The 144,179-nt window shown below is 27.6% G+C and overlaps 3 protein-coding genes across 3 annotated transcripts; 2 read left to right on the forward strand and 1 right to left on the reverse strand.

Annotated features, from left to right (window-relative positions):
- The first annotated feature begins 3,362 nt into the window (after positions 1 to 3,362).
- LOC127283045 (uncharacterized) lies at positions 3,363 to 95,354 on the forward strand. Its single transcript, XM_051307698.1, has 3 exons — positions 3,363 to 3,704; positions 86,916 to 86,953; positions 92,514 to 95,354. The coding sequence occupies exons 1-3, from the start codon at positions 3,617 to 3,619 to the stop codon at positions 93,609 to 93,611; spliced, it is 1,224 nt and encodes a 407-aa protein (XP_051163655.1). The 5' UTR covers positions 3,363 to 3,616; the 3' UTR covers positions 93,612 to 95,354.
- A 196-nt stretch (positions 95,355 to 95,550) lies between these two features.
- Positions 95,551 to 99,899, reverse strand: LOC127283008 (glutamine amidotransferase-like class 1 domain-containing protein 3, mitochondrial). Its single transcript, XM_051307639.1, has 4 exons — positions 99,582 to 99,899; positions 96,231 to 96,514; positions 95,908 to 96,071; positions 95,551 to 95,777 (listed from the first exon to the last, which is right to left on the reverse strand). Exons 1-4 carry the CDS (start codon positions 99,735 to 99,737, stop codon positions 95,566 to 95,568), a joined length of 816 nt encoding a protein of 271 aa, XP_051163596.1. The 5' UTR covers positions 99,738 to 99,899; the 3' UTR covers positions 95,551 to 95,565.
- Positions 99,900 to 108,861: 8,962 nt separating this feature from the next.
- On the forward strand, positions 108,862 to 111,702 carry LOC127283007 (esterase E4-like). Its single transcript, XM_051307638.1, has 7 exons — positions 108,862 to 109,144; positions 109,252 to 109,411; positions 109,642 to 109,981; positions 110,186 to 110,545; positions 110,698 to 110,864; positions 110,956 to 111,251; positions 111,329 to 111,702. The coding sequence occupies exons 1-7, from the start codon at positions 108,966 to 108,968 to the stop codon at positions 111,501 to 111,503; spliced, it is 1,677 nt and encodes a 558-aa protein (XP_051163595.1). The 5' UTR covers positions 108,862 to 108,965; the 3' UTR covers positions 111,504 to 111,702.
- Positions 111,703 to 144,179: the final 32,477 nt, after the last annotated feature.

Genomic DNA, 144,179 nt, shown 5'->3' on the forward strand with positions numbered 1-144,179 from the left:
TTATTCTTTATTTGTAACGTGAAGTAAGAATTAAAACATTATAACCTTAATTAAAGTAGAATAATAAATCTTTTAAGTTTCTCTATGTAATACTAATCACACGGTTCAATTGGCTGGAGTTTTGTTTTTGGAATTAAGTTATATAATAAAATCAAATGAAAGAATTAATTCAGAGGAAGATTTATCATGACGGGTTAAAAAAATAATATATATATATATATATATATATATATATATGTTATAGTGTAGTTAACAATACTTTTATAATGAAGATTCATAATTTTCTTAATTGACAGTTATTGCTTTTTATACAATAAAGTTAGAATTATATGATTTTGGATTATAAAATCAGTTTTATTCTACTTTATAGGTTTTTAAGGAAATACTTTCATTTCCTTTATAATAATATTTAATTTCTGATATCTTCCTTATAAATCATTTTTGTCAATTATTTAATAAAAATAAAAACAAAAATTAAAATTGCTTTTCTAAAAATATAATTTTCTTCTTTATTTCATTTGTTTCTTTTTTTTTCGTTTTTGCTATTTCTAATTAACCTTTTTTATAACCTTTTCTCTAGATAACATTAAAAATTCTATGCATGATGATATAGACAAAGTCAACTTTCTTGTGAGTCTTATCGATAGACAAAGTGAAATGGCGAAAGTGAAACAGTTTCGCTATAACAAACAATCTGGTTATACATAACTCAGGACTAGTTCAATGATTTAACATTTATAACAAATGTTGATGATTTTTATAAAAGGAAAAATTTTATTTCACAACTAACATTTGTCCATGTCAAACACAATTACCTTCAGGTCGAATGTCTAATATAAAATAATCATTCAAATTTGTGAAAAAAATTCTTATATAGGAGAAATCCTAATGATTTTTCTCAATTTCTTCCTGTTTTTTCATTTGTAAAGTAGACTATATGTACAACTAAATTTAACAATATTGTTGAATAAATACCAGACATATTTCTAAACGATTAATAATGTTGTCAGCATTTAATGATAGCTTCAATTAAATGTAACTTGATTAGCATGAATTATATCATTAGTTATATTTAAATACGTTTTCATTTAAATTAACATGTTTTTTTTTGAATAGTTTTGAATAATTGTGTCATTAGTTAAGGAAGCAAATTCAATTAATAGTACATTTAATTGTTAAATAATCATTATTGTCAATTGTTGGTAGCTTCAATTATAATTGTTTCTGTAAATTTTAACTTCAATTATTGGTACTTTTATGCACTGGTACCATCAATTATTGGCAATTTGTAGCTTCAATGGTACTTTCAGGTAGTGGTACCATCAATTATTTTCAATATATAGCTTCAATGATATTGGTACCATAAATTATTGGCAATATATAGCTTCAATGGTACTTTTAGATAGTGGTACCATCAATGATTGACCATATTTAGCTTCAATGGTACTTTTAGGCACTGGCACCATCAATTATTGGCAATGTATAGCTTCAATGGTACCTTTAGGTGCTGGTACCATCAATTATTGTCAATATATAGATTCAATGATATTGGTACCATAAATTATGGAAAATATCATTGCTTCAATAGTTTTTCTAGGTACTGGTACCATTAATTATTGGTACAATATAGCTTCAATGGTACTTAAAGTTACTGGTACCATCAATTATTGATAATATATAGCTTCAATGGTATTGGTACCACTAATTATTGGCAATATATAGCTTCAATGGTACTGGTACCATCAATTATTGGTAATATATAGCTTTAATGATACTGGTATCATAAATTTTTTAGCAATATCTACTTTCAATTTCACTGGCACCATCAATTATTTTTCCCATTTAGCTTCAATGATAATGCTACCATAAATTATCTGCAATATATTGGTTCAATGGTGCTTTCAATAACTGGTACCACTAATTAGTAGCAATTTATAATTTCAATGGAACTGGTACCATCAATTATTGGCAATTTGTAACTTCAATGGTACTTTTAGATAGTGGAACCATAAATTATTTTCAATATATAGCTTCAATGATATTGGAACCATAAATTATTGGCAATGAGTAGCTTCCATGGTACTTTTAGGTAGTGGTACCATCAACGATTAACCATATTTAGTTTTAATGGTAATTTTAGTCACTGGTACCATAAATTATTGGTAATGTAGCTTCAATGGTACCTTTAGGTGCTGGTACCATCAATTATTGTTAATATATAGCTTCAATGATATTGGTACAAATTATGGAGAATATCATAGCTTCAGTAGTTTTTCTAGGTAATGGTACCATTAATTATTGGTACAATATAGCTTCAATGGTACTTAAAGGTACTGGTACCATCAATTATTGATAATATATAGCTTCAATGGTATTGGTACCACTAATTATTGGCAATATATAGATTCAATGGTACTGGTACCATCAATTATTGGTAATATATAGCTTTAATGGTACTGGTATCATAAATTTTTTAGCAATATATACCTTCAATTGCACTGGTACCATCAATTATTTTTAACATTTAGCTTCAATGATAATGGTATCATAAATTATCTGCAATATATTGGTTCAATGGTGCTTTCAATAACTGGTACCACCAATTATTGGCAATTTATAATTTCAATGGAACTGATACCATCAATCATTGGCAATACTTAGCATTAATGGTACTGGTACCATAAATTATTGGCAATATGTAGCTTCAATGGTACTTTTAGGTAGTGGTACCATCAACGATTGACCATATTTAGCTTCAATGGTACTTTTAGGCACTGGTACCATAAATTATTGGTAATGTATAGCTTCAATGGTACCTTTAGGTGCTGGTACCATAAATTATTGTCAATATATAGATTCAATGATATTGGTACCATAAATTATTGACAATATCATAGCTTCAATAGTTTTTCTAGGTACTGGTACCATTAATTATTTGTAATATATAGCTTCAATGGTACCTAAAGGTACTGGTACCATAAATTATTGACAATATATAGCTATAAAACCATCAATAGTTTGTTAGCTTCATTTGTATTAAAACCTCAATGTAAATGGTTAAAAAAAAATACAAAAAATTTTGTTATAAATAAATAAACATTAAATAATAAATTAAATTACAAAAAATAGATAATAAATTAACTAATAAAATAATAATTACTTTAAAAAAAATTCCTTTCAAATTATTCGTAAAACTTGTGTAAGAAAAATGAATATCTGTAAAAGAATAAAAAAAAAGAAGAAAATCATTTGAGCGCTTCTTTTAAAAGTAGTTGATAAACTGATACAGTATATAGAAATCCCCTTCTACTCTTGGGAAGAGGCGCTTTCGTGCACGCGTATAAACCAGTGAAAGCGCCTGGCAGCCCTCCAGATTGCTGTACAGTCTGACAGCGTCAGGAGCTCTTTCCCATTTATATATTTATTCTCCATACAGTTCACCCACATCCACCGTCAGTGAATGTTTTCAGTGATTCAATTATAATAAAAAAGAAGGAATTTTTTTTTTCATCAAAAAATTTTTTCGTGCGTGAAATTTTGTTTCTTCATTCAAAAAAAATAAAAAAAAAATTTAAGTTTATCCTTGTCGGAATAAAAAAAAATATAAGTGAACAAAATGAAGATTCTATTATTGCAGTTATTTGCAGTCGTTTCGGTCCTTGGGACACAAGTGTCAGGATATCCACAGGAACGTTCAACTTCAGGTGAGTTTTATTAAATTTTTAAAAAAATTTTTTAACTTAATGAAATATTTATTATTTATAATATTAATTAAAAGTATATTATGTATTTGAAAAATTTTATAATTAATAAACAATAAAAATTTTATATAAAAATTTTAAATACAAAAAAATTATAATATTTAAAAAAAAATTTTTTTAAATTATTGGGACATATAATAATATGGTGACAATGTAAATTATTGGTTGGTTTTTTTTTCTAATTATGAAATAATGAGTTAATTGCATATATAAATGAAGTTCCAATGGTTGTTGCGATCTCCGGATATTCTAAACCTAAGTCATTCACTCTCATTGACTTAAAGTTCATGGCTGAGACTTGCACAACGCTACCGGCAATGTGTGAGAAATCACTGCACCTCTCGTATATATAGATACACCTATACTTTTCTCGTATTTTAGTCCATTTATTCCCAGAAGGCATTAAAAAAAAAAAAATTAGCTAATATGGCACTTGAATCTATTGGTACATACAATTGAGATTTTAACCTTTATTGCCGCTATTAAAATGATTCATCAATTTTCATATTTTATAATTTCAAAAAAAAAAAAAAATTGTTTCCAATAAATACATATTTTCCTGTTGAAGGATTCTTTATACGTAAATCATATTGAAATTTAATTAATTTGTAATATTATAAGTGTGAAATTTGTAATTATAATTTTTTTAAAAAACATACTCTTTTTAATGTTTATAATATTTTTTTTTTTTGTTTATATATATAATTAATTCGAATTTTTTTTAAAAAAATTGAAATAATATAAAAATTTGCATTTGGATGGTCTGAGATAATTGCGATACAAATGAAAATACACTATTAGTCATTTTGTATAACTGTTATTTGGTATCTGCATAAAAGCACTGATCATAACCTTGTAATACAAGCACTCTTAATCACTTCCTACATCAGTTTCGTATTTCGCACTTTCATTTCAATCGTTAATTATTCAGAGCAGTCAGACTGTGACTGAGCATATTCGACTAACAACAAGTTTACAAAATAGAGAAACATGATACTCATATATTAAGAAATTGCAAAAACTAAAACAGATGGAAAATTTCACCAATTTTGTGTCGAAATTAAATTTTTTAAATAGAAAAAAAAAATAATTGCCAATTATATTCAAATAATTACATTCATTTTTCGAGAATTCTTTTAAAGAATAAAATTAACATGAAATTAATTTATCACAAAAAATTTTTAAATAATGCAGATATTTAAAATGATACCATTACCTAAAAGTATAATTGAAGATATATATTACCATAAATTAATGGTAATGGTACCTGGAAGTACCATTAATTGAAGCTACATATTGACAATAATTAATGATACCACATGAAGCTAAATATTGACAATATTGATGGTACCAGTATTAAAAAGTACCATTGAAGATATATATTCTTATTAATGGTACAAATACCTTTAAGTACCATTGAAGCTATATATTACCATAAATGAATGGTACTGGTACCCGGAAGTAACATTTATTGTAGCTAAATATTGACAATAATAAATGATACCATTACCATTAAAGCTAAATATTGAAAATATTGATGGTACCAGAATTTAAAAGTACCATTGAAGATATATATTCCTAATTAATGGTACCAATACCTTTAAGTGCCATTGAAGCTATTTATTACAAATAATTAATGGTACTGTTACCTAGAAGTACCATTAATTGAAGCTATATATTGCCAATAATTGATAATACTAATGCCATTGAAGTTATAAATTGCCAATAAATTGATGGTACCAGTACCATTGAAACTATATATTGCCAATAAATTGATGGTACCAGTACCATTGAAACTATATATTGCAAAAAATTAATGGTACCAGCATCTAAAAGTACCATTGAAGCTAAATATGGTCTATCATTGATGGTACCAGTAACTATAAGTACCATTAAAACTATATATTACCAATAAGTGATGGTAACATTATCCATGAAGCTATACAGTAACAATAATTGGTGGTACCAGTACCTAAAAGTACCATTGAAGCTATATGTTGATAATAATTGATGGTACCAGTACCTATAAGTACCATTGAAGCTATATCTTAACAATAATTGATGGTACCAGTACCATGAATGTTATATATTGAAAATAATTTATGGTACCAGTTCTATTCAAGCCATATATTGACAATAATTGATGGTACCAGTACTATTGAGGTTATATGTTGACAATAATTAATGGTACCATTACCTAAAAGTACCATTGAAGCTATATGATGATAATAATTGATGGTACCAGTACCTATAAGTACCATTGAAGCTATATCTTAACAATAATTGATGGTACCAGTACCATGAATGTTATATATTGAAAATAATTTATGGTACCAATACTATTGCGGTTATATGTTGCCAATAACTAATGGTACCAGTACCATGGAAGTTACATATTAAAAATAATTGATGGTACCAGTATTATTGAAGCTATATATTAAATGTAATTCATGGTACCAGTACCAGTGAAGCTATATGTTGACAATAATTGATGGTATAAGTACTATTAAGGTCATATGTTTACAATAATTGATGGTACTTGTACCTATAAGTACCATAAAAGCTATATCTTAACAATAATTGATGGTACCAGTACCATGGAAGTTATATATTGAAAATAATTTATGTTACCAGTAATATTGAAGCTATATATTGATAGTAATTGATGGTACCAGTACCATTGAAGCTACACGCTGACAATAATTGATGGTACCAATACCACTGAAGCTATATATTGACAATGATTGATGGTACCAGTAACTAAAAGTATCATTGAAGCTATAGATTTCCAATAATTGATGATTCCCAGTAACTAAACATACTAAAATTTGAACTTCAATTTTAGTTAGTAGTAACTACACAAATCTGAAGCTAACAGTAGAAAAAACTATTAAAATTTTGAAGATAACAGCAGTTAAGAACCGAAAAAATTGAAGCTTACAATTGTTACAACCACCAATAATTGAAGTTACCAAAAATTAAATCTCCAAAAACAACATAACTATAATTGTCCATAGTAAACGGAATTTAATCATAACAATTGATTACAAAAAAAGAAAATTCATATTTCCAAATACATCTACAGTTATTTTTGCAAGATTTCAGAATTAATTCAAACAATCTCAAAACTTGGCAATGATTCCTCGAATTTGCAATTATTCTATGTCTGGTGAACCTCCTTTTCTGATTGTTATTTAACATTTTCCCATTTGGACTACCAAAACTAGGCTTTCCCAGTGTTTAATCTAAGTCAATTGTTTTCTCTCTCTCTCTATTTTTCCTGTGTGTTGTGTCTGCATCTCTAAGGTCTAATATAAAACAGAAGGGGGTGGGAGGGGGGGGGGGTAATTTCAATCGTGTCTGTTCTTTTTGCGAAAGTAGAACACTTCCTTCTTGTGATGGTAATCTAAAATAATATCTCTCCACGCGCGGTTTATAAAAGTCTTCAAAACGTGATGATATACCAAAAGTGTTACCATTCCCCGTTATTCATGTTATATGCGCGGTTATGCATGCAAATGTATATATATATATATATATTTCTGTTCCATGTATATATTATTGCGCAAGTTTCATATATTTAAAAAAAATTAAAATCCTCCCGCCTTAATTTAATGCCTTAGCGTGTTTTAAGTGAAATTTATAATGAGACTCACCATTCCTTATATATATATAAAATATAAATAATGAAAACAAACAAATTTCGTATGTAAATTGAATTAAGTAATAAATAACGTGGTATAAATAAATTCTGCAAATATGGTAATAATTCATAAAAAAAAAAATAAGGATACGTAAATAATATTAATTATTTATTTAATAACTCTAAATAATTAATTAATTATTTATTTTATAATATTAATTATAATTATTAATTATTTATTCTCCTTAATTAATTATAATCTTCCTTAATTATTATCTTCCTTAATTAATTATTATCCTCCTTAATTAATTATTATCCTTCTTATTTAATTATTATTATTCTCCTTAATTAATTATTATCCTCAATTATTTATTTGTGTGAGGTAAATAATTTTCAATCAACACCTTTTTAAAAATGACACAAGATTTAATTTTAAATTCAGAGCGCATTTATATTCGGCTTTTTAAAATGAGCAAAACTCACTTGATTAGTACAACAACTTGGGTGTAAATAATTGTGAATAGCATTGAAATTCTAGCAAACACGATATGAATAACGATAAAGTTTTTTTTTTTTTTTTTTTTTTTTTTTCTTCTGTTTCTTTAACTTACGTTAATGGTGTGAATCAAGGCCTAAGTTCCCATTGATTGCCGCACGAATAGGAAGCCTATAATGAGAAACAAATATCGACTTGTAACTGGATCACCATTGAAGGTTAAAGATCCATTTGTGGAATTGAGAATTAATTACATTACACATCGTCATAAATCCAATCAATTGTACGGTGACAAAAAAAAAAAAAATGAGAATATTTCTCACAGCATATATACCAGGTGAGAAATCTCATATTTGGTCAATGACATTGCAACGCGAACATTCTTTATTGAGCTATCAAAAGTTATACCTTTCACAAATGCAACATTAATTGGGATTCGTTATCGACTAGTTAACAATTAATTTTGAATTGCGTATGAATTTCACATTTTTCATTATTTTCTTATCAATATATATATGGTTTTGAATTTTACAATTCAATTTTTTTTTCAATTTTCTATTTTCGTATTTATATTGGCTGCATTTTGCAGTAGTTCAATTTTAATTGTAGTCTGTAATAATTAATAGCTTCAATTTTCGCTAGCTTCGGATAATTGTAGTTTTATCTTCAATATTAGAAATCCTTTAACTCTTCTAAATCTTAATAAAATAAATATTGTTATTGCTTCAATTTTCCTTAGTTAAAAGTATTTTAATCTCAATTTATCTTAGAACTAAATAAAAGTACATTCAACAATTGTTAGCTTCATTTATTTGTAGTTTTTACATTTATTAAAATTTTGATTAGATTCAACTATTGTTAGCTTCAATTTACGTTAATTTCAGAAGGTATTTTTAATTATGTATTTTTAATATTATTCCAATCTAATCAAATCTGAAGGTATCAGTAATTAAAACTAAACAAATTTGAAGATAACAGTAGTTAAAACTACGAAAATTGAAGGTAACGGTAGTTAAAACTACAAAAGTGGAAGATAACAGCTGATAGAAGTACAAAAATTAGAAGCTAACAGTAGTTTACACTATAAAAAAAATTGAAGCAAACATTAGTTAAAACTACCCAAATTTGAAGATAATTTTAGTTAAAACTACAAAAAATTGAAGATAATGGTAGTTAAATAAACAAAAAATAATAAAAATAGTTTATTTTAGTAAAAAAAAATGAAGCAAACGTTAGTTAAAACTACACAAATTTGAAGGTAACTGTAGTTAAAAATACAACAAAGAAGCTACAGAAGTTAAAACTACAAATAAATTATGCAAACGTTAATTTAAACTACAAAAATTTCAAAGCTAAAAGTAGTTAAATCTATAAAAAATAATTGAAAGGTAATTTCTTTCAGCAAGATAATTGAAGCTAAAATTAGTTAAAACTACTTAAATTTGAAGCTGATTGTTAAAAATACGAAAAATTAACGATAACGGTTGTTATAACTACATAAATATTATAATAGTAGCTTCTATCGTTAACAAAAATTAAATCAAACGTTAGTTAAAACTACCCAAAATTTGGTAGGTAATAGTAGTTAAAGCTACAAAAAATTGAAGATAACTGTAGTTAAATCTAAAATAAAGAAGTTAACTGTATCTTTCTTCATTAAAAAAAATAAAGCGAAGGTTAGTTAAAACTACTCAAATTTGAAGGTATTTGTAGTTAAAACTACTCAAATTTGAAGGTAATTGTAGTTAAAACTACGAAAAATTAAAATTAATTAATGCAATCTTTAGTTTATTAGTACAGATATTTCCAAAAGTGGTTATAACTACAAAATATTAAAGACAACAGTTACAGTGCTTCAAAAAATTAAAGATAACTTTAGTTAAATCAACAAAAAAAGAAATTAAAGTCATTAAAAAATAATTGAAGCAAACGTTAGTTAAAACTACCCAAATTTAAAGGCAATTTTAATTAAAACTACAAAAAAGAAGTTAACAGTAGCTTGTTACAAAAAAAATTGAAGCAAACGGTAGTTAAAACTACAAAAAATTAAAGACATCGGTAGCTTATTTCAGTAAAAAAAATGAACCAAACGTTAGTTAAAACTACCCAAACTTGAAGGTAATTTTAGTTAAAACTACAAAAAAGTAGTTAACAGTAGCTTCTTACAGAAAAAAATTGAAGCAAACGGTAGTTAAAACTTCCTAAATTTGAAGGTAATAGTAGTTAAAACTACAAAAAAGAAGTGAACAGTAGCTTTTTCCAGTAAAAAATTGAAGCAAATGGTAGTTAAAAATACCAAAATTTGAAGGTAATTGTAGTTAAAACTACAAAAAAAATTGAAGACAACTGTAGTTAAATCTACAAAAATGAAGTTAACAGTAACTGCTTTCAGTAAAAAAAATTCAAACAAACGGTAGTGAAAACTATCTAAATTTGAAGCTAACAGTAGTTTAAACTACAAATAATTGAAGATAATTGTAGTTACAACTACAAAAAAAGTTAAAGATAACGGTAGTTAAATCTACAAAAAAGAAGTTAATAGTAGCTTCTTTCAGTAACAAAAATTGAATCAAGCGTTAGTTAAAACTACCCAATATTTTGAAGGTAATAGTAGTTAAAACTACGAAAAATTGAAGATAACTGTAGTTAAATCTACAATAAAGAAGTTAACTGAAGCTTTCTTTATTAAAAAACTGAAGCAAAGGTTAGTTAAAACTACTCAAATTTGAAGGTAATTGTAGTTAAAACTACAAATAATTGAAGATAACTGTAGTTACAACTACAAAAAAGTTAAAGATAACGTCAGTTAAAACTACAAAAAAGAAGATAACAGTAGCTTCTTATAGAAAAAATTGAAGCAAACAATAGTTAAAACTACCCAAATTTGAAGGTAACAGTAGTTAAAACTACAAAAAAGAAGTGAACAGTACCTTTTTCCAGTAAAAAATTGAAGCAAATTGTAGTTAAAAATACCAAAATTTGAAGGTAATTGTAGTTAAAACTACAAAAAAAATTGAAGACAACTGTAGTTAAATCTACAAAAATGAAGTTAACAGTAACTGCTTTCATTAAAAAAAATTGAAGCAAACGTTAGTGAAAACTACCCAAATTTGAAGCTAACAGTAGTTTAAACTACAAAATAATTGAAGATAACGGTTTTTCTAAACAATTCTATTTTCAACTTAATTTTAATTATTAATTATAATTAATTCCTACAGTTAAGTTAATTTACAATAATTTTATTAATTTCTTAAATTATTTCGAAAAGTAAAAAAAAAATGATTTCTAATATATTTTATTAATATTCATTTTTAAATTGAAAGCCCAATAAAAAAAAATGTACATTTCTGTATAACTATATATATATATAGTATGAGAGAGGAGAAGATGGATTGACCTCACGTGTGCGGAAATTTTGAAATCGCAAGAATTGCGTATATCTATATGGTATACATGTGGCGGAAAAGGTGTTGTCGTGTCCGATGAGGTGAAGCAAGGGACTATACATATATATATATATATATATATGTATACTATATAAACATATGATAATAATAATAATAACAATAATTCCTCTCGGTCTGAAAAGACTTGGAAGGACTCACGTGTAGCACGTGATTCTGCGCCTTTCTGCACGTGCCACAGTATATATGGCGCACGAGATTGGCCATATTGCTCCTGTGAAATGTGCTTCAGACTTTGCATACATTTTATATATCACAAGGTGAAACACACAAACAAATGATAAACATATAGTAAAAGGAAAAAAAAAATACCTATACTTGGAAAAAAATTTTATATGCAAAAAAATTCGGAAGCTAATTGGTATCAATTTGATCTTTCATCTGAAAGGCGCAAAAACAGTATTTCACGTGACTCTTTCGTTAATATAGAATATACATTCGCCATTCACAATTTGTTTTCATTTTTAATTTAATTCTTTTACTTTTAGTAGGAATTTTTTTTTTTTATTAATTCAACTTCATTATTAATTTTTTTATCGCGAGGAGGGACCTTAGGTGAAAAAAAATTTTAGGTTATGTTAAGTATTTTTACTTCAACAATCGCAAACATAACCTAAAATTTTTTTTTTTGACCTTCCCTTCTCTCGTTGAGCGTCACATTCAACTTTACAGAATTAGAATTTCACTTCTAGCTTTATAAATTATTTTTGTATTTAAATAAACTTTAAATAGTTTCACAAATTAATAAATTAAAATTATAATACCAAGATAATATTTACAAATAAATAATATTATGACATTTCTAAACGATGATTACAAATTATACAGATCGAAGAAATATATCAACCAACTATATACATATAATCCTAATTGAAAATTATAAATTCATACATAAAATAAACGCACCTTGGAAAAATATATTATACATCTTTATTGAGATATAAAAAAAACACTATCAAAAAACGATTTACATACAAAGTTTCCTTATTTTAATTGTAATCATCAAAACTAAAGCAAAAGCGCATAAATTCGAAAATAAACATAAAAAAAGAAAAAAAAAAACCATAATATATTTGACCTTTATATTTTTAAATTCATTCGGAGCTTTCAATTTCCTTTCTCTTTTGCCCGGAGAAAATCGATTTTCATCAGCATAAATATGGGAAATGAAATTATTAAATTGCACACGTTTCGTAACACGTGTTTAGTAAAGTGTGACTATTCGTGTACATATATAGATATATTGAGTCAGCTTAATATGTACCATTATAGAACTCTTCACTTCAATTCACTACGAGATTAGTCGCGTGATTGCCGCACTTCCAATTGCATTTATCATCTTTTCTTTTCTCGAAACATCAACTATCCTATATATATAAAATATGTATATATATATATATATATAGTCGACCTGCCCCAAGAGGTGGTTTGCCTTTAGTTGATATACCAGAATTGAAACATTGCCATTGACATTGAGATTAAAACCTATAACAGGTGTTGAATAAATAAATAAATAAAGCATACACACTAAATTGTATTCAATTTAGCAATGTTTTATTTTTATATGTGAGTGTTTCACTAAATGCAGTGACATTCATATCTTAGGCTGCAAATCTTGCTTTAAAATTCAAGTTTCACACATGATTTACATATACGGAATGCTGTTAAAAGTTGTATATACTTGTGAGAGGTGGGCATTAAATTTTATCAGATGAAAATGTACACATTCTGATAAATTGTCAACTCAGTGGTTAATGAAGAATTTATTCTGGAAATATATATATATATATATATGTTATTTCATTCACAACATATGACAACTCAATTTCATCGAAAACACTAAAATTAAAAAATTTTAAATTACAATTTTTGCACCAAACCAAAAATTATGCTTCTATTAAATTCTTTTAGATCAGAAAAATTGTGATTTTTATTATAGAAAAATTGAAACCCCTATCCCATATGGAAACGGTTGTTATGGTAACGGTTGGTATGGTAACGATACGAGTGAACGACGGACGGACAGACGGATGCAAAAGCAAAACTAAAAGACTTTCGGGTCTGAGCCACGAAACCATAAAAATGAAGCAAACATTAGTTGAAACTATTCAAATTTGAAGGTAAATGTAGTTAAAAAGACAAAAAAGAAACTACAGTAGTTAAAACTACAAAAAAAAATTGTTGCAAACGTTAATTTATACTAAAAAATTTCAAAGCTAAAAGAAATTAAATCTACAGAGAAGAAGTTAACAGTAGTTTCTTTCAGTAAAAAAAATTGAAGCTAAAAGTAGTTAAAACTACTTGAATTTGAAGCCTGTAGTTAAAACTATGAAAAAAATTAAAGATAAATTTGTTAAAACTACAGAAAAATTAAAATAGTAGCTTTTATCTGTAACAAAAATTGAATCAAACGTTAGTTAAAGCTACCCAAGTTTGAAGGCAATTGTAGTTAAAACTACAAATAATTGAAGATAATTGTAGTTACAACTACAAAAAAGTTAAAGATAACGGTAGTTAAATCTACAAAAAAGAAGTTAATAGTAGTTTCTTTCAGTAACAAAAATTGAATCAAGCGTTAGTTAAAACTACCCAATATTTTTAAGGTAATAGTAGTTAAAACTACAGAAAATTGAAGATAATTGTAGTTAAATCTACAAGAAAGAAGTTAACTGTAGCTTTCTCAATTAAAAAAACGAAGCAAACGTTAGTTAAAACTACTCAAATTTGAAGGTAATTGTAGTTAAAACTACAAATAATTGAAGATAACTGTAGTTACAACTACAAAAAAGTTAAAGATAACGGTAGTTAAATCTACAAAAAAGAAGTTAATAGTAGCTTCTTTCAGTAACAAAAATTGAATCAAGCGTTAGTTAAAACTACCCAATATTTTGAAGGTAATAGTAGTTAAAACTACGAAAAATTGAAGATAACTGTAGTTAAATCTAAAAGAAAGAAGTTAACTGTAGCTTTATAATTAAAAAAAACGAAGCAAACGTTAGTTAAAACTACTCAAATTTAAAGGTAATTGTAGTTAAAACTACGAAAAATTGAAGTTAATTATAATGCAAACTTTAGTTTATTAGTACGGAAATTTCCAAAAGTGGTTATAACTACAAAATATTAAAGACAACAGTTACAGTGCTTCAAAAAATTAAAGATAACATCAGTTAATTAACAAAAAAAGAAATTAAAGTCATTAAAAAATAATTGAAGCAAACGTTAGTTAAAGCTATCAAAAATTGAAGGTAATTGTAGTTAAAACTACAAAAATTGAAGATAACATTTGTCAATAGTACAAAAAATTGAAGCTAATAATAATACAAAAAATTTGAAGTAAACGTTAGTTAAAACTAAATTGTAACCAGTCGTACTTAAAACTACAAAAGAAAATTGAAGCTAAAATAAATTACAAATACTAAAATTGTAAACAAAAAATAGTTGAAAATTTCAAAAACTGTCAATACAAATACAATTGAGCAACTTTTATTTAGAATATATAAATCTCTTTTTTTTCCAATCACGATACGAAATTCAATCCTGTTTTCCAATAACGAACTCATAAAGTGTATTTGCATTTTTAAGTATATAATATATATATATATATATATACCTTTTCTCACTTTCTATCGTATTCGTGTATCTCAAAAAATATATTTCACCACTTTCTCATAAAGGAGTGGTGGCGGCATTGACATTGATTAGTGCGATTGTGGAGCAGTTTCTAGTTGAAATATAAAAAATCATTAACTAGAACGTAACCAATAAACGTCAATTAATTTTTCCCTAAATTGTATAGATGTAGCCGACAAAACGTGAGAAATTCAACAACGATTCCTTTACTTAGAAATTTAATTGCACTCTCAATTTCCATAGGTTTAAAAGGAATGGACTTCATATATATATATATATATTTTCTGTCATTGACACTGATACAAGTCTTCATGACACGTGATTTGCCATAGAAAAATACGTTCACTTGTATAATATCAAGTTATTGGTTCTTAATCGAGAAGTATTCTTTCTTTTTTTCTTTTTCTTTTTTTTTTTTTTGATTAAACCTTACTTGTTAGTGTATCTCGGTTAAGGTGATCCATGGCATTTGCACTTTATCTGGAGCAGATAATAAGAAAGGTATATAACAGACGGTTGAACGCACTTTTAAAATTGAAGTCGGTTTTGTGGTGAATACTAAGTTCTTTGGCCTGTAATTGCGTTTCTAATTTATGTTTGGATCGTTAGTTCCAATGTCTGAAAATAAAGGGTTGTGAAAGTTTATATAGTTTGGAGGCTGTTATTAACAGAGTATAATCATTTGGCTGTAAATATTGCCGACATGTGTCAGTTTATTCTTCATTCGTCATTTAAAAAAAAAAATATTGTTTTTTTTTCCAACTTATTTTTGAAGATGAAAACTGAAAACAAATTTAATTATAACTCATAAATAAATAAATATTTAAATTTATAATATTTATTTATTTATTTTTAATAATTTTATTATTCAAAAATGATTGTAGTTCCAAATTTTTGTTTCCCAAGATAATATTTTTAACTACTATTAATTTTAATTTTATTTAAAAAAAAAATTGTACTTTTAATTACAGTCAGTTGCAATAAAAGTTTCCGCTTCAAAATCAATTAATTATGTTACTTAATTGAAAAAATTTTTATTCAGTTGACTGTTACAGTAATAAAATGATTTTATAATTAGTAAACGAAAAGATCGCTTATGAGATTTCATATAATATTAAACTATTCTATTTATTATATATGAAAAATTAATTATACTTCATTTTTCAGTCCTAATTCAAATAATAAATTCTATTCTATTCAATATAAATTCATGTTTTATGTTGCTAAACTTTTCCTTATGAAATCAAATTCTATAATTTCAATTACTGATGAATTGCATATATTTAAAAACATTATACATTTGTAATATAAACAGGATTAAGAATATAAGATTTTTAATAATTTGTAACGCGATAAGAAATTGATTGAGCTATATATATATATATATGTGCGTTAAATAGTAAATCAGATATATTGACTTTCATATTTGAATAATAGTTGAAACATTTATATATTTAAAATATGCTTTGAAATTTAGTTTATAAACGGCCTTGCATCTACAACTCTCTTTGCACATAGTACACTATGTATATAGTATATATATATATATGTGTGTGACCATGCAAAAAGTTATTATCGCATCGCGAGAGTACACTGACCGAGAGAAAATAAATGCATGTTATTATTTCATTGTATCCCATTTAAAGTTTCAAATTATACCTATGCAATTTTTTTTTTTCATACATTTTTACATTTGCCTTTCAAAGTGACCAAACAATAAAACAGTGTTACGAATATATGTCGAATATAAATATATCTAAATCTGTCAACTTTCAAAGCTCATTATATTCTCCTTTTAAAAAGTCATGAATATAATTCTTTAAAATATTCAGCGCTAAATTCCGCGTGACAGTGAAAAAAAATTCTTGGCTCTCAAATTTACATTGTCATTAAAAAAAGAAAAATAAGAGAAATATTTTATTTTTGGAAAGAATTTGTTTACTATTTAAAATACAATATTTAGATATAAATTATTATAGATATCCAATTACTGCGGTAGTTTAGATATTTAAATTATTTTACAGCTTCAATTATTCTTATAGCTTCAATAATTTGTAGTTTATGTTGTAGTTTCAATTATTATTAAAGCTTCAATAATTTGTAGTTTATGTTGAAGTTTAAATTCTTGTATAGCTTCAATTATTAGTAGTTTATGTTGTAGATTAAATTTTTATTATAACTTCAATAATCTGTAGTTTACGTTGCAGTTTCAATTTTTATTGTCGCATCATTTATTATTAGTTTATGTTATAGTTTTAATAATTATAGCTTCAATAAGTTGTAGTTTATGTTGTAGTTTCAATTATTATATCTTTAATAATTTGTAGTTTATGTTGTATTTGAAACCATTTTATCTTCAATAATTTGTAGTTTATGTTGTAGTATCAATCATTATATCTTCAATAATTTGTAGTTTATGTTGTAGTATCAATCATTATATCTTCAGTAATTTGAAGTTTATGTTGTACTATCATTTATAAGTAGTGTATATTACAGTTTCAATTAGTGTTATAGCTTCAATTATTAGTAGTTTATGTTGCAGTTTAAATTTTTATTATACTTTAATTATTAGTAGTTTATGTTGTAAATTAAATTTTTATTATAGCTTCAAGAATCTGTAGTTTATGTTGCAGTTTCAATTTTTATTGTCGCTTCATTTATTATTAGTTTATGTTGTTAGTTTTAATTATTATAGCTTCAATAATTTGTAGTTAATGTTGTAGTTTCAATTATTATATATACAATATTTTGTAGTTTATGTTGTAGTTTCAATATTATATCTTCAATAATTTGTAGTTTATGTTGTAGTTTCAATTATTATATCTTCAATAATTTGTAGTTTATGTTGTAGTTTCAATTATTATATCTTCAATAATTCGTAGTTTATGTTGTAATTTAATTTAGTAGTAGTGTATATTACAGTTTCAATTAGTGTTATAGCTTCAATTATTAGTAGTTTATGTTGTAAATTAAATTTTTATTATAGCTTCAAGAATCTGTAGTTTATGTTGCAGTTTCAATTTTTATTGTCGCTTCATTTATTATTAGTTTATGTTGTTAGTTTTAATTATTATAGCTTCAATAATTTGTAGTTAATGTTGTAGTTTCAATTATTATATATACAATATTTTGTAGTTTATGTTGTAGTTTCAATATTATATCTTCAATAATTTGTAGTTTATGTTGTAGTTTCAATTATTATATCTTCAATAATTTGTAGTTTATGTTGTAGTTTCAATTATTATATCTTCAATAATTCGTAGTTTATGTTGTAATTTAATTTAGTAGTAGTGTATATTACAGTTTCAATTAGTGTTATAGCTTCAATTATTAGTAGTTTATGTTGTAGTTTCAATTATGGTTAGATCTTCAATAATTTTTACTTTATATTGTAGTTTCAATTATTATTTTAGCTTCAATTACTATAGTTCAGTTCAGATTATAGTATCAATTATTGTTACAGCTTGAATGATTTGTAGTTTATGTTATAGCTTCAATTATTAGTTTATGGTTTAGTTTCAATTATTGCTTTAAAACCATTGTGTCTTTCAACTTTAGCTTTATTTATTAATTAAAAAAAAAAATTGATCGACAGTAGCAAAACTACAAAATTTTTTTTTAAACTCTTCATTTAACAAACCAGTTCCAAATCCTGTTAAAAAGATTAAACTGGGAATTGTTTACCAATACATATATGTCGAATTTGAAAATAAAGTGAAGAAATCAATTTATAATTGATAGTAAATCGAAAATATAATCTCGTGTATTTCTGTATATATTTATGAATTCGCAACATATGTTGCAATATACAACAAGATCTCTGCGAGAGGCACGCGACACTTCCGCATTGCAACTAAAAGTTTTCGTCGCGTTTATTATCCTCGTTTGAACATAGGTATACATTTTAAAATGCGCGGGAGCACATTGCGAGTGTTTTGATTTAAACATCAGCTTTCTACAAGACGATCGATTAGGCGGTAAAGGCGCGATATACTTGAGGTATATATATATATATATATACGTAGATAGGATTTGAAGGTAAACTTAAATATGTTAATGACTCGATACAGCGCAAGGTGGCCCCAAGAGGACCCACCAGTTCACTATCTTTTATAAATATATATATTCGTGCAATTAACATTGTCGAGCTGTCTCTACCATTACCTAAACTGATTTATCGTTCCATTTGGAGATTAGAAAAAAAAACAACCACCACACAGATTACGACTTCAAGTCCTTTCCTGGTTTCCTTGGCTCTTTTTTTTTTTTTTTTCTTTAAATTTCTTCGGTGACCCTATCTTGTCCCGACTTACATTCTACGCCGCCAATTATTGGGCTATATGTTGGTTTGAAATAACCCACAGCTCGAGGCGCAATGTTTCTTTTTCTCTTTCCTTTCAAATTTTTCTTTCACCGCGAGTAGTTAATTTTTTCTTTTTCTTTTTTCCCTTTTTCATCGTTGTCAATTCTCAGGTGCCAGGAATTAAATTCTAAATAACGTGATAAACATAATGCACCGCTTATTATTTCTATATAATGGCTTTGCTATAATATATATCTCTTCTTATATATATAAACTATTTTATATTTATTAATTATATTGGAAAGTTACAACATACAAGTTTGTTGCATATATATTTATATTGGAGAAGGGTGGAAAAAAGTTGTTTCTCCTTACGATTCATTGATTATAGTTATGATTTTAACAAGAATCAAATTTAATTAAGAGAATAGTTATGATTCTGATATTAGACACAATTAGTTGATTTTTATATACTTCATATTTTACAAGATATAAAATACTTTTTTTTGGTTTTTTTAAGTGTCTAATGAAAATTATTATCATGATAAAATAAAATTCATTAATCTAGACCTAATTTTATTCCACCTACACTCACCCTTGTCCCGCATTCTTTTATAATAGCATATTTCCACACCCTTATCTCAACCTACACATTACTATTCTTTAGACTCTTACTTCATATTCGATTGTTGAAAAAGAGAAATTGATTTTAATATGCGCTCAACATTTGTTGTATATGGATTTATTTTTTAAAGACTTCGAGTGAAACTTTATCTCTATAAATTTGTCACTTTAATATTTTGTCATGTTGAATTATTTTATTCTTTATTAGATAGAAAATAAAATATAAATTTTTAATATATTTGACACTATTAAATTTTATTGTTAGTTTAATGTTTAGTTATTTACTTTTTTTTTAAATTGTGCTTCAAACATGATTTAAAAGCTATTGTTTAACAACAAATTATGCAAAAAAAAAAATCTTGAAGCTATAACATAAATTACAAATTATTGAAGCTATAACGATAGATAAAGGTGCAATATAGACTACTAATAATTGACACTAAAACATAAACTACAAATTATGGAAGCTATAATAATTAAAACAACAACATAAATTAGTAATATTTAAATCTACAACAATAATTGAAACTACAGCATTAATTACTAACAATTGAAGCTATAACAATAATTGAAACTGCAATTTACATTACTAATAATCGAAACTACAACATAAACTACACACTATTGAAGCTATTATGAATGAAACTACAACATAAACTACACATTATTCAGGCTATAACAATAATTGAAACTACAACATAAACTACTAACAATTGAAGCTATAATAATAATTGAAACTGCAATTTACATTACTAATAATTGAAACTACGTCATAAACTACAAATTATTGAAGCTATTACAAATGAAACTACAACATAAACTACACATTATTGAAGTTATAATAATAATTGAAACTACAACATAAAGTATTAATAATTTAAACTATAACAACAATTGAAACTGCAATCTACATTAATAATAATCAAAACTACGACATAAACTACAAATTATTGAAGCTATTACGAATGAAACTGCAACATAAACTACAAATTATGGAAGCTTTAATAAAAATTGAAACTACAACATAAACTATTAATAATTGAAACCATAACAAGAATTGAAACTGCAACATAAACTACAAATTATTGAAGCTTTAATAAGAATTCAAACTACAGCATAAATGACTAATAATTGGAACTATTACAAGAATTGAAACTGCAACATAAACTATAAATTATAAAAGCTGTAATAATAATTAAAACTAAACCATAACCTACTAATAATTGAAGCTATAATAATAATTAAAACTAAACCATAAACTACTAATAATTGAAGCTACAACATAAAGTATAAATTATTGAAACTACATCAATAATTGAAACTACAATATAAACAAAAATGATTGAAGATATAATCATGATTGAAACTACAACATAAACTACTAATAATTGAAGCTATAACAATAATTAAAACTGCAATCTACATTACTAATAATCGAAACTACGACATAAACTACAAATTATTGAAGCTATTACGAATGAAACTAAAACATAAACTACAAATTATGGAAGTTATAATAAGAATTGAAACTACAACATAAACTACTAATAATTGAAACTATAACAAGTATTGAAACTGCAACATAAACTACAAATTATTGAAGCTATAATAATAATTAAAACTAAACCATAAACTACTAATAATTGAAGCTATAACAATAATTGAAATTGCAGTATAAACTAAAATAAAAATTAGCTAAAAATAAATAAATAAATTTAAAATTTCCCTAATTTATAACTTAAATTTTACCAAATTATAGTAAAACAAAAACTTTTAACTATAAAATAATAATTCTCTCAATATAATGCTATAAAAAAGAAGTCATTAAATACATCATCTGCGTTAAGAATCAATGATAATAAACTAGACAATCGCATTTTGAATGAATCGAGCAATAAAATGTGTTAACAAACTACTTTCAATGGAACGCGCGAGTTGTAAATAAAAATAACACTATATATAAATTGTGTGTTTCGTATATCCATGTGTTTTATTATATATATAAAAGAATTGTTCATAGAATTTCCTCATTGATTAAAATTCATTGCTCCCGTCTTGAAATAAAATTGTTAACGTGCGTCTTTACTTTGGTTAAAAGCGAATTGTCTATATAAAGTTAAATTACTATTTTATTCACAATGAAGAATAACGTCCAAAATATATCTTGAAACATGATTCACGTGTTGTCATTCAATAGATACGGGCGCGGGTTTGAGATTTATCTCATTGGCACCTCGAGGTATTGAAGAAATAGGATACATATGGAAAATTCGTCACGTGCATTTGTATATTGGCGAACTTAAACTGGGTCAAATAAACAATTCACCTGTGTAGGTAGTTTCATAGGTATATATATATAGTTGGCCCCTTAGATTGTTGCTGACACGCAACTATGCCGCTTTGTATATATGTATATATATATACAATACATTCTCTCTTACTGCAAAAGAGAGAGAGAGGAGAACCAATAATGCGAGTTTATATACATATATATCTGTATAAATAGCACGGTATGTATACACGTGACCCAAGCGAGTAGCGTGCAGTGTCACGTGCATCGTACTGTCCATGCTCTCACGTGCACGTGAATTAAAAGCATCAGTGTTAATATCTAGCACGAGAGCATTTATAACGTCCGCAATGCTATACGCATAAACCGTTTTGTTATTATCACTGAGAGAAAAAAAATTGGTTGGGGGTTACCATTTTTAGTTAGTAAACTATAATAATTATTTGTTGCTTTCACTTCAGTTATCTTCAAATTTTTGTAGTATTTCAACTATTATCTACAATTTATTGTAGTTTCCTTTCAATTTTGGTAGTTTTTTTTACTAATATTTGCATTAATTTTCGATACTAAAAAAATACTTAACTACCGTTATCTTCTATTTTTTGTTTTGACCACTGTTCTCCTTAATTTTTTGTAGTTTTAACTAACAATTTGTAAGATTTAGTAGGTTTGATTAGTATATCCTAGTATATAGTACTATTTTATAGTATTCAGTAGGATTTAATAGTATTCGGTAGTATTTAGTAGTACTTAATAATATTTAGTAGTATTTACTAATATTTAGTAGTATTTAATAATATTTAGTAGTATTTAGAATAATATTCAGTAGTATTTCGTAGTATTTAGTAATACTTAGTAGGTTTATCTGGTATTTAATAATGTGTAGTAGTATTCAGTAGTATTTAATATAGTATTTAGTAGTATTTAATAATATGTAGTAGTATTTAGATGTATTTACTAATATTTAGTAGTATTTAGAATAATATTCAGTAGTATTTCGTAGTATTTAGTAATACTTAGTAGGTTTATGTAGTATTTAGTAGTATTTTGTAATATTTAGTAGTATTTAGAATAATATTCAGTAGTATTTCGTAGTATTTAGTAATACTTAGTAGGTGTATGTAGTATTTAGTAATTTGTAGTAGTATTTAGTAGTATTTTGTAATATTTAGTAGGTTTGTGTACTATTTAATAATATTTAGTAGTATTTAGTAATACTTAGTAGGTTTATGTAGTATTTAGTAACTTGTAGTAGTATTTAGTAGTATTTTGTAATATTTAATAATATTTAGTAGTATTTAGAATAATATTCAGTAGTATTTCGTAGTATTTAGTAATACTTAGTAGGTTTATGTAGTATTTAGAATAATATTCAGTAGTATTTCGTAGTATTTAGTAATACTTAGTAGGTTTATGTAGTATTTAGTAGTATTTTGTAATATTTAGTAGCTTTGTGTACTATTTAATAATATTTAGTAGTATTTAGAATAATATTCAGTAGTATTTCGTAGTATTTAGTAATACTTAGTAGGTTTATGTAGTATTTAGTAGTATTTTGTAATATTTAGTAGCTTTGTGTACTATTTAATAATATTTAGTAGTATTTAGAATAATATTCAGTAGTATTTCGTAGTATTTAGTAATACTTAGTAGGTTTATGTAGTATTTAGTAGTATTTTGTAATATTTAGTAGCTTTGTGTACTATTTAATAATATTTAGTAGTATTTAGAATAATATTCAGTAGTATTTCGTAGTATTTAGTAATACTTAGTAGGTTTATGTAGTATTTAGTAGTATTTTGTAATATTTAGTAGCTTTGTGTACTATTTAATAATATTTAGTAGTATTTAGAATAATATTCAGTAGTATTTCGTAGTATTTAGTAATACTTAGTAGGTTTATGTAGTATTTAGTAGTATTTTGTAATATTTAGTAGCTTTGTGTACTATTTAATAATATTTAGTAGTATTTAGAATAATATTCAGTAGTATTTCGTAGTATTTAGTAATACTTAGTAGGTTTATGTAGTATTTAGTAGTATTTTGTAATATTTAGTAGCTTTGTGTACTATTTAATAATATTTAGTAGTATTTAGAATAATATTCAGTAGTATTTCGTAGTATTTAGTAATACTTAGTAGGTTTATGTAGTATTTAGTAGTATTTTGTAATATTTAGTAGCTTTGTGTACTATTTAATAATATTTAGTAGTATTTAGAATAATATTCAGTAGTATTTCGTAGTATTTAGTAATACTTAGTAGGTTTATGTAGTATTTAGTAATACTTAGTAGGTTTATGTAGTATTTAGTAACTTGTAGTAGTATTTAGTAGTATTTTGTAATATTTAATAATATTTAGTAGTATTTAGAATAATATTCAGTAGTATTTCGTAGTATTTAGTAATACTTAGTAGGTTTATGTAGTATTTAGAATAATATTCAGTAGTATTTCGTAGTATTTAGTAATACTTAGTAGGTTTATGTAGTATTTAGTAGTATTTTCTAATATTTAGTAGGTTTGTGTACTATTTAATAATATTTAGTAGTATTTATTAAAACATTTAGAAGTATTTCGTAGTATTTACTAATATTTAATAGGTTTCTATAGTTTCGTAGTATTGAGTAATATTTAGTAATATTCTAGCAATTCTCTACTGAAAAATCATCAAAAAATTGAAGCTAACTTCAATTAAATTTTAAATTAGTTTTTAATTTTTTGAACTAGTTTAAAACTATTAACAACTAAACAATGAAGGTATAAAAAATAAAAAATCAATTTAATAGTCTACAATAAAATTAATGTCAGAGGCGATATAGACGCACAGTGAATGAAAATAGAAAAGTAAAATTAAAAAAAAAAAAAAAAATTAGATATTGAGATCTAGGACACTGAATGTCAGTTTCACGAAAACCACTGTCAACAACAAGTCCTTGAAATATGGGGTATACAATTTGGAAATTACAAAATTGGTATTCGCGCGTTCGCTCGTAACTTGCGGTTGAATGTATATATATAATTTTACGTCTACGTGATTTGCAATTAGAAGTATATAATGATGCCCATTCTTTCATAATAAGTCATGTTTCAAAAAGTCACCGAAAAAAAACACAATTATTTGTCAGTTAAATGAAATTTGTTCATTTTTAATAATAACGTACCAACAAAAAAAAAAAAAAAAAAAAAACACGCTAAACTCGTATATGAAAGAAAATTTCAAAACATAGAAGATGAAAAAAAAAATGATACTTTGGGGAAAAAGCAAACGTTTTACCACAATAATTTTATTTATCTTCACTAATTTCTGTAATGAAATTTTAGACGAAATTTAAATTTCTAAAATTTTTAATTAATTAAATTTTTTAAATTATTATACTAATTATTAATTAGAATTATATGTAATTATTGAGACAAGTTTAACGTTTATAAATAAATATTAGCTTTCTATGTGATTCCAATTTTGGTAATGTCATTTAAATTGAAAAACTTAAATGGTATAATTATTCAACTATTATTCATAATAGAGAATATATATTTATTTTGTCCATATAAGTTTTAATTATAAGTTGATCAATTAAAGGAGGGCAATTTTTTTTACCCCTTACTTTAATGTTATACAAAATACACATTTTAACCATTTAAAGTAAATGCAATTGATTATAAACTAAGCTTGTCCCAGTAACCTCTAAGAGAGAGAAAGAGACAGAGAGAGAGAGACTAACAATCGCTTGTTAGTAGATGTTAAATTTCCCGGAAGTAATGTAAATCTACTACAAATATAAGATAAACACTATTTCTTCCTTTCGAAACTTTTAACAATCGGTTTTTACTTCATTAGGCAACAATTTAACACATTAAATTACACATTTCCTATCAGTTAAATTTAAAATCGTTTAAATAAAGTTTAAAAATCATATTCTTAGTTACAAAAATTTATAACGTTTCAATTACTATTAGTATTATTAATAATAATTTATTGTTTCAGATGCTTTCAAATTATATTTTATTTCAATTATGGTAGCTAAGGATTTAAATTTTTTTCCAGCTATGGAATATGGTAGTGTTAAATAACGGTTACCATAGTAACGATCCTCATAGCAATGGTTACCATAGTAACGATCCCCATAGCAATGGTTGCTATGGTAATGATTCCCATAGCAATGGTTGCCAAGGAAATGATCTTCATAGCAACGGTTCCTATGGTAATGGTTTCCATAGCAACGGTTGCTATGATAATGATTTGCATAGCAACGGTTACTATGGTAACGGTATCCATAGCAACGGTTGCTACGATAATGATTTCCATAGCAACGGTTGCTACAATAATAATTTCCATAGCAACGGTTTCCATAGCAACGGTTTCTGTAGCAACGATTGCTACGATAGTGATTTCCATAGCAACGGTTGCTATGGTAACGGTTTCCATAGCAACGGTTGCTACGATAATGATTTCCATAGCAACGGTTTCCATAGCAACGGTTGCTACGATAATAATTTCCATAGCAACGGTTTCCATAGCAACGGTGGCTACAATAATGATTTCCATAGCAACGGTTTCTATAGCAACGGTTGCTACGATAGTGATTTCCATAGCAACGGTTACTATGGTAACGGTTTCCATAGCAACGGTTGCTACGATAATGATTCCCATAGAAACGGTTGCTTTCGTAACAGTTTACATAGCAACGGTTGCCATAGTAATTTCTTTAAATGAAGTTGCTATGAATTGATGAAATTATAATTTCAATTAGTATTTTCAATTATTCATATTGTCAAGTTTTATTAAAAATTTTGTCACAAATCTATTTATTATGGTAAATTGAAACAATTTCAATTTCTATACAGTGTCGATTATATTAAAATTTATGTCGTGCAATTCTCATCTATACACTGTTTATAAACCTTTAGATGCCCAGTAGTTCATATATATATATATATATATAAGACATTTCCACGGATCAATTACTCGTTAGCTTGAGGGCAAGCGTTTGAAATGCACGTGTAATTAGTTTAACAAAGTACAATTTTAAATACTAGACTATCTTGACATTGATGTTTTACAAACACAAACACATTGGGTGTCGAAAGAGGTATGTCGTGTATTTTTTTTTTTTTTTCATCTTTATAAAAGTTGACATCAATATTATTATAATCTGCACCTTTATATATTTGAAACGTTTGCAGAAAAAAAAAAAAATTGGTAAAAAAAAATTTATTGTACAATGTTAAATGATAAATTGCATATGGATTTACATCAAAAATTTTTGCATAAATATAGTTACATTAGTGACGTGGGGGTGATTAAAACGCAAAATTACAATAATAATAATCAATGTGCATTGAAAAGAAAAGGTCAACAGATAAGTGAGAATAATTAGCTATTATTTATTTCTCGAGGTCTAAAAATTAATTAGTCACCCGCTGTGATGACAAAAAAAGAAAAAAAAAACAGAAAGAAAATAGTTGACAATTTTTCAAATTTTTTCCCCCACTAGCTTTTTATGTTTTGCAATTATATGAGAAGGAAAAATTAAAAGTTGGAGGAAAAATATTTTTTTATGGAAAAAGGATTTTTTATTATTAATATAAAAAATATTTTCAATTTTTTAGTAAAAAAAAATAATTTCATCAGGGGTAGTAATTTTTATTTTGCAAATTTTTTTTTGTTGATGATTTTCTTTTTTTTGGGGATTTTGCAGAAAAAAAGAGAGTTTATTAATTTTTCCACACACACAACTGGTGCGAGCAAAACAAGGAAATTCAACTCGTCACACTTACACAGCCCTTACTTTTCTTTCGTAACTGCATTTGATCGTTAATTTCTGAAAGCCAAGCGTATAAGATTATTATACAAGTGAAACTCAATTTCATAGTGAACACATTATTCCGTGTTAAAAAGATATATCTATTTCCACGTCTTCATTAGCGGGGAATCCTCTTAAAGATTACAAAATATTTCCGTATAATATTCAAGTCGGATCTTTGGAAAAAAAAAATTTTTTTTTTTTAAATTCAAATCAAAAACAAAACGATAATATAATAATTTATATAATAAATTAATTAATTATAATTATATTTGGTTCTAGTTTTTTAAATTGAAAATATTTTTATAAAACTAAAAAATTTTCATTAATGGAAGACTTTCAATTTCACAATATAAGAAATCAGTTATAAAATCTCTCTCAAAGAGTGTAAAAATGTCCATAAAAAAAAAAAGTTGATTATCGCGAAAATTACCTACTCCCACGGGTGACGAAGAAATCCGCTTGACAATTCAAATGAAGAAATAACTTATATATATATAAATATACTTAGAGGAAAAAGATTTCACTATGGTTACGAATTTACGTGCCTAAAAAGATAAAACTAGTGAATAAAAAAGAAAAAATCGGTATGTATTGCAACAGGCCTGGCGCGATCAAAAATGGCGAAACATAGTGAAACTTGTTGTTCGGCGACTCTCTTTGCGGTTCAACGTAAAATTGAGAATGTTTTTTTTTTTTTTTTTTTTTTTTCTCATATAAAATACCATGTATGAATATATGTGTCTGGTCAAGTGATTCAGGATCCGTAGGTATTAACCTCGATTGGTCTCTAAAACTTGGTTCCGCACCTGTCTCATATAAATCAATTGTATACCAATAAACTAACCCTGCGGTGCCGCTACAACTATTTTTGAACACAGTAGCCGAGGTAAATAGTTGGAAAAAAAAAATCAAGTTGCCCCAAATTAGAAGGGGAGGGAATTGTAATTACTTATTAGAAGCTGCTGATAGTAAAAGGCAAGAAAAAAAAAAAAAAAAAAAAAAAAACTCAACGTATGACCGGTGCATTCACTCTCTTTCAAATCTCCGTTATATATCTCAACTATATTTTTATTTTTCTATTCGACAAAGCCTGTAGGCGTAAGTGCACGAGGCGGAATTTCAACTATCGCGCAATCGAAGCGCAGTACTTAATTTAATTGTACGTTTCTTGTGATTGAAATTCAAATCTAATCGAAATATCGAATTCAAAATCGTATTCAAAATTAGAAAGGCAATGACACTTGCGGGGATATTTTTCCGAGTTATTATAAAATAATCTCGATTTTAAGATTTAAATGCGTACAATTTGTTTCGATAAATTATAATTCAAATATAAACGTTTTTTTTGAAATTGTTTTTTTTTATAGTGAATTAAGATCGTATCAATTTTCAGTAATAAAATAATAAAAATTCGCTGTAAAATAAAATTGTGAAATTAAAATTGCAATTTTCATCGCTTCAAAAGAGGAATTAAAAATAAATTAATTAAATAAATAAAATAAATTAAAAATGAATAAACAGTACAAAAAAAAGGCGCCTACATAATCGGCGCAAAAAAGTAACGCATTACAATTGCTATGATAACAAAAAAAAGTACCGATTTGCAATGGTTACAAATAAAATTTTGGAACACTAAAAGGGCGATTTGTATATTAATTATTATTTTACTATTTTATTATTAGTTTGTAATTCGTTTTTTTTATTTATTGAGTTGTAGTTAAGACAATTTTAAATAAAAAACGTTTTAATAATCCGATTTTAAAACAAATTGCATTTTAGCTGTTGCGTGTCAAGTGCAAATAAATTTTCCATAAATAATAGCGGTAATAAGTGAGTCAATTGTTTTTTATTCCTGTGTAAACCTTGTATATATACGTACAACAGGATATTATATTGGAGACAGGTCATTGTTTTTTATTTTGTTGGCGGTAATTTTTCATGAAACGAGGGTAGTACAGTTGAGATTCCATACGGCGTAGGCCTTTCAAAACTGCCCAATTAAATTAGCATAACTGCGACATGAGTACACAGGACCAACCTATAGCCTTGCTCAATGCATGTTTGAAACGCTTTTAAATTTACTTGAAATTTCTGCAAAAAAAAAACTACTCAAGATTAGGCATTATTTGCCAATATAAAAGGTAATACGAAAGTAAAAGTTGTCCCTTTTTTTTAACCTCCTCGCAACTATCATTATAAGTATAGATATAAGAAAGAAATCTAAAATAAGTAATAATATTCTTTTTTAACTACTAAACGTTAAATGTAGCCAGTGAAGAAAGAACAATTTTTTTTTCATCTTCATTTTATGTAAATTTTTATGATACCAATCAGAACTGTACGTAATTTGAAGCTACAATTACAAGTGACTGATGAGAATAATTGAAGCTACTAACTACTATAAACGTTAAATGTAGCCAGTGAAGAAAGAAGGTACAGTATTTTTTTTGCAAACAGCATAAATACCAAAAAAAGGAAATCGTCAAACGCAAGAAAATTAAAAAAAAAAGGAAATAATATCCCATTTCCGTTAAGTTATTTCGTAATAATAATAATAATAATAATAATAATTCAGTACGAAAAATTCACTAATTTTATTCGACAAAATTGACAAACAAAATATTGTAGAACAAGTTTTTTTTTAGTATTTCATTTACCGGAAGTATTAAATTTTATGTTACGTAAATAAGAAAAATAATTGCATGTCATCGCCCACTGTTAATGTCATTAAAAAGCAGTTTAATAAGAAGGTATAATAATTATTAATTACCTTCAGTAATATTAATTTATAGATTTACAGTACATATAGTAGTGTTTGTATTTAATTAACGCGTGTGGCAAAACGGTTCATAGAATCATAAAATTCCATCTAAAAGAAAAAAAAAAAAACTTATCACCTTACTTTTTTTGTTAATTAAAAATATGAAAATAGCTAAAATTCTCCATACATATTTTTTTTACAATGAAAAATTCTATAGAAAATTATGAAAAATAATTTCTTCTTCTAATTAAGCACTCTTCACGGTTCAGTGAATTATTCATATCTATAAGCGATTTAATTATCTGAATGAGTACTGCTGTGGCAACAATAAATCATCATATGTTATTATAAAAACACCTATACTTTTTTTTCAAAGTCATAACAGTCAAAAGTCATGGTAATGAACGGAATCGACAATAATTTATTGCTTTATTATTCCACATCCAATAAGCGCGTCATTAGAATAATAAAAAATTTTTCTTTCGATTACACCCGCATTTTCTTTTTTTTTGTTTGCGAAATTCTCGCGTGGGTGTTTATGAGGAGAATTGAGTTTAATCGACGGTCACGGTAATTAACCGATGACCGGATTTTCATATGATACATTTTCCGTATTGTGATTTACTACCAGGGTTACACTCCTTTTAATATGACTTTATGTCCTGGCAATTAAAACAAAATACCAAGCGAGTACTGATGCGATTAGTATAATTCAAAAACCAAATGTGATCGTATAATTTATTTTTATTTCTGAATAGAAAGAGAGTGTTTGGATTTTTTTTTCGCGAGATGTAAAAAGAGTCTAAAGGTCAATAGTGAGACTCGCTTGAGGAAGGTTATATGGTATGGTTGGAAATGAGAATTGTATAAAAGGTGATCTAGAATTCAATTGATATTTTACTTAAATACAGTCATGACAGTTATGTATTATAGAAAGCCAATGGAGATAAAGAGGAAAATCTAAAACCTTATCACGCCTGACCTTGTCAAATAAAGCAAAAAGTCGAGAAAATGATCGATCGTTCCCAATGCAGGTATGAACGATTGATTTTATAAGTTTTAATTTTTTTTTACATTTTTCTATACATTTCTTCAACGTGAATAAGATTATTTGTTTATATATATTTCTTCAACGTGAAAAAAGACAATTAGTTGACTAATTAAAAATAATCTGCGTTTGTTTTTAAATAATTATATATAAAAACTATTATTGAAGCTAAATTAAAAATTACGTCAACGTTTAGCTTCAATTTTCTTTCTTATTTAAGGCAAAATTAATTCCAAAATAATTAATGCAGCTATTTTCATTTGTTTGACTTTTCAAAATGCGCGCGTTTTGAAAAGTAATCTCATTGGCTGATGAAAAAATGTCCGGCGCATGCGCAACGAAGTATCGAAATTCTTTGCTTTGGGTGTTTTCGACGTCGACGCTCTGAGTGTTCTGAAAGTGTTAAGTGGTTCGCAACCAATATTAAAAATTATGATTAGCCATAACTTATTATGATTGGCTAAAGCATGCTAAAAGTGACATGTTTGTGATACGGGCTGCAGTTTTAGGTGATGTGCACAAAAAAGGGTGTGTTATTTTCATGCTTTATTTGAAATTGGATGCGTTCGGGCTGTGCTCGTGCTCTGGTTTCTCAATCTTGTTTAATAAACCGAGCGTGTTTTCTGAGTGCGAAAGTAAATAACGGAAAATTTTCAAAAATGGCAAATTTAAACCCTGAAGTCAATTACGTTAACGCTATAGGAATTGTACAAAATTTTGTTAAAATATAAATAAAATAAATAAAATAAATAAAATAAATAAAATAAATAAAATAAATAAAATAAATAAAATAAATAAAATAAATAAAATAAATAAAATAAATAAAATAAATAAATAAAAAATATAAATATTACATTAAAATTAATATTTACTCGTATCAACGTTCGTTACGTCGCATGAAATGCGACCATTATTCTTGAATAATGTTTTATTGTTCTTTAAAACTAAACCATTTAAAATTATTCTTTCCTCCATGATGCAACAGCGTGGTCTTCACCGGTCTTGAAAGCGTAATGAGAAGATTGCATTGGATTAGGTTAGGTTAAATTAGGTTAAATACACTAAAATAATAAAATGTGGTTGAGAACCTTTTCGAGCTCTCAGAGCGCTCAGAGTGTCAACGTCGAAAACACCCTTTATATTGTTCTTTCTTCACCATTATTGAATTCTTATTAGATTATAATGAAAAAAAAAACATTTTTCAAAACCTTGTCCTCCATAATGATTAACATTTTCCACCTGTCAAGCAAATTTTATTGTTATAAAATAATCCATCAAAAGGTGAAAAAAAAAATAATCGCGGCTTTCTTTTTATCGCTTCACTTGACATCTATTGAAGTAAATACATTTATTAAGAATTTGATCTTATATTGATAGCTATTTGTGGTTTTAATCAACAAGTTGCATCGACACTGTGATAGAAGAGAAAAGGAGAACTGCGCGCGCTTTGTGCTATAAATCCTCGTAAAGATTTTTCATCGCTTATATATATATATATATATATATATATATATACGAGAGAGTTAAGAGTCACGAACAATGCACCATAAGAGGCGCGGGTGCATATTACATTGCATTCCAGGGGCTCGACTCTCCAAGGCCTGTTGTTTGTATCCGACGACGACCACAAAGTACAAAACCACGCGATTATTGGTAAAACTTTCCACCTTAATACGATCATTGGAATGTTCATCCATAAGGATGCGGTTTGCTCTTTTTTTTCTTTCTTCACCACAATACTGACTAATAGCTTTTCATAATAACCACCCACGTTATTGTTATTTCACATTTCTTCTTTTCTTTTTTTTTACCAAAAAAAAAATTGTGTTAAAATTTCAATATCGTTTTCACCGCGTGTGTGGATTAAGTTTTAGAGAGGTTAGATACATTCTGCTTCTGCGCTGATTCCGCGCAGGCGCAGACCTGCCTTTAGAGGATTAAAATCACATGCGATGAAAATGGCATCAATCTTTTTTAGAAGTGATTACGATATCTTCTAATTATAAACCATTTTATAATTCTAATTATAAAAAATGATATGAATTTTTTTTTAATTGTTTCGAGTGTACACCCACGTTTATTTTTTTTTTTTTTGTGAAGAAATCTGGCACACGATAAGTTGTGCATACACGACGTTGTTTATTATTAATGAAAGCTAGTCAAGAGAGCTTAGCTGACAATTAGCGGTGGTCGAGAATCATCACCTTGATGTCGTGAAAGATTAACATGTATATACAACTAAGTGGATTCTCTGGTTCTCTGCGGTCTAGGAAGGACGAGCGCTTTCAACATCATTAAAGAATCGAAAGGTGCCTCTCTTTTGCGATTCGAATGTACTTTTATAATTCCAATACATATATATCGAACTTCTCTCCATTTAGAAAAATACCAATTTCAATAATAAAAAAATAAAAAAATTAGTTATTTTTTCAATTAGGTTAAATTTACGTCTGCGCAGAAAACGTTAATCGCATTGCGCAGACGCAAATTTAATCTAATCCTCTGAAAAAAGTCTATAAAATAAAGACTATTGAATCGCAAATTTACAATTTCCATAAATGGCAATATAATAATGTCGAAAATAGAAAAACAAAGTGTCACAGATAAAATTGTGAATAAAGTATTACAACACAATATTGCGGCAAACTATATATATATATATATATATATACAATTAAATAACGATATTCCAATTAAATAAATAAAAAGGTTTGGTTGTCGCATATAAGTTTTTGTATCGCGCTCAAACTAATAATCACCACTTATGGATTATTTCCCATTATATTATATGACCTATAAAGGTTCAAAAAAGTTCAATTTGTCCTAAATTAAAGGTACTTGCGAGAAAGAGAAAAGTTAAGAAAATGATTGCGCATCGATTATTGTCTTCGGCATTTCACGTTGTGCGAAATTGCACTTAAAGGAATCACCAAGCGGCGCAACCTATTGGGCAACCTATTATTCTTGTTTGAACGCGCGCCACGAATTGATTCCCAACTATATAGATATATATATTTATTCCAATGAATAGGTGTATAATAGTCTGCTTTTCTTTGTAAGTAATTTTGCGTCCGATCACTATCGTTATATATATATACATGCTGATAATTATACATTTTGTATTTCGCGTTACCACTAAACTTTAACTGTTTCACAGCTGTTAAATTTTACGATTCTATATACGCATGTTTAAAAAAAAATAAACGCAAGTCTCGTTATTGTTGTAACAACTAGAAGACATAAGAACAATATAACTGTAGATTTTTTTTTTTTTTATTTTACGATATATGTATTTGAAAAATAATTAATAGCTAAGAAATAATTCTTAATAATAATTCATAACGAGAATTAAAACTTTTAGCTTCAAGGAATTGTAATTTCAATCAAACTAAATAAAATACAAGTCAAATAATAATCTAATTATTGTTACTATTCAAGTGGTTGCTATGGTAACGGTTGTTAAGGTAACGGTTGCCATGGAAACTGTTGCTTAGGCAGTGGTTTCCATAGCAACGGTTGCTACGATTTATAGCAACCAATGTTACCATGGCAACCGTTGCTAAGGCAGTGATTATCATAGCAACGGTTGCTATGGCTCCCGTTGCCATGGAAACGGTTGCTAGGACATCGGATACCATAGCAACAGTTACCATGGCAACTGTTATCATGGAAACCGTTGCTAAGGCAGTGGTTACAATAGCAACAGTTGTCATGGAAACGGTTGCTATGGTAACGATTGCTATGGTATCGGTTGCCATGGAAACGGACGGACGGACAGACAGTCGCCAAAGTGGAACTACATATAAGGCTTTCGGTCCTGTTCTATAAGAATTCCGCCGGAACTTCCAACGAAATTCCGTCGGAATTCCATCGGAGTTCCAAAGAATTTTCGATGGGATTCCGACGGAATTCTGACGGAATTCCGACGGAATTAGGACTCTAAAATTTTTGAAAAAATTAATCGCAATTCCGTCGGAATCCCATCGGAAATTCTTTGGAACTTCGATGGAATTCTGACGGAATTACGTTGGAAATTGCGGCGGAATTCTGATAGAACCTCCCGGGGGTGCACTTTCCGGGGAATCTTTCCAAGTGGGTAACAAACTGAAGAAAGAATGAAAATATTTTTCAATACTAAAGTAAATATATATAAATATTCTTTATCCATATATCTCTTTCCGTTTTTCAATACCGCAACCACAATCTTTGACCAAATACTCTTAAATTTCCACAGATATTATTTTTTTTCATCTCTAATAATTGGAATACTTGAAATTTTCTTTTAACTTTAATTGTGACTCACCTTGTGATATAAGTTACATATTATTTGATACGCACAATGGAAAATGTGTAATAATAAAAATAATAATAATAATAATAATAATAATAATAATAATACTGCTGAAACGCCTCAGTTGCGATTATCATAATACAGCATTTGCGAACGGAAGAAAATTAGAGATTGTCTACTGACAGAAGTTTTATCATGTATATATAGTTAGAAAGTGAGAATATATCAAGCATTTGAATATGAATTACACACTACATGAAATTCTTCCAATTATTCATTGAGGTTCGTTGAAAATTCTTTTATTTTTATTTTTTTATTTTTTTCAAACACTCCTAACTAATAGCCCCACATATATATATACAACTCGAATTCATGTTTTCCCTTATATAAGCTGTGCGCTTACTTTCCTTTTACAAAATTAGTTGCTCTCTCGTAATATAATAAAAAAAAAAAAAAATTTGTTAATTCCTCTTTTGAAAAACAAAAAAAAATTTTTGCTAATGTATGATATTGGAAGTTATCATAATAAATGATTAACAATTTTACTGTTTCCGTCAAAGGGATTTTCTTAATTTGGTTTTTATGCTGAATTTATTTATAAATAATATATTTATTATTAGGATTCTTTTTAAAATTTAGGAAAATTTTTTTTTTTTAATTTTAACCAAGCGTTGAAATAATCAGATCACTTTTATTCATGTCTTTAAAAGTTATCACGATTTTCCATTTTATATTTATATTTCTATAGTCACTTGTGTGTACCGATATGTATTACCTTGCAATTAAAACCACTTTGGTTCCACGCGATCAATATTGATCTTGAACGAAAATCTCATGTCTCGCATTTATACTAATTCAGGTACTTATTTGCATTACCATTTTACCATTGTATGTAATTAGGAATTAGGAATTAGAAATTAACTATGAGTTAATTTCTTCATGGGTCGTTTTTCTTAAATACAGTAATTTTTTTTTCTTCATGAAGCTCGATCAGTTTATTAAACTGATATAAAATAATACCGAAACATTTAATTAAAAAAAAATTGATCTGGATTTAGAAATAAAATTATATATATATTTTTTAATTTATTTCTATTTTATTTTGTTTTTATTTATTTTCTATCAGTTTTTATCAATTTTTTTCCCCTTTTGTCTATTTCTGTAAGGAAAGTCTCATAAATGACAGGTGTGAAAATTCATTTAGAAGAAAAATAACATTCGGATGCAAATCATTAATCATATAAAATGAATTGAAATCAATGAATAATGAGAATCATCTTTTTAAATTATTTCGATATATAGAATGGAAATGCTTTTCAATAAAAACGTTTAAAATAATACTTGATGGTTTATACTATAAGTTATGGGATATTGCTTGAAACACAAAGCGAAGTCGCGTTATGCACTTTCACGGATGGGTCAGACATTTTTTCATGACCCATCCAAGCATAGCGGTTATAACAACTTGCCTGAAGAATATCGCTTCAACCACATTGCGTTACGCAAGTAATAGGCTCATACACCAGAGAGAGAGAGAGAGAGAGAGAGAGAGAGAGAGCTCTTCCTTCCGCAGCTTTACCGCTCATGTAAAAAACACTTTTCCATTCATTAAAAAATTCTCTTTTTTTCCTCTCTTTGTCACTCTCTATATTTATATTTATTTTTCACAATTTTTGTGACAATTACTTTCCTGTTTTCTCCTAAAGAATTTTTTTTCTTTTTTAAATTGAATGTTTCGTAAATTGAAGTTGAAAAAAAAACTGAAAAATAAATTTTAGCCCCTAAAATTCTAATAAATTAATTTTTACAATTTATTAAAGATAAAATTTAATTTTGAAATTTTCTTTTTTAACAAAAGGAAATTTGGAAATTTTTTTTAACAATTTTGAAAAGATCTCCCTCTTCTTCCTGTTAAAAAAAAATTGTTGTCTCCGATCAAGGAAACATTGATTGACAGTAAATTAAATAATAGAGAGGATAAATATATTGTGACTTTGCAATGTAAAAGTGATTTAGCAATAATAAATTGTTTAGAAATATTGAGAGCCTATCACGAAGGAAGAATCAGAATCTTTCTTCGAGTATTTCCTCTCCTCTTTTTATATATATATATATATATATATATAGTAAAATAGAAAACAAAATGTAAATATTTTGAAAGAAAAAATTATTTCTTGTTATATTGCCTATATAAGTGCAACAACAAACGACAGTATAAATTATCTTTTATACCTTGTTTCAAAATTCAAACGTTAATTTAAATAAATTATTGAAAAATTCTAAAACAAATTCCATGTTTTTTAAAATCACCAATTAATATATAAATAGAAAAATCGTATATTATTTTTGTTATCATTTGTTGAGAAATTTTTTTTTTTTTTTTAATGAAGAAAAAAAATAAGTGAAGATCAGCATAAACAACTTTCTCTGTCATGTATTCTTACAAGTTTTAAACATGAGAATCAAAGGGATATATATACAAAATATAGTCGGTATTAATATAATATTAAAGAGAGAGAGAGAGATAACATTATGCGTGCAGCTTTTATGATAGCATATGTCGATGTTCATCTGATGTGAATCGCTTGTATTCGTGCCAATAATCACAAGTCATGTGCAAATCGATCCATAAGAAAGTAATATGATGGGTAAGAAAGTCGTACCACCTTTCATGACGTAAAGTTTCGATCTTGAAACACCTACAACTATACATATATACAGGAAGGAATTCCACGCTTTCACGGGCTCACGAATGCACTCTTAATTTTCAATTAATTAGATTACAATAAAGAGAATAGAAATTCATTTTTTTTTATTTTCATCTAAAATGTTAATTGAATCCGCCAACAACAGAAAAGAAGAACAAAAATCAGGAAAGAAAGCAGGCGCAATGCGTCTACATCTAGGGTTTCGTGGCCTTTTTAAATTCAGATCAAAAGTTATTTGAATATAATAAATAATTTATAATTACATTATTTGTGAATTGCTATGGTTGCTATGGATACGGTTGCTACGGAAATTAACTGTTGCCATAGTAACTTTTGCCATAGTAAGTAACTGTTGCCATAGTAACTTTTGCCACAGTAACTGTTGCCATAGTAACTGTTGCCATAGTAAGTAACTGTTGCCACAGTAACTTTTGCCATAGTAACTCTTGCCATAGTAACTAACTGTTGCCATAGTAACTTTTGCCATAGTAACTTTTGCCATAGTAACTGTTGCCATAGTAACTCTTGCCATAGTAACTAACTGTTGCCATAGTAACTATTGCTATAGTAAGTAACTGTTACCATAGTAACTTTTGGCATAATAACTTTTGCCATGGTAAGTAACTGTTACTATAGTAACTGTTGCCATAATAACTTTTGCCATAGTAACTGTTACCATAGTAACTAACTGTTGCCATAGTAACTTTTGCCACAGTAACTCTTGCTATAGTAAGTAACTGTTACCATAGTAACTTTTGGCATAATAAATTTTGCCATGGTAAGTAACTGTTACTATAGTAACTGTTGCCAAAGTAACTTTTGCGACAGTAACTTGTGCCATAGTAACTTTTGCCATAGTAAGTAACTGTTGTCATAGTAACTTTTGCCATAGTATGTAACTGTTGCCAAAGTAACTGTTGCCATAGTAACTTTTGCCACAGTAACTCTTGCTATAGTAAGTAACTGTTACCATAGTAACTTTTGGCATAATAACTTTTGCCATAGTAACTAACTGTTTCCATAATAACTGTTGCCATAGTAACTATTGCCATAGTAAGTAACTGTTACTATAGTAACTGTTGCCATAGTAACTATTGCCATAGTAAGTAACTGTTACTATAGTAACTGTTGCCATAGTAACTTTTGCCATAGTAAGTAACTGTTGCCATGGAAACGGTAACCATGTACGACGGACTGACGGACGGACGACAAAGCTAAACTATAAGGCTTTCGGCCCTGGTCCACGAAACCCTAAAAATAAAGAGAGATAATTTTTTGCTAACTTTAAAAATTACAAGTTGGATGTACCATTATTGAAAACCGTGCAGAAATTTTGCCAGGACCCAGACCGTGGCCAGATCATGCTGCCCTATTAGGTAATGAAACGCCGTGCCTGATGTGGCCCTGATTAGGAAATCCACATTTTTTTTGATGCCCTGATTTGGCCCTTATCAGTGTTTCAGTCCCTACTAGGGAAGGGAAGGGAAGCCCTGATAGGATAATTTCTACACGAGAACGTAGAATTTGATAAATACCAATAATTACTAAATTAATTAATTTAATAATTAATCTACTAATTAAATTAATAATTCAAATTACATCCATCATTGCAAAAATGATCAGAAAGATAATAATGTACAGAAAACAAATTTTAATATCCTTTCCTTAAAACAAAAAAGAAATTTATTTCTGATGAATGTAAGAATTTTTTTTTCAACAAAATGCAAAGGATGTTGTGCAAGCAAAAATGTAGTTAGCGTAAAGTTTTGTTCGAAAATAATTTTTCGGTGAATATACATATATATATATATATAGAGAGAGACAAATGCATTTTTTTGTATAATGGCTCTGCCAAGGTTCTTTGGACAAAAGGATGCTGATTGCATAATTTTGTTCAACGCCATTGACTTCTTCAGCAGCGTGTACATATATATATATATATATATTTGATCACTCAATCGCCTCCTCCTCTTCGCGGGTAACTGGCAACATGGTATAATTATTACCGTCTCGCGCGATCTACCAATTATATATTGCAAAGTCTATTCGAATATATTGAGAGGCATATTACATGTGACCATTGACTTTTAATCCCCTATAATCAAAATTATCAGTCATTTTATTCACACTGATTTCTTCTTTTTCTTAATTTTCTTCTTCTTCTTCTTTTTTTTTGGTCTTCTTTTCTCTCTCTTTTTTTTATCGCAATCATCTTTACAACAAAAGTCAAACGAGACTTGATGCATTGACTCTTTGAGAATAATACGTTTCAACATAATTAGTCACGCTCCAATTCACCAGTTTTGTTCTGCAAGTTTGTATTGAATAACAGAGAATTCAGAACTCGAAATAGTTTTCATATTAACAAACAAGTCAGACACTTTATGGTTGTAATGAACTTACCACACAATTTCATCAGATATTCAATAAAGTATATAATCCGCGCAATAGTTTACATTATTTACTTTCACTGATTTCTAAAAAAAAAAAAAAATAAAAACAAAAATTCACTGGACGAAATAGAGGCGCCTCTAATATTGAGGATTTTTTTTTATTGTTATAGTAATTTTGTTTTTTGACAATATCGGTTACCATGATAACCAATTGCCATGGTAACAAACGTTGCTATATTCCGTAGTAACCGTTGCTATGGTAACCACTCCCTTAGCAACGGTATCCATGATAACTGTTACTATGGTATCCACTGCCTTAGCAACCGTTTCCATGGCAACGGGAGCCATAGCAACCGTTGCTATGGTATCCACTGCCTTAGCAACGGTTTCCATGACAACGGTTGCCATAGCAACCGTTGCTATGGTATCCACTGCCTTAGCAACGGTTTCCATGACAACGGTTGCCATAGCAACCGTTGCTATGGTATCCATTGTCTTAGCAACCGTTTCCATAGCAACGGGAGCCATAGCAACAGTTGCTATGGTATCCACTGCCTTAGCAACGGTTGCCATGACAACCGTTGCTATGGTATCCACTGTCTTAGCAACCGTTTCCATAGCAACGGGAGCCATAGCAACCGTTGCTATGGTATCCACTGTCTTAGCAACCGTTTCCATGGCAACGGGAACCATAGCAACCGTTGCTATGGTATCCACTGCCTTAGCAACGGTTTCCATGACAACGGTTGCCATAGCAACCGTTGCTATGGTATCCACTGTCTTAGCAACCGTTTCCATAGCAACAAGAGCCATAGCAACCGTTGCTATGGTATCCACTGTCTTAGCAACCGTTTCCATGGCAACGGGAGCCATAGCAACCGTTGCTATGGTAACCACTGACATTGTAACCGTTTACATGGCAACGGTTACCATAGTAACCGTTGCTATATTCTGTAGCAACCGTTGCTATGGTAACTATTGCCTTAGCAACGGATACCATGACAACAGTTGCTATAGTTACTAGTGCCATAAAAACGATAACGAGGCATTTTATTGTTTTTTTTTGTCATTACCAATAAATAAATTAAAAAATATCCTTTTGCTCCATTTTAATTATATTTTATAAATTTATAGTGACAATAAATAATCCCATAAACTAAAAATTTCCATTTGTGCCATTTTAAATACACTTAAATCTACTTTTTTTTGAAGCTATATCACGTTTATCATATTATATTTTTAATTATTTAAATTTCACGTCCGTGATAAATTATATACAGTTAAGTTGTAAATAGTGTGATTTATTATGCGATTTGATTCTGTAATTCATATATAGATAGGATACGCAATAACAAATCCGCGGAGAATAATATAATGGTTCGTTTGATTTAAACATTCACTAACGGTGAAAATATGCATTACCAAAATCGTATTTATAGGTACTTGTGAAAAAATTATTTCTAATTCATTTGAGATTTTGTTATTAGATATCGTTAATAGAAATTTTTGTTGAGAGAAAATATAATTTCATTCTGAATTAATTTTCTTGTATAAATTTCGGTACTTTTCTATCAATAGATTAATAAATTTTTTATTTTTCTCCTTAAAAGATTTTATTACAATTCATTTATGAATTAAAACTCCTATATATTTGAATTATTCGTCCAGAAATGAAATATAATTTCAATTGCGTAAAACTATTTTCACGCACAAATGAAAGTTTTCGATGTAATAGAAAATTTAATTGTTTCTTAATGTTATTTAAATATAAAAATTGGAATTCATTTAAAAATTTATATATATGCAAATTGAAGTTTAAAATATTGTGTAAACATTTTTTTTTAAATCGTTTATGTGCTCCCATATAATATTCAAATAATAGTATTTATTGTAATTATATTATTAATTTATGTGACAATTAAATTCAAAAGAATTTAAATGTGCTATAATATTTTTTTTTAAGAAATATATTTTTGTGAATTTATTATAATTTATAGGGATCAATTTTACAGCTACCTTTCATCACCTACTTTTCAATATTACTATATATAAATTTTTGTCTTGAAATTCTAAAAATTAGTAGCATAAAAAAAATTATAATCAACAATATAAATATTGGCTACAAATTTAAAAAATAAAAAAAAATACTTGTAAATGAAAATTTCGATCAAATTCTGCGTAGGATTTAATTACTTATATTAATTAACGCAATTATTTCAATACAACTTTGTAATTCCAAGGATTTTCCCGCGAGCAATCCAATTATTACAAAAGAATTTTATATATACTAACTTATATATATATATATATATATGTATACAAAATCTGTACACTTGCTGAAATAATAAAACCGACATAATATCGTGCAATCATTTGATTTGCGGATAAAAAGCTATAATGTAATAAAGGAAACATGTTTTCATAGAAAGTATATAATTGTCGGTACAAATATAATTTGTAATTGAAAAAAAAAAGTTATTTTTTAAATATTATTAAATTATTAAACGACTAATATATTTAGTCTATAAAAAATTTTTTCTGTTCCAAATAAAAAACACACGAGAAGAGATAATTCATCGATAAAATTTATACTAAACTCCCGCATCGTTACAGTTGAAAGTGTATATATATATGAAATTCATGCTAAAATATATTTCTTAACTCGATTATACGATGGCATTTTCTATAAAGAATTTCATAAGAGACGCCAATATAAGAAAGATCAAGAACATCTTATATATATACGTAAAAGATTTATATACGAGAATTTGTAATTAATAGACAGAGTCCCTTATAATTAATTTTGTTCCCTGTTAAATTTTTTTTTTTTGCGCACTCTCTTATCTTAGTTATTATAAATAAAAATTAATTTTATTTATCAATATTATAACCAAGTACAAGTGCTACAAAATTTTTATTGATTAATTAAAAAAAATTTTTTTTTTTTGCGCGGTTATTAAATAATTAAATTATTTTTTCGCATGTAAAATGCTTATTATAACGATGATTAAAAAAAAAAAATGAAATTATTAGTGACATGTATATTCGTTTTAAAAAGAACACATTTTTACTGTAATATAAGTAGACATTGAATTTTATTATTTTATTACAAAATTTCCATATTATAAATTAACATAATGACCCCTCTGCAATAATAGTGTTAAAAAAAAATTGTTTTTTATTTATTTATTTCATAGTAAATTTGTTTTAAAAACGAAGCTATAATAAAGTTTGCTTTAAAGAAGAGTATAAAATTTCTAATCGAAAGTGCAATTCTCTTATTTATTTAAAAACGAGCTAATTTTTCAAATTTTTTTTGGTAATTTTAGTAAATTTCATGAGATATGCGTTTTTTTATTGTAAAATAATGCAGCTTCGTTTCTGTATAGTTTCTACATAGTTTCTGTACAGTTTATTTATGGGCAACTGTCTAGAAACTAGATAGTATTTTAATTCTAGTAAATGTTGTGATTTTTCTAAATAATCTTTAAATGCAGCTTTTGTTTAGTTTCTACATAGTTTCTACATAGTTTCTACATAGTTTCTACATAGTTTCCACCTAGTTTTTACATAGTTACTACATATTTTTCTATACAGTTTCTGTATAGTTAAGTATTTAGAAACTATAAAGTATTTTAAATCTAGTAAAAATCCTGACTTTTCTAAATAATAATTAGATGCAGTATTCTATATAGTTTCTATGCAGTTTTTAAATAGTTTCTATATAGTTTTTGTATAGTTTCTGCATAATTAAGTATCTAGAAACTAAACAGTATTTTAAATCTAGTAAAAATCCTGACTTTTCTAAATAATAATTAGATGCAGTATTCTATATAGTTTCTATGCAGTTTTTAAATAGTTTCTATATAGTTTTTGTATAGTTTCTGCATAATTAAGTATCTAGAAACTAAACAGTATTTTAAATCTAGTAAAAATCCTGACTTTTCTAAATAATAATTAGATGCAGTATTCTATATAGTTTCTATGCAGTTTTTAAATAGTTTCTATATAGTTTTTGTATAGTTTCTCCATAATTAAGTATCTAGAAACTAAACAGTATTTTAAATCTAGTAAAAATCCTGACTTTTCTAAATAATAATTAGATGCAGTATTCTATATAGTTTCTATGCAGTTTTTAAATAGTTTCTATATAGTTTTTGTATAGTTTCTGCATAATTAAGTATCTAGAAACTAAACAGTATTTTAAATCTAGTAAAAATCCTTACTTCTAAATAATCTACAGATGGAGCATAGTTGTAGCATAGTTTCTAAATAGTTTTTACATAGTTTTACATAGTTTCTACATAGTTTCTGTGTAATTAAGTATCCAGAAACTAGTAGTACTGTAAATCTAGTAAGAATTCAGTCTTTCCTAAATAATCTTTACATGCAGTATAGTTTCTATATAGTATCTAAATAGTTTCTCTACAGTTTCTGTATAGTTTCTGTATAGTTTCTATATAGTTTTTGTTTAATTAAGTGTCCAAAAACTAGATAGTAAATATCCTGACTTTTCTAAATAATCTATAGGTTCTATATAATTTTAAATAGTTTCTACATAGTTTCTACATAGTTTCTACATAGTTTCTACATAGTTAAGTACTTTTCGTTACAAAAAATATAATAAAATAAAGTGTAATAAATATAAAATATATATAATAAAATTTATCATATATATACATATACGTATACTTGTATAAGTATACATCGAATCGTTCTACGTGTTTGCAGCAAGAAAGAGGTATCCTTGAATAAAAACGAAATAAGGACAAAACAATGCAGCACGATCGGACGATCACTATGAATCTAACATTGCCTCCGGGACAAGGTTCTTGAGTGATCACTTGGAAACAAATAGAAGTGTTTTGCAACATGTTGCAACGTTTGATACGCGATGGGAATAGAATCATTATATTAGTAGAAAGCACCGCAAGGACTGGATTCTTCAAAAAGCACTTTTCTATATACATATATATATATATATACAATTCCGATTTAATGTGTGATTTTATATAAGGAAATGTTTTACATATATAGATATATAAAAATATGTATATATGATTTAGAGAATTTGCCAAGTATATAAGATATACTCGGAAGCAACATACGATGTCTAGACGTACTATTGGCGCACTTAACACCGTCAAGTTCTCCCAGTTCTTATTAATTACGTCTCTAATAAAAGATTATTGCCAATGCACTTACGTATGCACGGATATATTAGCAATAAATATCCTACTTCCTTGCTCGCGCCCGAATTTGATATAAATTTCCATTTTTTTTCTCCAAAAAATTTTTTAATTACCGATTTATTCCGAAATTACCAACAATCATTTCTGATTTTATTCCGTGCATGGAAATCTCAATTTTTTTTTATCCACAATCAAATATTAATTAATTTAATTAACAATGAATTCAACTAATAATTAAAAAACCAAAATTAATGTTTCTATAAATAATTGAATTTTTTTTTTGTCAATTTTTTTTTTGATTTTAAGAGAAAAAATGAATCGACATTGTTTTTGAGTGAAAAGGGGATATATATATGGCGATAATGTTTATTTAATTTTCCAAACAATTATATTATTCAAAGAAGAAAATTGCTCTATGCGGAGATGAATGTATAAGCAACACATTAAACACAACTATCGTGTCAAATGATGCAAGAAGAAAACGTTTAGAATTGATGCTGCTGGGAAGGAAGAGTTAGTAACACGCTAATAGTGTTGAAAGTCTCCTGTCTTCTATATCAAAGAATGCGATTATTCCTTAACACAAAACAAGATTCTTCATTTTATTCTAATGAGTTTTCTTAGAAATTATTAGCCATTCTCGTGTCCTTTTTTTAATTTTTTTTTTTTTTTTTAGAAAAATCAACAAATAAAATTTTAATTATTGAAAATTTCGTCACACTTTCTTTAACATTATGACTTATTTAATTTACAGTTATTTATATTTTATAGATTTTAATAAATTTTATTATTCCTGAGAATTTACTTTGGAAATGGTAAAAGTTAGTTTTTTTTTCTTTCCTTGTAACATATTATAAATTTGGTTTTAAACTTGTTTGTGTATTTATTAATTTTATTTTCATCTTATGATTATTTCAATTACACGTCACACTCTGACATTAATTTAATCCATTACACTTCATGTGCACGTTGATGTATTTATGTTTTCAAATGAAGTATAAATGAACTGTAGTATTATTTATACAAAGTATATATATATATTATAATCAACCAAATAATTTTTTTGGTATTTAAATAAATGAAAATTTTAGTTGAGTATTTTTTGTTGGCATAACAAAATTGTTTGGTTAGTTCAATCAAATTATTATTTGGTTGTCGGAACCAAATTTTGGTTAGGACAACAGAAATGATCATTTGGTTCTTCAGACCCAACTATTTTGTTATTAACCAAATTATTTTGTAGTCGTAACCAAATTTTGGGTTGAAATTGAAAAATCTCTAACCAAATAATTGTTGTAACCAAATTTTGGTGAGGATAACAAACAATAATTTAGTTTTTCAGACCAAACTATTTTGTTCTGTTAACCAAATTATTTTGCTGTTGTAACCAAATTTTGGTTAGGACAACAGAAATAATCATTTGGTTCTTCAGACCCAACTATTTTATTATTAACCAAATTATTTTGTAGTCGTAACCAAATTTTGGGTTGGAATTGAAAAATATCCAACCAAATAATTGTTGTAAACAAATTTTGGTGAGAATAACAAACAATAATTTTTTTTTTGACCAAACTATTTTGTTGTGTTAACCAAACTATTTTGTTGTTAACCAAATTATTTTGTATTCGTAACCAAATTTTTTGTTTGAAATTGAAAAATATCCAACCAAATAATTTTTGGTAACCAAATTTTTTGTTTGGAATTGAAAAATGTCCAACTATAAAAATTTTGTCAGCTAAACTAAAAGTTTGGTGGAGATAATTTTACAACTTTGTTTCAGACAAGAAAAATTTGATTACGACAACAAAAATTTGCGTAACCAAACGATTTTGTTGCAAATACAAAATCTTTCTTTTTCCAGTGTATTAATATTGGTATCAAACGGTGAATGTGAAATAATGCAATATAACGAAATATATGTATATATAGAAGATAGAAAGGAAGCTATAGTTGGAGAAGGATCTTTGTAAGATTGCTTCGTAGAATTATATTCTCACTGACCAGATTCGTCAAGATCTAGGATGAATTTGCATATAGTGAAGTGGCAATGTCGAAGTCTCCGTTTTTCAGACCAGCTGTTATAGCAATTCCCCCTTCCCCCTTGCTTCAACTATCGATGATCGTTTACTATATATATATATATATATAAAAGCAGTAATCGGCTACTTTCAGTGGCACGAATTGCATGCAACATCGTTGTTAATATAACATATAACTAACACCCTTTGACTATTGCACGAAAGGTTTTATCGACATCGAAGCACGACCACGGTCATGACGCAAGGAATAAATAAATATATATATATATATATATATATATATATATATATATATATATATATATATATCAACGCTTCTTAGTTTCCTCTCTACTGCTTTCTATTAACTTAAATGCTATCTTCATAATTAAGAAAATTTCATTTATAAACACAGTATATTATATACTATCGCGCTCGCAAAAGAACGTGAGAAATGATATTCCATTACATACAATTATTACATCTACAAAGTGCAACGCTGTATAATGTCATATGCTAAACATTATGTTGTGTAAATTTTGCATTTTTTAACTCATTAAAATGCCAAAAATTTTGATTTATGCCCGTGAAGAAATTTTACCATGGTCCAGATCGGGGCGAAATCGGGCCGCCCTTATTAGGGAATGAAACGCGCCACGCCTAATGTGGCCCTGATTAGGAAATCCACATTTGGCCCTGATCAGCGTTTCATTCCCTACTAGGGCCATGGTAGGGCAATTTATATTGAATATGATTTCTATTTTTCAATTAATGATAATTAATGATACATGGAAAAAAAAAAATTTTACCTGGAACAGCGATAAATTTTACTGTAACAACGATATGTTTCACTAAAACAGAGAAAGTTTTCGTTATTCGAAACATTTCGCTATTTCAGATAAAAGTCTTTTTCCATGTAGTTTCAAATTATAATAATGGTTATAGTAATTTATGCTCGTGTAGAAATTGCCCCTATCAGGGCCCTAGTAGGGAATGAAACGCTGATCAGGGCCAAATCAGGGCGAAATGTGGATTTCCTAATCAGGGCCATATTAGGCGCGGCGTTTCATTTCCCTAATAGGGCGGCCTAATCCGGCCCCGATCTGGGCTACCAACCTGGCTCTGACCAGGGCCAAACCAGGCTCTGGTCGGGCTCTGGTTTAAATCGATTTTAATCGGGTTGAAATAGGGCTTTCTTCTGTGGGCCAAATCGGGGTCTCTGTTTCATGTGGATTTTGAGCTTCCCTACTTAGGCCCTGTCAGGGCCCTTTCAAAATTTCTACGTGGGAGTTTTCAATTATTAATTATTAATTATTTATTTACATTGAAGAAAAAAATTATTTTATTCAAATACTCGATTACTTGACTATTATCAAATAAATATTTACTGGAACCAATTAATTTTTTTGAACGAAATAATTGAACTGTTTTTGAACCAATAAATTTCTGTGTTTAAAATAAATATACCATTTAATTAATTCAAATACTAATTACGAAAAATTAAATGAAAAACATGGAAAATTGTTTTGAATTAAAAAAAAAACTAATAAATATTTCTATTGTATGTTTCAGGTATGAAGAATAAAACAACATCCTGTCACCACTTTCTTATATACTTTAAAATTGCAATATTTGATAAGCTGTATTATTGTAAGTGAGATTCAGTTAAGAATAAAATTAATCGCAAAATTTTCATCACAAGATATATTCATATATATATATAGATATATAATTTTTCGTATTCGCTGGCGTACAAACGGTGAATGGATTCGAAAGGTCGTAAAATATGATTGAAGTTTTATTTCAATATAATTTTGAGGACACAACGCGTAGGTGGAAATAATAAAAAAAAAAAAAAAAAAGTTCCATTACTATAATTTTTCAAAACAAATTAACGACATTACCAAAGGAGAATTATATATGCAGTTTATGATTAACTCTATAGATATTTATTTTATAGTTTTTGTTCAATTCGAAAGATACAATTTCAAAATTTATTACATAAATATTTAGATGGAATTATTTTTCCCTTCAATGCAAACGTCAATATATTTATTATTATTTAATTTTTATTTTTTTTATTTAATTTTCTAATACTTATATTTTTTTTTATTTTTTATTTATTTTTATTATTTTTATATTATTTTATTTATTATTTTACGATTTTAAATATATATATTATTATTTCTATGATTAATTTAATTAAACTATTTTTTATCAATAGTATTTAATTAAACTATTTAGAAATTATATATTATTATCGTATTTAAATTTATCGCGAGTTTATAAATTCAAAAATTTTCTTTCAATAGTGTGAAAAAGTAGATAGAGAAAAAAAATTTAATAATAGTTTTAGAAATAGAAGACGGAAGCTAATACTCGATAAAGTGCAAAATGTTATATATATAGTAAAAGTAAAGTTTAACTTGGAAAGTTATCAGAACACGATCAACACGAAAAATGCATATATATATGTATATCGCGCGTCTCCTCCTCTACAATTTTGCAATTATTAGCGGTAACACCATGAAATTTACACTTTCCTCCCGATTTCAAAATTCTCGCGTTTTCTTTCTGTATTCATTACAGCAAAAAAAAAAAAAAAAGAATTTATAATAAATAATTATTAATATTTTTTTATTCTTAGTTTTAAACACTGATATCTTATACACAAAGTTGCAATACCAAAAGTCGTTACTCGTTATACAATAGAAAATTACACGTGGAAAAAATTTCCGTCTATAATCAATTTTGGTTAAAATTATTTAAATAATATAATATTCAATTTCAATAAAATTAAATAATAAATATTCAACTTGAATAATTCAAAGTATAACAAAAGTAAATATATTTAATTTTAATACCCGTGAAGAAATATTGAAAGGGCCCTGGCAGGGCCCACGTCAGGAAGCTCCAAATTCGCATGAAACAGGGAACCCGATCGAGGCCACAAAAAAGCCCTATTTCGATTAAAATCGATTAAAAGCAGGGCCCGATCAGGGCCTGGTTTGGCCCGGTTCCCTGTTTCAACCAGGTCAGGGCCAGGTTGGCGAATTTCTGCAGAAATTTTGCGAAGGCCCAGATCGGGGCCGGATCAGACTGCCCTATTAGGGAATAAAACGCCGCGCCTATTGTGGCCCTGATTAGGAAATCCACATTTCGCCCTGCTTTGGCCCTGATCAGCGTTTCATTCCCTACTAGGGCTCTGATAGGGAAATTTCTACACGGGCAATTTGAATAATTCAAAGTATCCCGTGTAGAAATTTCCCTATCAGGGCCCTAGTAGAGAATGAAACGCTGATCAGGGCCAAATCAGGGCGAAATGTGGATTTCCTAATCAGGGCCACATTAGGCGTGGCGTTTCATTTCCCTAATATAGGGCGACCTAATCCGGCCCAGATCTGTGCCATGACAAAATTTCTGCACATAATAAAATTATACAATTTTTTTGGAAATGCTGTTTGTGAAAGGTATTCAAAAATATTTTATTTCTTTCCGCATTTTTTGTTAAATCATCTATTTTAGTAAAAAAAAAAAAAAAAAAAAATTCTTGACTCGTTAGATTGAATGGCGAAAGCACACTTGTTTCAAGAAGAAACTTGTTCAGATTTCGCAAAGCTAAACTAAGTTGACTTCGCTCGACGAAATAACTGTTGATCGTCACGAATGGTATTACAACAATATTTGTCCAACTATTCAGGAAAGCTTTATGAATAAAACCACTTTTACAGGAAAATAATTCGAAACGAATAAAAAAAAAAAAAAAAAAAACTCGTATTTGAAGCTATATACATTATATACATCTATCGGTAATTTTAAATTGTATATATATATATATAGTGGACGCGAACAGGTACGTAATTCCTCGCGTCAAGAATTTACGGACTGGAAGTATTAGCAACTTACAGAGACTTGATTCTTGTACAAAGTAAAACCGACGAACTAATCAGAGTATGACGTTCATCCGCGAACAGTTTCAAAGTGTTGAGTGTATCACCAGCTAAGGCAAATACTTATTATACCAAAAGTTGATGTTGTCGTTAAATCAAGTTAATTAAGTGTTTCTCAAGTGCTTTTTTCTTAATTCGAAATAATGGAATTTATCTCTTTTCGATTCTCAACATTTTAATATATATTTTTTTTTTTTGCATTTCAAAAATTATTTAATTTTAAAATTAAATAAGAATACGAAAGTTCTGATTTTTTTTTCATGAATTCATTATATTTATTTTATTACAATATTATCTTTTATGTAATTCGCGAAATAAATTATGTATTCATTTTCAAAATACAGCTTCTTTTCTAAACGTATTATTATATTTAATTTTTGTAATAAATTCCATATATACAATTATATAGTCTCAATTATAGTCTTAGATATTTACATATTTATATATATATTGTGAAATTAATTTTCAATTTTAATAAAATTGTTATTGTATAAGTTAAGTAATTACCAATTACTTTGTAATTAAAAATGTAATTAAAATTGTAATTAATAATTTTAAATAGATTTTCATGAATTAATATTTCGTTAATTAAATCCACATTTAATTTTATCTAAAAATAATTATCTATATATAATATGTAAATTATAGAAAATTTTCCAAAATATAAATCATTTTAATCAACGATTAAGATAATGAAATTCTTTTGTTTCAATAATTCCACAGGAAGTGCAAGTTATATAAAATCTGTAATATTTACATATCATTAGAAATTTCTTTTTTTTTTTGTAATTGTAACAAAAAAGAAATTTAAGAATCATCGAAGCATGTTGTGCATCAACCGAAGAAAGTATTCTTTCGAAAATGAAAATTAGTCATAGTTTAAAATTTTTTTTTTTATCAAAGAAAGTATCAATACTTTTTTAAGTATTTTATTCAACTTTCTTTGAAATTAAATAATTATCATAATTATCGAAATAAAAAATTATAATTATTAATATATAATTTTACTTCGAATTTAAATTTGCATTTGAAGTAAAACTAAATTGCTAAACCATCAATAAAAAAAATTAATTTTGTAAAAGAATATGAAAACGAAATTAAGATAATAGTTTGAAAAAAAAAAACCCGCCGTATTTCAATTGGCAATTAAAATCTTGCGTAAAATGAAATCATCTTTTCTCATTAGCGCATCGATGAATGAAAAAGCTATTAACGTGCCCTGCAATTAACACGGGTGCTTGATTTATCGATATTTGTAATGTTCTTTTTACGATGCATACACACACACATACATACACAATCGCGATGTCATCATCATCATCATCATCATCATGGAACAAGCGTTTTCCATTTTAAAAATTTATTCCATAGGACGTGCGCGCTTAACGTTTATGAGCTTTGCAATATAATTTAAATTAGATCAACGCAAAAAGAAGAAAAAAAAAAGTTTATTAGCTAATGTTCAATATATTCTAAAACCCATATTACGCCACACACACACATGTGTATATGGAAAATATATTCCAAGCTCATTGTATACAAGAAAATATGTGGAAGGACTGAAAGGTTTTCAATTCATTTTGTATATATTGTACCAAAGGTTCTATTGAAACGCGTAAATGTCAAATATATCCAAACCAATGTTTTTCTTATCTTTCTCTCTATATATATTCTTCTTTTCTGTATATATATCCGCGTTTATCAATTTTCCGATCTTTAAACATATTACACTAGGCCTAACTTTCCATTATTATTGTTATAAATGTTTTGCAATTTATTTTTTCTCATTCATTTTGAGAATATTAGTACATTGAAATCGTACGATTTTATCAATGAAATTCAATGCAATTGAATGTTTAAAAATTTTTCATTGTTTGCTATTTAATAAATAATTATACGAATTTAATGAGATGATTCTGTCAATTAATAGTGGTTGCAAAAAAAAAAAATTGTTGCTTTAAATAGTAGCAGAATTTAAATTATTTGATAACAAATAGTAGCTTCAATAATCAGTTGATTGATAGGGTTTCGTGGCCTTCCATGACAACCGTTACCATGGCAACCGTTGCCATAGCAACAGTTTCCATGGAAACTGTTACCATAGCAACTGTTCCACAGCAACCGTTTTCATAACAACCGTTGTTAAAGCAACTGTTCCATAGAAACCGTTTCCATAACAACCGTTTCCATAACAACCGTTACCATATCAACCGTTTCCATGACAACTGTTACTATAGCAACTGTTCCATACCAACCATTTCCATAACAACCGTTGCTATAGGTACCGATTCCATGACAACTATTACCATAGCAACTGTTACATAGCAACCGTTACTATAGGAACCGTTTCCATGACAACCGCTGCCATAGCAACTGTTACATTGCAACCGTTACCATAGCAACCGTTTCCATTACAACCGTTGCCATAGCAACAGTTTCCATGACAACCGTTGCTATAGCAACCGTTTTCATGACAACTGTTACTATAGCAACTGTTCCATACCAACCGTTTCCATAACGACAGTTGCTATAGAAACTGTTCCATAGAAACCGTTACCATAATAACCGTTGCTATAGGAACCGTTGCCATAGCAATTGTTCCATACCAACCGTTGCTATATGAACCGATTCCATGACAACTATTACCATAGCAACTGTTCCACAGCAACCGTTACTATAGGAACCGTTTCCATGACAACTGTTCCATAGCAACCGTTTCTATAACAACCGTTGCCATAGCAACTGTTCCATAACAACCGTTGTTATAGCAACTGTTCCATAGAAAGCGTTTCCATAACAACCGTTACCATATCAACAGTTTCCATGACAACCGTTGCTATACCAACCGTTTCCATGACAACTGTTACTATAGCAACTGTTCCATACCAACTATTTCCATAACAACCGTTGCTATAGGAACCGATTCCATGACAACCATTACCATAGCAACTGTTCCATAGCAACCGTTACTATAGGAACCGTTTCCATGACAACCGTTGCCATAGCAACTGTTCGATGACAACCGTTACTATAGGAACCGTTTCCATGACAACCGTTGCCATAGCAACTGTTCCATAACAACCGTTGCCATAGCAACTGTTCCATGACAACCGTTGCTATAGCAACCATTTCCATGAAAACCGTTACTATAGCTACATTGTAACTTAAATTAATAGTTGCAATTAATTGTCTGTATTAATTAGTCGTAATCCACAATTAATTGTAGTTTCAATCAGTCTCAAACAATTGTAGTTCCTCTCGATTGAAGCTACGATTGAAGCTTATATGATTTTTTTTAAAACAAACTGTTGCGTTTAAATTCCCAATTGAAGCTATCATAGAAGATCTCAAAGTTAATATTTCATCGAGTCTTGAATTATTATTATTATTAAAAAAAAATTCCACTATTACTAAATAATTGTCAGTTAATTATGTTTTCATCTCTTATTTCTCAGCATGTTTATTACAATCACGCCCCATTGATTTGACATTATTATGCACGCGTAACAAGTGCGTGCGCGGCAATGAATGTTCTACGAAATGACTTTCGACGAATATTTGCATACATTATATATGTGTGTGAGTACAAAACTACTGTTTATGTCTAAACCTAAACATTCCAAAGTAGATACAAATATATCCTTATATGTAAATTAATATTTGCCTTGGTTGGTGATATTGATATATAGAATTTAAAAATTCCCTTTGGAAAAATCTTTAAATACAGCTTTTATAGTAACAATACGAATCCCTGAACTTGATTGAAAGTTTTTTTTTTTTCCTCCTCTTACCGCTAATTGTGCAATTGATGTTCAAAAATGGTTGGTAAATAATAGTATCGATCCTGATTTATGTTGACATTATTCTTGTGGAGAGCTCACATATAACAGATTTCGATCGTGTTCTTGCTAAATATGGTATAACGAAGAAACGCGAGTTGATTTATGATGATGCGTTAATGATAACGTCAGCGTTCAAAATCCTGTTATTTTTGCAAAATGGTATAAAACAAATTTCTTCTTGAAAAATTTTTTTTTAATTAACTAAAACTGAAATTAGATTATAGAAACATGTGGCAATTATTAAATAAATAACTCTATAATCGAATTAAATATATAGGTAATAGTTGTTGCACTCATTACTTCATAACAAGTTTCCTTATCATTTCGAATCTGCACTTAATATAGTGTCAGTCAAAGATCATATTCATCTCACGTCCAAAAACCAAGAAGCACGATACGAATTTTAAAGTATTAAATCTTGTCTCTTTCATAAATTAAATCAAAACGTGATAAATTTTGTAAAATCAACGAAATCAGTTAAAAAGACGATGAGTAAAGATCAAAAATGATGAAATTATTGTTTTGCAAAATATAATATCAAAATAACGGGATTTTAAAAGTAGATATATTTTGTGTCTTCATATCGTTGATTGAAATTACACAATCATCCCCAATAGGGAAGCATGAATGCAAAAAACCACTCTCAAGTAGGACAAGTCAAGAGGAGAGATATATACACTATATTAGATCACGGGATTAAAAAAAAAAAAAAGAGAGAAGAAAAAAAATTAGAAAGAGAAGGAGAAAAAAATGGAGTATACAGACTTGAGACTAAGAAGCAGTTCCTCATATCTCGCACCATTTAAAGCATATAGACTCCGACTGCGATGAAGTAACCCAAGTCTCGCACCTTGTGTCAAGCTTATGTCAGGATCACCTGTGCCATTTGCGGGACTGACAAGTAATCTCCTCGATCAACTTCTATATACACATCCGCAGATCAAGTGTTTTACAAAAATGGCAATCAGGGGACATTCCCCAGCTGAGTTCACTTCTACTTGTAAGGACGCGTGATTTGTAACGGTCATACTTGAAATCTCTTTCTCTCTCTCTCTTTCTTGAATTGTATATATGATAGTGTGATCACCACTTCGTGCCTTGCCTCCTCATGCGTTATATAGAAACACACATACTGCCAACAAGGAAATCCTCCACTTGATTTATTAACTTTTATTATAGAGAAATCCCAACTATTTCAATTATCGATCAATGACAATTGGTATCTTTTTGCTTCAATCAAGTTATTAACAATAACAAAGTTATGGATTTATTTGCCTTTAATACTATTTTTCTAGTAGGTAGAATTTTTAATTTTTAGTAGACTAATTAACTAATTTATTAATTTAGGTTTAAAATCGATTGCTGTGGACCTATGGCAACGGTTGTTATGGAAACGGTTGCTATGGAACAGTTGCTATGGTAACAGTTGTCATGGAAACAGTTGCTATAGCAACGGTTGTTATGGAAACGGTTACTATGGAACAGTTGCTATGGCATCAGTTGCTATAGCAACGGTTGCTATGGTAACAGTTGTCATGGAAACGGTTGCTATAGCTACGGTTGTCATGGAACAGTTGCTATGGCAACCGTTGTTATGGAAACAATTGCTATAGCAACGGTTGGTTGTCATGGAACAGTTGCTATGGTAACAGTTGTCATGGAAACGGTTGCTATAGCAACGGTTATTATGGAAACGGTTACTATGGAACAGTTGCTATGGCATCAGTTGCTATAGCAACGGTTGCTATGGAACAGTTCCTATGGTAACAGTTGTCATGGAAACGGTTGCTATAGCTACGGCTGTCATGGAACAGTTGCTATGGCAACGGTTGTCATGGAAACGGTTCCTATAGCAACGGTTGTTATGGAAACGGTTACTATGGAACAGTTGCTATAGCTACGGTTGTCATGGAACAGTTGCTATGGCAACCGTTGTTATGGAAACAGTTGCTATAGCAACGGTTGGTTGTCATGGAACAGTTGCTATGGTAACAGTTGTCATGGAAACGGTTGCTATAGCTACGGTTGTCATGGAACAGTTACTATGGCAACGGTTGTCATGGAAACGGTTCCTATAGCAACGGTTGTTATGGAAACGGTTGCTATGGAACAGTTGCTATGGCAACGGTTGTCATGGAAACGGTTCCTATAGCAACGGTTGCTATGGAACAGTTGCAATGGCATCCGTTGTCATGGAAACAGTTGCTATAGCAATGGTTGTTATGGAAACGGTTACTATGAAACAGTTGCTATAGCTACGGTTGTCATGGAACAGTTGCTATGGTAACAGTTGACATGGAAACGGTTGCTATGGTAACTGTTACTTTTGCAACGCTTGCTATAGCTATGGTTGTCATGGAAACGGTTCCTATAGCAACGGTTGCTATGGAACAGTTGCAATGGCAACCGTTGTCATAGAAACAGTTGCTATAGCAACGGTTGTTATGGAAACGGTTACTATGGAACAGTTGCTATAGCTACGGTTGTCATGGAACAGTTGCTATGGTAACAGTTGACATGGAAACGGTTGCTATGGTAACTGTTACTTTTGCAACGCTTGCTATAGCTATGGTTGTCATGGAAACGGTTCCTATAGCAACGGTTGTTATGGAACAGTTGCTATGGCAACGGTTGTCATAGAAACGGTACGAGTGTACGGACGGACAGACGGATGCCAAAGCGTAACTATAAGGCTTCAGGCCCTGAGCCACGAAACCCTAAAAATATTACAATAGGTGGGAATCGAACCCTGAACACTTGAGCCAAAAATCGTTTACGCTAACCACACAGCTACTTTGACTAAACTTTATTTCTACTATGAAAATAGAAAATACAACTCCGAGAAAGTGAGGATTGTCAAATGAATGAACTAATTGACAATATTAAATTCCATCTATAAAGTCAACGTCCTGAAAGTGAAAGGTCTTAAATCCAAAATCTACAAGATTTTATTCACTTTAACGATATTGAAAGATAAAATTTTATTATTATTATTATCGTATTTGCTTCATATTACTTCTCTGTCTCTCTCCTTCTTCTTTTAGTTATATTTTAGAATATCTAAAAATGTATTACGTGGAATTTTACCTCTCCCCCCCCCCACCAAAAAAAAAGAAGAAAATAATTGCCTTAATAAAAATTTATTATACATCAAAGGCATTCCGCAGTTCTAGTTCCTCAATCTGGAAAAGTTGAGGTAGCTTTAAAGTAATTTAAACTAACGTTTTACAGAATTCTTTTTTGCTAGATATGTGAACGAGATTCAGTGAGAGATGCTTATCCTACATGTGAAGTGAAAATTGCACCACAGGCAAGATAGCATTTTTTTTTTTTTTTTTTTTCTCTCCAAGCACCTTTGACAACGAGGTGCGACCTTCTCTCTGTCTCTATATAAACAATTTGAGCAACAGGAAATCATCAAATTGTCTCGGGAATGTAATTTTAATTACAAATTTTAATTAGCAAATTTTATAACCAATTTTAGCTTTAAAAAAAAATTTAGAAAACAAATTTCTGAATAAACTCATTTTGCAATCATCCAAACGCAATTTTTTATAATACGATAAAATGATGAAATATTGGAAAATTCGGTAACTTGTTTTTTTTTTGTTTGTCGTAAGTCAAGGTGAATTTCGAAATAGATTAATCATTCGTGAAAAAGATACGGTAATTTAAAAAAGTTGTCATAAATTTTATGTAAACCATAAAATTTCCGTTTTTAAATCACGTAACCTACTGCCGGAAATTTTAGCACATTTCTAATCCCAAACAAAAAGAAAGGGAAACATTTTACTATACCTATATAAAAGAAGGATGATTTTTTTTTCAAAAATTATATTATCTAATTTTAATTAGATCGTATAATATATCTAATAAATATAGTTATAGTATCAATAAATAATAATTTATATTAACTTGACATAAATTACTATATAGTATGAAATACAATTACAATAATTATCATTGAAAATAAAAAATCAAATATATATTATAACTTCCTTGATTCGAATATATAAAATTTGAAAATTTCATTATACATAATAATGACAATGGAAATTGCAATCAATCATATATATATATATATATATATATATATATATATATATATATATATATAAATTGCCGTCAATTGAAAACGTGCGATAGTGAATTATATGAATTTATATTGAATATGGTATAATCAAATGATAATTTCAAATAAATAAGCGTATAATTTCATTTGATACAGGCACATATATGATAGAAATAATAATTTGCACACACGTGTTTCATTTATGAGTAATCTGCCAAGCAAGTGAAAGACTGGTTTGGGCATGGAGAAAGTGGTCTCTCTCTCTCGCGTGTATATATATATTGTCAACTGAATGCTTTCTTAACTCATCTTATGATTGGTTACCATCTCTCTTTTATAAATTTCTTATCAAATTGTCATTTCTTTGAACCAAATAAACCATTTTCTTTTTGTATAAACACAATTTTTTTTTGATTAGTTCAAAAAAAAATTTATTTGATAGAAAACAAAATTTATTTGATTCAAGACAAAATTTATTTGTATCAAGACAAAATTTATTTGATTCAAAACAAAATTTATTTAATTCAACCAACTAGTAGTATTAAATAGTAGTACTTATAATAGTAACAATGAATAGAAATAACAACTAGTAATGTTAACAATTAATAGTAGTATTAACAACTAATAGTAGTAACAAATACTAGTAGTATTAACAACTAATAGTAGTAACAAATAGTAGTAGTAACAAGTATTACTAGTAACAACTAGTAGCAGCATTAATTAATAGTAGTAACAACTAGAAGTATTAACAACAAATAATAGAAACAAATACTAGTAGTAACAACTAGTAGTAATAACAAGTAATACTAGTAACAATTGGTAATAGTATCAACAAATAATAGTATCAAATACTAGTAGTAACAATTAGTAGTAGTAGTAACAACTAGTAAAATTAATAACAAATAATAGTAACAAATACTAGAAGTAACAATTTGTAGTATTAACAAATACTAGTAGTAACACCTAGTATTATTAACAAATACTAGTGGTAACAAATAGTAGTAGTAGCAATTAGTAGTAGTAATAGCAAATAACAGTAACTAATACTAGTAGTAACAATTAGTAGTAGTAACAACCAATAACAGTAACAAATACTAGTAGTAACACCTAGTATTATTAACAAATGCTAGTGGTAACAAATAGTAGTAGTAGCAATTAGTAGTAGTAATAGCAAATAACAGTAACTAATACTAGTAGTAACAATTAGTAGTAGTAACAACCAATAATAGTAACAAATGCTAGTAGTAACACCCAGTATTATTAACAAATACTAGTGGTAACAAATACTAGTAGTACTAATATGTAGTAGTAAAAAATAGTACTGGTAACAAGTAGTACTTGTAACACCTTGTAATATTAACAAATACTAGTGGTAACAATTAGTAATAGTAATAACAGTAACAAATACTAGTAGTAACATTTAGTAGTAGTTGTAACCAATAACAGTAACAAATACTATTAGTAACAACTAGTAGGAGTAACTATTAATAATAGTAACAACTACTTGTATTAACAAATACTAGTAGTAACAACTACTAGTATTAACAAATACTAGTAGTAACAGCTAGTAGTATTAACAAATACTAGTAGTAACAATTAGTTGCAGTAAGAATAATTAACAGTAGCAAATACTAGTAGTAACAAGTAGTAGTATTAACAAATACTAGTAGTAAGAATTAGTTGTAGTAACAATAAATAACAGTGGGAAATACTAGTAGTAACAACTAGTAGTAGTAGTAGTAGTAGTAGTAACAAATACTAGTTGTAACAATTGGTAGTAGTAACAATAAATAACAGTAACAAACACTAGTAGTAACAACTAGTAGTATAAATAAATACTAGTAGTAAAAAATAGTACTGGTAACAAGAAGTACTAGTAACAATTAGCAATATCAGCAACCAGTGGTACCAACAACAATTAACAGTAACAAATACTGGTAGTAACAACTACTAGTAACAAAAATTGTCAATATAAACTTGTGATATTAAAAAATAGTAACATACACCAATATAAATTTATTCAAAAACCATGAAATTTTATTATCAAACGCTCATCGTTTTATATTATCGATGATCGAATCATTTAACATTGATTTACCACCATATAATCCATTCAGCAAGATGATTGCAACACGATTGTACTTATAGCTTGCGTACACTCATGTTTATAACGATAAATGATCACGTGAACGCATTTACAATTGGGATGTGACTCTCGGAGATGAGAATTTACGATCCCATCGCGTCTCTTGTATATATAGATCCAAGATCGTTGCTGATTCACATAAACATACGTGGAGAGTACATAAAGCATGTGTGTATATATATATATGTATAGCGAAAAAAAAATTGCGTATACATATATAGATTTATAATCCACTTGCTTGTTATGAGAATTTATTGTGTCATTGAATAGCACCCGTTTTATCATTAACCTTATATATATATATATTATGAGGAAGCTTGAATAATAATTATAATCAATCAACTATGTTCGATGATTTATAAAAAAAAATTAAAAATTTACATTCACTTTGACACTATCGTTTTCTTGTAATCTTGTTTCACCTAAAAACTTGATCTTGTTTCGTAGAATACAAATTGTTTTTTAAATTTTAAATTGTGATTGAATGATCAGAATAATGAAAGAAAGTTCTATTGACTTGAAAAAGATTATAATAAATAAATTTTTTTTTATATTTGTAAATTAGAATTACAAAAAAATTATAAATTATCACATTGCATTCAAAGAGAAAGGGATTGCATCTAAAGTAGACATTTTTTGAAATTTAGATTGCACGTGCATCTCGATAAATAATTTTGTACACGTGGAACGATCATCATTTTGTGGTTTTTTTTTTTTTTTTTTTGGTGTTTCCGTCATAGAATTTCCAACCACAAAGTTTATAAGGAAGTTATTTTGTTATTTACGACGAGAAAACTCACAAGAAAAATGTATCAATTGAAGTTATGTCAGTCTCAAGAAAATCACTCTCGTTGCACTTCTCTGCATTACATCTCCCTCCCCTCCTTCTTCTTTGCACTGGAAAAAAAAGTGAAACAAAAAATTTTATGATTGTGAAATTTCTTACACTGTGAATTATATAGAATCTTCTATTGTCTCATAGATTTTCTTTATATACACGTAACTATTATATTTATATATGATAAATCACTTATATAAATGCAAAAAAAAAAAAAAAAAAATCTATACATAGACAAAAGAAGTGTTGTTAATTACTTTATGAACTTACGTCAATGAATAATAAATTAAGTAACCAAATATATACATATATACTCTTTTGATAAATCAGTCAATGACCCAAGAAATGCAAGTCATTTTTCTGACAGGATAAAAAATATACCCCAAGAGAAAGTAAAATTTTATTTTTATGATTTATGAAACAATTACATATAAAAATAAAAGTTGGTTTTTTTTTATCAGGACAAGAGGATTCGTGTATATGTAAGCTTCCGGCGGTAATTAATGGGGAATTTTTATTTTAGTTTTAAAGTATATATATATTTAATAATTATATTTTATGAAAAAGGAAGATTCCAAATATACACACGCAAGTAATTCGTGAAAGTGATTTGGCAATCGGTTCATGTACACAAATACAAAGAGGGACAAGTTTTATAGTATACATATATATATATGAAAAACGAGAGAGTACATTATCCATATATGAGTCAGATGACTTGCGATGACCACCGTTTGCAACCTACACCTTGGCCGTGAAGAATGTGTCTGTTATTTTGGCTGCGAGGTCAAAAAAAAAAAGGAAAAAAATATTTCTCAGATATTTATTCTCCACAAGGAGTGAAGGCAATAAATAACGACTGCAATTATTTTCATGAATTATTCGAAATTTTTGTTCGACTCTTAATACGAAAGTTGCGGTATTTAATAGAAAATTTTTAATTTGGATTGAATTATTATAAAAAAGTTAAATAGATTTTCTATTTTATAATAGAAAATTCTGAATTTTTTTTAGGGATATTCAAATTTTTTTTTTTTTATTCAAATTAAAGTATAATAATATAATTGTTAAAAAATTAAATTAATTTTTCGAACAATTGTTTAAACAAATTATTATATTTATTTATTAACTTTCTCAAAGTGGATCAAAAAAGATACTGGTTTTTTTTCAAATTTTTCGAGTTAATTGTAATAAGGAATAAATATTTTAAATAAAATTACTATTTTGTTAATTGTTTAAACAAATTATTATTGTTATTTAGTAAATTTTTCAGATAGTACCAAAAAAGATACTGTTTTTTCTACTTTTTCAATTTATCAATCTCAGTATTATAATTTTTTTTTACCTAAAATTATTATTTTAATAATTGTTTAAACAAATTATAATTGTTATTTACTCACTTTTTCAGAGTATTATAAAAAAGATACTGTTTTTTTCTACTTTTCGAATTTATCGAACTGAATACAATAAAATAAATATCAAATATGAAATTACTGTTACAACAATTGTTTAAACAAATTATTATTATTTATTAACTTTTTCAAAGTGGACCAAGAAAGGTACGGTTTTTTTCAAAATTTTCGAGCTGATAAGGAATTCCTTATAATAAGGAATAAATAGTTTATATAAAATTAATATTTCGTCAATAGTTTAAACAAATAATTATTATTGTTATTTATTAAATTTTTCAGAGTGCACCAAAAAAGATACTATTTTTTTCTACTTTTTCAATTTATCAATCTCAGTATTATAATTTTTTTTTACTTAAAATTACTATTTCAACAATTGTTTAAACAATTTATTTTTCTTATTTATTAAATTTCTCAGAGTGCACCAAAAAAAAAATGTTTTTTTCTAATTTTTCAATTTACCGAATTGAATGCAATAAAACATTAAAAAATGAAATTACTATTGTAACAATTGTTTAAACAAATAATTTTTATTTATTAACTTTCTCAAAGTGGACCAAGAAAGATACTGTTTTTTTTTTAAATTTTTCGAGATGATTATAATAAGGAATAAATAGTTTATAAAAATTACTATTTTGTCAATTGTTTAAAGAAATTATTATTGTTATTTACTAAATTTTTCAGAGTGCACCAAAAAAGATACTGTTTTTTTTTATACTTTTTCATTTATCAATCTCAGTATTATAGTTTTTTTAACATAAAATTAATATTTCAACAATTGTTTAAACAAATTATTTTTGTTTTTTAACAAATTTCTGGAACTGCACCAAAAAAGAGGCAGTTTTTTTTTAATTTTTCAATTTATCGAACTGAATACAATAAAATAAAAATCAAAAATGAAATTACTATTGTTACAATTGTTTAAACAAATATTTATTATTTATTAACTTTCTCAAAGTGGACCAAGAAAGGTACTGGTTTTTTTTCAAAATTTTTCGATCTGGTTATAATAATGAATAAATAATTTATATATAATTACTATTTCGTCAATTGTTTAAACAAAAAATTATTATTGTTATTTACTAAATTTTTCAGAGTGCACCAAAAAAGATATTGTTTTTTTCTACTTTTTCAATCTATCAATCTCAGTATTATAATTTTTTTTACATAAAATTACTATTACAACAATTATTTAAACAAATTATTTTTGTTATTTAATAACTTTCTGGAACTGCACCAAAACAGAGGCAGTTTTTTTTAATTTTTCAATTAACCGAACTGAATACAATAAAATAAAAATCAAAAACAAAATTACTGTTTTAACAATTGTTTAAACAAATTATTATTTTTGTTTACTAACTTTTTTCATAGTGCACCAAGAAAATAATTTTTCAATTTATATATAATAATACAGATATTAAAAATAACTGTTTCTATAATTGTTTAAACAAATAATTTTTATTGTCGTTATTGTTATCACTTTTATTTAAACAATTGCTGAAATAATGATTTAACATGAGCCAAATGTTCTGAACGTTCAAATGAACAAAATATTTTTTTCAATCTATAAATTATTAAAAATTATAATCTCAATGTAAAATAAAACAGTAAATTAAACAAATATTAAATTAATAACTTCTTTTTAGATAATTAAAACAATATTTTGTAGTAAAATTCGTACTTAAAGAAGTATCAAAAAAAAAAATTTGTTCATTTGAACGTTCAAAATTTTTGCCTCATGATTTAACATTTATTTAGGTACTATTATATTTATCTCGATAAATTGAAAAATTAGGAATTATTTCGAGAAAAATAAAAATTACCAGATTCGTGAAGATAAAATAAATATTTAAAATACTGAAAAACATTGCCATAGAAATAATTAGATAATTAAAAAAATTTATCGCATATTCCGTCAAAGTTAATTTAAAATATAAATATACAATTGACAACGAACTAAATGCGGCTAATCTTATAAAATTGTATGAATAGAATTACAGCAATTTTCGTTGATTTCCACTCAATTCCAATCAATTGTATAATTAATGCATATCGCCATGGCAATTTATATTCACAATCAATTAAATCAGCATTTCATCATATTTACGTATATAGAAATTACCTGTTGGAATGAATTGTGGACCAAAGTCGATCGATAAAGTTAGAATATAACAGTGGCAAAAAGAAAGTTTACTTTACTATAATGACTTTATGTATATACATATATATATATATATATATGTGTACGTTTGTTACGTTAATTGATACATTCGTACATATAAATGGAATAAATTTATACATACGATAGGCGAGTTTACTCGTTACAATAAGCCGGAAGAGGATTATAATCAGGATATCGAGAAATAGTGCAGTTTCGATTTTAGACTAGGCACTAAACAGTGCTAATGAGTCCTGATAATTATCTCCCATCTTATGTCTATCTCTCCTGTTATATACAAAATTTTATGCTAAAAGAAAGCCTTTCTCATGAATACGGAATTGTGTAATCGAGAAAATTTAAATGTGGCAAAATTTCTGTAGTGATCCAATAGCAATAATTATTTTAAAAAAAAAATTCAAAATTTCTTTTTGAAAATGAAAAATAATTTTTTTCTTTTTGAAAAAATTTTTATTTATTTTTTTGAAAATGAAGAAATAAACAAATTAAAATGTAAAACAAGTTTTTGTTTAAACAAACATAGTCGATAATCGGTACATCTTTTGCATAAATGTGATAACTTTCTCTGCACTGTTTCTTTATATATATGTGAAAAACTCACTAACAGCAATCCAATTAACGGCACGCGCTCCTTTCTAAGTTGATTTGATTAAAACTTGTACATATATATATATACACAATTGTCAATTATAGTGCATATACTTATTTGCTTTCCTTCTCCTTCGAAAATTCTTCCTCTAAGAGAAAGTATATTCTTTTTTTTTTGTAAAGTAGCATTTTTAAAAAATTGTCTCCTAATCGCAAAAAAAAAAATAATATTAAAATTTTATTCCTTCTTAATTAATTAAAAAGTAAATTGAAAAAAAAATTGTAATTATAAATTTTTTAATATTTCATAAAAATTATTAAAAAAAGAAAATTGTATTGTTACAACGATGCTGCGCACTTTCTCTACTATCATGCAAGATTTCTGCGAAAAATACAAGTTCAAAAAAAATTCTCTAAAAAAAAACTATAATTACAACTTTACTATAACATAGTTATTATTTGCTGCAATTGATTCATTTCCTGTTTAAAAGAACAAATGCGACAAAAAGCAAAAAGGAAAATTGAATAGGAAACATAAACTTCGAAATATGGCAAAAAAAAAAAAATTACTGAAACACTAAATTTTGACCGGAAGTGGAATCCATAAACTTTCACTTCACAAAACCATATTATAAAAATTTTTCAATAAATTCTCAATTTTTTATTTAATATTTGCCAAAAAATAAATTTTTCAATTTAAAAATATTTACGATTTTTATGTAAAAAAACAGTTTTTTTTTGTTACATAGGTAATGAATTATTTTTATGTGGTAATCATATATTTACAATGGAAAAATTGAGTAAAACTTTCGTGTATGTAACGAAATAAAAAAAAAAAAAGAAAAAAAAAATGTTGCTTGCAATATTTCCCTTTCTTGTCGTAAAGTTCTGAGGTTATATGCACTGAAAATTTGCATACAGATAGCTCCGATATATGAACTTCAGTTGTTATTATTATTGAAGACATTTTGTAAAATTGACAGGTTTTGAAATTTACCGAAACTGTAAATTATATACATGTTTCAAAATTATTAATAACCCCCATTATAAAGAAGAATATTTTGTTTATTATTGGCAGTTAAAAAAAAATATTTTCCAAAAATTTACGATTGTGACCGATTTTTCAATGAATTAAATAAACAAGTGACTATACATTATTATATTATTGTTACGTATTGCGATTGTAAAATCGTAAAATATATATTGAAGTCACATCTCCTTTCTTGGAGTCTTTTAATGTTCAATTCTTTCCCACTATATATCGTTAATATAAACTTGGCTCAAGTTTTATGTACTCTTAAATGTCTTCAAACTCTCGTAATTTGAATTGCTTTTCTTAAAGAGCGGACATAATTTCATTTACTACAATACAGAAGCTTAAAATTAAAAAAAAAAAAAAATTTTCAATTTTGTTTTAGTAGAAAAAAAAATTAAAATTAGTTTAAAAATATTTTAAAAAATAAATTATGAAAATAATTTTTTTCTTTTTTTCTTCAACGCGCGCCTTTAAAGACATGTTTTCTGATAACGAATTCACGATGTTAATTGATCAATAAAATAGAGTAAAGAGTGTTATAATCCTGATGGTGATATAATTAAGTTACGTCAGAGGAAATTACAGAAAAAAAAAACGAAGAAAATAAAAATAAACTCCTTAATGAACTCGTTGATGTTAAAGATTTTCCCCTCGTTTCTCATTGATGAACAACAACACTAAAGTCGAGCTTATGTAAATGCTAAAATGTTTAATCTCTCTCTCTCTCTCTCTCTCTCTCTCTCTCTCTCTCTCTCTCTCTCTCTCTCTCTCTCTCTCTCTCTCTCTCTCTCTCTCTCTCTCTCTCTCTCTCTCTCTCTCTCTCTCTCTCTCTCTCTCTCTCTCTCTCTTATTTGAGATAAAATCCTATATACTAAAAGTCATAGAAGTCACCTTGCATAATTTAAATAAATCAGTAACGCAAATTTTGAATATTTATAATTAAGGAATTCTTATATATGAAAAAATTAGTTCGATTTTATTTAAAAAAAAAAAATTTTCTTTTTTAAATGGAAAATATTTTAATGAACCGTAATTTTTTGGTATTTTCATTATTTTTATTATTTTTATTTTATTATTTTATTACTTTATTATTTTATTGTTTTAATATTTTATTATTTTTATTTTATTATTTTTATTATTTTTATTTTATTATTTTATTATTTTTATTTTATTATTTTTTATTTTATTGCTTTATTATTATTTTTTTTGTTATTATAATAATACAATTGTTTTCCATTGTATTTTATTAATTCGCTTCTTTTCATAAAAATAATATGATTAAAGTAGAGAAAAAAAAAATTACAATGAGAAAAAAAAAAATTTAAGACATTGGAATTTTTGCATGACTAGAGATCCTTGGCACGCATTTATGATTCCTGTCAATTCCCTCGCTCTTAAAGGCGCAAAACATTGAAAATATTCTTCTCATCACCTTCACGGGATTTTTTTTTTCTTTAATTTTTTTTTTTTTTTTTTTTTTTTTTTCTTTTGCATACACTTATAAACGTCAAGAAATTAATCGCTTTCTTTCAATTCTCTCGTTTTTCTAGTAGGTGCATTCAACTTGAATGCCGCACCCATATCATCCGCAACAAATGAGACAGCGATCGCTCTTTAATATATACACACGCGCTAAATAGAGAATGAAAGTTCTTGACCGATTTTTAAGGTTTAAATCAAATAAAATCTTATTTTATACATATATAAATATTTCGCATTTTTTTTTTTTTTTTTTTTTTTAATTAAATACCTCCAATTATTCAGAAACGATATATGTGAATGAAAATGGATATCAAGATCGATAAAGAAACACAAATCAAGAAGAATAATTGTATTTTATGTATATGTAATTTATTATAATGATGTTTTTTTTATTGAATTATTAGATTCAATGTTATTTGCATTAAATGTTTTCTGAAAATTTCACAAGCTTTCGAATATTATTTGGCTTGTGAAACTTGGAAAATATTTTCACTGTGGGAAAATTATTATTATCAAATGTTTGATTTATCGAAAAAAAAATTGAGGAATTAATTTTTGCAAAAAATTGAATTTAATTTTTTTTTAATAATCATTATTAAAATTATTTCGGAAATAAATTTTTTCTTTTAGAGAAAATATAAATTAATAAACACAAATTAAAAAAAAAAAAAATTTTTTTGATTTGAATAAAAAAAAAAAAAATAGAACTAGAAAAACTAGAATTTGCAAATAATAACTGCTACTTGTTTTTTATATTCACGATAATCACTTATGACTTCATGTCGATCATTACAATTATTAATTACTCCTTTTTCCAAAAGGAAATAATTTATATATAGAAAGAGAAATAATTTACATCAACTCTGATTAAGCGATTTATAAAATTTCTCCTTGGTTACATTTTTACATATATATATATATATTTTTTTTCCAATCGTTTTTTCATATATGGTAATTACTGAAATACAATATAATAAAAAGAGAGAGAGAGAGAAAGAAATGTAATTACAAACTCGTTAGGATTATGCAGATACTTGTCTTGATCAATAAATTATTATTATTTCACTAATAACCTGTCGTTATGTCAGATTATTAAGTAGAGCAATTGCCTTTGAATTTTAAACATTAGGGACAATCCTTTAGAATTTTGACAATAAATATTATTAATTTCTTCTAAAAAATTAAATGAAAATTAAATAAAAATTAAACGAACAAGTAAAATTGTTTTATCAACAAAGTTTAATCATCTAAAAAATTGTAATAAAATTTTTCTAGTACATATTATTAATTTATTGATATCGATAATTTTATCGATGTAAAAAATAAATAAAGTGCCGAAAGTTCATAACTGCGCCACTTACCATAAATATGATTTTATATGGCAAAAATGACATGTACAGGAAGTTTGTGAAAAAATTTTCTATTTTTTTTTTTTTTTTTTCAAAATTCAAAGTGCTCTAATAAAGATTTCCTTATCAAAACCTAACGTTTAAAAGAATTTCAACATAGAATTTAAGTGGACTTAACACCTTTTTTACATGCTTCTGTTTCAACGTGAATTTCTCAAATCACTCCATTAGTGGAATTAAGATATTTTTCAAATTATTAATATTTCCAGAAGGTTTGAAACAATTTTATGACTTCAAATTATGTGTTTCCTATTAAATGAAATTCAAAATATAATACAAACTTTTTTTTTTCTTTTTTTCTTTTTTTTTGCCTTACATATCCGGAGAAATTTCACGAATCTGTGTACATTTTGCTACTACTATTTTATGCTAATATATATTAATATATTTTTTTTTCTTCTACTGCAATATCAAACTGTCTCGATTAATGAACTTACGATCAATTTCCGGTGATATCAATTTTATTATCAAATTGTGCAATAAATTTTCATTCTAAATTTTACTCGCTGTGAAAAAAAAAATTAAATATAAACTCCTGGAGAAATGTTTTGATTTATTAATTATTGGATTTTTATATGTTGAGGGTGTATTTTAATAAATGTTGATAATTTGTAGGAATATTTTGTAGTGCGGCTAGAAATCGTTAATTAAATTATAAAAGTAAAAATAATGTTCTATATTTAAAGCAAAATGTTATATAAATTTAGAAACAGTTGCAGGTACCATTTAATTGAAGCAACAAATTACAGGTTTAAAAAAAACTACAAGTCACCTTTTTTAATACCTTTAATACCTTCAATACCTTCCATACCTTCAATACTTTCAATACCTTTATAACCTTCAATACCTTCAATACCTTTAATACCTTTAATACCTTCACTACCTTCACTACCTTCACTACCTTCACTACCTTCACTACCTTCACTACCTTCACTACCTTCACTACCTTCACTACCTTCACTACCTTCACTACCTTCACTACCTTCACTACCTTCACTACCTTCACAACCTTAAATACCTTCAATACCTTTATTACCTTCAATACCTTCTATACTTTCAATACCTTTAATACCTTTAATACCTTCACTACCTTCAATACCTTCAATACCTTCACTGCCTTCAGTACCTTCAATACTTTCAATACCTTTATTACCTTCAATACCTTCTATACTTTCAATACCTTCAATACTTTCAATACCTTTATTACCTTCCATACCTTCAATACTTTCAACACCTTTATTACTTTCAATACCTTCAATACCTTCACTACTTTCAATACCTTCAATACCTTCACTACCTTCACTACCTTCAATACTTTCAATACCTTTATTACTTTCAATACCTTCAATACCTTCACTACCTTCACTACCTTCAATACTTTCAATACCTTTATTACCTTCCATACCTTCAATAATTTCAATACCTTCCATACCTTCAATACCTTCAATACCTTGACTACCTTCAATACCTTTAATACCTTCAATACTTTCAATACCTTTAATACCTTTAATACCTTTAATACCTTTACTAACTTCAATACCTTCAGTACCTTCAATACTTTCAATACCTTTATTACCTTCCATACCTTCAATACCTTCAATACCTTGACTACCTTCAATACCTTTAATACCTTCACTACCTTAAATACCTTCAATACTTTCAATACCTTTATTACCTTCAATACCTTTAATACCTTTAATACCTTCACTACCTTCAATACCTTTATTACCTTCAATACTTTCAATACCTTTATTACCTTCGATACCTTCAATATCTTTATTTTTTAATATTTATGAATTATGGTGATTTAGAAAATAATTAAATTACTTTAAATTAATTTATTAATTGAAGCTATACTTAATTAAAGATATTGTTACCAATTTTTAAAAATTTTCTTTTTTTTTGTTGTGATTTTTTTTTTATATCGAGTGAAAGATTTTTTACTCTAGAGAAAATAGAGTAACCTTCAGAAAACGGGAATTAAAATCTAGTGCAAATATAACTGAATCGCGGAGAACGTTATTGATTATATTATAGATCCTTGGGAATATATAGTCGGAAAGAAAAATTGTAACAAGGATGCTTCGTCCTTGTAACGGAATTTTTCTTGTTCACACATGTCAATATCTTCTATGTTGAGTTCATCATTTTTTTTTCCATTTATTTTAATATATTTATTGTATAAATAATTACTGAATAAATTACTTATTATTATAAATATATTTTATTCTTCATTCAAAAAAAAAAAATTACATAAAATTATTGTAGAGACAAATAAATTTTTAAACAAATTGCCAAATAAAAAATTAAAGAAACAGTAAACAAAAAATAAAAAAAATATATAAATAAAAAAGAAGGTGAATAAAAAAATCCAATAAAATGGAAATAAAAAATACAAATAAAAAAAAGAAATAAAAAAGGAAATTAAAGGTGTAAATAAAAAATGATTTATAAGTTATAAAAATTGTCACAACAAATGTTAAATTTTGACAGAAAGTAAAGATATTAAATTAATTAATTAATTAATTAATTAAGATATAGAAGAATTCTATAGATACAGTAATTAAGATACTAAAATTTAAATTGATTTTTATTTAATTTTTTAAGAACAATTTAGTTTGATATTATATTAAATGAGTTTTGATATCGTTACAAGATGTATTTTATATATGTCTGATTATTCACTAAATATTTTCATCTAATCTCCACTTATATTGAAGTAATGTAATTGAAAAATATTATATAATAGAAAAATATGAATTAATCGTTTCAAGAATCCTCAATTATTCAAATAGAGAATTTTTTTTTCATAAATATAAATATTTTCAAATAAAAATACATTATATAAATCTTAAAGAATTCGGAAAAGAATATATTTATATATTCAAGATTTATTATTTTGATACTTATTACATTTTATGTAATTATATATATATACTTTTCTTTTTTAATTTTATACAAAAAATAAAATATATTAATTATTATAAAAATTACTATAAAAAACTGGTATTTGTTTCAAATATAGAAATTATTGGTTTATTCAATTTAAATAAAAATTATTTGATTCAAGTAAATATTTATTTGGTAATAGTAAACGATTATTTAAATCAAATAAATTTTTTTTTCATTGATATTTATTTTATTTTAAATTCAACAAAAGAATTTATTTATTTCTGTTACAAAATATATCATAAATCATTATCATTATAATTCTTCATTAGACATCAAATTTGCTTTTTTTATTACATTTTTCATGACACATTCTTGATTGGCATAAATCATAGTTTTTTTTTTCTTTTCTGTTTCCAAATGCCACAATGGAAGGGGTTTGAAAAACGCATATATCCATCAAATATGCCATATAATGTCAAGTTTTACCGCCACCCGGAAGCCAAATATATATATATATATATATAAATGAACAACGACGACACTCTTTGCAATGAGAGAAAGTATCATTTTGTTTGGTGAATAAAATGCCCGAAGAGAGATGAACATCTGGCGCGCCAGGGAAATCGAAAGATTCTCGCTTGTACACGAAGTCGAATATCTTTATGGCACGATCTCGATTGCGCGCACTCAATGATCAAATCCACCACATATCGTCTTCTCTCTCATATATAATCGCAACAAGAATTGAACAATGATCGATATATAGAGAAACGCGGAACACGCGGTAAATAGATAAATAAATCTAACGATTCATTGATTTAAACCCTTATCATGAGGAATAACTGCTGGGTTGGTTGACTTCTCAAAAGAACATTATTCTGAATATATCGGCAAGAGAGAAAAACGATATAATAGGTGTCATTTATTTAACTACCGTCAGGACAATGATTTATTTTGAATTCATTGATTGTATTTAACGCCTTTCTGTATTTGAATATATATATAATATTTATAATATGCTTCCAAAATTTTTTTTTTAATATTTAATGGGACCTTTGAATGGTTGTCAATGATATAGCTTCAATTAAAGATGACGGATAGATAAAATAATTAAAGATAATAGCTTCGATTAGGGGCCAATATTACTAATATCTTCAATTATTAGTAGTTTACAATAAACTAAAATTAGTTATTTGTAGCTTCACTTATTAATAGTTGTCAATAAACTACAATTAGTTAGTTGTAGCTTCGGTTATTAATAGTTGGCAATAAACTACAATTAGTTAGTTGTAACTTCAGTTATTAATAGTTGCAAAAAACTACAATTAGTTAATTGTAGCTTCAATTAACAGTCACTAATTGTAGTTTCAAGTAACGATTACTGTTACAATTAGTAGCTTCAATCATAGTTTACTAATACTAATTGTAACTTCAGTTAACAGTCACTAATTGTAGTTTAATATAACGATTACTGTTACAATTAGTAGCTTCAATCTTAGTTTACTAATGCTAATTGTAACTTCAATTAACAGTCACTAATTGTAGTTTCAAGTAACGATTACTGTTACAATTAGTAGCTTCAATCATAGTTTACTAATACTAATTGTAGCTTCAATTAACAGTCAGTAATTGTAGTTTCAATTAACGTTTTCTGCTTCGGTTAATAGCTTCAATCATAGGTTACTAATACTAATTGTAGCTTCAATTAACAGTCAGTAATTGTAGTTTCAATTAACGTTTTCTGCTTCGGTTAATAGCTTCAATCATAGGTTACTAATACTAATTGTAGCTATAATTAACTGCCATAATGTCTAATTGTAGCTTCAATTTACTATGACTATTGATACAAATTGCAGCTCGAATTAACGATTATTAATACTAATTGTAGCTTATATTATTATAAATATGTTAATTAAGCTACAATTATTTAGTTGTAGTTTCAATTAAAACTAATTGTAGTTTCAATTAACGGTCGCCTGTTACTAATTGTAGTTCCAAGTAACAATTATTATTACTAATAGTAGCTTCAATCATCGGTTAGTAATATTAATTATAGCTTTAATTAACCGTCTCTACTAAATTTACCTTCAATTTATTGTCAATTAATACGAATTGTAGCTTCAATACTTGGCCAACAAATACAAATTTAAGCATCAATTTTGATTGTCAATTTAATTAATACCTTTAATTATTTATAGTGCCTTATTTATTGAACAATATGAAAATTATATTTTATTATAATTTTTCTAATTATCAAAAAAAAAAAAATCATAAAGAAAATACAATTAAAATAATTCTAATATAATCTTAATAATTGTAATACTGGGAATAGATTATTTCATTTCTTCAGTGTAATTCTTCAAACGTAATTATTATTACGTTTGTGATAATAATTGTTATATTACGGCAACTTGATAATAATAATGATAATAATAATGATAATAATAATAATAATAATAATAATCGCATGACGATCTTTGCCAATGCTCTTGAATGCGACAAGTCCGTTGGATATGCTCGCCGCAGTTAATTAGTCTTATTGACTTACTTATACGGAACCTAATTGCAGCCAGGTTCTTGTACAGTTGTGTCATATACGTAAGAGAAATAAATATCACATTATAAGCGACACTACGGTTTGAATAATTATTATAAATACACAACGTTGATTTTATAAGTGTATTCATAGAGAAAAATTGGTAAAACTTTTTTTAAAAATTTTATGAACACTTAATGAACAGATGTTGAAATAAAAAAAATTGTCAAATGAAGTTATTCATTGAAACTATAGATAAATATAGTAACGAAGAACAAAAAAATTAATTGAAGCTAAAAACTACTATAGATTTTAACTAAAACTACAAAAAACTAAAAACAAAAAACAGCAAAATGAATTTAAGCTACAAACAACTGAAGTTATAAGGAAATTGAAGTTAAAAACTACTGGAGATATTCATTGAAACTACAAATAAATATAGTAACGAAGAACAAAAAAATTAATTGAAGCTAAAAACTACTACAGATTTTAACTAAAACTACAAAAAACTAAAAACAGAAAAATGAATTGAAGCTACAAACAACTGAAGTTATCAGAAAATTGAAGTTAAAAACTACTGAAGATATTTATTGAAACTACAAATAAATATAGTAACGAAGAACAAAAAAATTAATTGAAGCTAAAAACTACTACATATATTAACTAAAACAACAAAAAACAAAAAAACAGAAAAATGAATTGAAGCTACAAACAACTGAAATTATAAGGAAATTGAAGTTAAAAGCTACTGAAGATATTCATTGAAACTACAATTAACTTAAGATTGTAACGAACAACGGAAAAAATTAATTGAAGCTAAAAACAACAAAATATATCATTAATTGAAGCTAAAACTACTGAAATTAACATACATTGAAGCTAAAAACTACTGAAGATAGCCTAAATTGAAGTTAAAACCAACTAAAGATATTTAATTAAAGCTACAAATAACTGAAGATATCATGAATTGAATAATAGGATAATAGGCAAAAATTATCATAAATTGAAGCTACAAATAATTGAAGATATCATGAATAGCAGCTGAAAAAAACTGAAGATATAAAATTAATTGAAGTTACAAATAAATGAAGACATAAATTAGAATTGAAAACAACTGAAGATAACATAAATTGAAGTTACAAACATTTTTGAAGATACAAACTAAAACTACAAATAAATGAAGATACAAATGGAAGCTACAGACAACTGAAGATATAAAATGAAGTTACAAAAATTTTAAAGATACAAACTGAAACTACAAACAACTGAAGGTATAAAATGAAGTTACAAACATTTTGAAGATACAAACTGAAACTACAAACAATTGAAGATATAAATCGAAGTTACAGACATTTTGAAGATACAAACTAAAGCTACAAACAGCTGAAGATATCAGAAATTTAATTTAGAAAGATTTTTGAAAATACAAACTGAAGCTACAAACAACTGAAGATTCAAATTGAAACTGCAAAGAACTGAAGATATATTATTATTAATTGACACAACTAACAACTGTTGTTATTGTAAATTGAAGCTACAAATAAAATTTGAAAAAAGCTAAAAGTTTTAATTGTTTATAAGTTTAACAAAAACAATTATTTTTTGTTCTAATATTTACAGAATTTTTTTTGTTAAAAAAAATTACTTTTTGAAAATTTTAGATGTTCTATTTAAAAAATTCTGAGTTGATAAAAAATGCAATTATCTTTTTCCCACTTTTTGGAATCTTCTTTGGAATACTAAAAAAAAAAAAAGAAAAAATTCAGGGTTGATTCTATAAAAGAATTCAGGAATTTAACTTTTAATCCTTTTAGCAATTGTTTACGGCTACTAAACCGGGACTCTTCTTGGTCCTTAAAAACAGGTTTAGTGAGTTTTCTGATCGTGGCGCGTATAATTCTATAGTTATCGGTCGTGAAAGTGCCATCGAACTCGAACGCATGTCTTTCGCACTCTTACTTTTCTTCTCACTCAATCTCAAACGTTCTTGCACACGCATTGAAAGAGACTCTCTCGATACATTGCCAAGGCCAATATCACTTAATAACAAACACACACACATACATACATAAATGTATATTGTATATAAAATATATAATCGACAATTTATTTAATATGCGATTCTATATAAAAAGAAATGACATCGAAATACGTTGTTCTTGCAAATCTGGGTCAGTCCTCGCATTGTAGGTATATATATATATATAAGTGACTTTGTATTATAAAGATCTGATCTGCAGAGATCTTTCCTCGAGATATATTTTATATAGACACTCGTCGCGATACTCTTAGTGTCAATAACGCCACTTGTAACTTAAAATGACGTTTGTCTTTTCAAGCATGAAGAAAATTTAATGGGTAATTAATTTTTTTTTTCATCAACAATATAAAGAAATTGAAAATTAAAAAAAAAATTTCATTGGGAAATATGAAAATATTATCATAAAATGAAAATTGTTCTTGAGAAATTAGAAAAAGAGATAAAAAATATTTTAGAAAATTAAAAAATTAAAAAATTCAGAATTTAGTAAATATAATTACCAATATAATTACCATTGTAGCCAATTGTCAATAATTTTAATTTTTTAATTTTGCTAAATACGATCCATGAATTTTGTATCTATTTTTGTATTACATTTTTTTTCTTAGACTAAGTTTCGATAGTAATTGATTAATTTTTTTAACTATTCAAAAAAAAATACAGTTTTTGTACATACTGTAAATTATAACCGAGTTTTTGTACTTAAAAACATGAAAAATTCCTCTGTAATATATTTAATTTTTATCCAACTACAATATTAACATAAAAGGACACTTTGTTTGCTAATTTTTACAATATTTTTCTTTATATATATAAATGTAAAATTTCAATTAATGATAATTAATTTTTTTCCTAAAACAAAATTTTTTGAGGAATATTTAAAATTTTTATAAATTATTATATCTGAATATTTATTTTCATTTTAATTATTCGATTAAAAATTACAAAATTATTGTTATTATTATTATTATTATTATTATTATTATTTTGCTGTAGTTTTATTGTTAGATATTTATATTTAGAATAAATTTAGAAAACTATGAATAAAATACTCGTCCTTCTGCTAAAAATAACGGAAACCAGTTTTAAAGTCTAGAAAACTATATGCACTAACCGAGTTTCTAATTATGTCCTCCTTTTGCAATCAATGTGCACGAAATTAGTCTTTATAATTTAATAAAAATAAAAAAAAAAAAAATAAATAAATAAAAGCAATCAAAATGAAAAATATAGTTTGTTAATTACTATATTTATAAATGAAGAGTGAAAAATTAATCACAAAAATGTATTTTTTATTTTCAATATAATTATCAATGTACTAAACTTTATTAATATTTTACAATAATTGTAATTACATTTTCTTTTTTAAATATTAAATTACAACGCATACCTTTTCATTTATTTTGAAATTTTAATTTATGTTTTCTTTTTTAAACAAAAACAAATTAAAAAAACAAAAACTAATTAACTGTTATAATTATAAATATTATTGTAAATAATAATTTTATAATAGTGTAATTGATAATTTATTAATAATTATAAATATAAAGGAACAATATATTTATTACTTGTGCAAATAATTTAATCTTTTGTTAACTAATAATTTCAAACTACAATTATTTTTTAAATTAATAATTTTAGAATAATTAAAAAAAAATTTAATTTTATAACTAATTTGAATTTAAATTTGTAATTGACTTTGTTTTTAAAATCAAAGTATATATTTATCTAAAGCTAATAAATGATAATTACTTGTTAATTATAATGTATCTAATTAATTGTGTCTTTTAATCGTAGTTTATTTATTTAACAAATAATAAATTCGATTAATTAAATATCACAATATAATTACAATAAAATCGAAGTAGTAAAGCAGGTTTTATTAAAAGTTGAGACAAGTTTCGATTATTATTATTATTATTATTATTATTATTATTGTTTATTATCTATTTTGTATAATAACTGTTTATCTCTTCACTTTCTTGCGAATTTGCAGTGAATGTTCATTGCATTAAGAATTTTCAAGTTGGAATATATATATATTGGCACACGTACTTTATGAGGCTTGCTGGCTCTTCCCTTCGGGAGAAAGTTTTTGATTGGTTTTTACTTGAGTTGCCACGATAAATTAGACGGAAAGTTTTCAGTATATATATATATATATATATATATTAACAATCCTTACAAGGAAGTATTTTGGTATGCAAGAATTTATTATGTGTGTATAACGTATTCAAACAAAAGGTTGGCAATAATTCGATTCAAAACAAGCAAGGAGACGAGCTATTCTTCTTTTTTTTTTGGAGAAAAAAAGAAGAAAACCTATAAAATGCTTTCTCCCGCGCAGAGCCATCAATATTTATTATTCTTTCTTATCGGATCATGACATTTTAATTTCATCTAAATTGATTGCAATGAAAATTAAATTCTTTTTCACTCTAAATTGAAAATAAAGATGATGATGATTAAAAATTTTTTTTTTTTTCTATAAAAAATAAGAATATTTTTTTTTGTAAAATTTAATTCCAGTGTTTTTTTTTTCTTTTTCAATCTTTTTTTTCTCTCTTTTTTCCACGAGAAAAAAAATATATAGAGAATTTTTATAATAATTGTAATAGAAAGGTTTATTAATTGATAGAATGACCTCTTATAATTAGTGACTGCTGTTTGATTTATTATTGATACAAGTATAATTAGTATGTTTTTTTTTTTTTTTTTAATAAAGTAATAATGACATGGTAGGTAAAAATCAGATGAGGAAATTAATTAATTGATTTTTTAGCGTTTAAGAAAGGAAGTAGACGATTAACTTCAAAAAAAAGATGAGATGAAAGTAATCATTTTATTTTAGTTGTAAAATATATAATACTCTCTAAATTTGAATTATTAAAAGTTAAAACTAAATTTAAATTAGTAAAAATTGAAACTAAATTTGAATTAGTAAAAATTAAAACTAAATTTGAATTATCTAATCTTTTGCTTTTGAATTAGTTAAATTTTACTAATTCGATAGTAAAAAAAAAAATTATGTTTACCTTTAATTAGTTGAATACTACTTTAAAAGCAAAAAATGAATTAATAATTCAAATTAGTTAAAATTTTCACTAATTCAAATTTAGATCAGAAGAGAATACAAATGTTAGTTTCAGGAAACTATTCCCTTGTTCTCAATATTAAATGCAAGAGAAAGAGAGATAAATAAATTCTTTTTCATCTCTCCCCCTTGGCAATTGATATATATACGTAATGCTAATCGCTTTTCTCTGCAAAAAAAAAAACAGCGATGGAAATCACTTCCTGATTCTGTCTACAGAATCAAGTCATACTCTCCACGATGGAATTTTCAGTATTAAAGAAAAATGACTTTTAAAAATTACATGCCCCGATTTTGCACTTTGATTATGTTGTAAAACGACGAGATTATAATTTCAAAGTACCCGCCCAACATATCATCGATATATATCTATATATATATATATATCCCGAGTGTATAGCATAATTCATGATGGATATTTATCATTCATTCATTGCGATCAATGTGATTCAACTTCTTATATTCCTGTTATGGTTTTCTCGTTCGACAAACTTACAGAACGATCCAGTTCTAATTACAAAGTAAAAAAAAAAAAAAAAGAATTGATTGTGATTAACGAGGAATTAACGATTGCTTCAATTACAAAGCGTCAAGGAAATCGTTTTCACGTAATTGAGAAAATTTTTTTTTCATTTTGTAAATAAATATTTTTTTTTATAAAAACTTTTTCTTTCTAAAAAATTAATTTTTTACAATTATCAATTAATTATATCTTATATTATTATAATAATAAATAAGGTAATATTCTATTCTAACGGTTAAATAAATAACAATTTTACAGCAAATAAAAAATACATTTATACATACTAATAAATATAATTAATATCCATAAATAGCAATTAAATAATCCCAGTTGTATATATGTTATTATATATGATTCACAGAAGACAATTTTTTTTTCTCTTGTCACAAAGAAAAAATAAATATGTGGGAACTAGTGTTCAATGTAATTTGCATGTATAAATTTGTAAATGACCTATGTCATATTGATGTACATTGTTATAGACATGAGAGTAAGTGAAAAAAAAGAGGACTAGCCTTCTTATTATATACATATGAATATTAATGGATTGACAATAAGTCTCTCTAATGCATCATTATCATCAACTCTCATATTATGTTAAAGAGAAGAGAGAGAAAAAAAAAATTATGATATAAAAATTGCAATTGTAATGGCAGGTGGATCGTTGACTTACCTTGAACCTCCTTAATTACTCATTTTACCGTAACGTATGAAACAAATATATATATATACGGGATTTCTGTTCGATTGTGTCACGCAAAATAGACACGTTTCACAAACAAACGGAAATACAATAAATTACAAATTCTAACTATACTTATTATAACTATAATTATATCTAAATACAATTATAAAAAACCACTGTAAAAATTTAATAATATTGATATGAATAAAGAATACCTTTTTTCTTATTCTCTTTCGATTATTATTATTATATTATTACTATTTATATTACTAAATAAAAAATTATTACTATTATTATTGTTATTTTTTATTATTATTATTATTATTATTATTATCATAGTCTCTCTAACAATTATAACGGAAATATTGAAACTACTATTGAAAAAGAAGTAATCGTCTTTTACTTTTTTTGCAAATCTTTCTCTCGAGATTAATTCCAATTAGTATATATTTATAGTGAGCTTTGATTTTTCATGAAATTCATAGAAAAATATTTGTTAAACCCCTTTTTAATTAGGCGTTCAATTATTATTATTATTATTATTTAATGAAAGTTGATTTATAGGTAAAAAAAAAAAAAGTTAACAGACTATTATCTCATGTTATATGAGGCAAATTTTATTATTATATATTTAATTTTTTTTGTCGTTTTTTTTTTTTTTTGCTAAATAGAAAAATTATATTATAATGAAAATTTATGAAAATAAAGGAAATCGTGTTTTTAAGGACAAAAATTTGTAAATTTTACCCGCATGTTATAAATCATTGTTAATAATCTTGACATAGAATATTGAGGACGGAATAGTAAATAAAAAAAAAAAAAAATTGTTAACACGGAGGAACACGTGATAAGTCAATCGTGAGAGGTCTATATATATATATATATATAATATATACAAGACCGATAAATTACGAGAGTACAATCTCGACCCCGCAAATTGCTGATCGGTGTTGTGTGTGCGCGACCATAATTGGTTCCTGTGAAATACCGCTGACAACCCTTTTATTTAACAACTTCATTGGAGAGATTTAATTAAAACATTGTTTAAAAAAACATATGAAAAAAAATTAATGACTCTAAAAACTATATAATTTATCCTTAGCAAACGTTGCTAAGAAAAAAAACCTTAGTAACACCTGATATGGTACCAGTTGCTGTGGTACTTTGTAACTTTTTGTGGTACCACTTGCTATGGTACCACTTTCTGTGGTACCAGTTGTTGTGGTACCAGTAGCTGTGCTACCAGTTACAATGGTAGCAGTTGCTATGGTACTACTTGCTGTGGTACTAGTTACTGTGGTACTTTGTAACTTCTGTGGTACCAGTTGCTCTGGTACTTTGTAACTTCTGTGGTAACAGTTATTGTGGTATCACTAGCTATGGTACCAGTTGTTATGGTACCAGTTGGTTTGGTACTTTGTAACTTCTTTGGTACCAGTTGCTGTGGTACTAGTTACTGTGGTACTTTGTAACTTCTGTGGTACCACTTGCTGTGGTACCAGTTGCTGTGGTACTTTGTAACTTCTGTGGTACCACCTTCTGTAGTAACAGTTATTGTGGTATCACTAGCTGTGGTACCAGTTGTTATGGTACCAGTTGGTTTGGTACTTTGTAACTTCTGTGGTACCAGTTGCTGTGGTACTTTGTAACTTCTGTGGTACCAGTTGCTGTGGTACTTTGTAATTTCTGTGGGACCAGTTGGTGTGGTACTTTGTAACTTTTGTGGTACCAGTATTTGTGGTACTTTGTAACTTCTGTGGTACCACTTTCTGTGGTAACAGTTATTGTGGTACCACTTGCTGTGGTACCAGTTGCTATGGTACTTTGTAACTTCTGTGGTACCAGTTGCTGTGGTATCAGTTGCTATGGTCCTTTGTAACTTCTGTAGTACCAGTTTCTGTGGTACTTTGTAACTTCTGTGGTACCAGTTCCCGTGGTACCAGTTGCTGTGGTACTTTGTAACTTTTGTGGTACCAGTTGCTGTGGTACTTTGTAACTTCTGTGGTACCAGTTGCTGTGGTACTTTGTAACTTCTGTGGTACCACTTGCTGTGGTACCAGTTGCTATGGTACTTTGTAACTTCTGTGGTACCACTTGCTGTGGTACCAGTTGTTGTGGTACCAGTTGCTATGGTACTTTGTAACTTCTGTGGTACAACTTTCTGTGGTAACAGTTATTGTGGTACCACTTGCTGTGGTACCAGTTGTTGTGGTACCAGTTGCTATGGTACTTTGTAACTTCTGTGGTACCAGTTGCTGTGGTACTTTGTAATTTCTGTGGGACCAGTTGGTGTGGTACTTTGTAACTTTTGTGGTACCAGTATTTGTGGTACTTTGTAACTTCTGTGGTACCACTTTCTGTGGTAACAGTTATTGTGGTACCACTTGCTGTGGTACCAGTTGTTGTGGTACCAGTTGCTATGGTACTTTGTAACTTCTGTGGTACCAGTTACTGTGGTACCAGTTGCTATGGTCCTTTGTAACTTCTGTAGTACCAGTTTCTGTGGTACTTTGTAACTTCTGTGGTACCAGTTCCCGTGGTACCAGTTGCTGTGGTACTTTGTAACTTTTGTGGTACCAGTTGCTGTGGTACTTTGTAACTTCTGTGGTACCAGTTGCTGTGGTACTTTGTAACTTCTGTGGTACCACTTGCTGTGGTACCAGTTGCTATGGTACTTTGTAACTTCTGTGGTACCAGTTGCTGTGGTACTTTGTAACTTCTGTGGTACCACTTGCTGTGGTACCAGTTGTTGTGGTACCAGTTGCTATGGTACTTTGTAACTTCTGTGGTACAACTTTCTGTGGTAACAGTTATTGTGGTACCAGTTGCTATGGTATTTTGTAACTTCTGTGGTACCAGTTGCTGTGGTACTACTTGATTTGGTACCAGTTGCTATGGTACCAGTTGGTGTGGTACCAGTTGCTGTGGTACCAGTTGTTGTGGTACTACTTGTTGTGGTTCCACTTTCTGTGGTACCAGTTGGTGTGGTACAACTAAAATTATCATTTTTAAATGTCAATCAGAAGATATAATGAGATAAGAAATAATAGATATCTAAGATAAAATTTTAAATAAAATTATAATTAAAGCTACTTAAACTAAAGTTTTTATTGTCTAAAGTTACTAATAATTTTTGAATTATTTATTAATTACTATTGCCAATGACTAATTTTTAATTAATATATAATAATTTTAATATAATGAAATTAACATTTTGTAACAATTAAATAATAATTAATTATTTCTTGATTACTATTTGGCTATAGGTAATTATATAGTATAGTATAGTGAAATGGAATGATGATGATGAAAAATAATACATTTCTTTTGGCTTTAGATATTTGTTGCAGGTATAAAATAACACATGCTTTGAAATTGTAAGAAACATGTTGATTTAATTAGTTGTTCCTCATATATACTAATTGGCAGTGAAAGATTTCTTAGTTTAATTGCAACTGTCACTCGTAGAGGCAGTTCCGTGAAACAGGTACATTATAAATTTACATCGCATACCAAAAGATTTGTTTTTTTTTCTTCTTTTTTTTTTACTCACACAAAAACAAATTTATTTTCTGTTACTAATTTATATATATATATATATATATATATATATATATATGAATTTGCATTAATTTCTCGTTAGTTCTAATCATATAAATTTAATTTCGCTATAACGATAATTAAAATTAATTTTAAACAATAAAATATGTAATTGTTGCAAAATATGGTAAAGTTTTATAAATTTTTTTTTATTGTTTGTTTCAGATGTGGAATTTGAATCGAAACACCTGCCTGCATATGAGGTGAGAGTTTTTATATGATGATTTCTTCATTTTCTCTTATACATATTGCTTCTTTATTTTGTTTAATTTTCATTCACTTTCTGTTTTTTTTTCTTTTTTTTTTAATGTTCTTTTTTTATTATTTATTTATTTTTTATTATTTATAAAAATTTCATTTTCATTATATCTAATAAATAAATTTCTAATATACTTTTATTAACCTTCAATTATTATTATTATTATTTTAGATTCAATTAATTTTTCATAGATGATTTCTCCTATCAAGTGAAATTTAATTTAACCTAATGAATTTTTCATCTAATAAAAAAGTAAATTTTACTTACATAAAAATACTCAATATATGTATACATAAAGTATACAATTTATTATATATATATATATATTTATATTTCTTTTACTGGGGGGAAAAAAATCTTTTAATCTAATCGACAAGACTTTTTTTTATTTATATATATAAATTTCAACTTTTTGAACCACTTGTTATATCAATAATATATCGATATTCATTAATCAATAAAGATAATTGCACTTAAAGTCGCAGACAGATTGTTCAGAATTTGACGTTTTGCTTTCTCTCCTGTAAACGCGATCATATTGTCGTCAGAGTAGAGTGAGTGAGTGAAAGATGTCTTATCGTTGTAAAGAATCAAAAAGTGAAAGAGACGTTATAATCGCATGATTGCACTATATATATATATATATATATATATATATATGTTAAAGGTAGATTAGCACAGTTTGTATATAAAATATAATTTAAGGTGCATTGAAATAGTAGTAATTTATTTTATATATTATTATAAGAATCGTGTTCTCGCATTTTATAAATTATTAGAGGCTCATCTCTAAAGTGTTTTGATTCACCAACAGTATAAATTATATCTAAATTAAGGGCAATCACACCGAGTAATAATATAATTATTATATACCCTTCAATAAAATTATCATTTCATTCACGAGACACGCAAAAGTTAAATATTATATACAATATTTATAATATTTATATGCCAACATTAATATAATAATAAAAAAATAATAATAATAATAAGTAACATAATTATAATATATAATATAATATATATTTTGTATTATATATTATAATAAAAAATTGTCTGGATTAAAAAAAAATTGATTTCATCCTCTTTTAAAAGAATATGCCATCACAGTTCATCGATCGTGGGATACTGAACTATTGCATTGATCGACAGTCAAAGTGATCGATCATTTTATGACAATTTAATAGGAGAGGATTGGTCAAGCACATTGTTCTATAAATCTAATCCAAAATAGATTTGCACTTTATTGAATTAAATTAACTTCTTTTTAATCTGAATTAGATTTGCATTTTATAGAATTTTCACCAGACAAGATACTATACAGGGCGATATTGTTTAAACAAATTATTATTGTTATTTATCAATTTTTTTTCCCAGCAGAATGATAATTATTGCAATTTATCGATTTATTTAATAATTTCTCTAAAAATATAACATAAATAATAAAAATATATTTCTTTAAATAATTGTTTAAAGAAATAATTGGCGTTAACTTATTTTTTTTTTTTAAACAATTGATGAAGTAATGGCATTTAATATTTATTCTCTTTTATATACTTAACACGGTAAATTGCAAAATATGAAATTAAAATTGAAAAGTAATTAAATAATAACAATTATTTGTTTAAACAATTTTTGGAATAATAATTGTATATATGTTCTTTATCTGTTATTTTTTTACCTTCGATAAATTGCAAATTTAGGTATAAAAAATGCACTTTTTCTAGGTACACTAAAGTTAATATAAATAGCAACAATTATTTGTTTAAACAATTTTGAATAATAATTGTTGCAATTTAATTCTATATTTTATTTATAATTTTTAAAAATAATAACTGCTACGAAAAGTTGAATTTATAGAAATATTATATATTTAAAAATATTTTTAATTATTAATAATAAATTGTTTAAACAAATAAATATGGACGAAATAATTTTTATTTAAATTAAATAAATTGTATTTGAACTAATAATTTATGTATATATGAATAAATAAAATTTAATTTAATTCAAATTAAAAATATTAAAAATTATTTCGTTCAAATAAATATTTATTTGACAATAGTCAAACCAACCGATTATTTGAATCAAATAAATTTTTTTTTTTTTGTCAATCTACGTGGGTTTAAATATATACAGAAAACAGCGCGCAAATTCTGTGCAAAGAATATTAAACGCAAAACTATATATATATGTTTTTTGAATCAATTGCAAAACACATCATATATATACACGAGACCAAAGAGACACGCCTAGCATTGTTATGAATATGTCAGGTCAGCAACAGTAACAGGAGTGTATCATCGACACAATTCCTCACTCCCTTTAATATATATTTAAACCAATCCTATATAAGATATAAAATTCATTGTGAAATAATTCAAAATAATAAATTTCATATATCCAGAATACTGATATCGAGATGATTCTGAATTTTTTACATATAAAATTTTGTAATAACTATCTCATTATAATGCAAATGAATTTCCAATAATTTCACTCTGTTACAATAACAATATAATGAAAATAGATATTTATTGTCCCCCTCACGTGTATCGTATATATTTATATGTAAATCGTAAACAAGAGACAATAAAAAATAATTAGAATTTCACAATATTCAATTTGCATTCGTGACTGTTAAAAAAAAAAGAAAAAAATTTTTTTTTTTCTTAAAAGAAAAGTGTATACCATTATACAATAATTAAATCATACGATTTCATGGTCCTTTACGTAATAAAGAAAATCATAATATTTATTTAAAGTTTACATCATAAATAATTAGTATGGTATAACTTCATAATAATATGATAGTTCATATATATATATATATATATATAATTTTCAACAGTTAATTTACAAATCGTTGAGCATATTTTCACTTAAAGAAACGAAGAAAATTTGATAAAAAAATACTGTTAACAAATTTATCGTATGTTTAAATCAATTTTTATTATATATAAAAGAGATTTGCGCCCAAGATTCTGTGATTGACAGTAATAAATGCTGAATCGATTGTTAGAAATGTGTTATGGCGCCTTTGAAATAGAAAAATTCATCTCGTTATATGCCAGTAACCTGCTACTCGAATTCGATTCAACTTGATAGATGGAAATCACCGACAACAGGCATAGTGGTAGTTCAAGCGATGCAAATCACTCACAGCTTATTGAATATCGTTTTATCAAATCGAAAAAAAAAAATCCTCCCCATTCACCATATTTGAGTTGCAAAAACGATCTTTCTCGCAATTATAATTCTCATTAAATTACGAAATCAAATAATTGCTACGAAATATATTAAATAATTTCAATTCTAATAACAAAATTCTAATTTTCACAAAATTTATTCATTTTGGAATTATTTCTTTGAAAAAAAAAAAATGAATGTCCCCTCAGATTCGTTTAAATTTTAATGTGAGAATATAAATTTTGTTTATCAATAATAATGATCATCACAATTTCATTTATCATAATTAGATTGTTGAGAAGGAAATCTATTACTGCAATTAATTATTATTAAAATTTTAAATATATATTTATAAAATTTTCAAAACGTAAATATCATTAAACTGACGTGAAACTGCACGTAAACTTTAAGTATATATTATATATATATATATATATATATATATATATATATATATACCTTTACAGTACTAAAGATCATTGCACGAAGATGCTTTAAATGTCAAGGCGAGGACACGGTTTGGTGTCAAAGATCCACTGGTTTCGATCCGCCTACGCGACTATCATTCCATTAAAGGATACTTAATACATAGTTCAAGATATGACATTATAATGGCTTATTAACAAAAGATATATTATTAACTTTATTATAATATGTATCATAAGTATAACAGAAAAGTTCAATATTATTATGATTATGGAAATAATAGTAATAATAATAATAACACGAAATAATATGAAAATAATTTCCAATGACTTGTAATTTTCATTGATTTTTTTTTTTAATTTTCAATGATTTGTAATTTCTATTGATTGTACTATAATCTACAATTCAGAATTATCATCGTCAAGATTATGATTATTACGTTAGTAATAAAGTCTTATAAATAATAAATTAATTTAAATAATAATACAATTATAAATTTTTATGTAACTTTATAATAATTATATGAAAATTTTAAAGTATTTTAAATTTCGCGCCATTATCCCTGATTATCAGATTCATGGAAACAGTTGATATGGCACCAGTTACTATGATACTGGTTACTATGGTACCAGTTACTATGGTACTGGTTTTTCTATGGTACCGGTTACTATGGTAATGGTTACTACGATACCGGTTGGTACCGCTTAATATGGTATTAGATGGTACCGGTTACTATGGTATTGGTTACTATAATACCTGTTGGTACCGGTTTCGCCATGGTAACGGTTACTATGGTACCAGTTTCGCTATGGTACCGGTTACTATGGTACCGAATACTTTGGTACCGGTTTTGCTATGGTACCGGTTACTATGGTACTTGTTACTATGATACCGGTTGGTACCGGTTACTATGGTACTGGTTACTACGTTACCGGTTGGTATCGGTTACTATGGTACCAGATAGTTTGATACCGGTTTTGCTATGGTACCGTTTACTAAGGTTCAAGTCATTATGGTACCGCTTTTGCTATGGTACCGGTTACTATGGTAATGGTTACTATCATACCGGTTGGTACCGGTCAGTATGGTACTGGATGGTACCCGTTACTATGGTACTGGTTACTACAATACCGATTGGTACCGGTTACTATGGTACTGGTTACTATAATACCGGTTGGTTCCACTTACTATGGTACCAGTTAATATGATACCGGTTACTATGGTACCAGTTACTATGGTACCGGTTTCGCCATGGTACCGGTTACTATGGTACCAATTACTATGGTACCAGTTTCGCTATGGTACCGGATACTTTGGTACCGGTTTTGCTATGGTACCGGTTTTGCTATGGTACTAGTTACTATGGTAATAGTTACTACGATACCGGTTGGTACCGCTTAATATGGTATTAAATGGTACCGGTTACTATAATTCCGGTTGGTACCGGTTACTATGGTACTGGTTACTATAATACCGGTTGGTACCGGTTACTATGGTACTGGTTACTACGTTACCGGTTGGTATCGGTTACTATGGTACCAGATAGTTTGATACCGGTTTTGCTATGGTACCGTTTACTAAGGTTCCAGTCATTATGGTACCGCTTTTGCTATGGTACCGGTTACTATGGTAATGGTTACTATGATACCGGTTGGTACCGGTTAATATGGTACTGGATGGTACCGGTTACTATGGTACTGATTACTATAATACCAGTTGGTACCGGTTACTATGGTACCAGATACTTTGATTCGTAGTAAAATTTAGAAGAAACAGATTTAATTTTACTAAAACTCTATTTTTCCAGAATTTAAAAATAACGGAAGTTTAAATTTTCTTTTTTTTTGTTCCGAGGGGAAGTAAAAATAATTTTCATTTCATTGTTCCAGGATTCGGTAGCGGCTGCCTCGGATGTTGAGGAAGCCTACGATGATGGCGACGACTCTGACATGTTTATGGAACCAGACGAAATGGAACCAAGCGAAAGTCAAACAACAAATCAAGAATCATTAAAATCAATATCAAAAATTGATGGTCCTGAACAAATAACAGTAATTGAGGAAGAAGAAGAAGAAGAATCAACAACAACTGTTCGCAGTGATGAAAAAATTAATCCCCAAATTCGCAATGGTCATCAACAATCAAAGGAACAGGTTCCAGCATCAACAATATTGAATGTAAAATCAAACGAACCTACTGTCAGTGTAGTAGCAACTGTTTCTCAAGAAAGTGATTTTAACAATAAAAATAATAATGACAAAAAAGAAGAAAACGATTCATCGGAAAAAAATCTCGAGACAGATAGTCAAAATTTCTTCCCTTCATTTGCTGAATTATTCACAAATCATCGACTTCCCTATACGGAACATCAACAACGTTATAGACCAAATCGATTTTTAGGTTATTTCCAACGTGACAGAGGTAATAATTATCAAACAGCAGCATCATCATCATCATCCTCATCATCATCGTCACAACAAAAAGAATCTCTTCATCCATTACTTGGTTCGGGTAATTTTGGTGTTATTCGAGGTGGAACATATTATCCTGAGGATAAAGAAAATGATGAATATTCAATTGATGAATCAATTTATAATCCCTATTATCATGGCAGTGGTCGTAGTCGACATAATTATTATAAAAATCCAAAACCACAACCAGTGCGTGGTGGTGATTTCTTTGCTAATTTCCGTGATTTTGCTGATATTACAGCGCCACCAAAATCAAGTTTTTCACATTTATCCGTTGTTTATGCAAATAAAAATGGTAGTAGTACAGCGCGCGTCAATGATCAACCGAGAAATATTTTTGAAACATTGAGAATGTTAGAGGAGGAGGAATTTAATGCATCAACAATAACAACAACTGAACAACCACAGAAAAAGCTAAGTCAGGGTAAAAGAAAATTAATGAAAATGAAAAAATATCAAGATGAAAAAGCCAGGAAGTCACGCATGACAGTGGAACCTCTTTTGGCACTTAGTTGAATATTTGCGTTAGGTGAATAACTTTTTTTTTTTTTTTTTTTTTGGTAATACAAAAAAAAAAGTGTACAAAAAAAAAAGTGTTGTGAACGCTTTGGGAGTTATCCCAATTAAAAAAACAAAAAAAGAGGAAGAAGATGAAGAAGAAAAGAAAATGAATCTGGCCATGAGATCAGAACCAAAGTCTGAGTTAAATAAAGCGTCGTCATAAACTATATATTGTTGGGGGAAAAAAAAAAAAGAAGGAGATACCTGACGAGATGTGAGAAGGACCTAAGATTATATTTGTGAGATGAGAGTCAGTTTTTCCCTCGCGCATCAAATTTGAGACACACTGGATTTTTAAGATCATACCGGAGGAAATTTCAATTTTATTATTTTTCCAAAAGATCTTTTTTTTCTAAATCATCAAATTTTTTTTTTAGATTTTATTTTTTGAATTATCGGCTGAATTTCAATTTTTTTCCAAAAAAAAGAAAAATAAAGAAAGAAATTTTTAAATCAAGAAACATTGAAGAAATGAAAATTTTTGCCAGAAGAAAATTTGTCAACAAAACAAAAAACAAATATGTGAAAAAATAAATCAATTATTTTAAAAGTGAATTTCAAAAAAAGAAATAAATTATTCATATTAAGAGAAAATATTTAACATCGAAAAAATTCTTCACCTGGAAAATAATTTTCACTGGCACAGCGATATGTTTCACTAAAATAGCGAAAGTTTTCACTATACCAGAGAAATATATCGCTGTTTCAAACATATATTTTTTCTGTCAACGAAAATCAATTTTACAAAATTATTTTTTTTAATAAAAAAATCTTCAATTTTGAAATTTTTAATTAAAAATTGTCGATTTTTAGATCTAAATATTTAATACGTGACAATTTTTGAAAATTGTAATTTAAATTGAGATTCTTTTGAGTATGTTTGATTCCGGTTTGAATGTCACAACGACTTTCGTATTCTTGCGAAACGAGAATATAATATTCGAAGCTGAACTGTCACGTTAAACGAATGATTCGCAAGTGAATGTATTCACTGGGAAAATTCAAAGCAAATTGACCGAATAGGAACTGAATATAAATATATATATATATTTAAAAAAAAATAATAATCTCTCTCACTGACAAAAAAAAAAGCAAGATGTTGTGACAGAAACATTATATATATATAAATAGCTGGAAAGAAAAAAAAATTTAACTAAAATCTTTCTTCTATTTTTAGAATTATTAATTTTTCAAACGGACTGAAGTACTTTATATATATTCATTTAAATATACAAAAAAAAAATTTTTTTTTGCGAAAATTTATATTAATATTAAATAACAAAATTTGTAATTTCAATATAAAATTTTGAAAAAAATTTTAATTATAGCGAACTGATTAAAAAAAAAAAGTTCAATTGCCCTTCCGATTCATTTAACACAAGATTTACGGTGAAGAAATATATTTTTTGTCAACAATTTTTTTTTTTTTTTTTTTAACGGACATGAATAAATATTTCTGTTTTTTTTGTCCATGTATTTAAATTAATTGGTTAAATTTTTTTTTAAAAAAATATTTACAAATTTCACCCTCGCTTTTCTTCACCGTTAATTTTGAAACATTGTTATTTTTATTTGTTGTTGATTATTGTAGCATTTAGTTGTGTAGATCGTATTCGAAAATTGCGGTGCTTTGAAAAGTGATTGGCATTTTCAGCACACAATATAAAAAAATAAATATATTTTTATAAACCAGAAAAATGTTGAGATTGTTTTTCCCCCCTCTTTTCATTTTTTTAGAAAATAAGCTTTTTTAGAAAAAAAAGATATTTTTGTTTCATTTAGTAAAATTTAACTTTCTAATTTTTTTTCTAAATAATAAAATAAGAGAATAAAATAATGAAATAATAAAATTAAAGAACAAAATAATAATAAAAAAAAAGAATTTCGACAAAAAAAAATTTTTTGATTTTTATTTCATTGATTTAATCATTTTTGAAATCATTTTACCAATTCCGGTAAAAATTTCACAAGAAGTTGCTGGACCATACATACACGCGGGTGTACTATAAACATTATATTGTTTGCAAAAAGTAACGCCATTCACATTTTTCTTTTCAATTTTGGCTCCCATTTTTTTTGCTTTTTGAATAGCAGCACCAAATGGCCATTTCTCAGGAGGACCTAAATTATGAAAATGCATTTTTTTTTACAGATTTTTAATTTTTTTCCAAATAAATTTTAATTTTCTTTTTGATTTTTTTTTTTTTTTTTTTTTTTTTGGTGGCAAAAAAATTGCAAATTTTTCACTCACCTTCATTGCCTAATGTTATTTTCACGCCCTCCAAAACTTTTGCAATTAATACAGGTGAAATGCAAATTGCACCAATTGGCTTTTTACAGCAGCAAAAATCTTCAATAAGTTTTTCCATCTCGGGCAAAATTATACAGTCACATCCATCAGATGCAAAATTACTTCTGAAAAAAAAACAAAAATTTTAAAAGGAAAATTAGATGAAATTTTTTGCAAAAAATTAAAAATAGTAATTTTTTTGAAACATAATTAAAATTTTTTCTAATTAAAAATAATAAAAATTTGAAAAAATTGAAAAAAATTTTGATAATTATTTTTTTTACAAAGTTTTAATTGCACCAAGTCCTCCTGGAATAATAAGACCCTCAACATTATGGGGTTTACATTCGGATAGTGGTTTTATTGATGATCGTGATATTCTTGCGGCCTCAATTAATGCATTTCTCGTTTCATTAACAATTTCACCTGAACAATGATTAATAACTTCACAAAGATTTTTGTCAGGTGCATAAAATTCAGTTTTAAATCCTTTTTGACTGCAATGAATTGCAACAGATACAGCTTCAGTGACTTCTGTTCCATCGAGACTACCGCAACCGCACAAGACCTCAAGAAAAAAAAAAAAAAAAAAAGGAGACATTAGGGTAATAATATCGCCACATTATGGAGGAAAGTGTATATGGAAAAAAGTGATTGTATCATAGCAAATTGAGAAGGGAAAGCGCTATATTATTCGATAAAACACATAAATATTGCCCGTTAACGAGCCAATGCTTACGAAGCAAAAATGTATACCTATACGATAATAAAAATAATGAGTATCTGCACCAATAGCCGTAATAAATACAACAACAACAACAACAACAACAAAAAAACCAATTGCTCTTCTGGAATTACATAATATTGTCTCGCGAGCAATTAAGATTGTATTGTAATTATAATCGTTTCAAAGACAGATAGTAATTCAATCATATATTATTCTATATATAAGAGAAAGGTTTCGATTATTACAGCAAATTAATATTTTTCCATTAATAAATTACTTTTTTTCTCTCTTATGATGAAAATTTATTTTTAATTCTACCTTTTATCTGTTCTTACATTTTTATTTTAATTAATTTTATATTTACAATTTTATAATTTCGCGCCAGTCCGTCCGTCCGTCCGTCGTACACGGTCACCGTTTCCATGGCAACAATTACTATGGCAAAAGTAACTATGGCAAAAGTAACTATGGCAAAAGTTAGTTTGGCAACAGTTACTTACTATGGCAAAAGTTACTTACTATGGCAAAAGTTACTATGGCAAAAGTTACTATGCGGCAAAAGTTACTATGGCAAAAGTTACTATGACAACAATTACTTACAATGGCAAAAGTTACTATGGCACAAGTTACTATGCGGCAAAAGTTACTATGGCAAAAGTTACTATGGCAACAATTACTTACAATGGCAAAAGTTACTATGGCACAAGTTACTATGGCAAAAGTTACTATGGCAAAAGTTACTTTGGCAACAGTTACTTACTATGGCAACAGTTACTTACTATGGCAAAAGTTACTATGGCAAAAGTAACTATGGCAAAAGTTACTATCGCAAAAGTTACTTTGGCAACAGTTACTTACTATGGCAACAGTTACTTACTATGGCAAAAGTTACTATGGCAAAAGTAACTATGGCAAAAGTTACTATCGCAAAAGTTACTTTGGCAACAGTTACTTACTATGGAAAAAGTTACTATGGCAACAGTTACTTACTATGGCAAAAGTTACTATGGCACAAATTACTATGGCAAAAGTTACTATGGCAACAATTACTTACAATGGCAAAAGTTACTATGGCACAAGTTACTATGGCAAAAGTTACTTTGGCAACTGTTACTTACTATGGCAAAAGTTACTATGGCAAAAGTAACTATGGCAAAAGTAACTATGGCAAAAGTAACTATGGCAAAAGTAATTATGGCAAAAGTTACTATCGCAAAAGTTACTTTGGCAACAGTTACTTACTATGGCAAAAGTTACTATGCGGCAAGAGTTACTATGGTAACAGTTACTTACTATGGCAAAAGTTACTATAGCAATAGTTACTATGGCAAAAGTTACTATGGCAATAGTTACTATGGCAAAAGTTACTTTGGCAAAAGTTACTATGGCAAAAGTTACTATGGCAAAAGTTACTTTGGCAACAGTTACTTACTATGGCAACAGTTACTTACTATGGCAAAAGTTACTATGGCAAAAGTAACTATGGCAAAAGTTACTATCGCAAAAGTTACTTTGGCAACAGTTACTTACTATGGCAAAAGTTACTATGGCAACAGTTACTTACTATGGCAAAAGTTACTATGGCACAAATTACTATGGCAAAATTTACTATGGCAACAATTACTTACAATGGCAAAAGTTACTATGGCACAAGTTACTATGGCAAAAGTTACTTTGGCAACTGTTACTTACTATGGCAAAAGTTACTATGGCAAAAGTAACTATGGCAAAAGTAATTATGGCAAAAGTTACTATCGCAAAAGTTACTTTGGCAACAGTTACTTACTATGGCAAAAGTTACTATGGCAAAAGTAACTATGGCAAAAGTTACTATCGCAAAAGTTACTTTGGCAACAGTTACTTACTATGGCAAAAGTTACTATGGCAACAGTTACTTACTATGGCAAAAGTTACTATGGCACAAATTACTATGGCAAAATTTACTATGGCAACAATTACTTACAATGGCAAAAGTTACTATGGCACAAGTTACTATGGCAAAAGTTACTTTGGCAACTGTTACTTACTATGGCAAAAGTTACTATGGCAAAAGTAACTATGGCAAAAGTAATTATGGCAAAAGTTACTATCGCAAAAGTTACTTTGGCAACAGTTACTATGGCAGCAGTTACTTACTATGGCAAAAGTTACTATGGCAAAAGTTACTTTGGCAAAAGTTACTATGGCAAAAGTTACTATGGCAAAAGTTACTTTGGCAAAAGTTACTATGGCAAAAGTTACTATGGCAAAAGTTACTTACTATGGCAAAAGATACTTTGGCAAAAGTTACTATGGCACAATAATGTAATTAATAAATTATTTATTAATATACAAATAACTGTTGATCTGAATGTAAAAAGCAACGTACCATAATATTTATATTAAATATTTAAATTTACAAAATGCTAAAATTTGTTAAATTAAAATTTTTTTTTAAAATAAGTATATTTTTAAATAATTGAATTTTGAATTGTTTAAAACAACTATTTATTGATGCAATTATTTATTGAAGCTATGAATTTATTTGTTTGAAGCTATAATTCATTTAAACAATTATTCAACAAATCTGTCATGCGTCTATATGAAGATTGTACACGAATGTGTTATAGAAAATATAAATGATGAATTGTTGGAAAATTGATGACTAATATGATTGAAGAAAATTAGTGAACTTTAATACTATAAAGGAACTGCAATAAATATATATAAGATTTAGCTTAATTATGATATTAATAAAGAAGATTAATGATTATAAGAATATTTTTTTTTCAAAATTCATATGAATATACGACTAATTATTATTATTTTCATTTCAAGAATATGTCAATTTATTTCTGAATAAGATAAATATTTTTGAATAAACGAAATAAATAAAAATAAAAGTGAAATAATTAAAATTAAAATTTACCACAGCTATAGATTTTGAATTATCTTCCGATGAATCTTTTTTACCCATTTTTAATATATTACAAATACTTGTCGTACGAAAACTATTCCATGGTGATAAATATAATTTTCTTGACTTTTGAATCATTATTGTTGATTGGAATTTTCTTAATAACATTTTTTTCAATTTGCTTTATTTTCACATCCAATGTCCAATTCGATAATATACGAAAGAAATTTTTAATTTTGCCAAACATTTGAAGTGAATTTTGTTTATTTTCATTTAAATTAATATAATTCGAAACGTAAACGATTTTAACATTATTATTTTTGGTTAAATGTCAATTTTTCTTTCAATTGTTTTTTTTTTTTTTGAAATATTTTTTCAAATATATAGATAACAATTTGAAAAAATTCGTATTTTTGAAAGAAAATAAATTTTTCTATTTATCAAAATTATTTTTTTTTTTTGCAAATAAATTTTAAAGTTAATAAAAATTAATGAAAATTATTTACTTTTTGCAAATAAATTTAAATTTTCCCATAGGTAACTATGGCATGAAAATAATTTACCACTAAGAGATAAGGTAGATTTCTTTTCACTAACGTCGATAATATTAAAAGGGGGAAATATTTCTCAAATCGTCCACAAGAGGTCAGAAGCTACCACTACGCCAACAAGAACTCCTATTGGTAACGAGAGGAACTAACTATTTTTCAAACTCTGCGGATAATTCAAACTTTGTTAAGACTAAAAAATGTCTTTTTTTTTTTTATTTTTCCAACTTTTCTCCTCGAATAAACTCATAAACTAGTGAAGAGAGAGAGAGAGAGAAAAAAAGAGAGAAAAAGAGAGTCGTAACACAGGGCGTCTCCACCGCTTAAATAAACATCGGCATGGTAGCTTCAACTTACTTTATGGCTCGTAACCTTTATTGTGCACTAGGAGCAATTTTTGCTCAGGCTATGAATACGAAACACATAATGCAAAAGGGTGGTTTTGTGAGATTTAAGAGTTCAAGTAACGATTTTATAAATTCACACAAAATGAAAAACTAAACAATTTATTGAAAAATCAAAATGTCGAACAAAAATGAATTTCCGCCTTTATTAATGACTTATTGTGTATTCGAAATTTTTTAAAATTTGTTTCACTATTTTTATGTTTAATAAAAAGTAAATTTTACTTTTTTTAAAAGTACTTTCTTTCCATTAAAAATTACAGTTTTACTTTGTTTCAAAATTACATTTTTACACGCAATTATTATGAATATAAATATAGTAATTTAATTTAATGATGTAATTAATTAATTTTGCCTAACCTAATACTGACTACAACTACTGTTATTAAAAATGAAAGAAATTACAAAAAATAAAACTGCTTTGTCTGCCTTAAATTGACTTTTTCCATTAACACTGAAATAACAATAATTAAAATTCGTTATGTCTGACTTAAACAAGTTTTTACTACTGAGATTATTTACAATAATAATTAAAATAGAAAATTTTTTTCGTCTGACTAAAACTATTTTTTACTACTGATACTTAATGTAGAAGAAGTTAACATATTTTGTCTGATTAAAATTGTATTGTACTACTGATATTATTTTTCAGAAAATTCTTATTATTGTCTGACTGAAACTGTATTTTACTACTTATACGAATTTTACAATAAAAAAAAAATTATTCACTCGCACTTACCGCTAATTATGCTAATTTTACAAGAATTTTTTGTATTGTCTGATTAAAATTTAGTTAATGATTTAGTTAATATTTTCTATTTTGTATTGTTACTTACGTAACTATTAGAATTTAGGAGTACTTTTGTACGAAAGGGCATGTCCCGTTAATAAATGAAATTGAAATTGAAAATTGAAAATTGCCCTATGTCACTGAAACCGACTTAAAGTAGAGAAAAAAAATTAAACTAACAATTTGTTTGACTAAAATTTTTTTGTACTACTAATATTACTTTTTATACTCTTAATTTGAGTCTGACTAAAACTGTATTTCCCTAATGATTTCTGATATAAAAATTAAAAAAATATCTCACTTTTGATAATATTACAAGATTTTTTTATTGTCTGATTAAAATTACTTATTACTACTGATATTAAATTAAAATAAAAAAATTAACTTTTAGTTTGACTAAAACTATCTTTTACTACTGTTACTTAACATACCAAAAGTTCAAAATGTTTGTCCACTCAGAAAAAAATTCGTTTGAAGCAACCAAATTTTTGTTAAATCAACAAAATAAATGCATTGATATACAGTTAACCAAACATTTGGTTGCATAAACCAAACGTTTATTTAGCTGAATCAAATTTTTTCTTTGTTAAAAAAATTTATTAAAATAAACCAAACAGTTATTTAGATCAAATAAATATTTATTTGAATTAAACAAATTTTCTTTGAACTAACCAAAAAATTGAGTAAATATAAAAAAATGGTACATTTTGTTCAAACATATCTTTTTTCTGAGTGTCTAACTAAAATTATTTTATACTACTTATACTGTAAAAAATATAAACAGTCGTGTCTGGCTTCAAGTAGCTTTTACTACTGATTTTTATTTCAAATGTCATTCAAAATTTTAATGTCTGACTATAAAAATGAAACTACTAACACTATCTTTCACTACTGACAGTTAAAAAAAGTCACTACGATTTTTGTCTAACTAAAACAGTATATTACTACTGATGCGAAAGAAATATTTTTCTAGTTTTAAGTAGTAAAGGTCAATTTCAGTCAGACAGAATTTTTTTCCGAATTCTATTGAATTCCGCACAAGTAGAAAAATTCAGTTTCGGTCAGACGACTTTTTTTTCTGAGTTGACTTCCTCACAAGTAGAAAACTCAACTTCGGTCAGTCATGTTTTTTTTCTCAATTCTATTGAATTTTACACAGTAGGAAAAATCTGTTTTAATCAGACAAGTTTTTTTCTCAATTCCATCGAATTTCACACAAGTAGAAAAAACCTGTTTTAGTCAGACACATTTTGTCTAAAATTTCACCCAAGTAGAAAATTCTGTTTTAGTCAGACAAATGTTCTTTTCTGAGTTTTTTAAAAATTTTGCACAAGTAGAAAAAGTCAGTTTCAATCAGACAGTTAAATATATAAATTCATGTAATTTTTTTTATTGATATATTAAAAATAACTTTAAGCAGGAAATTTTTTTTCAGTAAATTATCGTTTAAGAGAAAATTAAAATTAATTTTTAAGAAAAACTAATTTATAAAAATATTACTTTCTGAACAGAAATCTAGATTTTTATTTACTGTGCAATTTTCAGTAGTAATACAAAACAATGTTTATAAAATACATCAACTTAATAATTTATTTTCAACAAAAATTTTGAAATAAATTCCTTATTTATGAGTTTTAGAGAAAAAATAGTATACGTCAAAATAAAAATATGTATATAGTATAAAAAACATTAAAGTTTGTCTATTGTTGATTTTTACAAAGTTTTTGGAATATATATAGATATATATATATATATAAATATATATATTTTGACAAAATGAAATCATCGAGAATATGTGTGCGGTTCAAATCGGAGGCGTTGGCTCTCGTCGAAAGGCCGAAACTGCCGGTGTTGCGGAATTACTCGTCCGGGTCTAGTCCCAAAGGACTGAACTTGTCCGCGACAATTTCAAACTTATTTTAACATTCATATAAGCCCCCGTCTACTACTCTCTCTCTCTCTCTCTCTCTCTCTCTCTCTTACTCTCTCTCACTCTCTACTGAAATCATCCATGTGTCCCTATACTACTCCGCGGGCGTAACCCGAACCCAGAAAGCCAAGTCCTTGCTCGTTTCTATATCCTTGCTGCGTGCTATAAGGGCGTGTATGAGCATAAGGGTGTGACGTGTACGATTTACATAAGATTATACGAAGCGTTTCTCGTTACTTCGTCGAAGGGATTGAAAGGAGGTGACACTGCCTTGGTATGACACTCTTGGGCGCTCTATAGTCCTTGGTTAATTAGATCGAAGTGAGATTTTGCAATATATAACTTACACCCATATATGTATATATTCAAATTTACCTTCTTTTCATATAACTTATAAAAGTGGGGTAAAAAAAAAAAATTTTCTCCTTGTCAACAAGAAAAGAAAGAAGTTTTTTTTTATTTTTTATGCCAGTAGTAAAAGATATTTTTGATCAGACTAAACAGTTTTTCTATTTTTGAATATCAGTGATAACAGACAATTTTAGTTAGACGAATAATGTCTCTTTTTTATTTTAAGTTTCAGTAGTAAAAAAAAGTTTTAGTCAAACTATTTCAATTTTTTTTATTTTAAGAAAGTTTTAGTAGTAAAAGAGATTTTTAAACAGACAGTAAGCAAACAAATGAGAGAATTATAGTAATTACACTGTAAAAAGAAAGTACTAAAATAGTACCGATTTTAGGTATCAAAATAGAACCAAATGACAATTTAGTACCTACAGTCGGTATTAAATTAATACCTTTCGTTTTACAGTGTATAGTATTAGAATCAGTAGTAAAGTTCCGTTTTCGTCAGACAAAAAATTACAAGAATTCTGTTGAAAATAATATAAGTAGTATATTCGAATCAGTACTCTCTAAATCTGAATCAGCGAAATCCCACTGATTCTCAGTGAATAGTCACTGATTGAAATAGCTATAAGTATACCACTGGGAATCAGTGGAATTTCACTGTTTCAATCAGCGAGGAATTATTTCACTGATTTAAACAGTGAAAGTTCGCTGATCTAATTAGTAGTTTTTCACTGATTTTTCAGTGAATTAAATATTTCTTAGTTTTTTCTGTGTCAAAAGATAAAATATTAGTTTAATGAAAAATATTATATTTATTGAAACACGTACATCAATTAGGAAAACTGAACATTATTTAGTAATTATTCGTAAATTAATATTAGGAAAACGTAAGTTTGAAACGTAGAATAAAAACACAAAAATATAAAAAATGAAACATCCATTGAAAATAAATAGAAAACACATTAATCGAAGTTTCAATGACTTGTTTGATAAACTATAAAACTAATTTGACGATTCTTCGTTGATAACGTTGCACACATTGATGTGCATCGATGTAACTACACTGCGAGTTCCCGTGTGAAGATCATAAACATAATTTTCAATGAAATTATAGAAAATTTCAAATTTTAGAAGGTTTGTGTAAAAAGATTTAACTAAAATCTTTTTACACAAACCTTCTAAAATTTGAAATATTTCCTCTGGAATATTATTGTCCCTTAACTTGGTGTACAATTCTAAGGGCAATGTAGATATATTCGATAAATCCATCTTATTGAAATTATTGCTGATTCCGAGTAAAAGTGTAATCTACAAAATACAAAGCAGAAGTAATTAAAGGGAAAATCAATTGTCGGTATAGTTAAAATTATGCGCAAAAATAGTGATAAATATTAATATCGCATGAAAAATATAAGTGAGGTTATGTTTCGTGTCAAACGAAAACGAATTAGTTTTCAAATGATAATTTGAACAATTTATGAATTTTATATAATCGAAACCATCTATAAAACAAAGAAAATTTAATTAATTAATTATAATCATTACGTATTTTGTTAAATTTATTATAAAATAGTTAAAAATAACACTGTATAAACCAAAGTAATCTTTGATCAAATTTTGATATAAATTCAACTACTGTATATGAACTTATGATCCAGAAGGTAAATAATAGTGTATAATATGTACTTACTAAGTATTTAAACAATTTTTTCACTTAAAAAACGCAAATGTTGATATAACTTTTAACCTAACTTGCCCAGATTTCTCTTGCACCAAATGACGCTCTGAAATTTACTGCGTCGGCGCAGAAGCAACTTCAGTAAAGTCACTGTTTCGTCAGTGATAGTCGCTGATTCTCAGTGAAAATCTTTGTCACTGAGAAAATCAGCGAAATTTTCACTGATTCAGATTTAGAGAGTAGTAAAACAGTGTTTCAGTCAGTGCAAAAATTACGAGGATTCTATGGAAACACAGAAAATTATAAGGTATTAAAATAAAATGCAATGCCTATTATTTTAATCCAATTTTGCTTATTTTAATACCAAAATGGATTAAAATAAGCAAATTTGAATGAAAATAATAAGCGTTGCAGCTTATTTTAATGCCTTTTAATTTTCTGTGAAATAATATCAGTAGTAGAAAGCAATTTTAGTCAGACTAGTTTTGCCAAGTTTTTCTATTTTATGTTTAAGTAGTGAAAGACAGTTTTAGTCAGACTAATCTTTTCAATTTTTTTATTTTAAGAACTTATCAGTAGTAGAAGACATTTTTAATCAGACAGTAAGCAAAAAAATTAATATCAGCGTAAGTGAGATGCAATAATATTTTTGTAATTTTTACAATATCAGTACTATAATTCCGTTTCAGTCAGACAAATTGCAATGTCAGACAAAAAATTACAAGGATTCTATTGAAATTAATATAAGTAGTAAAAAGAAATTCAAGTCAGACAAATTATGTTATTTACCTTTATGTTCAGTTTCAGTAGTAAAATACAGTTTTAGTCAGACTGATGACATTTATTTTTTCTACTTTAAGTATCACGCAATGTGAGAAATATTCGAATCAGTAGTGAAATACATTTTTAGTCAGACTACAATTACAAGGATTCTAATTAAAATAACATAAGTAGTATAAAACAAATTTAGTCAGACAAAGCTTTGATAAATTCTAGTATCTTTAATATCAGTAGTAAAAGTTAAGTATAGTCAGACTAAACATATTAATTTTTGTTCTATTTAAAGTTGGTATCAGTGGTAAAAGATAATTTTAGTCAGACAATATGCAAAAAATCTTGTAATATTAATATCGGTTGTAAAAGGGATGCAAATCATTTTTTTTTTAAATTTTAATAATTTTCAAATCAGTAGTGAAATACAGTTTTAATAAGACCTAAATTAAGAGAATTCTAGTGTAAACAATGTCAGCAGAGAAAATTTAAAGGGCATTAAAATAAGCTACAACGCTTATTATTTTAATCTAATTTTGCTTATTTTAATCCATTTTGGTATTAAAATAAGGGAAAATTGGATTAAAATAATAAGCGTTGCAGCTTATTTTAATGCCTCTTAATTTTCTCTAAGTAGTCAAAAACAGTTTTAGTCAGACAAATTGTTTTTTGTCGTATTTTTTTCGTGTCAGTATAAAAAAAAGTCAGACTAAATATATTAATTTTTTTTTTCTATTAAAATTTTGTTATCAATGGTAAAGTATATTTTTAGTCAGACAATAGTTTAAAATTCTTGAAAAAATTAGCACAATTTAAAAAAATTGTAGTCAATCATTATAAAAATTTCTATAATATTCGAATTAGTAGTAACATATTATTTTAGTCAGACAATTTGCAAAAATTCGTACAATAATTGTTATCATCACGTGACTGAAGATTTCCTGCGACAGATTTGCTTCTCTCTCTCTCTCTCTCTCTCTGTCTATCTCTTTGTCTCGCTCTCGTCATGCTGTTAAAGTTTCTTACGTATAAGGAACGAACAGATTTGGAAATCACGAGTTTCGCCTTGACTTCTAGTTAGATTTTGTTGAGGGGTTCACTCGCGGAATTTGTCGGCAGATTGTGGCGTTTCAAGTAAATGTGATGTGATGCAAGTAATTGAGTGGCTAATTGAATGAGGTGTCTCTCAGGAGTCCCTCCACAATTCGCCGTGTCACACGTCAGAACTCTGTTGCGTTTTCGGCGCGCTTCAGGGACACAAGGCAAACTTCATATGTATATAGTACATACAGTTTACAGATGATCGTTCATCGTATGCATACAAATTATTATTATTATTATTATTATTTTTAATATCCTTATTTATTTTTTTTAACAAATCAGTTATACTATTTTTTGTATGGCCACTGTATAGATGAACTATACCAAAACTAGCACAGAAACTATTTAGAAACTACAAAGAAACTATACAGAAACTATTTAGAAACAAACACAAAAACTATACAGAAACTATTCTGAAACTATACTAATATAAATAGAGAAACTATTTAGAAACAAGTACAAAAACTATACTGAAACTATTCTGAAACTATACTGATATAAATAGAGAAACTATTTAGAAACAAATACAAAAACTATACTGAAACTATTCTAAAACTATACTTATATAAATAGAGAAACTATTCAGAAACAATACAGAAGCAAATACAAAAATTATTGAGAAACTATGGTGAAACTATACTGAAACAAGTACAGAAACTATTCATAAACTCTGCAGAAACTATACAGAGACTATACAGAAACAAATACTGAAACTATTCATAAACTATATAGAAACTGTACAGAGACTATGCAGAAACAAATACAGAAACTATTTAGAAACTGTACAGAAACTATAGCGAAACAAATATAAAAACTATACAGAAACTATTCTGAAACTATACTGATATAAATAGATAAACTATTTAGAAACAATACAAAAGCAAATACAAAAATTATTGAGAAACTATAATGAAACTATACTGAAACAAGTACAGAAACTATTCATAAACTCTGCAGAAACTATACAGAGACTATACAGAAACAAATACAGAAACAAATACAGAAACAAATACAGAAACTATTTAGAAACTGTACAGAAACTATTGCGAAACAAATACAAAAACTATACAGAAACTATTCTGAAACTATACAGTAACTATACAGAAACTATACTGTATCTACTGATTATTTAGAAATTTCAAGACATTTTTTTTAAATATTTTTTTAAATGTTTTTCTTTTTTTAATGTTAAAAAATTTTGAAACTTTATAATAGTAGAATAGTAATTTATCATATGTTGAACGAAATAAAAATAAAATAAAAAAAATTATCATTTTCTAAATACGAATTGCATGAATAGCTAGCGATTTAATCTGACGGGTTTTGCTAGTCATTAATAATCTATTTCTTATTGGTTGAATCTATGTTGAAATATTTTGAAGGGAAAAAGAACCATTTGTCAACTGTTTGTGAATCCGCCGATGATTGAACTGGAAAAACTTTAATAATTTATTATTTCTCTAACCCAGTTAAAGAGGAAACAAAAAAAAAAGAAAAAAAAAAAAATTTCTCTACATTTATATCCAATCGAAATAAAGTTTAAAATTATACATACATTTATGAAGCGAAGTCAATGTACACTTGGTACAAATAGATAAGATAAATTGTAAATCATTGTAATTTATTATTCAAAAACAAATAACAGTTATTTTTAAATTATTTTTTTTTATCAATTTCTTCGACGTTAAAACGTTTATTCTGTATTGTTTTTTTTTTGTGACAGTTTGTTGGAAATTTTTTCGTATTACTTTTTTTGATAAATATAATTTACTAGAAACAAAATAAAAATTATTTTTTTAAATTAAATATAATTTATTTCAAAAATGGAATATTTGGGATTTTTTATTATTTGCTTCATGTGTTGTTCATTGATAAATTGTGATCAATTGGTGAAAATAAATCAAGGATTAATTAAGGGAACAACAATGAGAACACGAAATGGAAGAGAAATTTCCATTTTTCTTGGAATACCGTATGCCGAACCACCAATTGGAAAATTAAGGTATAATTATATATTTAAATTACACTTATTGCGAAAAAAAAAATTTTTTTTTATCAAAACAAAATCTTGAACTATTTCAAAAAATTGAAATATATCCTTACTTTTAGATTTAGTAATCCAATTCTGGCAAAAAATTGGAATGGATTACGTTTAGCGAATAGAGAAGGAAATTTTTGTCCTCAAATTGAAGTTGAAGGATTAATTGGCGAAGAAGACTGTCTGTATTTAAATGTTTTTACACCTATTTTAAATTTTAATAAATCTAAGGTATGCGTTTAAACAGAAAATCGTAAATTAGAATTAAAAATTTTTTTTTTTATATTTATTAATTTTTAAATTTATATAATTATTTAAAAATGATAATTAGATTAAAAAATAGATTAAAATAAAATTACAATAAATATAATATAATATAAAATGCAAAATAGAAAATAAATTGTAGAAATTTGAATATAATTAACGAATTAAAAAAAAAATTGAAAATTTTAAATTTATAGAATATCAATAAAAATGATTTATTGCCAGTTATGGTAAGAATTCATGGCGGAGGATTTCTTGTTGGAAGTAGTAATTTCACATACTATGGTCCAAATTATCTTTTAGATAAGAACATTATTCTTGTATCAATAAATTATCGTTTAGGAATTTTAGGATTTTTTGCTACAAAAGATTCCATAGTTTCTGGTAATTTTGGATTAAAAGATCAAGTTCTTGCTCTTAAATGGGTTAAAAGAAATATTAAATATTTTGGCGGCGATCCAAATAGAGTTACTTTATTTGGAGAAAGTGCAGGTGGTGCTTGTGTTGGTTTACATGCAATTTCCGATGCATCCAATGGTAATTAATGAAGCAATAAAAATTAATTATAAAAATAATCGAATTTTTTTTTAATGCTTTTATTAATTTTATGAATTAACTATAAATTATAAACTGTAAATTATAAACTGTAAATTATAAACTATAAATTATAAACTATAAATTATAAACTGTAAATTATTTATTTAAATCGAATTTTAAAAAGCAATTTTTTTTTAATTACAGATTTATTTCATCAATACATTTTCCAAAGTGGCAGTGCATTGGGACCATGGGCTTTTCGTAATAGAAGAAATTTAGATCCATATGTAAATGAACTTATTAAAAATGTAAATTGTCCAAATATCAATAATTCGACAATAATTGTCAATTGTTTGAGAGAGAAAAGTATTTTTAAATTATTAAATGCCGTGCCATATGATGGTTTTAATTTTTCCAAATTAGCATGGATTCCAACTAATGAAATAAAAACAAAAGATGCTTTTCTAATTGATAGTCCTGAGAATCTTATAAAATTGAATAAATTAAAAGATTTACCATCAATGAGCGGAAATGTTGGCGACGAAGGTTTACCAGTTACATTATGTAAGTCAATTTTTTTAAATTTTCAAATTTTTTTGTAATTTCCAAAAAAAATGAATATAATTTGTAAAAAATTTTAATAAAATAATTTTTTTTCAATTTTAATATCATTGATCGAATTTTTTTTTAATAATAAAAATAATTATTAATTTCAGCGTTTTACAAAAATCAAACAAATTATTATCAGACAATGTTATTGGCACTGGATAAATATATTAATTCGACAGCATATCATTATATGAAACCGAATAATGTAACAAAATTTTCAAGAATTATTCATAATTTTTATTTTAACGAAACAGTTGTAGCTGATAAAAACAAAGTATTTTTTTAATTCAATTTATTTTACACAAATTATTATTATTATTATTATTATTTCTTAATTTTTAAATTTTTTGCCTCTATGTTTTTAGATTCTAAGAAGTTTTACAAATTTTGTTTCCGATTGTCGATTTATCTATCCTCAAATGATGCTGATGGAGAAAATGAAAAAAATCATTAAGAGTCCATTTTATATTTATTCATTTAATTATCGTGGTAATGAAAGTGTGGTTTCTTTGGAAAATGGAATAAAAGGAAATATTGGCGTCACACATGGAGAAGAACTTTTATATCATTTTCCTAGAATTCCATTAAGTGAAACGGCAAAAGTAGATCAACGAATGATCGATATAATGGTCGATTTATGGACATCATTTGCCATTAGCGGGTAATTATTTAATTGTCAAAAAAAAATTTATATAATGAATTTTTTTTTATTTACAAATATAATAATTTCAATTCCAGTAAACCATCATCTGATCATTTAAGCAATAGCGATCTTTGGCAATCTTATGTGGAAAATGAAAATTTTCTTCAAATCGGAAATCCTATCAATAATAACGATCCGTCCATTACTCTCAGCCAGGATTTTTTTAACGATCGTATGGATTTTTGGAAAATAAATTTCCCTTCGGACTAATTTTTTTATATATATTTTATATTTAATTATGTAGATCTATGACTTATTTATAAATATTTAATAAAAAAGCTTCGGTTACAGTCATAGAAAACAGGAGATATTCAGTCTGACTAAAAATATGTTTTACCACTGATACCAACTTTAAATAAAACAAAATTTAATATGTTTAGTCTGACTTTAACTAACTTTTACTACTGATATTAAAAATACTAGAATTTATCAAAGCTTTGTCTGATTAAATTTGTTTTATACTACTGATACTGAAATTAAAAATAATATTAACAAAAGTGTCTGACATTAATTAGTATTTACTACTGTTAATTAATTATTAATTAATATTTACTAATTGTAACTATAATAAAAAAACGACCAAAAAACAATTTGTCTGACTAAAAATATTTTGTACTACTTATATTATTTGCACGAAAATCCTTGTAACTTTGCCTTTTATACTACTATCACGAAAAAATTCAATTTGTCTGACTAAAATTAGCAAATTACCAAATTACTTTGGTACTACTGATATTATTTTTACTAGAATCCTTGTTATTTTTGTCTGACTAAAACGGATTTTTACTACTGATACCTACATAAAAAAGAAAAAATTGAAATATTTGGTCTGATTAAAAATATCCTTTAGTACTGAAACTTAAAATAGGAAAAGTTGTTACAATTTGTAATTTTTTTTTGTCGACAGTAACGGTATTTTACTACTATTTTGAATATTTTATAGTAATTAAAAATGAATTTTAATTCTTAATTACTAATTTGAATTGTATAATAATTAAAAATGAGAATTTACATCTTATGTTTGTTGCTTTTGCTAGTATTATAAAGAATTGTCGCGTATTTGGTTTGACTAAAACGGAATTTTACTACTTATATCTACTTGAAATAGAAAAAAAAAAATTTGGTCTGACTAAAAATATTTTTTACTACTGAAACTTAAAATAGAAGAAGTTGATACAATTTGTTTCACTAAAATTGTTTTCTACTACTGATATTATTTTCACTAGAATTTCCTAATTTAGGTCTTATTGAAACTGTATTTCACTTCTGATTCTAATATTATTAAAATTAAAAAAAAATGATTTGCATCTCTTTTTCCACCGATAATAATATTACAAAAATTTTTGCATATTGTCTGACAAAAAATAGCTTTTACCACTGCTACCAACTTTAAATAAAACGAAAATTAATATGTTTAGTCTGAGTATAACTAACTTTCACTACTGATATTAAAGATACTAAAAGTTAACAAGGCTTTGTCTGACTAAATTTGTTTTATACTACTTATATTATTTTACCTAGAATCCTTGTAATTTTAGTCTGACTAAAAATGTATTTCACTACTGATTCGAATGTTTCTCACATTGCGAGATACTTAAAGTAGAAAAATTAATGTCTTCAGTCTGACTAAAATTGTATTTTACTACTGAAATTGAACATAAAGGTAATTAACATAATATGTCTGACTTAAATTTCTTTTACTACTTATATTATTTTCAATAGAATCCTTGTAATTTTTTGACTCACCGTAACGGAATTCTACTGCTGATATTGTAAATATTACAAAAATATTATTGCATCTCACTTACGATAATATTAATTTGTTAGCTTACTGTTTGATTAAAAATATCTTCTAAAACTGATAATTTCTTAAAATATAAAAATTGAAATGCTTGGTTTGACTAAAACTGTCTTTTCTACTTAAAAACATAAAATAGAAAAATCTTGATAAAACTTGTCTGACTAAAATTTGCTTCTACTACTGTTATTATTTTCTATAGTATCCTTGTAATTCTTTGTCTGACTGAAACGGTGTTTTACTACTGATTCGAATATTAAATGTTTGTTTTAAAAATTTGATTACTTTTCACTAATGTTATTTTTCAAATTTTTTGGGTACTGTCTGATTAAAAATGTCATTTACTACTGATACCTTTTTAAAATAATTTTGTTTAAATGTTCAGTCTGACTAAAACTATCTTTTACTACTTGAAACTTTAAAATATATAAAACTTGACAAAACTTGTCTGACTAAAATTGCCTTCTACTACTGATATTATTTTCCATAAAATTCTTGCAATTTTTTTTGTCTGACTGAAATGGTATTTTACTACTGATTCGAATATTAAAAAAATTTGGAATAAATATCACTAATGCTAATAGTAAATTTGCTTTGCTTTCTGTCTGACTAAAAATGTCTTTTACTACTGAAACTTAAAATAGAAAAACTTGACACAACTTGTCTGCCTAAAATTATTTTTTACTACTAATATTATTTCCAATAGAATTCTTGTAATTTTTTGTCTCACTAAAACGGTATTTTACTACTAATTTAAATATTATAAAAGTAAAAACCTAATTTTAACTAATGACACAAAAAAAATAAAAAGGTAAAAAAAAATTGTCATAAAAATACAATTTCAATAATCACTGTGTGTTCTGCCCCACTTGGAAAGATTCCCCGGAAAGTGCCCCCTGGAGGTTCTATCAGCATTCCGCCGGAACTTCCAACGTAATTCCGTCGGAATTCCATCGGAGTTCCAAAGAATTTCCGATGGGATTCCGACAGAGTTCCGACGGAATTCTGACGGAATTCCGACGGAATTAGGACTCTAAACAATTTTGAAAAAATTAATCGGAATTCCGTCAGAATTTCGTCGGAATCCCATAGGAAATTCTTTGGAACTCCGATGGAATTCCGACAGAATTACGTTGGAAGTTCCGGCGGAATTTTTTTCGGGGAATTTTTCCAAGTGGGGCAATAATCTACCGTAGAGAAAAATAATAATAATCACACAAAGAGGATTTCTGATTTTCCGTGAAAATGTCTCCTTAAACGAATTCAGCCAAGTGGAAAAAAAAAAGAAGAAGAAAAAAAATCTAAGGAAAATGGGTCCAAGGAGAAAATGGTATTGCAGATCAGTGTAGTGGGGTTGATGGTAGGGGGATTGGTTTGGGGGGATGTTTAAGCATTCTTGGTGCGAAGGCAATCGCAGGGTTGGTGGATGTGTTGGCAGAAGTGGTAGATGCCAGTGAGAAACAGACAAGAGAACAATTACGCGCCGTCAGCCCCGTGACCGGTAGGGTGCTGCGAGGTGAATCAAAACTAGGTACACGTTCATTCTCCCGTAGGAATAGATTCGAATCTCGATCGGTAAGCACAACGATACGTCGTTGCCTGCATTTCAAAGACAAATTAATACGATTTACAAGTCATGTTTCGCTTCTTCTTCTTTTTTATTTATTTATTTATTTCTATTATTCTCCCGTCGCATTGTATCTCGCGAATTTTACAGTTTATTATTGTAATAAAGAAAGCAAAATTATTATTATTATTGATTTTATTTATTATTATTTTTAATTTATTATATTATTTTATTATTTAAATGGTGTACTTTTAATGGAAAATAATTAAAATATGAAAAAAAAAAATAATTACAAGCTCGTTAAATGGTAAAATTTTCTATTTACAATAAATTTATCACCAAAGTATTATTCCTCGGAAATTGTCAATTTCACCTTTCTGTATATATATATATATATACATATATGCAGAATATAACGAGCACGTATGGAATTGCCACGATAATCATAGGTCCGAAGCAGAACATGGCGCAATCATGTTACATTATGCGTAACGTGTACCTGGTACATATATGTATATATAGTATATCTATATAAAGCACCGAGTTCAGCTTGATTAATTATTAACTATACAATTATTACATACTACATCATCAATCATTTTTCATATTTTATCTAAATAAATAATTCCCTCACAAATATTTTCTAAATCAAATAAAGTAAATTTTATTTTATTATTTTTGTAATTATAATTAAAATTTTCTTTATAAAAAATTTATATTTGATGATTGAAAAAGAAAAATTGTAATTATACCAAAAAAAAGAAAAAACGTATGGTAAAACAGTTGGTCGCGGTTGAAGTAGAAGTTTTTAGATAGAGGGAAAGGTTTGAAAAGAAGGAGGAGGGGGGGCGGAGGTTGAGGGTACTGAGGGGTCGGGAGTTGATAAAGAAATAAAGAATCGTGAAAGTTCGCGTCGAACCATGGACTCCCGGGAGGCCTTATGACTTAAACTCTCCTTACTCCGTTAATTCCGAACATTAACAAAAGTCTCGCTAAAACTCGCCGCCAACTTTGCTCGGTGTCCTCTTGGGGACAGCCGACTTGTTAATGAAAAAAATACAATAAAACTTTCTCGCGAGCCTTGTTCCAAGCTTACTGCTTTTCGCATCAAACTAAACTTGCGACTCTTTGCACTTCAATACATACATACATATATATATATATATATATATATATATATATATATATATATATATATATATATATATCTTTGGCCCTCACTAGAATTTCAGACTTTTCAAAAAAAAGAGAAAAAAAATTTAAATTTAATATATTAAAATAAATATTAATCAATACTAATTTCGTAATTTTTAATTATAATTCAATTTTTTTGATTAATAATACTTCAACTGTTTTGTATATTGGAAATAAAATGAAATTTTATTTTTACACCTTTAAATAAAATATTATTTACAGACGTGTAAAAATAAAAAAATATACGTAGGAAGTTTATTTCAATAGGGGAAAAAAGTGTATTTTCACTGACACCAAAAAAAAAAGGGAAAATATGCATGGTAGTTTAGTTTCAAGGGTAGGTTCTTTTTGCCTTAATTCTTAAGTAGCTGGTATAAACTAGAATGTCTTTTCTTTATCCATCCACGCTCATTTCAACGAGACCTTTTTTTCTTCTTCATTTATCCATTTTTCAAGAAGAAACAAAAAATTTTTTGTCCCCTTTTTTTAAAAAAAATATTCAAAATTGTAGATTCAAATTACAATTTATTTAATACAAATTGGGCATTCTTTGTCAAAAAGATACACCCTCTGCCCAGAATAGATTTAATTTTTAAAAAAAGCTATAAATCAGCTTAAATTACAGGAAATTTTGTCTATTTTTGGATGAACGGTTTTTCATATAAGGTTAAAATTTATTTTTTTAAATAAATATCAATTACCGGCATAGAAATCTACATTACCAACAGATGGAAAAAACATGAAAAATGATATATTAAAAATTTATTTTTTTAAAATAAAAATCGATTACCGGCATAGAAATCTACATTACCAACAGATGGAAAAAACAGGTAAAATGATATATAAAAATACCGACATAGAAATCTACATTACCGACTGGTGGTAAAACAGAAAAATTGTCGATAATTTTTGTATTTTTATTTTCCTATTTAACAGGAATTAACATTTATCGTCCCCCATGTTTAATATTTAAAAAGTGCCACGCGGCATTAAAAAATAGAAAAAATTTGTTGTAATTTAAGCCTATTTTTAAACCTACCCTGTTTTTTAATTAAATTGCGTGTCTTTTTGACAAAGAATGCCTCAAATATAAAAAATTATTTCGTTGAAGTAATTATTTATTTGATATTATAGTAATCGGAGTATTTGAATTAAATATTTTTTATTTTTAACCAAAAAAAAAAAACAGAAAAATATTTTGTGTGAAATATCAGAAAAAAAACGAAAGGTCAATGTATACGGGATGAAGGAAAGAAGATAAAAAAAACGAAATCTTTAGCTGGCAAAGTTATATCTCGAGCAAAACGAAAAACTTCCCAATATCAGTTACGTGAAAGTTGGTTATATGTTGCGAGTAAGAGGGCGGCGGTTTCGTGGGCAGAAAATAATGTTTGATCGCGCTGAAAATTAGAGAAGCGATCTACGGACAGAAAGAGAAACTGCGCGAGATATATATATATATATATATATATATATAGAGAGAGAGAGAGAGAAAGAAGGAAACAAAAACAAGAATAAACGGAAGGAAAAAGGATGGAAGTATATTTTGTACGAGTTGGCCTTCCTGCTTCCCCTCTTTCGTAGAGAAGGCTCTCGACCATATACTCCCACGGGTACAGTGTCGTTTCTCTCTTTCCTTTATCCTCTTTCATTCTTTCACAGTAGGAAAAATCATCTCACTACAATTTCCAGGCTCATCGTTCTGTCAGTATAGTGGTCACGAGCGATTTTTTTTCTTCTTCCTCATATCCGTTACGCAAACACTCAAATTATTCATCTAATATTTATTTATTTTTCACGATTTTAATTTTTAAAAATGTTTTATAATATTCGGATGTTATTTTCGAAAAGTTTTTTTTAAACTATTGAAAGTTGGCTTTTTGTCCAGTGTGTCGAATATTTTCATTTTCAATTTCTCCAATTTTCATTTCCAGTTTTTTTTTTCAATTATTGGAGGAAGTGGAAATGAAAAATTTTGTTCCAGCAACATAATTAGTTTATTAACAATTGTTGTTAGTTTTTTTAATTAACAATCCGATAGTAAATATAACAGTCCATACCGCAAGGCGGACGAATGTCGAATGATCTGATTGGTGGGTTCACTTAGCGAGAGATGCGCAAGTGTTCTGCGCACTAGAAGGGAGCGTCTCCCACTTTTCACTGCTAGCCAATCGCGTACGTTCGCTTCCCATCCTGCGGCAAAGGCAGAGTGGTATAAAAATGGAAATGTGCACCAGGGAAAGGGATTTGAAACTTGACTTCGCTGGCGTGAACATCGAAAATGTTTTCGAGTTTTGTTAACCTAACCTTACATTTTTTTATTATTATTATTACATATATTTTATACTATATTATATTATTTTATATTATATTTTTTATTCTTAACCTTATTTCTCTCTGGCAGGAAAATCAGTAATTTTTTTTTGAATTTCTATAACTAACATATCACGGTACCCTGGAACCAATCTCAACCCTCAACATTCTCCCATTCAAAAATTCCTGTTGCAACTTGTTCGGGGTACTTCACTGAATATTTTCCAAACAAGAAAAATCAAAATCCGTCGGGCGCTTTGATTTAATTTCAATTTTTGTGATTTTAGCGTCAAATTAAAAAAAAACTGGTTTTTTTATAATTATTTAAAGTAAAATTCAACTTCACATGGTCAAAATTTGTTCAAGAAATTATACAAAATCATAATTCCGTTAGAAATTTTTCGAAATCGAAATCTGACATTGGCTTTCGAATTGAAAGCAGAGGAATCCCAAAAAATTCGGAAAACTGTAAATATTCTAAAAGCATTGAATAGAAAACTAATTTAATTGGATGACAGGAGAATATTCTGATATTGGTAATTTTTACATGATTAAGATTTTAATTCCATATTCAAACAATTGTGCATAATTTTTATTTTTTTCTTATTTGATTTTAATTTAATTGATTTTAATCACTGACAAAAAAATGTTTTGTTTTGTATATTTGAAAAAGTAACTGTTACTTATTGGGTTAATTTCGATAAATTTTGAAATTGCTCTTATTTTTATAAAATTTGACAGACAATTTGGAAAAAACGACGCTACGGTGAGATTGTTTTTAGAATATTTACAGTTTTCCGTTTTTTTTTGGGGATTCCTCTGCTTTAAATTCGAAAGCCAATGTCAGATTTCGATTCTACAGAAAAATTTCTACCGAAATTATGATTTTGTATAATTTCATGAACAAAATTTCACCATGTGAAGTTAAATTTTACTTTAAATAATTATAAAAACCAGTTTTTTTTTAAATTTAGCGCTAAAATCACAAAAATTGAAATTAAATCAAAGCGCCCGACGGATTTTGATTTTTCTTGTTTGGAAAATATTCAGTGAAGTACCCCGAACAAGTTGCAACAGGAATTTTTGAATGGGAGAATGTTAAGGGGTTGAGATTGGTTCCAGGGTAACGTGATATTTTTTTATTAACGAGTATATTGTTCGAGATTGGCGAGAGGCAAATGTACTTTTTGTAAATTACAATAACAGGGCAAGTGAAGCTTTTTGCGTTGAGTACACAGTGTGCAACTGCGGCTAGCCAAGTAAGTCCCCAGACGGTCTGAGGCGAATGCAACAGCTCCTGGTTTCGAAATCTCTGAGAGTGGATGCGCCAGTGGAATCTGAAGGGTTGCACAGACACCACAAGGGAGCAAATCAGACAGATAAACGAAGAAACAGTTATATGCGAATTGGTGAATGTGTTACACGGATTGCGGATGGAAAAGAGAGAGAGAGAGAGAGAAATTTCTCTATCTCGTTGGTTAGAAATGGATATATTCGTCCAAGTGAAGCGACGAGGAGAAGGTCGCTTCAACCTCTCGACCTCCCATGAGGCCTCCGGTGTAATTAAGCGAGTGCACCCTCACATGTCTACATACGTTCACATCGCGTCTATCCATCTAACCGTAGCAGGGTTTGTAACCATCTCCTTTCTGAGAAGATAAGGCAGCAGAAAAAAAGTAAACCATCATCATGAACAAATGTTTCCAATTTTTCTTTGTAATTTTACATTCTAGAGAAAAAATGATTTTTTTTTTTTTTTGAAAATATCTAAATCCCAATTGGGAGAAACATCTTCATCAGGCAGTTTATGTCGTTGAAAATTGTCCAAAGGTGTTTGTAATATATATATAGAGACGAGAGATATGCGTCTGTGTTGAGAATTGTATGTAACTTCCGTGTGTGTTCGGTATGGTAATGGAGGTCCAATCATGCGGTAACTAGCCACCCGAGGGAGATGGTCAGGCTGCCAACCAGCGGTCAGGTCCCGTCAATGTGTCACTTACGAAGCTGGAATACCGAGTCGAACCGACATAGCATTTCCCTTGATGCAATGCCCGTGTCAGTCGTACGTCTCGAACGCTCTGTCGCCGGGCTCGAAACTGGCATAATTTCCTTAATCAGATGCAGATCGACAAGCGGGCTTCACTTGCCTTCGAAACCTAGTCTTCCATCAAATTAATTGAAACTTACGTATATATATATATATATATATATATATGATATAATCATGCTTGTCAACATAAATATATACTTTATTTGCAATTACTATATTGTTTCTGTTAATTTAGTGAAAAATTTACGAATTTATAATAATAGAAGATAAATTCTAAGAATTAGTATTTAATTCTTTAATATCAGATGATAAATGTATTTTTGTATTTAAGTTCGATTTTGTTTAATGCCTTAGTTATTCACTTCACTTTCTATTATATTTTGTAATTTCACCTTCACTTTATTTTTATTAGGGTTTCGTGGCCAGGGCCAAAAGCCTTATAGTTTCGCTTTGGCGTCCGTCCGTCCGTCGTACATGGTAATTGTTACCATGGCTACATTTACTATTAAAACTGTTACTATGGCAAAAGTTACTATGCGGCAAAAGTTACTATGCGGCAACAGTTACTATGGCAAAAGTTATTATGGCAATAGTTACTATGGCTAAAGTTACTATGCGGCAAAAGTTACTATGCGGCAATAGTTACTATGGCAAAAGTTACTATGCGGCAATAGTAACTATGGCAAAAGTTACTATGCGGCAACAGTTACTATGGCAAAAGTTATTATGGCAATAGTTACTATGGCTAAAGTTACTATGCGGCAAAAGTTACTATGCGGCAACAGTTATTATGGCAATAGTTACTATGGCTAAAGTTACTATGCGGCAAAAGTTACTATGCGGCAATAGTTACTATGGCAAAAGTTACTATGCGGAAACAGTTAGTATGGCAAAAGTTATTATGGCAATAGTTACTATGGCAAACGTTACTATGCGGCAACAGTTAGTATGGCAAAAGTTATTATGGCAATAGTTACTATGGCAATAGTTACTATGGCAAAAGTTACTATGCGGCAACAGTTAGTATGGTAATAGCTACTATGGCAAAAGTTACTATGCGGCAATAGTAACTATGCCAAAGGTTACTATGCGGCAACAGTATGGCAAAAGTTATTATGGCAATAGGTACTATGGCAAAAGTTATTATGCGGCAATAGTTACTATGGCAAAAGTTACTATGCGGCAATAGTAACTATGGCAAAGATTACTATGCGGGAAAAGTTACTATACGGCAATATTTATTATGGCAAAAGTTACTATGCGGCAACAGTTAGTATGGCATAAGTTATTATGGCAATTGTTACTATGGCAAAAGTTACCATGTGGCAATAGTAACTATGGAAAAAGTTACTATGCGGCAATAGTAACTATGGCAAAAGTTACTATGCGGCAATAGTAACTATGGCAAAGGTTACTATGCGGGAAAAGTTACTATGCGGCAATAGTTACTATGGCAAAAGTTACTATGGCAACAGTTACTTACTTTCTTACTTCACTTTCTATTCCTTTATTTTGCACTTTTTACTATATATATTTTTTTAATTTTCTTTTTACTTCATTGCATTTAACTTCATTTGAAGGTCGAAGTGTGAAGTGAAGTATATTGAAAATGAAATAAAGTTACAAAATAGCATCCAAGAATGTATTTCAAAAATAAAGAAATGAGAAACATTTTCTTCTTTTCAGTCCAAAGTTGTTTTCTATAATTGTCGACGTGGAAAAACTGGGTTGAAACTCAAATTAAACTTGGCGAAACAGTGAGTGGATGCTGGAGACGTGTGGAACGAAAAAGAGAAGGGGAATGATTCGATTCTATCTTTCTATATATAGGAGTTAAAGAGAGAGAGAGAGAGAGAGAGAGAGAGAGAGAGAGAGAGAGAGAGAAAATGGTGAGAATAAACACTGGACAAGTGTGGGAGGACGATTCTTGATATGGGATCCTGGCCAACTTGACGAAGGTCCTGGTATGCTCTTATATATATATATATATGTACTCGTGAATCGAAGTAACCAACATACATATATGTATATACAATAAAATAAGACCACTACCAATATCAGGCCATCCACCATACCAATCGTTGAACAGTGCGGTGTGTGAGTTGTGAGGGCGCGGGAAACAGGACAATAAATAACAACAGGATGAAAAAGGGGGTGTTAGTGCCTCACGGGGCCCCTAAACCTAGACTACAACAACAACCCCTGCCCCCCTTATTCCTAGTAATTCTCTCTCTTGTTCCCTTTCTGTCTTTCTCTCTTGCTCTCTTTTTCATTCTCCCGCAACGAACATACAATCCGCGAGTGGGACCATCCCCGACAATTATACCCTTGCAGTGAAATGTTTTATTACCTCCAAACTGAAATTGTCTCAGTTTCACCAGCATTTAGATGAATGAAAACTGGCCTAGTTTCTGACAATATTTTTTATTTTTATTTTTAAAACACTTGTCAAAGTACTTTTTCGTTCAGTTATACGCATTTCAGTGACCTGTTGATTAAGTCATGCTTTCAGTTTTTTTTTCACTCTTCATTTCATAATTCAATTCTTATTTTTCAATTTTTAATTTTGTACAATTAATTCTTTACACTGGCAAAAAAATATTTAATATTCAATTACTTGATTATTATTATATCAAATAACTATTTATTTGCATTAAATAAATATTTATTTCTAGCAAATAATTATTATCTCTAAAATTTTGAAAACAAAAAAAAAGACTTTTTTCTAGGATTTAAAATTTTGATAAAAATATTGGAGAGGGGAGGGGGGCGCTAAAATTTCAATAAATGTAGTAGAGTTTAAGGTATATATATATATATACAAAAGAGAATGTAAGAACCGTAGTTTCGCAAAATCCATTGGGAAAGCTGAGAGTCACACTGATCTTGCTCTTTGTCGTAGGAGCCATCGGAGAGTAACCTCCACCCCCCACCCGACCCCTTTCCTTTATATATTTCCTACTCGCTTCGTCGTTCACCTCGAAAGCATCCTCCTCCTTCCGAGTGTTGGAGTCGCGAGGTGCATACCGTGGCTTTTGAGTTCTCAAGAGAATTCCAGACTTGGATATTCTGTATCGAGTTACTCTCGTTCACTAGCATCAAACAGTTCTAGGCTCTAAGATATATATATATATATATATATATATATATATATATAAATATATATAAATATACGTGCTCAAGTGTCCTCGATTTATTTTTACTTGATGAGAAATGAAAAAACCAATATTCTATTTTTGTATATATATTAAAATAGAAAAAAAATCATCAGCAGTAAAAGTGAGATGCAATCATATTTTCAATTTTTACGATATTCAAATCAGTAGTAAAAATTTGTTTCAATCAGACCAAAAGAAAAGGATTATATTGAAAATAATATGAGTAGTAAGAAGCAATTTTAGTCAGACAAAGTATGTTAATTTTTTTATGTTCAGTTTCAGTAGTAAAAGACAGTTTTAGTCAGACTGAAGATTTAAAAAAAATTCTTTTAATAAGGTATCAGTAGTAAAAGACAATTTTAATCAGACAGTACCCAAAAAAATTTAATAATAACATTAGTGAAAAGTAATCAAATTTTTAAAAAACATTTAATATTTTAATCAGTAGTATATCACCGTTTTAGGAAGACAAAAAATTATAAGGATTCTATGGAAAATAATATTAGTAGTAGAAAACAACTTTAGTCAGACAAATTGTATCAACTTCTTCTATTTTAAGTTTCAAATAGTAAAAGATAGTTTTAGTCAGACCAAGCAATTTAATTATTATATTTTAAGAAGTTATCAGTAGTAGAAGACAGTTTTAATCAGACACATAGCAAAAATATTAATATCAACGTAAATGAAATGCAATAATATTTCTGTAATTTTTACAATATAAGTAGTAAAATTCCGTTTCAGTCAGAAAAAAATGACAAAGTTTCTATTGGAAATAATATAAGTAGTAAGAAGAAATTTTAGTCAGACAAATTATATTAACTACCTTTATGTTCAGTTTCAGTAGTAAAATACAGTTTTAGTCAGACATATATTTTTGGTCGTGTTTTTATTATAGTTATAATTTCAGTAGTAAATACTAATTAATGTCAGACACTCTTGTTAATATTATTTTTAATTTCAGTAGTAGAAAACGGATTTAGTCAGATAGATTTGTTTTAAAAATTTTCAAGTAGTAAAAAATCTGTTAGTCAGACACATATTTATCAACAATAAATTGATTTGAAATAAATATATTTAAAAATTGTTGTTATTTTTATCCAGTAGTAAAAATCGATGTCAGTCAGACGTATATATTACTGTAAATTTCCAATTGATTGACTTTTTGGAAATTAATATAACTAGGCTATAAATAAGACTTTTAGGTGACTTCAAAAAAAAAAAAAATTTCAAAAAGAAAAAAGTATCAAATTCATGTTTAAAATTAAGAATATAAAAAATACTTTTTGAAATATTAAAAAAATTTCCAATTTGGAAAATTTTAACCACCACTCGATAAAAATATACAAATATATATCCCAAAGATTCGAGAGAGCAATTTTGCTTTCTCTTGCAATATTACTGGCAAGAAATCACACAACTCCCAAAACGCCGTGAATTACTTTCCGAGACGATCTTCTCGAGGGAGGTGTGCACATATATGTAGGTACACATAAAAACGTCTTCGTTTCTCAGTGGAAATGCGATCGTCATCTAATTGGAATTCGATATTCGATAACGAGGGTTACAGTCTTGACTTTTTTTTTCTTTTTTAACATTAGCATCTCGAAAAGGACGAACACTTTTCCATCTACAGCTTATTCACACGAACCGCAATTACAGTATGAAACTTCCCTCTCCCCTTTTATTTCTTCCTCCGGCACGTTTTTCTTCTTCCTTTTAAGTAGAAAACAGGGATGGCAGTCGGATGGAATGAAAAATTGTTATCTTATTTATGACCTCAAGAATAGAACCAAAAGTAGAAAGTGGTCTACAATGCGCTAACATGCAAGCACAATGTAAAATATGATAAATTTTGACGTGAATTAAAATAAAACGAATTGTTATCAAAATTAACTTTTGTGTCTACTTTGTTTATGTCAAACAAGTGTCAAATTAATTAATTGATTAGACTGAATTAAAGAACAAGTGGGAATACTATTTTTTTTCTAGTTCAAAATCCCATTATTATTATCAATATCGTTAATGACATTATCAATGATTATTCCATAAAAAAAATTAACTAGAATTTTCAATTTAAAGAATTTTATTAGATTTTAATTACATTTTAAACGAATATTCATTTTTCGAATGAGCTTTAAACAAAACAGTGTCGAAATAAGATTCTGTAAAATTAAAATTCTACTCCAAAAATTTCGATACACATAAATGTGTAATCAATAAAATTATCTCAGAAATATTTATCTATTTTAAATAATATTTTAACGAATACTGATACTGATAGACACTGTTGGAAATTTAGTTTTTCATGCATTGTATTTACACAAAAAAACTGTTTGAGTATTAATAATATTCATTCATTATAATTCTAAAACTAAAAATAATATGTTAAAATTTTTTTTATTATTATCTACATAATTCTGTGAAAAAAGACCTATAAATACTACTGCTTTTTAGTTCCAATACGTTAAATTTTTTTCTTAGTCTAAAGAATAAATTAGAATAAAAATGCATTAGCATTAGAATAAGAACAATCAATTTTATTCCATTTTTTTAGATAGAATGTTTTTCTGGAAAATGAAAAAATCCCTTAAAAATTAAATAAAATTAAACAGCATATCCCAATTATTTTTTTACCTTCAAAAACCACATATGACCTTCAAAAAAACCTACTAAATGAGCCTAAAATGGAAGAGAATAAGAACAGACAATTTTATTCCATTTTTTTAGATAGAATGTTTTCCTGGAAAATGAAAAAATCCCTTAAAAATTAAATAAAATTAAACATCATATCCCTATTATTTTTTTACCTTTAAAACGGTCTTCCTCTAGTCGGATCTGGGTGTCAATTTTTTTCTACACTTTTCGGTGTATTTTGTGCAAGAATATGCAATAAAATCGTCTGCCTAAGAAAAATTGAATTATTTTGGTAAGTTTTTTATGCTTTTGGATGCGTTTTTGGTGGTAAAAATGGTCTTCCTCTACTCGGATCTGGGTAGGCACATTTTTCATATTAATATCTCAAATCTGACCAAAGGATTTTTAAAAATACCTCAAAAAAAAATTTTTATCGTCTTTTTTCCAAAAATTTTTTTTGCGGTATTCCCGAACGATTATCTCGCGAATTAAGTTTTTCGAAAATTTTTCCAAATTTGTTTTCTAGTTTAGCTCAGCATCCACTGGACCAATCAAAAAGTGCGCCATATATTTTTGGTTCGCTACTTTTTGCTAAAGAATTTGGCAGTATTCCCGAACAATTATCTCGCGAATTTAATTTTTCGAAAATTTTTCCAAAATATTTTTGAGTGTAGCTCAGCATCCGCTGGACCAATCAAAAAGTGCGCCATACATTTTTTGTTCGAAACTTTTTCCCTATTTTATTGGCGGTATTCCGGAACGTTTATATCGCAAATTTAATTTTCCTATATTTTTTCCAAATTTGTATTCTAGTGTAGCTCAGCATCCGCTGGACCAATCTAAAAGTGCGCCATACATTTTTTGTTCAGAACTTTCTTCTAATCACTATGGCGGTATTCCCGAACGATTATCTTGCAAATTTAATTTTTTGAAAATTTTTCCAAATTATTTTTTAGTGTAGCTCAGCATCCGCTGGACCAATCTAAAAGTGCGCCATACATTTTTTGTTCGAAACTTTTTCCCTAATTTATTGGTGGTATTCCCGAACGATTATCTCGCGAATTAAGTTTTTCGGAAATTTTTCCGAATTTGTTTTCTAGTTTAGCTCGATATATATGTAGTATACATTTGAGGTAAATTTAAAGAATTAATGAAAGTTTAAAAATCAGAAATTCACATTTTAGCAATAAAACTTTGCTTTCTCCACGAGGAAGCAAATTTTTTTGCTGATCGTAAAGAGGAAGCAAAATGTTCATGTAATGAACATCTGAATTTACAACTTGTTGGTAAGATTTTTATGCTTTTGGCTGCGTTTTTGGTCATAAAAACGGTCTTCCTCTACTCGGATCTGGGTGTCAATTTTTTTCTACACTTTTCGGTGTATTTTGTGCAAGAATATGCAATAAAATCGTCTGCCTAAGAAAAATTGAATTATTTTGGTAAGATTTTTATGCTTTTGGATGCGTTTTTGGTCATAAAAAGTATGCTTTTTGTTAATTTTTTCTGTTTACATTGAGAAGTTTCCAAAATTTCCAAAATTGTTGGCAAACAATACCCACCCACTAAGAATTTTTTTAAAAAACTCATTTTTTTCATCTCGAAATCTACAAGAAAGTTTTCAAAATAAATTGAGAGTCCTCCCACAAATTCAATTTAAATCGGTTTGGCCAAATATTGAACGCGTATTGCTAATCACCCTGTATATATATATATATATATATAAACTTTAGATGTAGGCGCTTTGCGCCTGCTTTTTTCCTGATTTATTAAAGTATGAAATAAATCTACCTGTATGAGATATACTAATTTTTGGAAAATTCAAATTAAACTTTAAGTCCTTATTAAAGTAAAGATTTTGTGGACATAAGTCTCGAAGGATGTGTGGAAAGATTTTGGCAGCACTTAGGTTTCATCTAGCCATGGAATATACAGACACATAGAAGATGAGAAAGAGAGAGAGTGAGTGAGTGAGTGACGTCGATAGGAAGCGTTCTAGCTAATTTTGTAATCCAGCCTCGCACTAGCTACTAATTGCTCACTAAACCAGAGCGGATCCAATCTTCTCTAGTTGTCATTCGTGATGCATGTCGTCGTCGTTCTAACATTTCTAGAAAATCGTCTCTTAGCCCTTGGTACTTAATTATTAAAACAAACGATCCTTTTACCCCCTATTTCATATAGATTTCATTAAATATAAACGCTATTCAAAGACAGTATACATTTATTATAAATTAAAGTTTACAAAATTTTTATTTATAAAATTTATTTATTTTTATAGTTTTTTTTTTTTTAATTTTTGGATAATTTGAACCGTTTTTGAAATTTATTTTTAAGAGATTTAATGAAGTACTTTTTGATATTTAAAATTATTAAATTAATATAATTTATAAATATTTTTTCTATGAAAATGGTAAATGAAAATTTTTTCTTAATATATAAAAATAGAGTTTAAAATTAACCCTTTCTCTCTCTACGCTCTCTCGTCGCTTACTCATATATAGTCATCCCTTAGTCGCTTCTTAATCGAATTATATTGACTTCGTTAGCGTTGAGTTCCTGTTATGGTCCTCTTATGCAGAATCAAGTTTCCTGTCAAAATGCATTTACCTTTATATATTATTGTTCACATACCGTTTTTATAACTATTTTTTTAATAAAGAACAAAAAAAAATATATACTTACCAATAAAATAAGTTAATAAAAAAAAATTTGTTTTTAAAATAAATTAATATAACCCGTGTAGAAATTTTGAAAGGGCCCTGGCAGGGCTCAAGTAGGGAAGCTCTAAATTCGCATGAAACAAAGACTCCGATTAGGTGCACAGAAGAAATCAGAAATTATACAGGGCCCAGATCGGGGCCAGATTAGGCTGCCCTGTTAGGGAATCAGACCGCGCCTGATGTGGCCCTGATTAGGGAATCAACATTTTCTGGTCGCCCTGATTTGGCCCTCATCAAGTGTGCTGTTTCATTTTTTAACTAGGGCCCTGGTAGGGCAATTTCCCGGATTAAAATCGGGGCCCGACCAGGGCCTGGTTTGGCCCCGATCAGGATCCCTGTTTCAACCACGTCAGGGACAGGTTGACGAATTTCTGCACAGAAATATTTCAAAAATTTAGTTAACGCAATTAATTAAAAAAAAATTATATAAATAATAAGTGATGAAAAAAAAATATTTAATTAAAAATGAATATTGAATAAGAGATAGTTCGTTTATTTGATCTTATTTGTTAAATAAGTAGCAGAAATTGGTGGATGGTATCGATTTTTAAATTGCGTAATAAATAAAATTAGAAAGTGAGGGTGGATTGTTCGCTCGTTGAAGAGAAAGAGGGTGGAGGGGTGGGGGGCGAGGTCTCTAACTTAATTCGGGTAACTTCCCTCGACTTAATAAAGCTGTCTCAATTTTTGCATCATTAGCGAAACGTGCTCGCTGATTTCTCATTCGATTTTCCAAATGGTTCACGAATCATCGAATATGCAATTATTATTATTATTTAATGACTAGTTTCAGAAAATATTCATGTAAAATTTTGTTTTTCTTACACAAATATTATTTATATTTTACAATATATATTATATATAATGAAACTAGATTTTTTTATTTTAATAGTAAAACTCATTACTGTGTCAGACAAAAAATTGTTTTTCAAAAATTATTGTAATTTAGTTGTTTTAATCGTAGTAGCAGGATTTTTTTTTGTGTCAGTAGTAAATGACAGTCTTAATTAGACAAAAGGTTGGTAATTATTATAATGACAGTAGTAACTGTGATTTACAGTTAGACACAAAATTTAGTTGTAACAATATTAATTTTTATATCAGTAGTAAAGTGTAATATTTGAATTAATAATTATTGATATTGTTAGTAGTAAAAGTGATTTACAATCAGACAAACTGTTTTTAATCTCTGTATATTTTAGTTTTTATACTAGTAGTAAAGGACAGTTTCAGTCAGACAAAAGATTAGCAATCTTAGTGTTAGAATCTTTTTGTTTTTGTATCAGTAGTAAAGGACAGTTTTAGTCAGACAAAACATTTTAAATTCTTCAAAAATTACATTCTCTCACCAAAGTAGTAAAAGAAAATTTCGCTCAGACACAATAAATTTTAATCTTTCCCTTTCATATTACTTATTAAAAAAAAATTATTATTTATTGAGAAAAAAATATCAATTATTATGTATAGAAAAAATAATTATTTCTTGAAAATAAAAAAAAACTGAAATTTTAACATATATATCTGTGTATAAAAATATAAAAATTTCAAACGTGCGCACTTGCATATAATTTTGTGGAACTCGACTAGTGGTTTTTGAAGATTACAGTTGGCAGTCGAATTGGCAGTCAGTGAAGTATGGTGTAGGTAAAAGGTAAGGGGAGGGGGAAAGGGTGTGTGAGTATATATATATATATATATATATACATATAAGTGGTACTTTCCGTGGCTGACTTTGGCCCGACGGGGGTGCGACTGAGGAGAGTTTACGTCGACAGCACACGGTAAACCCATGGAATTGTGAGCCACCTCCCTTACACCCTCTCAAGAGACCAGGAGGTCGGGTATTGAAAATTACATCTTACCCCGTAACGCCCGCCATCTCACCCCTCCCCCTCGCTACTGAATCACCCAACAAAATCCACCCCTACCCCCCCCCCTATCGTATCGTCTCTCGATGCTTTTGTAATCGGCTACCTATATATATATATATATATATATATACCTCAGTGGCACATCCGCAACGTGGCCATTTTCTGCGGTATCAACGATACCCTACAAGAGTACTTCCGGGATGCTTTCAAAGCTCCCTCGCGCGTTTTATGAAACGCCGGGCGCCACCGGAAATCGGATAGAAACACGAACGAAAACGATTCTAACTGACGTGCCCCTCTTGAGCATTTAAATAAACATTGTTTTTTTATTTAACTTGTTAATTTTATTTTTTTTATTATCATTATTATTATTATTATTATTGTTATTATTATTATTATTATTATTATTATTATTATTATTATTATTATTGTTATTGTTGTTGTTATTATTATTATTATTATTATTATTATTATTTTTATTTTTATAATTATTTTTACACTTTTTTGTTATAATAATAATTTCTACTTTGTTTTTTAGTAGTGGTAGAATTAATTTTTATTTTATGGGAATTTTAGGTATGTCTGACCATAATTTGACTGTACTACTTGTTTTATTTAGTATTTTCAAAAATTTCTACCCTTTTAATTGGTTATTAGTGCAGTAAGTATTTTTTCATGTGAAAAGGAAAGGCTGACTATTACTTGGATTTACTACTTATTTTCTAGTGAAACTAATTATTATTATTATTATTATTTTATGATAATATCAAATATGTCTGACTATAATCTTTTTTTACTACTTATTACAATTCTCACAAATTTAGGCTTGTCTGATTATAATTTGCTTTTACTACTTGTTTTTTTTTTGAATACTAAATCTATATTTATGATAAATTCATATATGTCTGACTATAACATGGACTTACTACTTATTTTAATTTATATTTTTAGAAATTTACTTCGTCTGATTCTGTTTTGCTTTTACTATTTTTTTTCAAAGTACAAGTTATTAATTTCTGAAAATTTAAAACATGTCTGACTATAAATTGGTTTTACTACTTGCTTCTTTAATGTAACGCTACAAATAATTATTTTTCATTTAAAAAAATAATTGTACTCACGTCTGACTATAACTGGATTGTACTACTTGTTTCTTTCTACAGTGAACAGTACAAATTTTACAATTACTATTTTTTTACATTATATTTTTTACATTACAAAATAATCAATTATTTACCACAGGAATTTTATGTCTGACTGTAACTTGAGTTTACTACTGTTTTCCCCTGTTTTTCGCACTAATTCAAATTTGTTGAATTTTTCTAACTAAAATCTCACGTTACTACTAAATAAAATTTTACAAAATATTTCTCTCCTTTACACGAATTTTTATTTACAAATAGAGAAAAAGAAGGGGGGTATTTTTTCAAAAAAAATATATGCACACGTCTTACGTTGTGAAAATGTGTTTTGAAATTTATAGAGTAAAGATCAAAGAGTATATTCTATATATAAGAAATGTAAAAAGGACTCAGAAGAACGATTCAAGGTGTCACAGAACGAAAAATATTGAAAAGGCATCGTTTTTAAGATCGCGTGTCAGTATTAGGGTGACAGAAATATAGGGAAAAAAAGGAAAGAGAAAAAAAAATAGAAAAAGAAGAATAAAACGAAAAATTTAAAAAAAGAAGAAAAAGCATAAAAAAAGAAGTCGAAGTAGAAGAAGAAAATAGAAGAGTTCAAACGGTCGGGGATGGTCGTCGCTCAGAAGAAATATCAAAGAGTAACGTAAAACGTCTAAACATTTGGACAAGTTTAAATTCGTGAAACTTTCTTGTTTGGACCGTCGATATATCGAAGGATACTTTATCAGACATCCCTGATGACTGAAAATTTTTTTTCCTACTACATAAAGTTTAAATAGATAAAATATATAAGGAAAAAACCATTCTTAGCAACCTTTTGATAAGGAAAAAATACCTTAGCAACCGTCGATAAGGAAAAAAAAATTCTTAACAACGGTTGCTAAGGAAACAAAATTCTTAGCAATGGTTGCTAAGGAAAAATTATACCGTCGTTAAGGGAAAAAAATTCCTTAGCACTCGCTGCTAAGGGAAAAAAAATCCTTAGTAATCTTCGCTAAGGAAAAAAAAATCCTTAACAACGGTTTCTAGGGAAGAAAATACCTTAACAACGGTTGCTAAGGAAAAAAATACCTTAGCAAGATTTTTTTCTCTTAGCAACGGTTGCTAAGGTATTTTTTTTCCTTAGCAACCGTTGTTAAGGATTCTTTTTCCTTAGCTACGGTTACTAAGGATTTTTTTCCTTAGCAACGGTTGCTAAGGTATTTTTTTCCTTAGCAACCGTTGTTAAGGTATTTTCTTCCTTAGAAACCGTTGTTAAGGATTTTTTTTTCCTTAGCGAAGATTACTAAGGATTTTTTTTCCCTTAACGACGGTATAATTTTTCTCTTAGCAACGGTTGCTAAGGTATTTTTTTTCCTTAGCAACCGTTGCTAAACAAAATTCTCAGAAATCTTAGAAACCAAAGCGAAACTATATATAAAGTTTTAGGGCCTGGACCACGAAATCCTAAAAACAATCTCTCTTTCAAAAAAAAAAAAAATAAATAAATAAAAAACATATGCATATTTCCTTTAATTAAAATATGATGGCCTTTTCATAATGAATTTAATCGCTGAGGAACAATCCACAACTGGACAGAGAGAAAGGAAGTGGCCTCGAATCATATCCAAAGTCCGAGGCAAGTGGCATATAGATATCGAGTGGGTGAGTGAGAGGGTCGTAGAGTTGGTAATTGGCAATATGAGTGGCTGGATCCTGCAGGATGTCGGGTCAGTTGCGCGCCCCAGGGAGCAACCCCACCCCCCCCCTTCACCCCACTCCTATTTCTGGGGTGGTAGTCCACCTTTCTGCTTGCTTGCGAGGGTTCGGGGGAAGCAGGAATCAAATTGAGTTTCATACTCGCAGGGACTCTCATTCCCTATATATATATATATATATATATATATATACAAACTCCCCCCCCCTCTCTCTCTCTGTCTCTGTCTCTCTCTGCCGTTTTGCTGATTTCAGCATTCGCGAACTACTTCGGCCTGATTTCGATGTTTCCTTGCCAAGGATACAGCCAAATGCCATTTCAAGTTTGTTATCCTTATCATTAATTCAATTTTCCACATTAGCTTGTCCCACTATTAATTTCTCTTTGATAATTTCTATCGTCTCTAAAAATTATATACAATTTAGTTATTTTTTTTTTAATTAAAGATTATAGTGGGAAAAATTTCTAAGCAGTGAAAAAAATTTGTATTTTATATAAATTATATATAAATAAATAAATTTGAACTTTCGTAAAATTTAATAAATAATAAGAAACAAAATTAAAAAAAAAACATATTTAATATTTGTGACAAAAGATGCGTGTATTTTTTTTGATGGAGAAAAAAAATTTGAAGGTCAGGAAGTTAAATTGAGTTAAAGAGGGGTTAAAGAGAGGATTGAATGAGGGTGACAAAAGAGGGGGAGAGGAATGGGGAGTTAGTTGTGTGGCGGCGTCTGGACCACGGATAATAGGAAGCTGCCTGGGATATCTCTGCTAATCGCGTTAAGTCCGGCAGACCGCTTTGTGCCCCCGCGAACGAGCCACTGGCTGAAATTCTCAACTCCTCAAATACCCCTAGACCCCCTCCCCTTCCCAAAGCCCCATTTTCCTCCCCCCAAAACAACCAACACGTATTCTATGTCAACAATTCTCCACTGTCTCTCCTAATTCTCATTCTCGATATCTTTCTCCATCCTCCTCTCTTCATTTCACATGGAAAAAAAAATTTACCTGGAACAGCGAAACATTTCGCTATAGTAGCAAAAGTTTTACTTGTTTCAGTTAAATCTTTCGCTGTTTCAAGTAAACAGAATCTCAAAAAAAAAAACCAAACACTCACCTTAAATTGTGTGTGGTATTATTTTAATACCAAAATAAAATGTAATGAAAATGTAAAATATGTAAAAATTATTTTTAATTAATAATTCAATGATAAAAAATCATTAAAAAAATTTTTTTTTTCCCATATCAGAATAAAAGACGATAAAAAAAAACTTAAAAGTTTTTGTGAATTTTTTTTTTTTTTTGGATCTTTTAAATACCCCCTTACCGTGAGTTTATAAGTTTGCGATAGGTAGGAAAAAAAAAACCCTTGGAGAATATAAAATCGTCTGGAATTTCACGATAAATACACATGTTTTTTCATACAACGGCCTTAAGGCTAAGGATAAGGGAAGTGAAGCTGATAAAAGACATTATTCAAATCTGCTTCGTGTAAAATCATCTTCAAACTTTTGTTACATATTTATATATAAAAAGAGAAGCAAAAAAAAAAATTTTGCACAAAAAAGAAATTAAAAGGATTTATCTAAAATCATTTTCAAAATTAATTTGACAAAAAACTATTTTTTTTTTGGTAAAATCTTAAAAATTCCAAAATGAAATTTGAAAAAAATTCTGTACTTTCAAATTGTTTTGAAAAAAATTAAAATTCTCTACTTTCAAAATGTTTTGAAAAAAAAATTAAAATACAATTTTTTTGTATTCATTTTAATACACACGCATAATAAATTGTGCCAAGAGAAGTTTTGATATATGTTTTGAAGGATTTGATATCTAATATCACGGGAATGTGGTCATCTTAATAGAGTCGTCGCTTGGACGACGACGATGGCGACAAGCTTGGAAAGCAAAATCACGCACCAATGATTTTAATGAGATTCAGAAATCGGAAAGCCCAAGTCTGTGTGATGCCTCTGACACATTCTGCTTTCTTGCTTTTGAAAATAAACTATACTGGACCTTATATACACTGTCGTGTGTGCCCTTTGACCACATTCAAATATTATTACACGACAAATATTTAAATAAATTCTATTTGAACCAAAATAATTTCTAAATTTGGAACAACTGAAAGAAAAAAATTATTTAACAAAATCATTTAGTTAGGGAATTTTAGTTCTTGTAACCAAATTTTGGTTGGGTGAAACCAAATAATTTGGTTAGGTCGACAAAATTATTTGGTTCAACATTTTTAAATTCCAACCAAAATTTAGTTACAACAAAATAAATTGGTTAATACAAGAAAATAATTTGGTTACAACAACAAAATAATTTGGTTACAAAAAAATAATTTGGTTAACATAACAAAATAATTTGGTTACAACAACAAAATAATTTGGTTACAACAAAATAATTTGGTTACAACAAAATAATTTGGTTACAACAACAAAATAATTTGGTTACAACAACAAAATAATTTGGTAAAACAAAATAATTTGGTTAACACAACAAAACAAAATAATTTGGTTACAACAAAATAATTTGTTTACAACAAGAATATAATTTGGTTACAACAAAAAAATAATTTGGTTACAAAAAAATAATTTGGTTAACATAACAAAATAATTTGGTTACATCAACAAAATAATTTGGTTACAACAAAATAATTTGGTTACAACAAAATAATTTGGTTACAACAACAAAATAATTTGGTTACAAAAAAATAATTTGGTTATAACAAAATAATTTGGTTAACACAACAAAATAATTTGGTTACAACAACAAAATAATTTGGTTACAAAAAAATAATTTGGTTATAACAAAATAATTTGGTTAAAACAAAATAATTTGGTTACATCAACAAAATAATTTGGTTACAACAACAAAATAATTTGGTAAAACAAAATAATTTGGTTAACACAACAAAACAAAATAATTTGGTTACAACAAAATAATTTGTTTACAACAAGAATATAATTTGGTTACAACAAAAAAATAATTTGGTTACAACAAAATAATTTGGTTACAACAACAAAATAATTTGGTTATAAAAAAAAAATTAGGTTAAAACCAAATAATTTGGTTAAAACCAAATAATTTGGTTACATCAACAAAACAATTTTGTTACAACAAAATAATTTGGTGAAACAAAATAATTTGGTTAACACAACAAAACAAAATAATTTGGTTAACACAAACAAAACAAAATAATTTGGTTACAACAAAATAATTTGGTTACAACAACAAAATAATTTGGTTATAAAAAAAAAATTAGGTTAAAACCAAATAATTTGGTTAAAACAAAATAATTTGGTTACATCAACAAAACAATTTTGTTACAACAAAATAATTTGGTGAAACAAAATAATTTGGTTAACACAACAAAACAAAATAATTTGGTTAACACAACAAAACAAAATAATTTGGTTACAACAAGAATATAATTTTGTTACAACAACAAAATAATTTGGTTACAACAAAATAATTTGGTTATAACAAAATAATAAGGTTAAAACAAAATAATTTGGTTCAAAAAAAAATTTGGTTGAGCTAACCAAACATTTTTGTCATGTCAACAAAAAACACAGAACCAAATTTTTTGTTAAAGAAACAAATAGTTTGGTTGCTTAAACAATAAAATTTTTTTTGTTGTCCCAACCAAATTTTAGTTTTTTCTAACAACTAATTAATTCTAATTAACTTAAATAAAAATTATTGAAAATATTTGTTTTATAACATTCAATTATATTTTTTTAATCAAACAAATGTTTTTTTTCAAATAATTAAATTAATTTTTTTGAAATATTAAAATAACTCACAAAAAAAATGCAGATTAATTAAAATTTCTTTATAAATATCTTGTGAAACCAATAATAATCAGTAAATCTTAAAACATGGTAAAAAAAAGAGGGATGCTGCGCTTATTCTTTTTTCGCGAAACCGATTAAACTCCACGTTAAAGCATCCGAGATGAAGTCGAGCCGAGGGTAATTTGCAGAAGAAAGACCGACAAAAAGGGTTTTTGTTGGTGAGGCAGTTGGGATAATGTGACCCTTGAGATGCTCTCTCGACCGCAAAGTGATGTACGGCACCCTATCACATTGGCCCTGTATATACTTATTCCGTTTTGGTCAGTCTAGAAAAAAAAAAAAAATACCATCGAGAAGGAAAATAAAAAAAAAAAAAATTTTTTTTCCCAAAAAACTTGTATTGAGAAAAAAAAAGCGGGGACAGCGATTTCTAGGCGCGGGAAAATTAACCTGGCGCGAAAAATATGCAAATTCGAATAAAAAAAAAAAAAAAACTGCCCTCTCCCTTTAGTCCCTCTTCGGTTTTCCACATCCCCCTCCCCCTCTCCTCATCCAGTGCCACTCGACCTCGTTACGTTCCTTGCCCTGTGAACCGCCAGACCGAAAACTCATTAACGAATGCAAACGAGGTAACGTTGTGGACAAATTTAATAAAATCGTGCACGCGCAATTAGTTTCACCGACAGTAAACAGGGCGCACGGGAATGCCGTTGTCCTGGTTTTTCGTGATATCCGCAAATTCTCACCATCAAAAAAAAAAAAAAAAAAAAAAAAAAAGTGAATTTTTATTTTCTCAAAACAATTTATTTAATAGATATTTTTTTTTAATTCAAAATTTTTGGGAAAATTTTATTTTAGTATTTAATGTATTTTTTTAATTAGATTTTTATTATTATTTATTGCTGTGTATCATTTTCAAGTAGTCTGACTAAATTTTGGTGGTACTACTTAAAAACATTGCATTATGAAAATCGACTTTGCTGTATAAAAATATTAAATTTTCTAAAAAAAGTATTCTCAAATTTTTTTAAACTATTTTGTATTGTTACTGTAAGAAAAAATATTTGACATTTCATACTTGTTTTTAAATATATTTATTAATAATAGATAAATAAATACAGTGAAATTCTCAAATTTTTTTGAACTATTCTACATTGTCACTAAAAGAAAAAATATTTGACATTTCATACTTGTTTTTTAAATATAGTTATTAATAATAGATATAGCCATAGTGAAAAAAATTATTTGATTCAAATAATCACTTAACTGTTCTCAAATAAATATTTATTTGAACCAAATATAATTTATTTAAATTATAAATAAACTGCATTTCGAGCAATAATTTCTGTATTTGAAACAAATTATTTGAAACAAACAATTGACTTAAATAATAATTATATTTAATACAAATAAATGTTTATTTGTTAATAGTCAAGTAACCGATTATTTGAATCAATTATATATATCTTCACTGCATTAATATGTTTTTACATAAATCTAAATTTTTGTTTGAACTTGCAGTGGTAATAAATAATAATAAAATTATATTTTCAAAACGTCGAAAACTTTCAGTATAAAATATATATTCCTTTTGAAGTATTATATAACTAAAAGAAGAAACATCACAAAGTATAAAAATGTGTCAAGTATTTTATAAATCTGAAATCTTTCTGATCTCCCCAGTTTTGCCTCGGTCAGCGACTACTGAAATTTATTCGGACCTTAAGAAATATACAAAATGGAAATCATATTTGAAGACTACGGGTCACTATTTGAATATTACATTTGAATACATATCTTTCTGTTTCAGAAAATTTTGTTTCCTCTTAGTCGTGATTCTTTCAAAATCTAAAATAATAATAACTTTCAACAAAAAAAAAATTTATATATTATATATAATTATTATTTATTTAATTGTTGTTTAATTTTTCAGTCATTTAAATGGTATTTAATTTATTATTTTTGTATTTAATTTATTATTTTTGTATTTAATTTATTATTTTTGTATTTAATTTATTATTTATTTGTTATTTAATTAAAATTGATTCGAATTTTCCTTTTTTTTAACCTTCGCATATATGTCTATATATTGATTTATCATGCTAAACGTACATTTTTTTTCTTTTAGCTTCTGGAAATAAACTCCCCTTCCATCTGCACCCCTAAATTGAATCTTTTCGAGCGACTCGACTACTTGATTATTTAGCAGCAACATCCGTGGCTTATTCTCAAAATTATTTTTACGGGATGGAACTGAGACGAGGAAGGGCTGTATGCTCTCTTATATATATATATATATAAATACACACACAACACGAGAATTATGGGTCCATATTTTTACATCCCAAATCACACACGTGGCAAAATGTTTGTGAGAATTAGTTTTCTCTCTAAAGCAATTTTTTCTTGTTTATCAAATTTTAAAATAAATTTTCCAACATTAGGATAATAATTAAATTTACTAACTATTTTTTTACGTTCTAATTAAAATTATTAATATAATATTAATTAATTTTTAATATTATATTAAATATTAATTATATTATTTAACTTTAAATCAGTTATGTTAATTTTCAATTCTTTTTTTATTAAGTAAATATTTAGTCTACAATAAAACGATTCAAAAACAAAAAAAATATTTTGTGAAAGAAAAATGGTTGATGTAAAATGACAAATGTAATAGTTTTGGAATCTCCTTTTTCTTAAAAGATCCCACAACGTATCACACGTTTTGTAGCGCACGTGACCCTGACATATTCCCATGAGTGCCCCCCCCCCTTGCCCCGAGCCTATTTTTCAACGTTTTCTTGGGCGCCGCATATGTCAGAGAATGAGAGAGAGAGAGAGAGAGAAAGAATGGCGCGCGCATTATTGCATTGTCCAGTTTGATAGAATCCAAAAATCCTTCAGAGGTCCTGCGACCGAGAAACGCGAGGTGCCTAGCAATGTGTTTTGTTGGCCTTACGTCGTCCATTTTCCCTTGGGTAAATGGTAACCCATCAAACTTTTAGCTGGACACTACTCACTCCTTTTTTTCCACCCTGACATGCTCTTATTTTCTCGCCCACTCCTTCTTTTTTCTTCTTTCTCTCTCTTTTTTTTTTTTTTTTTTTTTTTTTTTTGAGGAGAAAAACGTGCCAGAAAGAAAGGATGCAAGGGGTCGTGAGCGCGGGGGTCATGTGATGAATATTGCAGGGGGCGCTTATTGTTTCCACTCACAAATCATCCGCCAATGTCTCGCGGGGTGCGCGCCGCAATGTTTTATTCTTCTCTGGTCTCTGGTCGACACGAGCAATGTCTGGAGAAAGAGAAAGAAGAAGAAGAAGAAGAAAGCTCGAGGATTTCATTCTGCTTTATATCCTTATTCTTCTTTTCCCACCAAGAAGTTACTATCTTTATCCTTATTTTTCCGAAAGAAGCAGCTGCGTCGATAGCAAGATACATGGCCTTCATTTTTTTACCCCATCACTTTGCTTGACCAATTTCAAAATGAATTTTATTTATTTCTTCATTGATTTTTTTATAGAAAAATGTCGTTTTTTAGGGTTTCGTGGACCAGGGCCGAAAGCCTTATATTTTCACTTTGGCGTCCGTCCGTCCGTCGTAAATATTAACCGTTTCCATGGCAACAGTTACTTACTATAGCAAAAGTTACTATGGCAAAAGTTACAATGGCAACAGTTACTTACTATGGCAAAAGTTACTATGGCAAAAGTAACTAAGGCAACAGTTACTATGGCTAAAGTTACTATGCGGCAATAGTTACTATGGCAAAAGTTACTATGCGGCAATAGTTACTATGGCAAAAGTTACTAAGGCAACAGTTACTAGGGCTAAAGTTACTATGCGGCAATAGTTATATGGCAAAAGTTACTATGGCAAAAGTTACTTATTATGGCAAAAGTTACTATACGGCAATAGTTACTATGGCCAAAGTTACAATGGCAACAGTTACTTACTATGGCAAAAGTTACTATGGCAAAAGTTACTAAGGCAACAGTTACTTACTATGGCAAAAGTTACTATGCGGCAATAGTTACTATGGCAAAAGTTACTAAGGCAACAGTTACTTACTATGGCAAAAGTTACTAAGCGGCAATAGTTACTATGGCAAAAGTTACTAAGGCAACAGTTACTATGGCTAAAGTTACTATGCGGCAATAGTTACTATGGCAAAAGTTACTAAGGCAACAGTTACTTACTATGGCAAAAGTTACTATGCGGCAATAGTTACTATGGCAAAAGTTACTAAGGCAACAGTTACTAGGGCTAAAGTTACTATGCAGCAATAGTTACTATGGCAAAAGTTACTATGCGGCAATAGTTACTATGGCAAAAGTTACTAAGGCAACAGTTACTATGGCTAAAGTTACTATGCGGCAATAGTTACTATGGCAAAAGTTACTAAGGCAACAGTTACTTACTATGGCAAAAGTTACTATGCGGCAATAGTTACTATGGCAAAAGTTACTAAGGCAACAGTTACTAGGGCTAAAGTTACTATGCGGCAATAGTTATATGGCAAAAGTTACTATGCGGCAATAGTTACTATGGCAAAAGTTACTAAGGCAACAGTTACTAGGGCTAAAGTTACTATGCGGCAATAGTTATATGGCAAAAGTTACTATGGCAAAAGTTACTTATTATGGCAAAAGTTACTATACGGCAATAGTTACTATGGCCAAAGTTACAATGGCAACAGTTACTTACTATGGCAAAAGTTACTATGGCAAAAGTTACTAAGGCAACAGTTACTTACTATGGCAAAAGTTACTATGCGGCAATAGTTACTATGGCAAAAGTTACTAAGGCAACAGTTACTTACTATGGCAAAAGTTACTAAGCGGCAATAGTTACTATGGCAAAAGTTACTAAGGCAACAGTTACTATGGCTAAAGTTACTATGCGGCAATAGTTACTATGGCAAAAGTTACTAAGGCAACAGTTACTTACTATGGCAAAAGTTACTATGCGGCAATAGTTACTATGGCAAAAGTTACTAAGGCAACAGTTACTAGGGCTAAAGTTACTATGCAGCAATAGTTACTATGGCAAAAGTTACTATGCGGCAATAGTTACTATGGCAAAAGTTACTAAGGCAACAGTTACTATGGCTAAAGTTACTATGCGGCAATAGTTACTATGGCAAAAGTTACTAAGGCAACAGTTACTTACTATGGCAAAAGTTACTATGCGGCAATAGTTACTATGGCAAAAGTTACTAAGGCAACAGTTACTAGGGCTAAAGTTACTATGCGGCAATAGTTATATGGCAAAAGTTACTATGCGGCAATAGTTACTATGGCAAAAGTTACTTACTATGGCAAAAGTTACTATGGCAACAGAAACCCTAGATGTAGGCTCTTTGCGCCTGCCTTTTTTCCTGATTTTGTTATTATAAAATTGGAAAAATTATTTAATTTTTGAGGTTATTTTAACCATTATGTTAGGGGGGCGCCATCTAGTTGAGATATTCTTTTCCCATCAAGATACATAGCCTTAATTTTTTTTCTTCTCTTTAACGATTTTTAAATGAATTACTGTTTTCTCTAATTGACTCTTTGCAAGAAGCTTGCTATTTTTCATTACTTTAAAGTATTTTGTGATAAATGATTTCGTTTTACTTTTCAGGTTATGTATCCACTGCAACCGTATAGAGCGCCACCTACTTGAGATTGGCGGCAAATTTAAATTTTTAAAAGTCTATTCTCTTAATTTTGCATTATAATCATTACAAATTTATTTTTAATCTAATTTTTTATAGAATAATTTTAATAAATTGACTATATATGTTATATAAAAAATTGAGGAAATATTTACCAAGCAAGTATTCACCTCGAGCGATGTATTTAATTGAAAGGAGGAGAAAGTCACATTTACACAACGTTTTTTTTTTAGATATTTCTTTCTCTCTCTCTCTCTCTTTCGTTGCCTTTCGGGGGGGGGGGCACAATGGAGATTTTGAAAAGACTGCATGAATTCTAAATTCGTACGCGGACTCCCAAGTGGCGTAATTTAAGTTAATTCCGCTGCAGAGAACAGGAGACTCGATTAAAAATCTTGGTTCATTGTCTTCCGTTTGCCCTGGGTGCATGTGACTCTCGCCAATTCCACTGGATGACAAAGCTCATTAAAATTCATAAAAAAAAAAAAAATACATTGCTTCCCTTCTTTCAATTTTCATATATATATATATATATATACGTGATCGACAGATAACGAAACTTTTGTCTTTTCTATCTTAAAAAAAAAAAATTCTTACATTTCCTTCTTTTACCACCCCCCCCCTTCCTTAAATAAACTTTAAATAAATATATATATATATATATATTCCAACTTGACAATTCGGCGCGCAACGTCTTTTCCGATTTAATGTCCGCAAAGATAATTGTGAATTCTCTTTCTGGTCTGCATCGAAATCCCAAAGGATCGACAGAGTCAATGAAAGACGTCCTGGACTTACATGCAGTTACTTTGCCAAGAGTAGAAAGTTTTGTCCATCCATAAGGTGTGGTAAATTCCAAAAAATTGGTAAATTATATTTAAATTAAAATTTAAAACAAATATAATATATTGTTTAAAAAAATCCCCTTTTTTCCCATTAGGGAAATAATAAGAAAAATCATTTTAAATACAAGTTATTCGTATTTATGAGAAAATTAGCTAAGACAGTAAATCGCCAAGGACGTAGGCAAATACGGTTAACGCTATTTGCTTTGGGTTTGAATGGTATAGTCACATATGTATATGTGTGTAACTGGTCCGCACTGAAAACCAAGAACTTGGTCCCTTCCCCCTCCCCCCCCTCCAAAAAAGACCTTTCTCTCCTTGCTTCCGTATATACTCTAACCTATACGATCTCGTATATCCCACGTCACCCCTAAGTTAAACAGTATAATGGCCAATTTAAAATGTCCCACGGAGT

The sequence above is a fragment of the Leptopilina boulardi genome, unplaced genomic scaffold (assembly GCF_019393585.1).
Source record: "Leptopilina boulardi isolate dan_hultmark-lab unplaced genomic scaffold, ZJU_Lbou_2.1 LbouV2_305, whole genome shotgun sequence".
NCBI classification, from domain to species: Eukaryota; Metazoa; Arthropoda; class Insecta; order Hymenoptera; family Figitidae; genus Leptopilina; species Leptopilina boulardi.

What these genes read in the sequence shown, in the direction of transcription:
- LOC127283045 (XM_051307698.1), top strand. Translation starts at nt 3,617, where the DNA reads ATGAAGATTCTATTATTGCAGTTATTTGCAGTCGTTTCGGTCCTTGGG. An exon ending in ACAGGAACGTTCAACTTCAG is followed by an intron (nt 3,705 to 86,915) that starts GTGAGTTTTATT and finishes TGTTTGTTTCAG; the next exon opens with ATGTGGAATTTGAATCGAAA. An exon ending in AACACCTGCCTGCATATGAG is followed by an intron (nt 86,954 to 92,513) that starts GTGAGAGTTTTT and finishes TCATTGTTCCAG; the next exon opens with GATTCGGTAGCGGCTGCCTC.
- LOC127283008 (XM_051307639.1), bottom strand. Translation starts at nt 99,737, where the DNA reads ATGTTATTAAGAAAATTCCAATCAACAATAATGATTCAAAAGTCAAGA. An exon ending in ATTCAAAATCTATAGCTGTG is followed by an intron (nt 96,515 to 99,581) that starts GTAAATTTTAAT and finishes TTTTTTCTTGAG; the next exon opens with GTCTTGTGCGGTTGCGGTAG. An exon ending in AATAACATTAGGCAATGAAG is followed by an intron (nt 95,778 to 95,907) that starts GTGAGTGAAAAA and finishes TTCATAATTTAG; the next exon opens with GTCCTCCTGAGAAATGGCCA.
- LOC127283007 (XM_051307638.1), top strand. Translation starts at nt 108,966, where the DNA reads ATGGAATATTTGGGATTTTTTATTATTTGCTTCATGTGTTGTTCATTG. An exon ending in CCACCAATTGGAAAATTAAG is followed by an intron (nt 109,145 to 109,251) that starts GTATAATTATAT and finishes CCTTACTTTTAG; the next exon opens with ATTTAGTAATCCAATTCTGG. An exon ending in TTGTAGCTGATAAAAACAAA is followed by an intron (nt 110,865 to 110,955) that starts GTATTTTTTTAA and finishes CTATGTTTTTAG; the next exon opens with ATTCTAAGAAGTTTTACAAA.